This window comes from Ovis canadensis, chromosome 24 (assembly GCF_042477335.2).
Source record: "Ovis canadensis isolate MfBH-ARS-UI-01 breed Bighorn chromosome 24, ARS-UI_OviCan_v2, whole genome shotgun sequence".
In the NCBI taxonomy this organism is placed as follows: Eukaryota; Metazoa; Chordata; class Mammalia; order Artiodactyla; family Bovidae; genus Ovis; species Ovis canadensis.
Window position 1 is genome coordinate 53,469,057 of NC_091268.1, and position 138,790 is coordinate 53,607,846.

At 52.1% G+C, this 138,790-nt stretch overlaps 4 protein-coding genes and 1 non-coding gene across 11 annotated transcripts; 2 read left to right on the plus strand and 3 right to left on the minus strand.

Annotated features, from left to right (window-relative positions):
* The first annotated feature begins 10,612 nt into the window (after positions 1 to 10,612).
* On the plus strand, positions 10,613 to 30,456 carry RAC1 (Rac family small GTPase 1). Its single transcript, XM_069569499.1, has 6 exons — positions 10,613 to 11,066; positions 20,064 to 20,135; positions 22,918 to 23,035; positions 27,752 to 27,814; positions 28,485 to 28,644; positions 28,827 to 30,456. Exons 1-6 carry the CDS (start codon positions 11,032 to 11,034, stop codon positions 28,955 to 28,957), a joined length of 579 nt encoding a protein of 192 aa, XP_069425600.1. The 5' UTR covers positions 10,613 to 11,031; the 3' UTR covers positions 28,958 to 30,456.
* A 2,473-nt stretch (positions 30,457 to 32,929) lies between these two features.
* DAGLB (diacylglycerol lipase beta) lies at positions 32,930 to 55,917 on the minus strand. Of its 6 annotated transcripts, none has more exons than XM_069569497.1 (16): positions 55,603 to 55,797; positions 53,569 to 53,720; positions 52,625 to 52,872; positions 48,114 to 48,434; positions 46,725 to 46,983; positions 45,951 to 46,073; positions 44,207 to 44,334; positions 42,918 to 43,044; positions 41,763 to 41,846; positions 41,238 to 41,315; positions 37,172 to 37,252; positions 36,959 to 37,086; positions 34,451 to 34,519; positions 34,294 to 34,366; positions 33,661 to 33,902; positions 32,930 to 33,548 (listed from the first exon to the last, which is right to left on the minus strand). In XM_069569497.1, exons 3-16 carry the CDS (start codon positions 52,720 to 52,722, stop codon positions 33,350 to 33,352), a joined length of 2,010 nt encoding a protein of 669 aa, XP_069425598.1. In that variant the 5' UTR covers positions 52,723 to 52,872; positions 53,569 to 53,720; positions 55,603 to 55,797; the 3' UTR covers positions 32,930 to 33,349. The 6 variants fall into 6 exon arrangements, with proteins under 6 accessions (XP_069425598.1, XP_069425596.1, XP_069425592.1 ...); XM_069569495.1 differs by having other exon boundaries at positions 34,294 to 34,369; XM_069569491.1 differs by lacking the exon at positions 52,625 to 52,872 and having other exon boundaries at positions 48,114 to 48,341; positions 55,603 to 55,917.
* Positions 55,918 to 58,814: 2,897 nt separating this feature from the next.
* KDELR2 (KDEL endoplasmic reticulum protein retention receptor 2) lies at positions 58,815 to 75,319 on the minus strand. The gene is made up of 5 exons (XM_069569498.1): positions 74,953 to 75,319; positions 66,300 to 66,400; positions 63,380 to 63,538; positions 62,176 to 62,428; positions 58,815 to 60,854 (listed from the first exon to the last, which is right to left on the minus strand). The coding sequence occupies exons 1-5, from the start codon at positions 75,041 to 75,043 to the stop codon at positions 60,820 to 60,822; spliced, it is 639 nt and encodes a 212-aa protein (XP_069425599.1). The 5' UTR covers positions 75,044 to 75,319; the 3' UTR covers positions 58,815 to 60,819.
* Positions 75,320 to 90,894: 15,575 nt separating this feature from the next.
* Positions 90,895 to 122,706, minus strand: GRID2IP (Grid2 interacting protein). Of its 2 annotated transcripts, XM_069569853.1 has the most exons (22): positions 122,293 to 122,706; positions 114,957 to 115,111; positions 107,544 to 107,792; positions 107,238 to 107,323; positions 106,375 to 106,444; positions 105,813 to 105,907; positions 105,359 to 105,542; positions 102,647 to 102,801; positions 101,127 to 101,264; positions 100,771 to 100,868; positions 100,482 to 100,599; positions 99,374 to 99,732; positions 98,549 to 98,968; positions 96,343 to 96,430; positions 95,508 to 95,585; positions 94,487 to 94,683; positions 94,018 to 94,173; positions 93,806 to 93,892; positions 92,857 to 92,986; positions 92,644 to 92,762; positions 91,794 to 91,958; positions 90,895 to 91,593 (listed from the first exon to the last, which is right to left on the minus strand). In XM_069569853.1, the coding sequence occupies exons 1-22, from the start codon at positions 122,704 to 122,706 to the stop codon at positions 91,522 to 91,524; spliced, it is 3,633 nt and encodes a 1,210-aa protein (XP_069425954.1). In that variant the 3' UTR covers positions 90,895 to 91,521. The 2 variants fall into 2 exon arrangements, with proteins under 2 accessions (XP_069425954.1, XP_069425955.1); XM_069569854.1 differs by lacking the exons at positions 114,957 to 115,111; positions 122,293 to 122,706 and adding an exon at positions 110,301 to 110,335.
* On the plus strand, positions 102,047 to 102,119 carry TRNAG-CCC (transfer RNA glycine (anticodon CCC)). Its single transcript has one exon. It is a non-coding gene; the product is annotated as a tRNA-Gly (tRNA).
* Positions 122,707 to 138,790: the final 16,084 nt, after the last annotated feature.

Below are 138,790 nucleotides of genomic sequence, written 5' to 3' on the forward strand. Positions count from 1 at the left end.
CTATGATGAAAAGGACATCTTTGTTTGGTGCTAGTTCTAGAAGGTCTTGCAAGTCTCCATAGAACCATTCAGCTTCAGCTTCTTCGACATTAGTGGTTGGAGCACAGACTAAGATTACCCTTATGGTGAATGGTTTGCCTTGGAAACAGAGGTCATTCTGTCATTTTTGAGATTGCACCCAAGTACTGCATTTTGGACTTTTTGTTGACTGTGAGGGCTATTCCATTTCTTCTAAGGGATTCTTGCCCACAGTAGTAGATATAAATGGTCATCTGTAGTAGTAGATAAAATGGTCATAATAGTTTTTCTTATTATTAACTATAAATTTTTATTATTCACTATAAGAATAACACGGGAATCCCTGATGGCTCAGTGATAAACAATCTGCCTGCAATGCAAGAGACTTGGGTTCAATCCCTGGGTGGGGAAGATCCCCTGGAGAAGGAAATGGCAACCAACCCACTCCAATATCCTTGCCTGGAGAATCCCATGGACAGAGGAGCCTATTGGGCTCTAGTCTGTTGGGGGGGTGGGAGGTGGTGGTCACAAAGAATCGGACATGACTTAGCGACTAAATTACCACCATGATAATAATACATGTCCCTCCATACCCCATGGAAGAGGAAATGGCAACCCACTCCAGTATCCTTTCCTGGAGAATCCCGTGGACAGAGGAGCCTGGAGGGCTACAATCCATGGGGTTACACAGAGTCGGACATGACTTAGCATGCATGCCAGGGGGTTATCCTCATTGGATGAGTGACAAGTGTATCTGCCCATCTCCATACTCATAGCAGTCAGTGTTAAGTATTTTATAAGTATGTGTAGTCAACTTAACTAGACCATAAGGTGCCCAGGTATTTGGTTAAACATTATTCTGGGTGTGTCTGTGAGGAGGTTTCTGGGTGAGATTAACATTTGAAAGAGCAGATTGAGCAAAGCAGAATCCACTGGCGTAGAGAAGGCGTGGCAAGGGAGAATTTGCTGACTGTTCAAGCTGAGACATTGGTCTCCTACACCCAGACTGCACCAACGCTGCTGGTCCTCAGGCCTTTGGACTTGAACTGGAACTACCAGGTCTCCCGGGTTTCCAGCTGACGGCAGATCTGGGCACTTCTGAACCTCCATAGTTGCACAAGTCAATTTCTCCTAATAAATCTCAGCCTCCTTCTCTCTCTACTCTCTCTCTGTCTGTCTCTCCATATTTCTCCTATTGATTCTCTTTCTCTGAAGAACCCTAAGACAATAAACACTTCTGCATTTGTGTTCATAGCATCTATCGACATATTGGAAATTATATATAAAAACCAACACAAGAGGGACTCCCCTGATGGTCCAGTGATTAAGACTTCCCCTTCCAGTGCAGGGGGTGCGGGTGCCATCCTTGGTCAGGGAGCCTGGCTCCCACCTGCCCTTCTGCCAAAAAAAACAAAACAGAAACACTATTGTAACAAATTCAATAAAGGTTTTTTAAATGATCAGTAAAGAATCTGCCTGCAATGTGGGAGACCCAGGTTCAATCTCTGGGTCCGGAAGATCGCCTGGAGAAGGGAATGGCTACCCACTCCAGTATTCTTGCCTGGAGAATTCCATGGATGGAGGGGCCTGACAGGCTACAGTTCATGACTAATCAGACTTTTTAGAGTGAAGTCCAATTTGTGGTGATAACTTGTTCAGTTCAGCTCAATTCAGTAGCTCAGTCGTGTCCGACTCTTTGTGACCCCATGAACTGCAGCACGCCAGGCTTCCTTGTCCATCACCAGCTCCCACTGCTTGCTCAAACTCCATCAGAACTGACTCAGGGATGCCAAGCAAGCTTCTAGTGCCTCGATCAGAGGGAGAGACAGTGAGATCCTATCCTTCTGACATCCATCACCTTCTCCACTTGGACCAGATTGGGTCTCAGTGGCATCTCAAGGATCATTTCCAGTGCTATTTTGTTTTAGTTCCAGAGCTTCTGAGGCAGGCCATTCTCCACCACCTCGCTTCTCCTTTGCTGCTGAAACCGGAGAATGGAGTTTTCTCTCTTCCAGTCCTGCAGGAGGGTCAGATTGAGGCCAGTATATGAAAATCCCCTGCTGTTGTGGGAGAAGCTGTGAATGTATCGATAGGGTTCTTTTGGAAGGAAATGGGAGAGGAGACATGTTCTTTTTATTCATCAGTTTGTTGTAAGGCGGAATGAGAAGGGCTAGAGGTGAACACCCAGAAGGAAGAGATGTGTGGGGCAAAGGTGCGTGGGAAGGGGCCTGGAACTTCCGTGTCCTCTCTGGGTGCACCGCCCTCCCTCCCAGCACCTCCACGTGCTCACTAACCTCTCAGTTTCTTATAAATCTCACCACACCTAGCCCATGGCCTGGCAATTCCACTCTCAGGTACTCACCCATGATATGTGAAAATGCACATCTCAAAAGACTATTACAAGATGTTCTTAGCAGCTCTGGGACTTCCCTGGCAGTCTAGAGGTTAAGATTCTGTGCTGCCAATGCAGGGGGTGAGCTTTTGATCTCTGGTTGGGGACCTAAGACCCCACATGCTGTGTGTGTTAGGGTTAGTCGCTCAGTCATGTCCAACTCTTTGTGAACCCATGGACTGCAGCCCGCTGGGTTCCTCTCTCCATGGGATTTCTCAGGCAAGAACACTGGAGTGGGTAGCCAAGCCCTTCTCCAGGAGATCTTCCCAACCCAAGGACTGATCCCTGGTCTCCTATATTGCAGGCGGATTCTTTACCATCTGAGCCACCAGGGAACTGGGCTGTGCAGCCAAAAAGATTAAAAATAAATAAAGGAACACATTTCTGATGTACACAGAAACATGAATGAATTTCAAAAGCTGGTGCTGAGGGGAAGAATTCAAAAGCAAAAGAGTACATACAGTACGATTCCTTTCAGATGACTTTTTTTAGAGCAGGCCAAAAGATCTCATTTCCCCTTTGAAAAAGATCTCAGTAGAGGTTGCCTTGGGGATTTTGGGCATTGATGACTGGGTTGAGGCATAAAGAGACTGCCTGGGGTGATGGGACTGTTTTATACATGGAGGGTAAACAAAATTTGTGAATTTCATTGTATGTAATTTTTACTTGAAGAAAAGCAAACTATTGAGGATTTTCCTGGAGGGCCAGTGGTTAAGACTCCATGATTCCAATGTAGGGGGCCTGGGTTTGATCCCTTAGTCCAGAAACTAAGATCCCACATGCCACGGGGCATGGCGCCCCCGCCTCAAAAAATAAAAAAACAAACTATAAACAAATGTAATTAATGATACACATGCTGAATTCCTTAAGGGTGAAATTTCTGTAACTTCTTTTGAAATGCCTAACATTACATGAGTTGTTGAATAGCTAAAAGACCAGATAGGTGATAAAGCAAGCTTAATAAAATGCTATCTGTAGAATGTAGTCAGATACATAGGTGTTCATTGTATATTCCTTTCAACTTTTCTCTGTGTTTGAAAATTTTTACAGTAAAGTATGGGAGGGAAAAAGAGAAAACCAGAAGCATGGACAAGAATGCCCTTCTTGGATCAAGAAGGAGGTGCTTCTATTGTTTCATCATTACTGACCGGTATCGCCCCCTTGCCCTGTCATCAGAGTTGCTGGTCAACACAGGCACTGTTTGTCCTTTCCTGTCCGCAGCTGTTCACCCCGGGGGAAGTGGCCAGGAATAGGACTGCGTGCAGTTTCTACTCACCAAGTTTCCTCGCTTCAAAGTGGGCTGATCATACTCAGCCATAAAAAGGAACAAAATGGGGTCATTTGTAGAGAGATGGTTGGACCTAGACTTTGTCATACCGAGTGGAGAAAGTCAGAAAGAGAAAAACAAATATTGTATATTAATGCGTATATGTGACTCTAGAAAAATGGTATAGAGGGACTTTATCTGCAAATCAGAGACGGAGACACAGACACGGAGAACAAGGAATAAATGTATGGATGCGAAGGAGGGAAGGCGAGTGGTGGGATGAACTGGGAGATTGGGATTGACGTATATGTATTATTGATACTGTGTTTAAAATAGCTTCCCTGGTGGCTCAGAAGGTAAAGAAGCTGCAAGAAGGTAAAGAATCTGTAGTGCGAGAGACTTGGGTTTGATCCCTGGGTCAGGAAGATCCACTGAAGAAGGGAATGGCAACATGCTCCAGTATTCTTGCCTGGAGAATTCCATGGATAGAGGAGCCTGGTGAGCCACAGTCCATGGGGATGCAAAGAGTCTAACACTTGACTTTATAAACAGACAACTAATGAGAACCTACTGTATCGCATAGGGAACTCTCCTCATTGTTCTGTGGTAACCTGACTGGGAAGGAAATCCAAAAAAAGAGGAGATACATGTATACATAAAGCTGATTCCCTTTGCTGTACAGTAAAAACTAACCTAACCTAACATGGCAAAGCAACTATGGTGGTGTGTCCAACTCTTTGCGACCCCTCGGACTGAAGCCCACCAGACTCCTCTGTCCATGAGATTTTTCCAGGCAAGAATACTGGAGTGGGTTGACATTTCCTTCTCCAGGAGGATCTTCCCCACCCAAGGATTGAACCTGGGTCTCCTGCATTGCAGGCAAATTCTTTACCAACTGAGCCACCAGGGAAGGCGCAGCAACTATACTGTGATAAAAATCAATTTAAAAAACAAAAGAAACATCCCTAAGTGGGCTAATCATACAAAAGTCAGTACACTCAGGAGTTAGGGGAGGTTGGGGCAGGGGTGAGGGGAGGGAGGTGAGAGTGGAGGGGGGCGGGGGGAGGGTCATCCTCCCCCCTGCTGTCTCAGATCCCCCATTTCAGCCTCTCTCAGCTCCTGTATTTCCTCTGCTGAAGGAACACATGTGCCAGTAACTTGCTGGGATAGGATAAGTGGGAGAGAAAACTTTCTTTGAAAACTTACTTGTCTGAAAATATTCCTATTTTACCAGCCCACCAGATGGATAGTTTAGCAATGAGCAGAATGTTTGGTGGAAAATCATTTTCTTCAGAATCTCGAAGGCGTGGCTCCGCCAGTGTAACTGTTGGGAAACCTGAAGTGTTGTATTTCCTGTTTCCATTTGACTTGCGTTTTTCTTTTTGGAAGCTTCTGGGACCTTATCTGTGCTCTTTGTTCTGAAGTTTCTCAACCACGTGCTCCGGGGTGGGGTGATGTTAATTCCCCTGGGCTGGCGCTTGCCCTCTGTAAAATTCCTGTCCCTCAGATCTGGGAAATTTCCTTCAGATTTTTTCATGGACGTTTTCCTTCTTTGCCTTTTCTCTGTTCTTTCTTTTCTATTTTAGGATATTACTAGCGTGACTGGACCGCTGGGCTGGTTCTCTGATATTCTCACCATTTCCTGCTTTCTCTCTCACCATGTGTTTTGGGTCTTCTGAGAGATTCACCTCAACTTGCTGTTCTAATCTTTGCTGTTTAGTTTTTTTTCTGCTAGTTTGCTTTTAATTTCTGAGAGGTTTTTCTTTTAATCATCTGAACGTTCCTTTTTCTTTATTATTATTATTTTGGCCATGCCGTGAAGCTTGTGGGGATGTTAGTTCCCTGACCAGGGAGGGATTGAATCCGTGCCCGTGCAAGTGAAAGCTCAGAACCCTATTAGGGAATTCCCTGAACATTCCTTTTTTTTTTTTTAAAGCACTCCCTTCTTATTCATGGATAAATTGTATTCTCTTAAGATATTGATAATTTTTTTAAAAAGTTTCCTTCTCCCTGGTCTGTTTTTGCCTTCTCCAAATTTACTTAAAAAAAATTAATTTCTTTTTTTATTGAAGGATAATTGCTTTACAGCATTTTGTTGTTTTCTGTCAAACCTCACCCTGAATCAGCCATAGGTATACATATATATCCCCTCCCTTTTGAAACTCCCTCCCCTTTCCACCCCTAAAAAAGATGTACAACTTGAAAGTTGTGAGTTAAGTTTTATTTGGGGTAAAATGAGGACTGCAGCCCGGGAGGCAGCATCTCAGATAGCTCTGAGAGCTTGCTCCAAAGTGGCAGTGGGGGAAAGTCAATATATAAGATTTTGGTGACCGGGGAGTTCAATATTATGAAGCACTCAATTTACAAAAGGTTTTTTGTCAGTCATGAGGGTCTGATGTCACCATGAAGGGATTTAGCGCTTCTCCGGATACGAGGAGATGCAAGGACTGAGATCATAAAATCTGTTCCTGAAAATATCCAGCCATCTAAAGACCTGTCCCATCAGATTCCCTGGAGCACAAGGTGCCTCCCTCCACCCTGAACTCCCTCTGGGGGTGCTAAAGGTCACCAGCTGCAGCAGTGCTGGGTTCAATCTCAGTAGAAAGTGAAGTTGCTCAGTCGTGTCCGACTCTTTGAGACCCCATGGACTGTAGCCTACCACTCTCCTCTGTCCATGGGATTTTCCAGGCAAGGGTACTGGAGTGGGCTGCCATTTCCTTCTCCAGAGGATCTTCCCGACCCAGGGATCAAACCCAGGTCTCCCACATTGTAGGCAGCTGCTTTACCATCTGAGCCACCAGGGAAGGTGCAATCTCAGTAGAGGCAGAGGGCAAAGGCCTTGTTGTTCAGTCATCGGCAATGCTCTTGGTAAGTGGCAGTTTGTAGTTGACACTTCCATTCTGGAAGTTCCATAGCTGTCTGTTGCTTATCGACTTACGAAGCTAGGAGTTAGTGGGAAGCTCTCCAGGAGTGGGAGGCTTCCTGGAGACCCTCTCCCGTGTTGCCACCTATTTGGTCTTTCTTCCCAGGCTGGACAGGTTCCCCAGAGAAGAGCCCCCACCCTCCACCCTCCTACTCTGAAGTAACCTGCCAGCAGGAGCTGTAAAGAAAGGAGTTTGGAGGGCCAGGATTCAGCCTTGGCTACTAAATCCTTTGGGTTTTGTGTTCCAGGCATTATGCCTGGAGTTACTCCCCTTCTCCAATACCCCCTGCTTTATGCTTTCTAGAGAGGAACCTCCAGTCCTTTGTAGAGGAAGGCAGCTACCCAGCCTGGTGTACAATCAGAAGCCATTCAGAGCGGCCAGGCCTGCTTCTCTGCTCTCATTCCCATCACCCCCAGCCCCAGAGGTGCCTGGGGCTACCAGTTCTCCCAACCCTTCGTCTTCTGCTCTGTTGAAAGCTTTTCCCACTGCTGGTCTAGCTGGGAAACCAGTCTGTCCTCTCCTTCCAGCTTGCGTTATCTCTTGTCTTCTTACTTTCTGTTCTAGAATTACGTTTGTTTGTTTTTAAATCCCTTCTCTAAAATCCTAGTGGGATTTTGGGTAGAAGGGACATCAGATACTTGCAACTAACCGTGTTCAACCTTCATGTGCCTATTAAACATCTTCCCCAGTGGACGGTAGGTTCCCTGATGGCAGGGATTCATTCCGCTCATTTCACACTTTCAACATCTGGACAGTGACCCAGGCCAGAATAAATGATGGACCTTGAACGAAGGACCTAATTTGGTATATGACTGTATACATAACGGGCACCTGAGAAATAACTATGTCCCACATTCAGAAAAACACATGTTCTAATATATGCCTATTTAATTTTTAAAAAGTATAGTTGATGTACAATGTTGTGTTAGTTTCATGAGTATGGCAAAGTGATTCTGATATATAAAGATATAAAAATATATATTTACATATATGTCTTTTTTTTCCCCAGATTTTGGTTTCTTTTTGCATTTTGGCCACATCTTGTAGTATGCAGGATCTTACTTCTCAAACCAGGGATCCAACCCGCATCCCCTGCAGTGAAAGTACGGAGTCTTACCCACTGGATCACCACAGCAGGCCCATATTTCTTTTATTTAACTTTAACTTTTTGGGACCATCGGTTGCCATGTGGAACACTACAAATGGATACTTAAGGCCAAAGTTGGAGAAGTTTTAAACTGGTTTAAACTAACTCAGTTTTCATTTAAAGCTGATTTTCATGTGTGGCTTGTACCTTATTTTCGTTATTTTATATATATTGTTATTTTATAGTCATGGTCAAACTTGTCTTATACAATGGATTTTCATTTTATCAGTCTAAAATTATCTCAACGTGGTTGTGTCACATGTTTGCTTAAAAACTCATGTCTTATCGGAATAAAGTCCATGCTCTGCCTGTAATCCAGCCCACAATTACTTCCAGGATTCTCGACCTGGAGCAGCATAGATGCCTCTGTATTAGGACTGGAGATGGCCTTAAGCCTCTGACTTTCTGGGTTTAATTCTTTCAGTGGAAAACTCTTCTTATTCCATCAAGACCTATTCTATCCAGACCCATCTTTCAACTCTCATCTCTCTGAGGAATGTCTTTTTGTTAGCGTGAGAGCATGACTACGGTTTCTTTGCCTTCTGATAAACACCATACCTGTACCCTACTTCTGTAAGCAAGCTATCCCAGAAGAGACCCACATCCATGCCCTCTACCTGCGTTTTATCTGTACAGAAACTTTAAAAAATAATTTTTTAAAAAAGAATAAATTTAATCAGAGAAGTGAGAAAATGCATAAAGAAAACAGTCAAGTAAGACAAAATGATACTTCAGCCTTTAAACAAAGCCAAGGACCTTTAGCTCTTCCTCAAGGACTATAGATAACATTCTGAGCCATGTCCTTTGATCTGTTTAGCAGATACTGAAATCCCCACCAGATGGAAGAAGTTAAGTACATGCTGCCCACAAGCACGCAGACCCCAGACCAGTTGGAACCAGAAGGTTGATGATGCTGACTCTCCATGACGTCACCACCAACCAATCAGAAGAATGTCCACGAGCTGGTCGCCCTGCTCTTTGAACACTGTGACTCCTCACTACCCGCTCCAGGGTGGCTCCCTTCGGCTTGCAAAGCAGTAAAAGCTGCACTTTCCCACTTCACCCAAAACGGGGGCCACATTTCTCTTTGGCAGTGGTGATCAGGGGCCATGTTTCTATTTGGCAGTAGTGATCAGGGGCCAGGTTTCGGCCACTTTCCGAATGCTTAGCACAAAGGGCCTGAAATCCTGTCTAATGTGTCCCTGGTTCATTTCTTATCGGTCCATTATGCAACAACAGCACTGAAATGTTTGCTCAGTTCAATTATTCACCTGAGGCTCCACCCTTTGACTTGCTCCTAGTCTAAAGATAAGAAGGTAATTACACTTAGTTGTTGAAGTTTGTCATAGATTCCCTGGATATTTCTATCAGCAAAGGGGCCACAGTCACTCAGTTGTCCTGGAAACCTCAACCCCTCTTCAAGAGGGAGCTTAATGAACAAAGAAGAGATGCCTTGCTTGGGGAACATGTTTATTTTGAAATAATGCAAAACAAAAATGCTTAAAAAAAACTTGTATTGAAAAGGTCTGATGTCAGAAAAATTGTTGTAATACTGAACAACAGAATGAATTACAGTGAGAGAAGACCTACAAGATGGACATATCCTTGGAAGTAACTCCCTTGGAAGATCCATTATCAGAGGGTAAGAGGAGTGTGAACTGGTTATCACCTTGCAAGAGGACAAGGCCGCAACACATGTCAAAGCTTTAAAAAACATTCACCTGCGTCTTCCGGGGTGGCTATGACTCTGTACTCCCAATGCGGGGGGCCTGGGTTTGATCCCTGGTAGGGGAACTGGATCCCACAAGCCACAACTATGACTCTGCAAGCTGCAACTAAGACTCAGCCCAACCACACAAATAAATAAATAATTTTTAAAGATTAAAAAAAAATTCACCTCTATTAGCCCAGTAATTCCATTTTTTCGGGAATGCTGTCTAAAGAAACGAAACTATAGAAAGTCTTGTATAAATGCCTTCATTGCACCATTCATTATCAATAGGGACAACAGGACTGCCCCATAGCAGACAAATTGGTTAAATTAAGGCACAGGAAGGCGGAGGATTCTACTGAGAAGGAAACAACAACCCACTCCAGTATTCTTGCCTGGGAAATCCCATGGACTGAGGAGGCTGGTGGACTACTATCCATGGGGTTGAAAAAGTCAGGCATAATTTAGGGACTGAAGCAAATAGCCACAGGCACATGTGCATAAAGGAATGAAAAGTAAGCAGCCGTGAAAAATGTTCTAACAATTATTCAGTATGACTTTCCAATTCTGCTTAAAACATAATACCAAAATATTCGCACTTTAACAGTCTGCTAACAGGTCATTATCTCCAGAACTTGTAGGAAATAGTAAACGCTCAAGGCATGAAAAGTAATTATTAGAAAATGTATATGCAAGGGAGGAAAGTTCAACATATTTTTGGCTTAATGAATTTAGTTATCTTTGACTAATGGCACGCTCCCAAATTTTCTAGGACCTTGTCATCACCTAAGTTACAGGGATCACATAATAAACGGATTTGATTCCCTGAGGGCTCAGGTAATAATCTGCCTGCAATGCAGGAGCCCCGGGTTCGAGCCCCGGGTTCAATCCCCGGGTCGGGAAGATCCCCTGGAGAAGGGAATGGCTGCCCACTGCAGTGTTCTTGCCTGGAGAATCCCATGGAAAGAGGAGCCTGGAGGGCTACTATCCATGGAGTCGCAAACAATCAGACACTGCTGAGCGACTAACACTTTCACCGGCCCTCAGACGGCCTCCCCAAGAGATGGTCAGGGGCTGGGGGAACCGGCCCGCGGGAGGCAGAGCCCTCCTGGGGCCAGAACCCGGGCAGGTGGCGCGGGGCGGGGCCAGGACCGTCACCCGAGCGCACAAAGATGGCGGCAGGCCCACCCCTGCGCGCCCCGCGGCCGGCGGTCGGAGCCGAGCGTCGCCGAACGTTCCCGAGCGTCCCCCGAAGCCCAGAGGAGCCCGGGAGCCGCGCGGGCGGGAGCGGCCCCGCCCCGGAGCCTGGGAGCGGCGGCGCCGGCGCGGGGGAGGGGAGGCCGGATGTGAGTGGAGCGGCCATTTCCTGTTTCTCTGCAGTTTTCCCCAGCTTTGGGTGGTGGCTGCCGCTGGGCTCCGGCGTTCCGTCGGCGGAGGGCGAGGCGGCGTGGACAGCGGCCCCGGCACCCCGCGCCCTGCCGCCCGCAGCCGCGCGCCCGCCCGCCCGCCTCTCCCCGAGCTCGCCGCCTTTCTCCGCAGCGCCCGGCCGCCGCGGCCCAGCGAGCGGCCCAGATGCAGGCCATCAAGTGTGTGGTGGTGGGAGACGGGTGAGTGCGCGCGCCGGGCCGGGGGTCGGGGGCCGGGGGCTGGGGCCGGGCGGCGGGCGGGCGGGCGCCGCGGGTTCGCCGGGGGCCCGGCCGGGCCTCCCCCGGGCCAGGGGCGCGGGGCGCGAGCCGCCACCCTCCTCGGGACCCGGCGGCGCGGGCCTGGTTCCGGCTCGCGCTCTCTTTTCGGTGGGGGAGGGAGGGAATCGGCGATCGGCGGCGGGAGGGAAAGTGAACTCCACCCTCCCGCTTTCTCCCGGGCCGCTGACCGCCCGGCAGAACTCGCCCCGCGCCGCCACCCACCCTCATTTGCCCGAAGATTGGGTGGGTTCAGGGAGTTGCCTTTCTTTAAAAAAGAAAAAACAGAATCCTCTCTTGGTTTTCCCATTAACCTCTCGAGCTGCATTGAGACCTTCCGTAGGTCCCGGCGGCCTCTGGTCGGTCGTATTGGAGGAGTCTGTGCACGCACCGGCTGGTGTGGGGACCCTCAACTGATTTACCAGGGGGTGCCTTCCGCTGATACTTAGACACTTTTCTGACTATTTAAAAAGTGACTGTTGCTATTAAGGTGGAGAAACTTTTAGGATTTCCAGCTGGGAGGAACTGGGTGTGATTAAGACTGTTCCTTTCTCTGAACGTGATGGGATCATTAAAAAAAAAAAAAATTGGTCTCTGCTTCATGCATTAGGTATGGGATGTCGTAGAACAGGCTCCCTGAGCCGGGCTGCCCTGTGACTCAAGGCATTTCTTTTCATTACTGTCTGTGGTGGATCCAGGCCCTCGAGGGAGACAAGACTTGTCTTATGCAGTGTTTTTTTCTCCCCTTGGAACAAGAATCTCAGTGTGATCCCAGAAAAACTGTGCGTCTCAGCATTGCTCGAGTAGAGGAGCGTTAACAAGGAGGCTCCAAGAGTTACTACCCGTTGCAACAAAGTCAGAATGCAGCTGGCACCTATTTGGAGTCTTGTAAAGTTGGAGAGTCGTGGAATCCCTGTTCCCCAAACTTATTAGGGTCGATGGTGCTTTTATGCCTCTGGATGAATTTACGAGGTCTCGGTGTCGGTTTCTTGAGAGCGTTGTAAATTAGACATTTGAACTTGTTTCTGTATCCAATTCAGATCCCTGAACACAATCAGACAACTGATTTTTTTTTTTAAAGATGCCCTCTGTATGGTTTGTCAGGCTCACAAATGTGAAAGATTATTAACACTTCATCCTTCTGTCAAGATAATCAGAAATTGTAAGTTTCTACGTAGAAATATGTATGGTGCTTGTTCTTTTTTTAACCCATTGAAAGAAAGCTTTAATTTTGCGGGGGTGGGGGTGGGGAGGATGTTCACTCCATGGGTTTAAGGGTGAAATCACTAAATGCATTTAAGTGAAGTTTGGATCCTTCTGCTCCTGAAGTATAACGTATGTTATTGTCTCAGGAACATTGTAAATGAACTGGATTTCCTTTAAAAGTTAAAAAATGCACGATCAGTAATTCATGCCAGTTTTTTAAAAAGTCAAATCGCTGGTAGTCCATTATCTAACCCTAGAATATAATCTTTGAAAGATTTAAAAATACAAGAAATACAAGCACATGATATAGTCAGTTTACTGAATCACAGGTACAGATTGTGGGTCTCTGCTGTTTGCATCGGCCTGTTTATCTGGTGAGATACTTGTTGGATGCCTCCTGTGGGGTCAAATCGCCACCTCACCACTTGGGGGGAAGCCCTGAGCAGATCACACATCCCCCAAGAGAGGTGCCTCAGGGGGAAATGTGAGGATTCAACAAGGTACTGGATAGTAAGTCAGTGCCTCACAGGTGCCTGGCCCCTCCCCAGTGCTCAGTGAGTGCCAGATGTCAGTATTTCTTGATTATTATTGCTGTTTTTATTACTCTGAGGTACTGCTGTGCTCTGGGAAGAGAGTGTTAGGCATAAAACAGTGGCCCTGAGTTTTCTGTCAGTTTTTAAAAATTGCTTGTTTTTGTTTGTGCTGGGTCTTCTGCTGCACTGAGGGCTATTCTCTAGTTTTGGGGGGAGCGCTCTCCAGTCGGGGTGCTCGGGACTCCAGAGCGCAGGCTCAGTGGTTGTGGCGCCTGGGCTTAGCCTCTGCGCGGCATGCGGGATCTTCCCGGACCAGGGATCAAACCCTGTCCTCTGCGTCGGCAGGCGGATTCTTTACCACTGAGCTGCCAGGGAAACCCCCTCTGCCAGTTTTTCAATACTGTATTTGAACATTGATGCTGACATTAGAAGTGAAACAAACCTTTATGAAAAACAAACAAACAAACCTTGAGCTATGTTATCAATACTTTAAATTATTGGTGAACACAGAGCAAATATTGCCTCAGTGAACAATCTAAATAATACTTTTTCCACCAAAAAAAATTGTTTTTCTTTTGTCTGAATAAAATATATTCCTTGTAGGAATATTTTGTTTAAAAACTGTTAAAAGCTGTAAAGTGCAGATCTAAATTTTGTGAGGGAAGAAGTTGCTTAATGTTGTGGAATTTCAGGCAATTGGGGCAGTTTAAACAGGGAGGGCCAACTCGTTGAGGTTCCACAAATTGCAAGCTTCCTTATTTTAAAAATATTCTTGGGAATTATGGTTAAAGGCTGTGTCCTAACTGTATTATAATTATCACCAATTAGCCTATATTCTTCTAATGGATTATTTTCTGTACAGCAGTTCAGTTGGTATTGAGTATAAAATGTGAGATAAGTTTTGATACTTTTTAATTCTGTTAATTTTTCCATGAAGCCTGAGTCTGTCCTTCTGAACACAGGTTTTGTGACTAATTTGGGGGAACCTCTGTCCCTCAATTTTCACTCAGCTTTACTTGGGTGAGACAGCATCTCATACTCAAATATTTATGAATTTTTAATTGTGGGTTTTTTTGACTGTTTGATTTGGGGTTGGGGGTGACTTGACCCCTCCCCCCCATTTTATTCCAGATGGCGCTAGAGGTCTATCCAGCCCAGTGTCTAATTTAGACATTGCTGTCCAGGAATTTTTTTAGTTGAGCTTGAGAAATGCCTTCCGTGATGTCATCTTGATAGGAATGTACACTCCTGGCTCCTGCCCACTTCATTGAACAAGCAGCTGTGGCATGATCCAAGAGTTTGTTTCAGCTCTTCGTGAATTGCCTTTGTGTATTTTTATCCCAAATTTACATTTAGTATTTGATCTTGGTTGGTATAATTATATTGTATTATAATTTTTCTTTTTAATTTCAGGTGATAATGCCAGCTAATGTTTGGGGTTAGGTTCAGTGGAAGAGTGTCAGGAGTCCGTTTTGAGAAACCTTAAAGCCACTGTTTATATTGCCTTAGTCAGCTGTGTTAGTCAGCTGTGTCTGTGTACTTTCTCACCTCTGCATCACCAGGAAGCGCTAACATATAATTGTAGTCTCCTACAAAGGGGGTGTTTTACCAGGAATCCTGCTTCCAGGGCAGGTAGCACATATCTCCAGATGGGACTGTTTCCTCCAACTTCTTAATATGAAAAATGTCAAACATGGAAAAGTTGAAAGAATAATGCGTTGAACACTCACATCCCGCCGCTTAGATTCTGTAACCGACAGTTTGCTCTATTCACTGTATCTCATGGGAAGTTGTTCCCATTTGGGGGCAATAGTTTAAGAGGATTTGATAACAGAAGTTGATTTGGGAAGAATGGGAGTAATCCGCAATATGAATTCCTGATTTTGAACTCTGCATCCTTAGCCGACACATGTAATCAGCTACCCCAGGGTTAGGCTGGATGGTTCTAGGACATTCTCTAGTAATGGCCGCTTCGGATTCAAGCTCTGTGAGAGGTGACATCTTCAGCCTTGAGTGTTCTGGTAACTTCAGTGTTCAGCATCTGAACGTTTTGGAGTCTCGGTGGTGATAACGACTGGCTTTCTGTTAGTTGGTTGGGATGTCTCCTGTTGGTGGCAGGACGTCAGGGGCATTGCAGCTAGGGTTTTGTGTTTTGGTAGCACTAAATTGCTAAATTCATACAATTTCTGAGCTTACTCTTTGGGTAATTATACATTTAGGCTTAGTGTTAAGAGTCCCCAAACCCCATTTCTCAGCATAAAGAGGACTTTCATTCAGGGTCTTTCATTAATGCAATAAGTATTCAGTTCAGTTCAGTTCAGTCGCTCAGTCGTGTCCGACTCTTTGCGACCCCATGAATCGCAGCACGCCAGGCCTCCCTGTCCATCACCATCTCCCGGAGTTCACTCAGACTCACGTCCATCGAGTCCGTGATGCCATCCAGCCATCTCGTTCTCTGTCGTCCCCTTCTCCTCCTGCCCCCAATCACTCCCAGCATCAGAGTCTTTTCCATTGAGTCAGCTCTTCGCATGAGGTGGCCAAAGTACTGGAGCTTCCGCTTTAGCATCATTTCATGATCCATCCTGTTCTGTTAATTTGTTGTTAAGATACTAGGTATTCTTAGGGGTCGGGGGATTAGAAGGTGGTGAGAAGGAACAAATTTCCTGTTATAAGTAAGTGCTAGGGATGAAATGTAGCAAATGGTAATTAACACTGCTGTACCTTAATAGATGAAAGTTCTTGAGAGAATAAATCCTAAGAGTTTCCATCAAAAGGGAAAAATTTTCTATTTCTTTTATGCTGGGTCATGATGGATGTTCACTAAATCTACTGTGGTAATCATTTCCTGATGTATAGAAATTAAACACCTTAAACTTACATAGTGCTGTGTGTCAGTTAAGCCTCAGTAAAACTGGGGGAAAGGATCTAGGTACTTTCAGGCAGCAATACAGGTTCCTTATTTAGGTTTACAGTAGTCACTGGAGAAATCTGGTTTTTCTGTCCTACGGAGAGACCAGTGGGTGTGTTTTTGTTTTTTGTTTTTTTTAATGCAATGCAGAATCTTCTTGTTTTTTGAGTTTCCTTTTATGTTTGTTTGTTTGTTTGGTTTGGTTTTGTTTGGCTGTTCCAGGCAGCATGTGAGGATCTTAGTTCCCGAATCAGGGATGGAACTTGTCCCACCCGGCAGTGGACGCCAAGTCCTAACCACTGGGCCACCAGGGATAGTCCATCCCTATTTTAATGGGAGGAAATTGCCAGTGTTTCCAGATTTGTTGATTGCACATGCTTAAATGTGCTCAGTTCCCGTTAGATTAAAATGCTGTGGTGACTTGCTGTCACTCAGAACCAGGAGATAAGCATGTTCTATCTGCTTTGGGTCAACTTTTTAGCCAGTAAAAGAGCCAGTAGCAGTCGTGATTATTTATCACAAATGAGTAAACTACTTCTTAAATTTGAGAAGAGCGCTCATGTGAACATTCTCCTGGCAGACTCATGCTCCCAAGGAAAAAAAGGGGGGAGGGGATTAAAAAGTGAGTGAACTGAGTGGTTATATGTATAAAATTGGAAGTTCCTAAGTAAATAGTAGCTTCCAGAAATCCCGCAGCAGTGTCCAGTCAAAGACTAACCAGGTGCTGCTCCCATTCTTCCTGCAGAAGAAGCGGGACTCTGTCTAGAGCCGCCGTTGACTGTGGCCTGTAGCTTGTAGCATTTATTTGTGGAGTGTGTTTAACAGGATTGAATAAACGCTAATGGGAGGTAAATAACCCTTTTCTTTCTCTTTTTCTAAAATTAAGTAAACATTTAAATCAAAAGTTGGACATGTACTTATTTAAAAGTCAGAACTTTATACTTTACTAATTTTCTTAGAGAATGCATGTTTATATCTAAAGGAAGATTGGTAATAAAATCTCCAATTACTATCAGGTGATACCAGTACCTTGGGGTCCTTTACTGTTGAGCCTTTCGAAAGATGAAGCTTCAGCTGAAGATCAAGGTTCAGGAAAAGGAATTTTGGCGTATTTAAAACAATTGGTGTTTGTAGTGATGGCTTTGTTCCTTATACATAACAGAGCCTTAGGAGGGATCTAGAAGTGAAACTGTGATGCTTTTAACGCAGCATTTAAAACCTTCGGCGCTGCTTCCCTGTGACATTAAGAGGTGGTGACTGTTAACATTTTTACACAACAGCGCTTGCAGTTTTGAAAAGATACTCACTCTTCACAGCCTTAAAGTGCGCTCTCTTCCTCAGCTACCACTGCAGCCCCTGGCCGAGCTGTGTTTATCCTGCCTCCCGACCTGGTAGCGCTCTGAACAGCCCGCTCCTCTGCACCCTAAAACCCCCGCCGTGGTCCAGGCCACAGCATCGGTTCCTGGAACACAGCGGCAGCTGCTTCCTTGTTTTCTGCCCCCAGTCTCAGCTTCTTGAGTCCTCTTCCCACACTGCCCAGAGAGGCTTCTTCTGAAAATGCAAATCTAATGATTTCTTGGCAACTAAAAATCTTCTGTCACTTCGCAAGTAGGATCAAGTTCCAGGTCTCAAGAAGAAATGACAGCCTCCTCAGATTTCCCTCTGCTGCTTCCCCCGTCGTTCTTCATCCTTCAGCTTTACTGGGCTTCCTGCAGTCCGGGCCTCCCCACATGCTGTTGCTTCTACCTAGAATGTTCCTCCCTTCGTGCCCCACTCATCAGCCTCAGTGACGTTGCAGCCTCCTCTGCCCCCAAGACAAGGTTGGATCCCTGCACTGTACATTTCCAGAACATCTTTAACAACACTTATCACATCTAAAATGTTATGTAAGGAACACGTGTTTCATTTTTTAGCTTACTAAAACTGCCTAAGTCCCATGAGATCCTGTTCATGACACTATCTTTAGCACCTAGTATACTTCCTGGCATACCATGTGGTTGGTTGGTGTAGCTGAAATTGAATCAGTGCTCACAGTAGTTTTGGGCTGAGGTCGGTAGTTTTGCATCCATCTTACAGCTGAGGAAAGTGAAGTCGTGAAGTCGCTCAGTAGTGTCCGACTCTTTGTGACCCCATGGACTGTAGTCTACCACACTCCTCCATCCGTGGGATTTTCCAGGCAAGGGTACTGGAGTGGGCTGCCATTTCCTTCTCCAGAGGATCTTCCCGACCCAGGGATCGAACCCAGGTTTCCCACATTGTAGGCAGACGCTTTACCATCTGAGCCACCAGCTGAGGAAACCAAGGCATAAGGAAGCTGAAACTTAAAAAATTCAGCCAGTAAGTGGTAGAGTTGCCTGTGGGTCACACATCCGGGCAGTGACTTTGAATCTCAGACTCCATTCTAAGCTTTTAACAAAATGTATGGCCAGTGAGTCATTTCTGTTTAGAAAGCCTTTAGGAGTTGGACAGAAGCCCCTGATGATGTCATGTTTGACTGTGAGGTCTTTGGGGTGGGGGAGTTCCAGCTTTTGTTTAGCCTTAGTAATGTTATGAGTAAAGCAAGTATTGGCAGGACCGCCTGGGCCTGTAATCTGCCCTTGTTGAGAGGTTTTTGCCTTAAGCTAAGAGTGTAAGGAAAAGAAGAAAGCACTTAACTTCCTTATGGTTGTCCTAATTGATACTAGTCGAGATTGAACAGCAAAGTCTTAGGACTCCTGCACGCCAGTGTATCTCGTGGCCTTGGTGAGCCACAGAGGAGCACAGGGAGCCGGGCCTGTGAGAGCACTTGTTTGGTGAGTGAGGCCCGGGACTCTGAGAAGCCCCCAAAGCCACCGTGGGAGTGTTGTACAGTTTGGAGACTGTGTGTCGGCCAGGTATCTGCAGTGGCTCAGTGGTTAAGAAGCCGCCTGCAGTGCAGCAGCCGACAGGTTTGATCCCTGGGTCTGGAGGAGGGCATGGCCACCCACTCCAGTATCCTTGCCTGGAGAATCCCATGGATCGAGGAACCTGATGGGCTACAGTCCATGGGGGCACAAGAGTCGGACACGACTGAGCAACTTAGCAGGCACACCTGCTGGCTGGTGGTGCGGCGATCAACTTAGCGTCCAGGTGATGTTGCTGTTCAGTTGCTACCACGTGTGCTACTCTTTTGCGACCCTCCCCTGTGGACTGTAGCCCGCCAGACTCCTCTGTCCATGGGATTTCCCAGGCAAGGGTACTGGAGTGGGGTGCCATTGCCTCCTTTAGAAAGTCTTCCCGACCAGGGGATTCCCCTTTCAAGTGGTCAGGAGGCCTTCCTCACAGCCCTGGGGCCCCGTGCGGGCTTGCAGTTGTGTGTGGGAGGCCCTCCTGTGTTCCTGCGCTTTTCTCTGCTAGATCTCTTCACAGCTGTTTGGGAGATTGACTCCACCGTCCCTGAGCCGTTCATTAATCTGTCTGGAACATAGTGTGTTAACTGCTTGCTCCAAAAGTTTATGGTGCGATTTGAGGGTGGGGGTGGGGAGGAGGCGCAGGAATGCGGATGAACTAGCAGGCGGTGCTGTGGCGTGTGGGGTGGGTGACTAAGCGCTCTCCTTAGAGACCTGGCCTCTCCGATGGCCAGAGGGAAGGCTTGAGGTGGTGGGTTTGAGCCGCCCCTCGGAGGCAGCAGACAGTGGACGTCTGCAAGTTAGTATTCAGCGGATAACTTGAGGGTAGATTTGCAGATTCTTGATGAAAGGCTTCTAGAGGTGTTCGCAGAAGAGACCTGTTTATTTTTTATTTTTTCACGTTTTAAATTTTTGTATTGATTTATTTGGCTGCAGCAGGTCTTCGTTTCGGCACACAGCGTCTTCAGCTGTGGGATGTGGCAGCTGCAGCATCTGGGATCTAGTTCTCTGACCCGAGATTGAACCTGGGCCCTCTGCAGTGGCAGCGCGGAGTCTTAGCCACTGGACTACCAGGGAATTCCCAAGACTTCCCGTTTAAAAATACCGTTCCTCTTCAACCTTGTGCTTTCCAACAGCTGTTTTCTCAACCACCAGTGCAAATAGCTGGAACTGAAAACGATGCGAAGCCTCCAGACTCGGCCTTTCTGAGTAGTTCTAGTTTGTTTGCTTTAAATTCCAGGATAAAAATAGTATTAAAGGTCTTAGAAACTGTTTTCTTTAATGCTTTAATATTTGATGTATACTTCCTGATTTTTCTGTAAGTTATTTTCACTGAATGATGAAAGCTGAGATTGCACTTATGTTGACTAAGGAACTTACATCATTTTTTTCCCCCCTGTCTCTATAGAGCTGTGGGTAAGACTTGCCTCCTGATCAGTTACACTACCAATGCATTTCCTGGAGAATATATCCCCACTGTGTAAGTATCCTGAGTTAACCTGGGATTAACTTGTCCGTGATAATGTGTGTGTGTGTGTGTGTTTTTAAATTATTCCATTGACCTTTCCTCTGCTCTGCCTTTCTAAATCCTTAAGTAAAGTGGTTAATTTTCCCCTCAGTCACTGAGGTCTAATTATAAGATATTTGGACTTGAAAAAAAATAACTTTCTCTTTTTTTATATAGTTTCTGCATGATGACAAAGCACACAGCTTTTCTAATTGATTTTCAGATATTTAGGAAATGAAAGTTAAACCACCTTTGAAGTTCAGAGACTGGATAGTGTAAGAGTTTCGGATAAGTGGCTTTCTGTGTAAAGGGTCAAGGAACTGGAACAAAAGGTCCATTATGGCTTAATTGGCCTTTTCTGGGGAGCAGTCCAACGGTTACATGTCATTGTTGACTTTTGGGCTTTGGAATTGAAACCAGGGTGTGTGGGGCTGTGTGTGTGGGGTGTGGCTGTGTATGGTGGGTGTAGGCTGCGGGGGCGGATGGGAGGACCAGCTGCTGAGCTGCTGGGTCCCTTTTTGGCAGCAGACTCGAGTCGGGACGGAAAAGGGCCTCTCTGTTGATGGTCACCAGGGAGCTTCCGAGGCTGCGCCTGGGCCGGGGCCAGGATCCTCACTGCCCGCTGGGGCGGAGGTGCTCTGTTCCCGCGGTGCTTACCTCCGTAGCACCGCACTCAGCCTAAGCGTCCCGTGTGCGTGTGCGTGCGTGTGTGCGCGTGTGTGTGCAGTCGGCCTAAGAGTCCTGTGTGTGCGTGCGTGTATGTGCGTGTGTGTGTGCAGTCGGCCTAAGCGTCCCGTGTGTGTGCGTGTGTGTGCATGCGTGTGTGTGCATGCATGCGTGCGTGTGCGTGCGTGTGCAGTCGGCCTAAGCATCCCTTGTGTGTGCGTGTGTGTGCGTGCGCGTGTGTGCAGTTGGCCTAAGTGTCCCTTGTGTGTGTGTGTGTGCAGTCGGCCTAAGCGTCCCTTGTGTGTGTGCATGTGTGTGTGTGCGCATGTGTGTGTGCACTCGGCCTAAGAGTCCCGTGTGTGTGCATGCGTGTGTGTGCGTGCGTGTGTGCATGCATGTGTGCGTGTGCGTGCGCGTGCAGTCGGCCTAAGCGTCCCTTGTGTGTGTGCGCATGTGCGTGTGTGCACTCGGCCTAAGAGTCCTGTGTGTGTGCGCGTGTGCGTATGTGTGTGCGCGTGCGCATGTGTGTGTGCGTGCAAGTGGCATCACAGAGTCCAGAATTTGTGGTGGGGACTTCCCTCGTCTCCACGTGTAGGTGGAGCTGCTGATGACTCGGAGGTCCTGTGGTGGGCCCGACTCTGGCCACTTGCAAACAGTGCTGTGGAAACATGACTGCACGCGTCTTTGTGCACACGTGATGGCTTGTTGGAGGAACTGTGGCAAATCAGAAGGAATGGGATGTTTTCAGTTTCAGTAGACGCCACACGGTTGCTGTTCCAGATGCTGTCACTTTGAGCAGCGGTGACGGAAACAGCCCTTTCCTACCTACTGTGGTGAACATGGGCTGAAAACAGTGACCGCGTTATTTGCATTACTGGTCACCGGTGAGGTTGAAACCTTGTGTTTCCTGTCCATGCGTAATCTTCTGTGAGTTGCCTGTCCAAATCTCTTGCTTGTTTTCCCACTGGAAATTCTCTGTACTGATGGAACTTCTGTGTATGAAAAATACTCATCCCTGTCTCTCACTTGTCTTAGAACTCAGTATTCTCTGCGTTTTTATATAAATATGCCATTCTCCCTCTTCCCTGAGTTTAATGTCTTATTAAAAAATAGTCCCTCGTTTCCCCTCCCCTCAAGGTTTTTATCGCTCTAGTTTTATCTTTCATTCACTTGGAATTTATTTTTTGGTATGTATGGTAAGAGGCAAGCACCTGATTCTTATTTGCAGATTCTGATACCATTTTTGTACCACTTATTGAATAATGGTTCCTCTTCTCACTGAAGTAGAAGTACAGCATATGAGACCTTTTCTGTATGAAAGCTGGTTTGGTCATGAACTTGTATAAATCACATTGGAACCTACTCAGACCATGACTTGGCTGTCACAGTGTAGTAAGGTCCTAAGCTTTAGTCTTAAGCATGTGAAAATCAATTCTGGGACTTGACTTTAAAGGCTAACATAGTGCGTTCTGCTTGGCACGTGCCCCGGTTTACCTTGCAATGCCCGGTGTCAGTGAACTCATGGCACTCGGCATAGTGTTTTAGTGTCCTCCTTATTTCTCCCCGTCAGCCTGTAGGCTTTCTGGGCCTCCTCCTGTTACAGGTAGTTCATTTGTGCGTAGCAGCCTTAAATTAATCTAAACCCATGTGCGTACCCAGCCGCTTCCCGGATCTGACCCTGCACACAGGTCATAGGGTGGGTCACCAAGGCTCAGCTGGGGACCAGCCTCACCCAGGTCAGGGCTGCAGGAGGTGTTCTGGAAACAGGGCCAGTGCAGCCCTGCTGGGTGCCCCTGACTGAGGCCGACTCGAGTGTGCACAGAACACCCAGCCTGTGGGGTTTGGATACTTCAGTTTCTTCCTGGGGAGAGACCTCAGCATTTTCTTCATCATGGGCAGGCAGGTTTCTGATGCCAACAGAGACCTGTCCTGGTTGAATTCAGTAGCTCGTGCCCTCACACCCCAGCTCCCATTTCCCTCCCCTGCGTACCTGCTGGCGGGGCCGGGCATCCTGGCCGTCCGGCGCCGCTGTGCCCCAGGGGTGCCTGGCTCCTGGCTGGAGGTTAACTGTTTTCCCTCTGTTCCGCAGCTTTGACAACTACTCTGCCAATGTCATGGTGGATGGAAAACCCGTGAATCTGGGCTTGTGGGACACAGCCGGACAAGAAGATTATGACCGATTACGCCCCCTGTCCTACCCGCAGACAGTAAGGAGCCTGACTGATTGTAGAGTGTCCTTTAAACGTCCTGACGGTTTCATTAATTCATACCACTTCTCGATTTGCCTATGTTGCCATCTTTTGGGTATGCTGAGTAGTAACAAATTACATTGAATTGCTTCAGCAGTATCTGCCTAGATGCAAATCGGGGCTTTGCCTGCTTGTCTGCACGCTGAGTGTCCTCAGTATTGACTCGGGTGGTGTGCAGTCTACATTCCTCGTGTCGTTTTGGCGCAGCCGTGCAAAATAGGTGCTGTTTTGTTTTGGCAAAACTGTTTTAAGAACAGTTAGCTTCCTGATTAGTTTGCTTTGTGACAGTTTTGTACCACAGAAGCAAATTAAGCAGTGAAGATGAAGGCTGCTTTAGATCAAGTTAGTAAGTAACCCTATCGATTTAATACTGTTTTTCTATAAAATATATTTTTGCAGCTTTAGAACCTAAATCTTCTTAAGTGGAAGTTGCAGCTTTACAACGTGTCTGCTGTGTCCAGCCTGACAGCTGTTAGCTTGGGCTTGCCTGCACATCAGCTAACTAGCTGGTCTCTATTACCAGCTGCTTACAGTTAGGCCAGTAAGCTGGTGGACGTGTGGTCTGAAGCCAGTTTTCTCTATATAAGCAGTTGTCTTGTGCTGTTTCCTTCTTGTTACATGTCTCGCCTTTGTGTTAAAAGTGCTTTTTAAGACAACTTTGTGGCTACCTGGCTGGGGTAGTTTGCCCAGAGGCAGTTGAGCAAATTCCTGGGTTTCAGACCCTGCCCTCTGCTCCCCCCCGCCTGTGTTGGGGCGGGTGTCTCCACCTTGAACCGCGCCCTGCTCCCTCGCAGGCTTGGGTGAGGTGCAGGTGGAGCCCTTGGGACGGTCCTGGGCGTGTGTGTCTGCCGGTGGGTTCCTCTCTGTGCTTGTGCAGCTGGGCTGGTGGAGCCGGAGGCCCTCTTGGTTCCCAGGCGCGTCAGGATGAGGGAAGCTGCAACACGCAGTCTTCCGAGGGCTCAAGATCAGGGAGACGTCCCTCAGAGGGCCAGCCTCCGCCTCAAGACTGATTTAAATATCCCTTTGTTCTGAGGAGTGAGTGTGAGTGAAAAGAATGAATTCATTCTAGTCTACCCAAAGCTTGTTTTTTTGTGTTTGAAGTATGCCTGTTTCCAAGCAGAAGTCATTGGCTTTTCCACTTGCTTTTCTGCTAGAGGAATCGTCAAGGACAGTTTCTTCAACCTATAGATTTTTGCTGATTGTCCTTTATTTTGAGTTCTGCGAACAGTGGTCAGCAAAGATCAAAACCATACACTGGGAGGCTTGAACTGGCTGGCTTTTCAGATAATCTGTGGGTAAAAGTGAACTCTGATTATCTGTTAAAAATGAGCCAATAATCACCAACAAAGTTTGAATTCTTCAGTACATTTAGCGAAGTACTATATACCAAGTGGCTCCTTGCTGAGTCCAGATTTCAGTGGGATTTGCATTGAGTGGTAGAGTAGGCTGCTTGGCTGGTTTAGTTGCTAAGTTGTGTCTGACTCTTGCGACCACACAAACTACGTAGCCTGCCAGACTCCTCTGTCCATGGAGTGGTTGCCATTTCCTTCTCCAGGGGTAGAGTAGGATCCTCAATCAACTGGATCCATCTGGAAGGTGGCAGGTCACTTCTGAGAAAGGAGAACTGTCTCCTGTGACTCAGGAGGTCCAGGGACGGGTGTGGCCTCTTTCTCGGAGGCAGCCACTCGCAGTGAGTCCAAGGTGATCTGGCAAGATTCGCACTGTGTGTGCTGAGCACACTAGGTCAGTGACCAATGGGATCAAGCTTCAGCGAGTGGGGCCTGAAATCCAAGCGGGTGTTGTCCTCCTGGGGCCTGGACTTGGACCTCCCACGTCCGCCTCAGGAGGGCAGTGGACCACTTCCTATGGATGCCTGCACCGCAGTGTGTGACCCGCCCGCTTAGGCCCCCGGGGGCGAGCCCCCAGCTCGTTTTACAGCTCGGCCTGCCTGACTCCTCGGAGGATGAGCAGGTCGTGTTGGTTACTGGGGGAGCCGCTGAAAAGTCTCCTTCCTTTGGGCTGGGTGTCCTGCCAGGGGGAGCTGGCCCTGGAAGTGGCAGCCTGGCACTGGATTTTGTCTTGGCAAAGAGAAACCTCTGAACCTGGTATAAACGACACCCGGTCTCTGGTTTGGCCGTTCGTCCTGTAGGCCTGTCTCTGGCTCATCCTCGACTCTGCTCTGACCCACTCGGAAGGGCGAGCGGGACGCTTGAGCCTTAGTTGTCTGAAGCGCTGGGCTTTCTTCCAGCCGTGTTTGGGCTGCAGGCAGAAAAAGGAAGGAGGAAGGAGCAGGCGGATGGCATCCTGTTAACTAATGTAGGATGGAAGGCATCTCTCCTCCATCAGAAAGATGTTCTGAAGAGTGGGAGAGGGTAGGGCAGATGTGGCAGAGGGTGTTTTGACACCGAGTGTTTGCCGACCTCGTGAGTCCCCGCGTCATTGCGAAGCTTTGGCGTCACGTCCAGGCTTTGCGAGGACCAGGCTTCCGAAAGAGCCCATAGAGTAAATCAGGATAGTGAGAGAAACTGACGTTCACTCTAGATGGTAAATCAGAGAAGCCTAGGGGAGATGAAATTACAGTAGTTGTCTCAGCTACCTTTCTTTTCATTCGAGAATTCCAGGTTCTTTGCTGGAGAGCAAGTCTTTCCGTTTTTACGGGAACAGAGGAGTGAGTTGAAAGCTGGTGACAAACACTGGCAGCACAGTCACTTCCGGGCGGGCCCGCCACGTGCTTGGGACAGAAGAGCTGTTCTTTGAGCAGAGCAGGTCCCTGGGTTTGAGCTGCACCGTGCGAGGTTGCGTCCCTCAGACCCGGCCACCTTCTGGGATAGTGTCCTGGCTGGGAGGCCTGCTGTGCAGATGGGCACCTCTCCTGCTGGCTTCAGCTGGGCTCGTGTCTGAGAACCTGGCCTGGGAGCTTCGAGGGTGTGCGGTCGCCCACGGGCGCCCTTGTTGAGGGAAGGATGCCCCTTTCACACTGAGCAGAAGCCAGGGCTTGGTGGGCACCTCTCTGTGTGCCCCCCCCGCCGCCAGGATTTCCTGCCCTGGGTCTCCCCCGTCTCTGACCTTCCTGAGCACCTCCTTGTGCCCCGTGGGCCAGGGCGATGGAGTGATTCAGTGGCGCCTGGCGTCACGGGCGCGCTGGATCAACGTGTACTTTAGGTCCCTTGGGAGGGTTGAGACAGGATTCGGATGAAAAATAGGTAGTGGGTTATATTGGCTTTCTTCTCGCTTTTTACTAAACTCAAACAAAGTTCTCGTGCATTACTAGGTTGGAGAAACGTATGGTAAGGAAATACCTTCCAGGGGCAAAGACAAGCCGATTGCCGTATGTAAAACTTTGGATCGACTTCAGCCTCCAGCTTTGCCTGTTCTCTCGGGTCACTTAGTTTTCCCAGGATTTCCTGTTGAGCCTCACATTCCTTGAGTGCTTTGATCTACTCAAGGTGGGGGGTTTGCGGGACAGCCTGCCTTCTGGCTGCAGTCCAGCAGTCCGGGAACTGCCTCCTGCCCCTCCCGAGGGCCAGGCGGGGTGTCGTGCAGGGCACCCCTGCGGCTCACCCAGCCCCAGTGCTTGGCAGGAGCACGACTCACCCACGGCGGGCGCTCCTTCCTTCCTCCCACTTTGGTGTCCGGTGCGGGGCCTGTGGGGCGCGGCTGCGTGCTGGGGAGCTCACCTGTCCCTGCTTGGGGGTGTTGTGATCAGCCCGGGTGTTGGTGATTCTCGGACATGCTGGTGCATGCGCTGGCCTTTCAGTGTCATTGATGAGAAGCTGCTGTGGGATGCTCTTCCTTCCTTTCAGGTGCAAGAGGTCAACTGGATGAGAAGGAGGGGTTAGCATGGGGACTGTGTCCATTCACCATGTAGCATAGCTTTCCAGGGAAATGTCTCATAAACTCGCCGTTGTTAGAAACTCTTAGGCATTTAGGTAGATACTTAAATTTCACTTTTTGGGGAGCCATGCGACATGCGGGGTCTTCGTTCCCTGACCAGGGATCAGACCTGCGCCCCCCACAGTGGGAGTGTGGAGTGCTGAGCACTGGAGCGCCAGGACCGTCCAAGTCTTGGCCCTTCCACGATTCACTCCAGGTTCTCCAGAGGCCGTGCTTGGCCTCAGGAGCTCTGACCGCCAGCGAGACGCCGCCTCCGCCCCAGACTGTCCTCCTCCCCGAGGGGCGCCTGGCTTTGGTGCCAGGGCGGACGGCAGTTTGTAAGAAGCAGTTTAACTGGAACCCTGTGACCTTGTAAACATTCTGGTAGGGAGCTTAGTGAAAAGCGTGCCATTTGTAGCTGATGTTTTTAATAGAAATATTGGTGTAGGACCCTGACACTTGACCTTGTCCCTGTGTAGTAACTGAGCGCCTTGTTAATTCCCTTGGGAGTGGGGAGGGTGGGACAGAGCCTCCTGGAGTCTGGATCGGATGTCGCTGTGTAGCGTAACTGAGGAACTGAGCGTATTCCGTCCCCACTCCCCTTCTCCCTGTGACAGCCGCTTCACGTGCAGGTTCTGGTCTGGGGGGCTGGCCACACTAGGGGGTGTCGGGGGCAGGCTCCCGGCTGCTGTGTGCCACCTGTGCCCTGGGCTCGTGGTCCGCCCCCAGCTGCACTGAGAAACAAAGTGCCTTGCTTGCTGTGGACTCTTCCCAACAGCTCCTTGTGTTTTCTTTTTATAGGATGTATTCTTAATTTGCTTTTCTCTTGTGAGTCCTGCATCATTTGAAAATGTTCGTGCAAAGGTAAGTGGGATTTTTTAGGAAAATATTCAGTTACATAATGTCAGTCTTGGGAAGAAATATTAAAAAGTATAGAAACTTTGAGTTACTTAATTCTACTGCTTAGGCAGATTTTGATATAGGTAATAGGCTTTTTAGGTGTATGCCTTGAGCACGCTGTGTGCTGAAGATTCAGAAGTGCTGTGCTCCTTGTGAAAAGAATGAAGCACTTCAGAGTTGGTGTAATAAAAATGTCCATACTTCATACTCTGGCATGTTTCACGAGCTGAGTGCAGCTGGGGGGTGTGAGGCCCTTCAGGTGGGCCCAGGGGCGTGTCTGGTGGGGGTCTCAGCAGCAGAGCTGAGGCCTGGGTTGGGATAGCTGTGTGCTCATCGTTTGAATGCGGGGGGGATTTTGCGATGACTTCGGAACTCCGGCTGTCTTACTGGAAACCAGGTGGCTGGGGGCGGTCCTCCCTGCTCTCAGTGAGTAGAGCTGTCCAGGGGGGTCGTGGGTCCCGAGGCCCAGGCTGCTGGTCAGACCACAGCCAGGCGGTGATTCTGGAGCGGTGAGCCAGGTGGAGGGGATGCGGTGATGGAGCCGGTAGTGGGCACAGGTGGGCCCTGTGCGGTGTAGTTCAGACGAAGGGCTTCCTGAAGGAGAGTGGTGACTCGCTCTTGTCTCGGCACCTAGTGGTACCCTGAAGTGCGACACCACTGTCCCAACACACCCATCATCCTGGTGGGGACGAAACTTGACCTGAGGGACGATAAAGATACGATTGAGAAGCTGAAGGAGAAGAAGCTGACACCCATCACCTACCCGCAGGGCTTGGCCATGGCCAAGGAGATCGGTATGAGACCCCATTGTCACGCATGCTTCCCCCGTTTTTATTTTCGTGGTGGAGGCTGGAGTCCCACCTGGGCAGTGGCCCCAGGGTCTGGCCTGCCTTCGGGGATCGACGCCCTCCGTGCACAGGGTGGGGAGGGGGAGCCACCGCGCCCCGATCCCAGGGTGAGGCTGTGTTTCCCACAGGTGCCGTCAAATACCTGGAGTGCTCGGCGCTCACGCAGCGGGGCCTCAAGACAGTGTTTGATGAGGCGATCCGGGCGGTTCTCTGCCCACCCCCAGTCAAGAAGCGGAAGAGGAAGTGCCTGCTCTTGTGAACGTCCGCCCCCCCACCGTCCGCCCCCAGGACCCTTTGTTTGCTTTGCTCAAACGGTGGAGCCTTCGCACTCAATGCCAAGTTTTTGTTACAGATTAGTTTTTCCATAAAACCGTTTTGAACCAATCAGTAATTTCTAGGTTTTGTTTGTTTAAAGTGTAAGAGTTCAAACTTTCACATTCTATTAAAGTTCAGCCCTAAAATGACAAGCTTCCTTAAAGCCTTATTTTTCAAAGCCCCTATTCTTGCTCAGAGTTGCCAAAATACCTTGTGAACTAAGTTGCATTGTTGGGCTAAGAACACTGAGCGCCAAGCTGTGGGAAGACCTTTGTCTGGAAGAGACTGTAGCTTTGGAGGCGGGAGGTGCAGACCCTCGCTGACGAGTTTCAGGCAAGAAGAGTGCGCACAGCCTCCTTCCTGAAACGCTGCACGTAACGAGTCCCGGCAGCTGCCCGCGTTCACTCCCTAACACTGTACTGTACGTCAGAGCGCACGAGCCAGCAGCTCACTCTTGGATCAGTCTTTTTGATTTTGTAGTGAGATTTTTTAAAACGAGTTAGTGTTTTAGCTTTTGTGAGATTCTGAACAGAACTCTCATCCCGTGCTCCCTGTGATGGAGTGTTCTGCTCTGTCCGTGGGTGCCCTGGGGTGGAGTGTGTGGAACACTTGTGATCAAAGAATGGAGACAGTATTTTGACAAAATGTGGAGATTAATTTACACTACATTGTACACGTAATCATTAAAACTGTTAAAAGCATCACGGGTAAAAGTTTTAAAAGGTTAATTTCTGTCAAATGGGGTAGATGAAGAAGAAAGGTCGGTATTATCAGTGAGTGTTTTCTTAAGCTTTTCCTTTTCCTTAAACCTGCCCACCCCTTCTGAAATTGGGCATTTAATCCATCTTTGACCTGGTCATCCTCATAGTTGCTAACTTAGTAAGTGCTTTTCTTATAGAACCCATTCTTAATGAGCAATATGCCTCCTTGTATTATAAAATCTTTCTGAATATGCATTCGAAAATTTTTTTGTAGGTTAGTAAAAGTGCACTCCTGTTTTCATGTTGCTTTATTCAAAGCTAACAAGTGCTTTCCTTAGTTTTCTAGTAACTAGGTATAAAAACCATGTGTTGCAGCGTTATGGTTTTCAAGATAGTTCAGATACTCCTCAACTGTGAGCCTCAGCGTCCCTGGCCAGATGACCGACACTGCCCCGTGAGTAACGACACTGCCCCCTCTCGCCTCACCGCGTGCACACGCTTCCTCTCCTTGCCCTAACGGTGTTCCTTGGGGTCTGTGAGGTTCCGCCAACCCCGTGCTCGTGCTAACGAAGTTCTGTACAACTTACTCACTGGCAAGAATACGAGCTTGGACCTTTCAACCACTAGAACAAAATTTTTTAAATTGACAGTTGCAGAATTGTGGAGTGTTTTTACATTGACCTTTTGCTAACGCGATTAGCAGTATGTTTGCATGTATGACTTAATAAACCCTTGAATCATATGACCGGTAATACTGGAGTTTTTGAGAGCGTGGGAAACCACCCTCTGGTGTCTGTCTGCCTGCCTCACTGTAAAACCCTGGGTTGCTGGAGACGGTCGTGTTTTCATGCTGGGGGGACAGGGAGTGGTCCCTCCACGGGGAGAAGATGGAGCAGCCAGCAGACAAGGGCTGTTGAGGGATGTTCGGTTTCGGAGCTGGTGCAGGCCGGCAAGACCCGGGCGATGTCCACACGGGGATGCGGGTGGTGGCGTCTCGGGCCAGAGCTCTGGGCTGAAGATGCTGGTGGTGAAACCAAGCTTGCAGCTGGGTAAGGTGGAGACTGACGGACTGTCACATCCTTCCTGGAGCCTGAACTTAGATTGACACTATCAACAGTGCATGTTAGAAGTGATTTTTAAAATTTTCTTTATTTTTTTAATCAAAGATAAATAATGTAGTTTGAAGACCACATCTAAAGGTTTGCTACAAAAACAGTTTAGTCTTTCCTTTTCACACCCTCCCCAGAGGGGTCTATTTTGAGTTCTTTTAAGTAATTCTTGTTACTTCAGACTCCACAGTATGTCTACATCCTATGCTCTCTCTCTCACCAGGTGACTAGTTTATCATAAAAGGATGTAACTCGGGAACAGCCAGATGGAAGAGGCCTTAGAGGGGCAGGTGCGGGGGAAGGGCAGGGTATGTGCCCTCGCCACAGCTCCACAGGCTCACGGATGGGAAGTGCTCCAGAACCGGCCCCTTGGGGTTTTCTGGAGGCTTCAGTTCACTCCCTGGCCGCTGGTGATTGATGGCACCTCCATCTCTCCCCTCCCCCGGGCTCAGGTTAACCCGTGTGCTCTTATTCCTTGTATTTTTGGCTCTAGCCATCACCTGTGACATTCCCACCCTCAACACACCTTTCCCACTCCTTCGACACAGTCCTGCTGGCTGGCGCTGGTACCAGGTGTCTGCGTTGCCCCGGCCACGGAGACGCGCAGCCGTGTGGTGACAGAACCTGCCTTTGCTGCAGTCTGGTTTCTTAGGGATGGTAGTTGGTTTGCCCTGTTTCCTGTGTACCTGATAATCTAACATTGATGTCTCCCTCAGTTATCTGGATCTCTCCAGAAGTTCCATCAGTTTTCATTTCCCTAGAGGATGGAGCCCTCTGACCACCGCTTCTCTCACTGTTCTTTTATTTTCTGTATCTTGACTAAGGGGTCATTCCTAATTTACTTTCTCATCTTGATGGATTTTCTAGGAGCTTCTTGAGAAATATGTGGGTTGTCTATTTTTTGAGCTCTTATATCTTTGAAAAAAACTTCATTGTACCTGGATACTTTTTGGTTGAATCTACAATTCCAGGATGAAAGTAACATCTCTTTGGCTTTCTTAAACTCATTTATTCGGCTTTGCCGGGTTAGTTGTAGACTGCAGGACATCCTCCTTGCAGTGTGGAACTCTTAGTTGCGGCCTGTGTGAACTAGTTCCCTCACCAGGGATTGAGCCTGGGCCCTGCACCGGGAGCACGGGGTCTTAGCTTAGCTGCTGGATCACTAGGGAAGCCCATCTTCTGACTCTTTTAAAGCACGCCCCCTTCCCCCTGGTCACCTCTGGCCTTCGCTCTGGAGGGCGAGGTACTGTGTGTGTCTCCGTGTCTCACGGGGTCTGCCTGTGTCTTTGCGTCCTGGGTGGGCCTCTATCTCCTGACCCTGTGCTCGGGGGGCTCCTCTGTCTGGAAGCCCATCTCCCCTCATTCAGGTGTTCCATCTTTCGTGCTCTTCTGTCCAGGAGGTGTTTTTCACTTTCCAGCTTGTGGATCAGTTTTGTGGTTGCAGCATTTTTCCTGTTCCCAGGCTGTAGCCAGGAGGGTTTGAAGCTTCGCCCAGGTTGGTTTCCCTCGTCCTTTGTCCCCCAGGCTGCTGGGCAGTCCCCAGCTCGAGCTTGGACAGTGAAAGTTGTCAGCAGATCTGACACCGAGCACGCAGGTGGCTCAGGCCCAGGATCGCTTTCCTTTGTGCCACTGGGAGTGTGCAGAGATTACACTTAGAAATGAAAGTTACGTGACATTTTAGTCTAAGTTTTCCACGTGAGTTTTCACATGTTTTCAAAAGCCAGAGTGGTATGCCTCTGACAGCTGCCTGGCCTGAGGGTGGGGGCATCCCTGGAGGTCTGCAGGTTCTGGGAGCCGAGTGGGAGGCACTGAGGAGCGCTGACCCAGGGCCCCCGACCGCATAGCGGGCCAGCCAGCTTCTCCTGCTGTCCCTCTGGCTGGCCCCCACCGTCCGCTCCTCCCCAGGCAGAGGTGGCCAGGGCGTCTTTGTAGACAGGTTGGTTCCGTCTTTCCCACTTCACCCAGAAGTCCCTTTACCCCCGGCCATCTCCTTGTTCTGTCCCCTGTCCTTGTGGGTGTGTGCTTTCTAAAGAAGTCCGCTTACTGCCACTTCATGGAGTTTGCGTCAGGGGTGGGGTACAGTCAGATGCCCATGCCATGTAGAGCTCCAAGAAAACTGGAGGCTTTATTTGTGGTGTTGATAGTGGACAGAAAAACATGTTCAAAACGTGACTGGTAAAACTACCCACAGGCTGATCTACCCAGTCGTAAGGCAGGACCCAGTCTCTGAAAAGGTGGCCCAAGGGGCAGGCGCTTACTGATCCATTAGGGTCTTAAACCTGATTCCCAGAATCGGCAGGCCTATGGGCAGGGGTGTCCTGCAGCTCTCTGCACACCTGCCCATTACCTCAGTGCTCTCCTAGCTCCTGAGTCTGCAAATACTGTGAGCAAAAGTACTGTGAGCAAAAGTACTTCTCAAATTAGTCACGGAGGAGACCCTCGACCTCTGATCGATAGGAATCCACCTACTGGCCTCGTAGGAACCCCAGCGGAGTCCACGGTCCAAGCAGCTCTCAGTCGCCCTGATCATGCCTGGTCCACACTGGAGCCTCCCTGGGCCGGGCAGGAAACGCAGGCGGTCCTGTCGGACACCACGTGGTCCAGGACTCTCATCAGGACATCTGGCATGTGGTCTGTGAGCATCTTGGGGCCGATGAGTATTCTGCTGAATTCTGACTCGTGGGCCCACCTCACGGTGTATCGGGCAGCAGGGGAGCAGGAGCAGCTGGAGGAGGAGAGGTGACCCCATGAGCGCCGCCTCACACGCCAGCCACCCCACGGGCCGCCTCTTGCCGCTGGCGGTTGACGACCGCAGGGGTGGGGGTGCCCACACTCACCTCCCTGAGGCGCCTTCTTCCTCCAGGTGGATGATCCTGCCAGGAGGGTAGAGTGGCGGGTACTTGGTGGGTGACTCGAGCGGGGACTCGCTGGAGAAGCTGTAGGCCGGGGACCCATGCACCAGCAGGCTATGCTCCCCGAGGAGGGGCTGCGTCAGGTCGCCCCCGTCCAGGTCGGTGGGAAGGTCCTCGGGGCTCCCTCCGAACAGCTCGTACCAGCACCCGCGCAGCAGGATCTTGTACTGCGGAGAGATGGGGGGTGGCCCGTGTGAATCCAGAGACCCCCTGGGACGCGGGAGGACAGCCCAGAGCACAGCAGGACCAGCGCCTCTTAAACTCTGGCAGCCTTATTTTCTGAGCTGTGGGACTGAAGGCGTCAGAATGCTGTCAGGACAGGACTAAAGATGACAAAGAGCAAATGACTCAGCCAAACAGGGATGGTTCTGTCGAAAATTTAATCTGTGCTTGCTTAGCCATCTGCCTTCCGGGCATGTCTGTGGTCTGTGAGGGGAGTGGAGGAGTTTCTAGCAGCATCAAGAGCCCTGGGCTGCAAGGCTCTGAATTAGCAACATCCTCTGGAGGCCCCGGACAGCTGGACAGCCGGGTGGGGAGGCCCCAGGGCCCCTGAGCTACCTTGGGCTTGTTGCAGTGGGCGATCACTCGCAGGATCCTCCTCTTCAGATCTTCCAGGTTGGCCACACTCAGCCTGCTGAGCAGAAGGCCAGACTGAGGCTTGGCACTCGGCCTTCCCTGCCAGCCCAAGCCCAGCTGGGGCGGCCAGCACGCTCACCTGGGAATCACGTCCTTGCCCAGGACAAGGGACACGATGAAGGTCTTGGAGTATTCATAAAGGGATTTGCTGAAATAAAAAAGGTGCTTCAGGGAGGCTTCCAAGAGAAAGTGAGTTAACTGCCAAGCCAGGGAGCGGTCAGTGTCCCCAGAACTCAACTCTGTTCTCCATCCTCTAAAGGAGGAGAAAAACGAGACTACAGTTACAGCAACTTGCTGAGAGTCCTAGGTGTCAGCACTGGGCAGATAAATAAGGTCTTTAACCCAGCGTGGTGTCAACAGTCAGGAAGCCGGGGAAGGGTGGACGCGGACCCTCCTACGGGCAGGAATGGTGCTGCGCGTCAGCAACAGGGAAGGACGGGTTCTTGGTGAGACCGTGCTGAGATGCTGCGCTTGCTGCGAGGGGAGGAAATGAAACTGAATCACACTATACACAAAACCACCGAATTGAGCAGATCACAGACCTAAATAAACATGAAAGGCCAGACTAGCAGGCTTTTAAAAGATAGGACAGGAGGCGAGCTCTACATGCTTAGCACAGATTTCTTAAATGAGAAAGACCCCAAAATCACAAGGGAATGACAGCTCAGTGTTAAGAACATAAGCTGAAGACAAAGTAAACAGACGCCAGTGTGCAAGACTGCATTTATAACACACGCTCACAGCCGACGAGCAGCCGATGCACTGGATCCATATACAGTGCAAAAATAAGGTACGTCGAGAACTGGACGAAAGGAACTTCACGAGAGTGGAGATGATAAGTATACGGAAAGACGCAGCTTCGTCATGGAAGGGTCAACTAAACAATGGAACGCCACTGTGCACCCATCAGGCTGGGAAAAAGGCTTACATCTGACACTGAAGTGTTGGTGAGGATGTGGAGAGCGGTGCACACTGGTGAGGGTGTGAACAGGAGCAGCCGCTACAGAGCTGGCACACACTCCAGGGCCCAGCACGGCCCAGTGTCCGTCGCCAGCAGAACAGACGGATGGTTTGTGATGCGTGATGAAACGTAACGAGCATTTATACAACATTTTAGAGGCATCAAATATGTGAAATAAAGGGAAGTAACAAAAAAGTATAATTCCATTCCTCTAAATTTCAAAATCATGCAAATTCAAACTAGATTATATAGAGACACGTATACAGGTGCTAAAGCTGTTTTTTAAAGCATGGGAAAGGACTTCCCTGGTGGTCCAGGGGCTAAGACTCTACGCTCCCAATGTGAGGGGCCCAGGTTCAATCCCTGGTCAGCAAACTAGATCCCACATGCCACAGCTAACACCCAGTGCAGCCAAATAAATAAATACATTTTAAAAAAACCCAGGAAATAATGAGCACTGCCCAGGATGTGGAGGAAAGGGCATGACTGCATGACGTTGGCGGGCATATAAGTTGGTGCAGCCACTACGGAAAGCAATTTGGAGGTTTCTCAAAAAACTGACCCAGCAATTCTACCTCAAGGTATTTATCCAAAGAAAACAAGGACACTTGAAAGATACCTGCATTCACTGTACATTGTTTATAGTAGCTGAGACATGGGAACAACCAAATTACCCCCTAATGGATGACTGCATAAAACAGATAAGCTGTGTGTGTGCGCGCGTGCGCGTGTACAAAATGGAATACTATTCAGCGAAAAAAAAACAGTGAAACCCTTCACTGATGTACGGCAGAAACCAGCACAGCGCTGTAAAGCAATTATTCTCCCATTAAAAATCAACGAAAGCAAAAGAATCGCTGCTTTTGTTCAAAATCAACAGGCGTGTCACTGTAAGCAACTTTCGTGTGTATTTAAAACCAGTAATGCTTATCATAAACATGTGGCACTTTGTCTTAACCTAAAACAAGAACAAAATCTTGCCATTTGCGGACATGTTTGGACCTTGAGGACAGTATGCTCCGTGAAATAAGTCAGAGAGACAAAGACAAACACTATGATCTCACTTATGTGTGAAAACTGGAAACACGAACCAAGCTCAGGCACACACAGGAGGCGGCTGCTTGTCAGAGGCTGAGAGGCGCAGCAGAGGGCGGGAGCTGAGAGGTGCGCGAGATGGGCGACAGAAGGTACTGCTGGCTGTAAAGTTAACCGAGTCCCTGGGAGGGAAGGCGCAGCCCAGCTGCTACAGTTAACAATACCATCCTGCATATTTGAAAGCTGCTAAGAAAGTAAATCTTAAGTTCTCCTTACAGAGAAGAAAAGATTCTGTAACTACGAGGACAGATGTTAACCAGACTTACTGTGGTCAGTTCACAATACATAAACATCTGATCGTGCTGCACACCCATAACTAATCATGTATGCCAGTTACAACTCAGTTTTGAAAATGGGTCTCACACTGCACCATCTAGGTGATTAAAGCTGTGGTCCAAGAGGCCCATGAAAGGCTGGCCCATCTTTTTTCAACCAACAATGCTTTGACACAAACTCCTCCTGAGGATGAGAAATTGTAACTAAATTGCAGACAAAGTATCAGTTTGACCCTTTATCAAGGAAAAGGAGTACCTGAGCAGCCCCCTGGGCGGGGAGAAGGCGTAGCACCTGACCTGTGGGTGCGAGCTCTTGAGCATGAGAGCCAGCAGTGCCGCGGCACCCGCACCCAGGCTGTGCCCCACGACGACCAGCCGGTACTCCTGGGGGCGAGAGCAGAGTGGGTAACGGCCGAGAGAGCAGACAGCAGAGAAGGCCAAAGAAAGGAAGGAAGAACCGAAACCTCACAGGGGCGATGCTGAACGCTTGACTCAGAATCCCGTCGTTGACCAGTCGGCGGTAGACGTATCTGGCGGCCTGAGAGATGCCCTGAAAGTGCAGACACGGAGCTGTTGGCTGTTGGGCGTGGCAGGACTACACGGGCCCCACTCTGTGACACTCCCCCCAGACAGGACGGGCCACCCTGGGACCAGCGGCCTCATCGACCACCCACTGCTGTGTTCCTGGCAGCTGGTGCGGAGCCTGGAGCGAAGCAGGGGCTCAAGAGGTATTTCCATCAACCAAGAGGTGACCTCAAGAACACCCTTCTGTGTCAGTGGATGTCTCTATGGCTTTTCCTGGAGCCGCACAGCATTTTGCTGTATGGACGTCCCACAGTTTACTGTCACCAAGTTCCCAGGGTTGGTCAGGTTTAGATTATAAATGACTGATCTTTTAAGATGATGGCAAAAAAAATTCTGAAGTCACAGACAGTGACGAAGCAGCCACTATTCCAGCAAAAGCTGCGCTGAAACCACTGGAAGGGAGTTCTAGGGAGGTCAGTCTTTCATTTCCAAAAATAAAGTACAACTTCCTAACAAATAGAGCTGTCCACAAAACAGACTTCTTGAAAATTAAGTAGTTCCAATCGAGGAAGGACAACCTTGTAAACCAAAAACGTTTTCGGGATGCTTCCTAGCTGAGAGCACAGGGCTCCAGGCCCAGCAGGCTGATCTCCGACAGGGTGAAGCGGGGGAAATACCACAGGAGATGGGACTCTTCTGCTGGGGCCTAAACCTACTGCAAATTCCCGAGTCCATGACTCTGTAGCCCTGTGAGCACAGCGCGGACCCTGGCATCACCTATGAGAAGCCAGGCAGTCTGGGCCACCGGACCGTGCCTGCCTCCCTTTCCTCCCCTGCCTGCCACGTGGTGAGGTCGACTTCCGCCAGCTAGGCACCCACCAGCTGTCTGTCCAGGGCAGCCAGAGTCACATGGCGTCTGGACCACAACTTGGCTGGCGGTGGGTCTCCCTGGCACAGGTGTTATGGGTGACACGCCAAGAGGGTGTTCAGCCACACAGCCTGGACAGCGTCAGAGCCAGAACCCGGTGCCCAGGCCAAGAGCAGGGAACCTCAGGTCTCACCCTCAGCCCCTGAGCAGCTGTGCTCCTGGCTAGAGGGCAGGCGCTATCGCTGGGTGAAAAGGTGGAGGTGGCCTCTGCTGAGAGCCGGTGAGGCCTCAGTGTCACAGCACAAAGCCTGGGTCTGTGGCTCAAACACTTGGAAGAACAGGGGTAAGACACCAAGCCTGCCGGGCTCTGAGGGCAGTTGGCTAGTTGATGGGTCTCTATAATAAATATTAAATTTCTTATTTTCCTTCATGCACATTTAGTAATAATCAAACTGGACTTTCCTGTGAACTTCAGGGGCAAAAAGACAACTAAGGGTTAAAGGGAGAGAATTCGCATTTCCAGGACCGCCAAGCTCCTAACTGGCGGCAGAATCAAAAGCCTCTGCCACCCTGGGTCTTCTCTGGAGTGTCCCAGCACACACAAACCCCCCCAGAAACCTCAAAACAACAGTAAGAACAACAGAAAACGCTGGGAGGCAAAAGGCTGTCCAGACAGGGCACTGGGGCTCAACTACCAGCAGCCGCACCCTGGCAGTAACATACTTTTATAAAAACTAAGCATTCTATTTAAAAAATGGTTACTACAGGAGCAATTCGTTTTGGTTAAAAATCACACACCAGCGTCGAAGAACAGCGCGAGCCCAGCGCCCTCCACCGATTCCTCAGGGGTGCCCTTTAGGGAACCACTCGGGGCCATGCAGTCCCTCCATCTGCAGCCTCGTCAGTCATCAGGGAAAAGCAGTGAAACTGCAGTGACACCACCTCGCCCCACGAGGGCGGCTCCATCAAAAAAGTCTCGGCAAGGACGTGGGGAGATAGGAACCCACGTTAGTTTGCTGGCGGGGATGTGACAAGGTGCAGCTGTGCTGGACGACAGCTTGGGGGTTCCTCGAAACCTTCCATGGAGAAACAGCAGGAGGCCCAGCCACCCGGCCTCTGGACAGACCCCCCAGAACGGAGAGCAGGGACTCAGGCCGCTAGCTGCACGGCCGTGTTCACAGCCGTGTCCCTCACGACAGCCAAAGGGAATTGAGACACGCTACCGCGTGGGTGAAGCTCGAGGACCCTATGCTCAGTGAAGTAAGACGGTCACGAAGGACAAATTTAATTCCACGTACGTGAGGAACGTAAAGCAAGCAGATTTGCAGACAGTAAAATGGTGGGTCCAGGGGCTGGCAGCTCCCATGCCCCCCCCCCCCCCCAGAGCAGACAGTCACAGTGAAACAAGAAGCGGGCACGGTGACATCGCATCTGTGGGAGCAGCCGCAGGAAGTGCCGAGGCTGGCGGGCGGCGGGCTGCCCCTCGGGAGGGGCTGTGGGGTGGGGGGGCTTCCTCTCGGGAGGGTTGGGGGGGCTTCCTCTCGGGAGGGTCGGGGGGGCTTCCTCGGGAGGGTCGGGGGGGCTTCCTCTCGGGAGGGTCGGGGGGGTCTTCCTCTCGGGAGGGTTGGGGGGGCTTCCTCTCGGGAGGGTTGGGGGGGCTTCCTCTCGGGAGGGTTGGGGGGTCTTCCTCGGGAGGGTTAGGGGAAGTCTTCCTCTCGGGAGGGTTTAGGGGGAGTCTGCCTCTCAGGAGGGTTGGGGGGTCTTCCTCTCAGGAGGGTTGGGGGGGCTTCCTCTCAGGAGGGTTGGGGGGTCTTCCTCTCAGGAGGGTTGGGGGGGCTTCCTCTCAGGAGGGTTGGGGGGTCTTCCTCTCGGGAGGGTTTAGGGGGAGTCTGCCTCTCGGGAGGGTTGGGGGGTCTTCCTCTCAGGAGGGTTGGGGGGTCTTCCTCTCGGGAGGGTTTAGGGGGAGTCTGCCTCTCGGGAGGGTTGGGGGGTCTTCCTCTCGGGAGGGTTTAGGGGGAGTCTGCCTCTCGGGAGGGTTGGGGGGTCTTCCTCTCGGGAGGGTTGGGGGGTCTTCCTCTCGGGAGGGTTGGGGGGGCTTCCTCTCGGGAGGGTTGGGGGGGCTTCCTCTCAGGAGGGTTGGGGGGGGGCTTCCTCTCAGGAGGGTTGGGGGGTCTTCCTCTCAGGAGGGTTGGGGGGGGCTTCCTCTCAGGAGGGTTGGGGGGTCTTCCTCTCGGGAGGGTTGGGGGGGCTTCCTCTCGGGAGGGTTGGGGGGTCTTCCTCGGGAGGGTTAGGGGGAGTCTGCCTCTCAGGAGGGTTGGGGGGTCTTCCTCTCGGGAGGGTTGGGGGGGCTTCCTCTCGGGAGGGTTGGGGGGTCTTCCTCGGGAGGGTTAGGGGGAGTCTTCCTCTCGGGAGGGTTGGGGGGGGTCTTCCTCTCGGGAGGGTTTAGGGGGAGTCTGCCTCTCGGGAGGGTTGGGGGGTCTTCCTCGGGAGGGTTAGGGGGAGTCTGCCTCTCAGGAGGGTTGGGGGGTCTTCCTCGGGAGGGTTAGGGGGAGTCTTCCTCTCGGGAGGGTTGGGGGGGTCTTCCTCTCGGGAGGGTTTAGGGGGAGTCTGCCTCTCGGGAGGGTTGGGGGGTCTTCCTCTCGGGAGGGTTGGGGGGGGCTTCCTCTCAGGAGGGTTGGGGGGGCTTCCTCTCGGGAGGGTTAGGGGGAGTCTGCCTCTCGGGAGGGTTGGGGGGTCTTCCTCTCGGGAGGGTTGGGGAGGGCTTCCTCTCAGGAGGGTTGGGGGGTCTTCCTCTCGGGAGGGGTGTGGGGGGCCTGCCTGCACTGTGCTGCCCTGATGCTTTCTTCACCCCGAGCAAGGACTGCCTCAGTTACAGGGGAAGAGGCACTCAGATGCCCACTCTGACGCTTGTTCCAGTAAGTGTGTGGCTGCTGGCAAGTCACTCAGTCGCTGTGAACCTGCTGCTTTGTCTTAAAAACCAAAAGGAACCCCCTGGGGCTTCGGGGAGGTCGCGCCGCACTGCACTGGGCACCGGCAGCCTCGGCTGCCCGGAAGCGCTCAGGGGAGAGACTTGGAGGGGAAACTGCCCCACCCCTTGAGTGCCCCCGACGGGAGGCTCCAGGCCACGCGCCCCCGGCCCTACCTTGTGTGCCCAGCAGTCCTGCACCTCACACTCAAGGTCGAGGGGCTCACTCTCCGCAGACAGGTCCGTGAGGATGTCCTGAAACAGCGTGTGGGGAGAGGCCGTCGGCCGGGGGAGGCAGGGCGTGCCAGGTGGCAGGACGCGCCTGAGGGACCCGCGGGCGGTCGAGCCTGGGGGCGACACGGGGTCGGCCAGCGGACACCCAGAGCGCGGGGTGACTTTCACTGCATGACTTCACTTAGGGTTCTTTCCGGCTTTGGGCGCAGAAAATTCAAGGGGAGGGTCACCTGATCAGGGGCCTGGGGAGTCCAGTGGGCACTCCCCTGGGAGCGGCGGCTCCAGCCTGCCGGTGTTAACTTTCCACATTTCTCGGTGAGAAGGAAAAGGCTTCACCTGCTTTCCCAAGGGCCCGCTTCACAGCCTGGGCGCGCCTCCCTGGGGCGGGTGCTGTCTCGGAGGCTTCCCATCTCCCGGCTCTGGGCCCCGCCCGCGCCCCTCTCCCCGGCGGGTGGGCGGGCTCCATACCTGCAGAGACATGGTTCCTCTGACGGCCACCACCACCGACTCCTTCCTGTGGTCCAGGGCCACCAAGAAGGGGAGCTCATACACCTGGGGGCGGAGAGGACGGGCGTCAGCACAGCCGGCCCCTCGTCCGCCCGAGTGCCTGCTCCTCCCGCTGGTGCGGGGACAGGCAGACGCCTGCAGGCGGTTGGCGCTAGGGACACCAGGGGATGGGGCCTGTGCCCGGGGAGCAGCTGTGCGTCGGAGCCTGGTGACCTCACCTCCCCGGATTCCCCCGAGAGGGACTCTACGTGGGGCAGTGTGGAGGCGTCTTGAAAGAGCCCCCAGAGCAGACAGAGCCTTCCGTGGAAAATCGCCGTCTTTAAGCCCATCGGCCCTTTCATCAGCGATCACTGAGCAGCGTTGGTCAGGGAGCGGTGGTCACCACCGGGGCTCCGGGCGCCGCACCGAGCTGGGCAGCAGACTCACCGGTGACGTGAGAACATGCCCCCGGGCACTCTGACCTCAGCAGCATGGTGTGAGATGTTCCCACGCCCCAGGTGAGTCTACGGTGCAGGCGTGTGGGAGCCCACGGGCTCAAGCGCAGTACACAGGGGTCCCCCAAACTGTCTGTGTGCTGCCATTGCGAGGGCTCCTCCTGAGCCGGGCTCCCACAGCATGGCTGTGGCCTGGGCTCCAGAGATGTGAACGCTCCCCGGGAGAGTCTCCTAAACAGCAGACATGAGCCGCTGTGCTCCCCGAGGGTCTGGGCTCTCGGCGCCGCTGCAGAACAGGCAGGGAGCCATGAAGCAGCACAGGACAGCCCCTGGCACCAGACAGACCGGCCCCTGTGGGCTCGCTAACCTGCCTGGTGGGTGGGAGGCCCGCTGCCTGGCATGAACAGCACGGAGCCAGACCCAGAGACGTGAGTGACTAAGCCCCGGCACCCGTGTGGGGCTCCCGCCAAGTGCAGCTCACGGTTCTTCAGTAGAAGCTGTCTGCCCCATCACGCTAACCCTGGGTGGGTGCCACGGGTGCCCGTGAACCTGCCGAAGCAGCACGTGAGATTCGGGGGTGAGCGCGTGTCTGTGTCCGTGTCTCCGACATTTTCCCAGGGGACTCGTGTGGAACCTGCACCAGAACCTCAGAGGACCCAGAGGACGGCGCGGGCTGCTCTACCTTGTCGTGGAAGCTGATGTGGATGAAGTCTCGGTGCTGCAGCCCCGTCGTCCGCAGGATGGAGCTGAAGTGGCAGTTGAGCTGATCACCTCCGACCAAGTCGTAGTCGGTGGTGCTGCGTCTGCAGCTGGAATGGGGCAGAGGCGTCACGGCCGCGCCTGGGAGACCCAGCCCGCCGGCCCGTCCCTAGCAAACGCGAGGACTCTGCGCACAGTATTCACACTCCGTCTGGCTAACCTTTAACAGCCTTCTGAAGACATTTACTCATTTATTTGGCTGCACTGGGCCTTAGCTGTCATGAGGGACCTTTCGCTGGGACGCACCGACTCTGGCTGTGGCACTGGGGCCTGGCTGCCCCACAGCACGTGGGATCCTAGTTCCCTCACCAGGGATTGAACTCGCATCCCACACATCGAAAGGCAGATTCTCAACCTCTAGACCACCAGGGAAGTCCCTTTAACGGCCTTTAAATGATATTTATTGTGTACGCTTCTTACTAGAGTCTGGAACCACGGTAATACTTCCCGTATTCAAAAAATAAACCAACAAGGATGGAAAGAGACCCTAACCTCATCAGAAATGGACAAGCCAGCATCATCGCCTGATACGAGGTACTGAGAAGGACACACGCTCTGCACGGAGCATTCCTGCCGAAAACATGTAACCTGAACCGTTCGTGAAGAAACCACGAGACAGAGGCAGAGTGAACGCCATCTTACGACACACGGGACTGTCCTTTTCAAAATGTCGGTATCACGAAAGTTACGAAAAAACGACTGAGGAGTTGCTCTAAACTGGAGGAGGCTAAGGAGACGTGACAGCCCAGTGCAGCACACGCTCCTGGATCGAGAGAAAATGTGCTACAGAGGGGACCACTGGGACAGTTAGAAAGACTGCAGCAGCTGATGGTGAACTTCCTGGATTTCACACTTGTCCTGGAATTTACGTCAAAGAGAGACCTCGTTCTTAAGAAACACAAGCTGAGGTAACTGGTGGGGGGGCGGGGGGCATGATGTCCAGAACCCAGCCTCTGATGGTTTTCTTTGGCGGGGAGAGGGGTGCATATGTTTATGGAGAGGCAGCGACACAGCACACGGGGCGAGAGCGAGCTGCAACCGGGGCTCCAGATGCAGGACGCGGGCGTGTCAGGACTGCGTGTGCGGTTTCTGAGATATTTCACAATAGGAAGAAGCTTTTAGCAAAGGGGAATGTGACTATCTTTAGAAAATAAAGGGCGGACACCGCAGCAAGCGACCTCGGCAGGGAGGTGGAGACCTCGCACGACCTACCAGTCGCCGCCGACCCGGCAGAGCCCCGTGAAGGGGTTCCTGTAGACGTAGAGGGGCCACCCGTAGGCGGCGGCTGCAAACTGCATGTAGTGGTGGCAGTTCTCCAACTCTGCGTCCAGATCGGCCTCCTGTGGGCAGAGCAACAGCCTCCTGTTAGGGGAGCCCGTACGGAGAGGGCCGGCGCCCTGTCCGCCCTGGACTCTCGTTTCACGGTGGAACCTGTATGGAGAGGGCCGGCACCCTGTCCACCCTGGACTCTCGTTTCACGGTGGAACCTGTATGGAGAGGGCCGGCGCCCTGTCCGCCCTGGACTCTCGTTTCACGGTGGAGCCCGTTATGGAGAGGGCTGGCGCCCTGTCCGCCCTGGACTCTCGTTTCAAGGCGGAGCCTGTATGGAGAGGGCCGGCGCCCTGTCCGCCCTGGACTCTCGTTTCACGGTGGAGCCTGTACGGAGAGGGCTGGTGCCCTGTCCGCCCTGGACTCTCGTTTCACGTGGAGCCTGTTACGGAGAGGGCCGGCGCCCTGTCCGCCCTGGACTCCCGTTTCACGGTGGAGCGTGGCTGGGTTACGCTGCTGCGTCAGTCTCAGGTATATAGCAAAGTGACTCCATTACACGCATGCACACACTACTCTTTTTCAGATTCCTTCCCCACGTTGGGTGTTACAGGACTTTGAGGAGAGCCCCCTGTGCTACACAGGAGGGCCTCGATGATTGATCTCTGGCAGAACATGCTACGAGCTTAAACCTGAACTCAAATTCCCGATTCTTCCCTTTCTTTCTTCAGGGAATAGACACCTTGGAGGACTTCTATTGGAAAAACTGATCCCTGAATACAGACAGACGGAACCCCCTCATTTTTTGGCTGTGCTATGTGGGCCTCCCTGGTGGTGCAGAGGTTAAAGCGTCTGCCTGCAATGTGGGAGACCTGGGTTCAATCCCTGGGGCGGGAAGATCCCCTGGAGAAGGAAATGGCAACCCACTCCAGTACTCTTGCCTGGAGAATCCCATGGACGGAGTAGCTTGGTGGGCTACAGTCCATGGGTCGCAAAGAGTGGGACACGACTGAGCGACTTCACTCACTTTGATGTGGTATGTGGGATTCTAGTTCCCCGACGAGGACTGAACCCACGGCACCTGCGCTGGGAGGACGGAGTGTTACCTGCTGGACCGCCAGCAAGTCCAGACCCCTCACTGAGAAGGATGCACGAGTTAGCAGCAAGCATCCCTAGTGACTCTGCAACTCCACATCCTGCTGGATGCACACGTGGACACTACGTGCAGCAACAGGGGCTGCTGGGAGCCAGGGGCTCGAAAGAGCAGCTCAGACAGACAAATGAGCCTCGGGCAATTTTCTCTTTCAAAAGCACAGAAATCTGTGGCGGGAAAGCAACCACCAGAGCTGAACTGCTCCCCAGGCTCAGAAGAGAGTGCATGCGCTCTGGGAGAACCTGGTCCCATCCGAGAAGGAAGTTTTGATGTGCAGACAACAGCCAATTTCCTAAAAGAGAATGCCTGGGGGGAAGGAAACACGACGGGCTGTGGACTGGCCAGGAGCCGGCTCCCCGCCACCTCAAGGCCAGGGGATGCGGAGGGGCCTCGCCTGACAGGCACCAAACCACAACCGGCAGATCCACACATCAAGACGCCAATCAACGGTTCCCGAAACTGGTTGTTTTTTTTTTTTTAATTTACAAATAGGTATGAATGTCAAAAGGGCACAACCCAACAGAAACGTGGGCTTACCTGGAAGGGCCCCGGGGAGTGGGTGACTACCTCGGTGGGCTCAGGGGGGCTCCGTGCATGGTCCTGCTGCTGATGGAGGAGGGCAAGGCCGGCTGCGATGTCGCTGGGCACCAGGTCCGTGTCCTGGACGGGAAACCACTGCGGCTCAGTGCCCACCCGGTGGCAATGGCCACAAGTCCCCGAGGGCCCGGGTGGACAGCTCACACGCGCACACACACAGTCACAGGTGAATGGGTGTTTTTGGAAATCCTTCCCTCTCAGGACGCCTGCACATGAACCTGGTGTTTCTTCCTCTCCTGCCCTCAGACTAAGCCCACTCGAGGACATAATCATATCACTGATTCCGATTCTCAGATGTCACTTAAGTGACTCAGCTATTTTTAATCTATGACACATGCCCATCAAGCGGGCAAACGTGCCCTGTTTGTAGTAACAAATGATGCTAGTCCCGTTCACACCCTTGCTGCTCGAGATGCTGAGGTCTTGTTGAGAAGGGCCCACGACAGAGGCTGACGAGCTTGGGCTCACACTCGCCAGGCAGGGCCAGTCTAAAAAGACCCCCAGACTCGGAAAGCCCCAGAGTCAGTCTGTGGGGCCTGATCTGACCCTCTCCTCCCGGGGTGGGGACAGGGAGCCCCCCACCCCCAGAGGACTTGCCCTCGGGAGCTACGTTCTGTCGACAGGGAGATGGGCTTGGGACGCGGAGAACTCATCTGCCCCAAAGAAGCGTTCACGCAACAGGAGGAGGAGACGGAGCAGACCCCAGTGGCTTACTGAAAAGTAGGTTGAGAAAAGTTCTGCCGTACTCGAAAAGGCGACGCGAGTGTGGTCGTCCCGGCCGACACAGCAGCACAGCAGCCTGACTCGCGTCTCCCACACGCTGGTCGCCGCCGTCTTGAGGCCACTCAGCAGCTGGTTGGACTCGCGGCTGTCTAGGGGCTGGGGGCCCAGGGGGGCGCCCGGGGCCGCCTTGCCCCCCAGCGGGTCGAAGACGATGAGGATGGTGAGCATGGTGGAGGCGATGATGAGCCAGCTGCAGGGCGGTGGGGGGGCGGGCTGAAACCCAGGTCCTGCAGCCCCTCAGCCTCGTGGGGCTGGGGCACCCTCCCGGGGGAGCACCTCCTGCCTCGGGACAGCTGGGGCTCCAACTACCAAGAAAGATGGGGAGCTGCCTGGGGTGGGCAACTCGGTTCCTCGAGAAAGTTCCTTATGAGCCCACAGCCAACCGAGGCCTGGCGAAGACGGAGCCCCCTGAGCCACAAAAGGAAAAGCGGGCTGCATGGTTGACAAAGCCGCGGCCAGGTTCAGAAGCCCCTGCCCGTGACCGGGGTTATTCCCCGGGGCCCCAGGGCTTTGCTCGGCAAAACCAGAGCAAGCTTCTTGCACTCGGGCCATGCTCGAATGGCTTTCATCCACACACTGCACTCAGTCACTGCAGTCACGTCCAACTCTTGGGGACTCCACGGATTGCGGCCCCCTGGGCTCCTCTGGCCATGGGATTCTCCAGGCAAGAGTACTGGAGTGGGTTGCCATTTCCTCCTCCAGGGGATCTTCCCAATCCAGGGATCGAACCTGTGTCTCTTGAGTCTCCTACATTGGCAGGCAGATTCTTTACCACTAGCGCCACTTGGGAACCCCTTTCATCCGTACATTTCAACACTTCCAGGCTGCCCGCGATGCACAGGGCGCCGTGGGGGCAGGAGCGTGTGTGCTCCAGGAAGGTGACCCAGGAAGGGCCGCCCGCGGCCTCAGGTGCAAGGCTCTGGACTGTGCCGGGAGCCTCCACCCTGACTGACAGCCCGCGGGGCAGGTCTGGGTTGTCTGTACGATTTTCAGCTGGGAAAGGCAAAAGCCTCACTCCAGGGGATTGTGCTCTGCAGCAGTTTTGCTGCCGAAGAGACCGTGCGTCTTCTCGGCCCGCTTGTCGCTGGTGCCCTGCTCTGGTCTCAGGCTTCTTCCCTCTTGTGAGGGGCCGGAGGGCATGCAGAAAAGCGGAAGCTGGCAAGGAAGGGAACTACAGCCGGAAGTGTGTGCTGGGCCATGAACCGTTCCCCGCCGCGTGTCTAACTACTTCCGGAAGCCTGCACGCCACCAGGGCACCTGCAGGGAACCCACCTCGAGCGCACCTCGGACAAGAGCCCGCAGGAGGAGACGGGACCTCACCTGACCACAACGGTCGCGATGATGCCATTGCCCACAGTCCGGTTACATTGAATGCCGTCCGCGATCCAGGCGGCCCCCAGGGACGCCCAGACCATCTCTGGCAGGAAGAGCGCCAGGCGCACGTAGAGCAGCTTGGACATGGATTTCCGCGGTCCCGGGTTACAGATGGTCCCTGGAATACAGAGCACGTCCACGCTCCAGGCTGGCCTCCAGGGGACGGGGCGGCTCCTTTTGGCAGAAACACAGCGGCCGCAGCACAGGTGTGCAGGCTGCTCCCCACCAGCGGCGTTTCTACCCGTAACCGGGAACCACTGCTCGCCTCTGAGAGCGAGAGGCAAAGTGAGGGATGGGAGGCGCGACAAAAGCCTCAGAATTATTTCTTAGACTCACTGGGGCTTAAAAACACTTCTGGGAGGACTTCCCTGGTGTCCAGTGGTTAAGAATCTGCCTTTCAATATCGGGGACATGGGTTCGATCCCTGGTCAGAGAACTAAGATCCCACGTGCCCAGGAGCAAGTAAGCTCACATACCGCAAGAAAAGATTGTGCTTTCAGCAACCAAGACTCAACACAGCCAAAAATAAATAAATATTAAAAAAAAAATACACTTCTGGGTTTTCTAACTACACTGGCCATAAAGTCATGTTCCACATCGGATACTTCTGAGAGCAAAATGAGGCTCTATTAACAGTTATGCCAGGACAAGCGACGTGAAACAGAGCTGTCACAGGCGAGCAGGGCTAGGCGGTCACCCAGGTCTCACAGCTGGGCAAGTCCAGGACCGCCTGCCACACCGCCCACCTGAAACACCTCCACCCTCTGGACGACTGCAACGGAGTCACCACCCCACTTCACGGATGAGGAAGCAGAGGCTCACAGAGCTCAGCAAGCACTTTCTAAAGCCAGGTCTGCACGACCCAGGCTCTCTGCCTTGCCAGCGAGCGCCCTGTGAGCATCACTCTTGGGAAGCAAACAAGTGTGACCTGGAGACCACTTGTGGATGCCCACCACCGAGACACAACATTTAAAACTGTGTTTGTAAGATAAACCCAAGTATCATTAACTCTTAATGTAAAACATCAGCTTTCCCCCTTCAGAGGTTGTGAATTTCACAACTTCACCAATTTCAACATCAAAACCACCACACGATTCAAACAAAAGCAGTAACTGGAAAAAAAAACAACCCTAAGATCTGAAAAATAATTTGATAAGAAAACAGCTTTTAAATTCCCAAAGCTACCTTCCACTAGAATGAATCACTGAGGGTCACGTTTTAGAACACTGGACACCATCAGGCCTCACTGAGGCCACAAAGTCAGAAAGTCCTAGGATAATTGACATGGCTGCCTCTCTCCCTGAGGGGCAAGGAATGAAGGTCTGCAGAAATCTGCCCTGTCTCTGGAGAGAATTATCCTATAACAACAGCCAACCACCAGAGAGACAATAGGAAGGAGGATCTGCTCACAGCCCGCCCCAGAGGCCGAGGATCCCGAGGAAGGGGCTGCTCGGATGCTGCGCGCCCGGACCCAGGACCCCAGCCCCTGGCACCGCCTAAGTGCAGAGACGGAGGCGAGGAGGCAGGAGACACGAGTTCCCGCAAGGTGTCCAGAAAAAACAGGAGACGCGGAAAAAGCCTCTTCTGTGCATGCTTGCCTAGGAAAACATCCTGCTTTTATGTCAACCTTTATTCTCCCCTCGGGGCAGTCAGCTGCCAGCTGGACCTGTAGTGGGCTGTAGTGGGCATCACGAAGCCAGTGCCCAGAATGGATGGTGTGACTGCATCCCCGAACGAGATGGCCTCGATGCGGTCTCAGGAGGTAACCCCACTGCCCCTCCCGAGGCAGGGCCACGGACGCGCAAGCCGCAGAGGGCAGGCCTGGGTCCCAGAGGGCGAGAGGAAGACTTCCTCAAGCTCAAGCCAGATGTGGCCAAGGGCAGACCTTGACCTTGAGGGCCTTCTGTCAAAACATGGTATTCATGAGGGTGGAGGTTGTTTAGCCTCTACGCCATGTCCAACTTTTTTGTGACCCCATGGACTGTAGCCACCAGGCTCCCCTGTCCGTGGGATTCTCCAGGAAGAACACTGGAGTGAGTGGGTTGTCATTTCCTTCTCCAGGGGACCTTCCCGACCCAGGGATTGAACCCGCAGCTCCTGCACTGGCAGCTTCCTTATCACTGAGCCACCTGGGAAGCTCATGAGGGTGGATCTTCCCTAATTAAACCGCCCACATGGTTGAAACTAGAGGGTTTCATCAGGGAGCTTTTCAAATCAAAAGTAGAAACCTTATAGTTTCTACTAAGGTAATGAGCTGAAATTACACCCCCACGTTGCTAAGAGAAATTCTGACTTCATCCAGATGGCTCATCTAACTGAAAGCCTTCAGTTGTCATGTCTGTTGGCGGGATGGTTACTCCACTTCTTATCTGACTTGAATCATCCCCATTTGCCTTTTTTTTCCCCCCCCTTAACTTTACGGTATTGGTCACTGAAATTTATGTAACACTGTTAATAAAGCATACAATGTTATTTATTGGCAATTAAACTAACATGTTTTTATAAAATCTCATCTTTGGTTCAGCTGTGGTATCTTTATCTACAAGCATCAGAAACTCGAACTCAGGCTGGTTTAAAAACCAGCAGGACCTGTCCTGACTCAGAGGACTGGAAACGCAGGGCAGGGCTGGCACGGGCGCCCTCCTAGCCCCGAGGGGAGGTGGCAGCTCATTCCTGCGTCTTCCCAAGGACAACAACACGCCGCTTCTGGATCTTTCCCAGGCGAGCAGGGGAGGATGTCCTGGAACTTCCCAGGGAACTCCCCGAATTTCACGGGCCCGATCCAGGTCGCACGTCCAGTCCTGAACCAACCACCGACCCCCGAGGATCATTCCAGTGTGGGGCAGAGGGTGGGCGTCTGACACTATGTGAGGAGTCAGTTGGGGGCGGTCCTGAGTAAAACTGGTTCTGTTTGGAGGAGGCTGCCAGTGGGAAAAGCGATCCACCCGTAACACCCCGCACCCAGCAGAAGCTTGCCGAGCCCTAACGGGTGAGCTGGGCCCAGGTCGGCCAGGGCACGAGGTCATCCATCCCTCATGCGGTGTGAACGTGCCCTGACATCACCAAACATCTCTGAAGGAAAACGTTTAAGGGGTAAAAAAAAAAAAAGAAAAGAAAAGCGTATCCTTAACCCACTGCGGGGCTTCCCTGTGGCTCAGCTGGTAAAGAATCTGCCTGCAATGCGGGAAACCTGGGTCCGATCCCTGGGTTGGGAAGATCCCCTGGAGGAGGGAAAGGCCACCCACTCCAGTCTTGTGGCCTGGAGAAGTGCATGGACTGTGGTCCATGGGGTCACAGAGAGCCGGACACGACTGGGAAACCTTCACCTTCACTCACCCACCATTACAGCCACCGCCCTGGCGCGCTGAGCAGACTGCCGCGAGCAGACAGGACAGCCAGATGGCACAGCCTGTTCCACAAGGACACAGCCCGCACGCTCCATCTTTCAGAAGATCCGACCGCACTCAGAACCTCCAAGCACGGAAGCCACGTCGCACACGTCCCAGCTCCCTCCTCTCCTTCAGCCTCGGCACTGGTGCCAATCCGCACCAGGGGTCCAACTGGGGCCGCCTTCAATCCAGACCCCAGGCGCCCATGTTCTCAGAGCTAAGTGAAAATACACAGAGTGCTCCAGTCTACACGTTACTGCAGGACACGCCACGCGCCGTGCTTCCAGCTCATCTGGACCCTACGGTCTTGTTCTCCTGAAACACTCCACCGCTACCATTTCTCTCTGTATCTCCCACCATCTTTTAAGTTTCAGTCTATGGTTCGAAAACGTCGAGACCTAGATTCCGTCACTGGGTGTATTGGCTACTTTCTCCCTCCCAGTTCTATCACCATCATCCACGCTTGTTGGCGTTTCTCCTACACTCAGGCAGTGAACACACCCTAAAGCACGCTGGATGGCAGCCTGCCAGGCAGCCCTGCCTCTGACTGATGAGCTCTTATTTACTGATGCATTTCTTTAGCAGCCAGCAGAGTGCTCAGCTCATCCTGCAAACCACAGTAAGAGACAGGGAGGCTTTGGAACGTTTTCAGGCATTCTCAGTTAAGTGACTGTCTGCAGAAAACGGTAACAGAAGAAGTTATTAAGAAGAGATGTAACTTTGGGGACTTCCCTAGTGGCCCAGGGGTAAAGAATCCACAGGCCAGTGCAGGAGACACAGGTTCCATCCCGGGTCTGGGAAGCCCCCGCAAGCCACAGTGCAACGAACCCACGCCCCATGACCGCTGCGCCTGTGCTCTGGGGCCCAGGAAACGCAACGACTGAGCCACGTGCTGCAGCTACTGAAGCCCGCGAGCCCATGCTCTGCAGCGAGAGAAGCCCCCGCGACGAGAAGCCCACGCACCGCAACTTTGGTGACACGAGAAAAGCCCGCAAAGCGGCAAAGACCCTGCAAAGCCGAAAAAAATACACTGTCGCACACAGGAAAGAGCAGAGATGTAACACTTACAGCTCATTAATAAAAGGACAAAGAACCCGATTTAAAATCGGGCAAAGGATCTGAACAGACGTTTCTCCAAAAATGATATGCAAACGGCTACCAAGCATATGAAAAGAGGCTCAACATCATTAGTCATCAAGGAAAAGGGACTCCAGACCACAGCGAGGTACCACTTCACATCCACTAGGACGGCTGTCCTCAAACGGTCAGATAATAAGCGTTGAGGAAGATGTAGAGAAACGAACCCTCGGGAAGTGCTGGTGGGAAAGAAAAATGGTGTAGCTGCTTGGAAAACAGGCTGCCAGTCCCTCGGAAAGTTAAACAGTTACCATATGATCTAGCAGTGACCCCCCCTAGGTACACATCCAAGAGAAATAAAACATAATGGTTATGTCAAGACAAGATGCGACTGTTCAAAGCAGCACTGTTTGTAACAGCCAAAACGTGGAGACAACCCAAACGCCCACCAGCTGGTGAGCGGCTGGGTAAACCATGGTATATCCATTCAGTGCAGGGTCATTCAGCCATGAAAAGGGGTGAAGGGGACTTCCTGGTGGCCCAGTGGCTAAGACTCCGTGCTCCCACTGCAGGGGGCTCCGGGTTCCATCCCTGGTCAGGGAACTAGATCCCACATGGGACAACTAAGGCTCTTAGAGTGCCACAACTGAGACCCAGCACAGCCAAATTAAACAAATATTTTAAAAAAGAAAGTGAAAGTCGCTCAGTCATGTCCAACTCTTTGCGACCCCATGGACTGTACTGTCCCTGGAATTCTCCAGGCTAGAATACTGGAGTGGGTAGCCTTTCCCTTCTCCAGGGGATCTTCCCAACCCAGGGATGGAACCCAGGTCCTCCCGCATTGCAAGCGGATTCTTTACCAGCTGAGCCACCAGGGAAAGCTCTGCTTTAAAAAAAAGAAAGAAAAGTGTCCAATAGAAAAGCCTCATCCTTACCTTTCATGCTGACACACACGATGGCCGACACGGTGCCTATGATAACCGCCAGGAGGACAAGGAGCACAATCAGGTAGCTGCTGAGCAGGACACCCCCCGGGCAGTCCAGCTTCCCTCTGTGCATGAGGTACAGCATCAGGATGCCAACCCACCTGTCGAGACACGGGCAGGCTCAGAAATGGAACCCAGGGAGCCACTTTGCAAAACATGACGGAAGAAAGTAAAAGGAGTTAGTATTTTCCCAAACAGGGCCAGGTTCACTCTGGAACCTTAGCTGGTCAGGAATATGCCTGCAACGCAGGAGACCGGGGTTCAATTTCTGGGTGCGAAAGATCCCCTGGAGAAGGAAATGGCAACCCACTCCAGTATTCTTGCCGGGAGAATCCCACAGACAGAGGAGCCTGGTGGGCTACAGTCCATGGGGTCGCAGAAGCTGGACACAACTGAGAGACTAAACCACCACCAGTAAAAGATTTACTAAATCAACTAAAGAGTACAGCTCTTTTTCCTTTTTTTAATGAATTTCATACTTTGCTGATGGCATTGTTTTTATTCTATGCCTGCTGTAATACATTTGTTACTTCATTTACTTGGCTTTGCCAAAAATTCTGGCATGCAGGATCTTTGCTCCCCAACCAGGGACTGAACCTCTGAGCCTACAAGGGAAGCTTGCAGGCTTAACAGCTGGCTCACCAGGGAAGTCCCTGTAACACAGTTAAAGCCATAAGCAAGCAATTTCAATGCAAACTCCTGGGAAAAAGCCCCCATTGTGACTCTGAGCTAAAACAACAAAGTATATGCTTGTTCAGTTATCAGCACAAGTTTTACTTCTGTGTATTAACATGTAATTGACAAAAACACATCCTAAGGGGCTGTGTATAATCCAAAAACAAGAGGTTGGGAAACAAGCTAGGAAAGTCTCGGTGGTGACCACGATCAACTTGAAAGGACCAGGACTGTGGGCTCCTGGGTGTACTTCGCAATTCTGTGCAGAGCAATGAAAGATAGCAGCAATCAAGCCAAGACCACGGTGACTCACCACTGGAGTTATTTCAGAATCAGGAAGAGGGCATCATTGGGCAAGAACCTAGTTTTAAGGGGGTTCAAGGCCAGAAGGGGAACTGGACTAGATAACTGTGTGCTTTCGTCAGTTTTGTAACATTATAACTCCTTGTCTAGAAAAAAAAACGAAATGATCTCGATAAGATGGGCTCTGAAAACTACAAACGGACTAAGCAGCAGCTCATAATAGTTCACGTTGTTTCTTTCCCCTAAAGAATCTAAATACTTTTTTTTAAATGTATCAGATATATATATATATATAGGCTGCGCTGGGTCTTCCTGGCTGCGTGGGCTTTCTCTAGTTACAGCTAGAGCGGGCTTGTCACTGCGATGGCTTCTCGAAGGCGGAGCACTGGGCTCAAGGGCGTACAGACTTTAGGAGACGCAGCTTCTGGGCTCAAGAGTTGTGGTGCCTGGGCTCAGTTGCTCCGGACATGTGCGATCTTTCACGACCAGGGATTGAACCCGTGTCTCCTGCATTACTCTTTGCTCAGACCCTTTAGGGACAGACTTCAGGCGCCCGATTCCACAGACTGGAGAGTTAAGTGCCAGTCCCCCGCGGTCCTGGGATTCAGCCGCGCCCGGCTCAGGAACCGCGCACGAAGGGTACTGTTGCCAACCTCGCGTCCGGCAAACACGGGATGCTGTGCGTTTCCGTGCAGAGCGCTGGAGAGCTGCAGGCGGCAGCGCCCGGCTCCGGGGGAGGAGATCCCACGGCCACCGCCTCGGCGGCCAGCGCGCCCCGGCGGCTCCAGGCAGGGCGCCCGAGCCCCACAGCGCCGGCGTCCTGGCGGCGGGCCCGCCCCGTGACCCTGGGCACGGCCCGCCCGCCTGTAAACCGGGACAGCAGCGGCACCCACGTCCCCGGGCGGCGGAGGAGGCCAGGGATGCGAGCGCGGGGCAGACGACACCCTCCCCGCCCGCTGCCGGCCCGGGCCCGCTCCCTGCCGCGCGCCGAGCCCGCGTCCTCACCACAGCACTCGCACCAACAGCTCGAAGACCCCCGGGAAGACCAAGTCGTCGCTGGCGATGGCCCAACGCCGGCCGAACAGCACCATCCCCGGCATGGCGGACGGAAGCCCAGCGGCCCGCGGCGCCTGCAGCCGTCCGGAGCCCGGAGCCCGGAGCCCTTGCGACTCTGCCGCCTGCCCGCGACTCCGCGCAGGCGCACACGGGGGCCGGGCCCGGCGCACGCGCACTGAGCCCCGCGCGGTCGCGGCTGGGCCTCTGCGCCTGCACAGATGCGCGGCCCGGGGCGCAGGTGCGCTTCATAGGCTCGCTGCATGTGTTAGGTCCCTTCTGTTGTTTTCTTTTCGTAAGTAGAAGCTCCAGTACTTTGGGCACCTCATGCGAAGAGTTGACTCATTGGAAAAGACTGATGCTGGGAGGGATTGGGGGCAGGAGGAGAAGGGGACGACAGAGGATGAGATGGCTGGATGGCATCACTGACTCGATGGACGTGAGTCTGAGAAAACTCCGGGAGTTGGTGATGGACAGGGAGGCCTGGCGTGCTGCGATTCATGGGGTCGCAAAGAGTTGGACACGACTGAGCGACTGAACCGAACTGAAGCACGGCGCTAGCCCTGAGGGCTTTGTTAGCCCCGAGACACCCCGCAGTTAGTGGCGGATCTGGGGCTCAGCTCATATACACGTCTGTGTGGGCTGCGAGGCTGTGACAAAGTTGCCCGCCCCCCGCAAGGGCTGCTGCTGCCGCCGCCAAGTCGCTTCAGTCGTATCTGACTCTCTGCGACCCCGTAGACCGCAGTCCACCAGGCTCCTCCGTCCCTGGGATTTTCCAGGCAAGAATACTGGAGTGGGTTGCCATTTCCTTCTCCACCCCGCAAGGGCAGGGGTTAGGATTTCCTCGTTAGGACCTTCCCTGGTTCAGGGAGTGGCCTGAAGCCACTCGCCCGCTTGGTGCTGGTGAGTGGGGAGTAGCCTGATCTGCCTTCCTTCCTTCCTCCGAGCTGGTCGTAGGTTCTGACCACTTCTCGGCCTCTCCGCTCCCCTCCGCCCGGGTCCGAGCACCCCTCATCGCGTACCTGACCGGGTCTCCCCACTGCTCTCCCCAACCCTGCCCTATTTCCCCTCCTCCTCTTCGGTGCATTGCCCTTAGAGCAGCTCGAGTGACGACGAACCGTCAGACCAGGCCCATCAGCTTAGAATTTTGCAAGCCTACACTTTGTGCATCCAACCAGTCCATCCTAAAGGAAATTCGTCCAGAATATTCATTGGAAGGACTGATGCTGAAGCTCCAATACTTTGGCCACCTGATTCGAAGAACTGACTCATTGGGAAAGACCCTGATGCTGGGGAAGATTGAAGGCGGAAGGGGACGACAGAGGATGAGGTGGTTGGATGATATCACGGACTCGATGGACATGCGTTTGAGCAAGCTTCTGAGTTGCTGATGGACTGGGAGGCCTGGCATGCTGCAGTCCATGGGGTTGCAAAGAGTTGACACAACTGAGTGACTGAACACTTTGTGCATAAAATGGACTCCAACCTCTTGCAGTCTTTTCCCCGGGAGTCACACATCGCAGGTTTGCAAATGCATGGTTGTCTCCCCGAGTTAGGGCTACTTTCTCCCTTCCTCACTCACCTTGCCTGCTGCTTCCCCCTCCACCCTCAAAATATACCAAGCTCATTCTCACCCCAGGGCTTTTACGGTCTCTGTTTCCTCGGCCAGAGTCTGCCCCTCCTGCAGGTATTTCCCTGTCACTGTCTCCATTCAGGCCTCAGCTGTAACATGGTCTCTAGAGCTTTTCCTGAAAATGAAGTCAAATAGATAGCGTATGCCTGAAGACTCACTTTTTAAGTGACCAATGCCAAACTAGGTCAGAAATCTGCAGTTATGTTCTAATAGTATAAAAAAATGACAATCCTTGTCATTATTTGAAAGGATTAGTGCTATATTACAGGCTTCCCAGATGGGTGTTGTAAAGAATCGGTCTGCCAATGCTGGAGAGGTGGGTTCGATCCCTGAATCGGGATGATCCCTTGGAGAAGGGAATAGCTATCCACTCCAGTATTCTTGCCTGGGAAATCCCACGGACAGAGCACCTTGGCACGCTACAGTTCATGAAGTCGCCGAGCCCGACGTGACTAAACACCCACTCGGTAACAGTCTTGCAGTAAAAGTGCTGTATATTACACTGCAAGTTACTTTTAGGTTGAAAGGATAAAAGAGGGAACTGTTTCAGAACTGGAGGAGACCCTACCACCACCTCAGCACCTGCACAGCTCATAAGACCGCACACTTCTACCTTCGGCCACTAGAGGGTGAAACACATAGGAGAAAGACACACGGAGCCCCAATTCAATCAGCCCTCACTCAGATGGGTGGTTTTGCAACATACTAGGGAGTTAGGGTCTGAAGATAATACAGGCTAACAAGGGCAAAAATACCAATGCAGTCAAATGCATCAGAGGAGCTCCTGCTGAATTAGTTCTAGCCAGCTTTCAAGGAAGCTGTCCCAAGCTGAGCACAAAGGGAGGGAAAGAGGGTCCCTGAGGTCCCCAGCACTTAATGTGCACCAGTCTCGGCTGTGAGCTTCAGGACAGGGCTCCTTAACACCTCATGGAAATCCTACGGTGGAGTCTCTGCTGGTAACAGAGCAGCAACACGGCTCACGTTAACTCCAAGGGCAGGGCTAGGCTGTGACGGGCCAAGACTCCACACATCTGACCCCAAAGCCTGTGCTTTTCCTAGCGTTCCCACAGATCACTAATGGTTTCTGTTGAAACCAAATCTTTGCTCGACCATTCCAGCAAGCCGTCTGACTTACTGGTATCTCTGGGCTGGATCTTCCCTAGCAAGGCTTTCTACCTGCAACTTTTTCTCTACCCGTTTCTCTTTGACAGGCTGTAAGGAAGCAGGAAACCTTGTTTTTTTGGCTGCACTGAACAGCTTGCAGGATCTTGGCTCCCCGACCAGGGATTGAACCTGGGCTACTGCAGTGAAAGCACTGAGGGCTAACCGGTGGCCTGCCAGAGAATTCCCTGGGAAACCTTCAAACCCCGTGATTGGACTAGACAGTGTTGGATTGGTGTCTGTAAGCAGCCAACACCCAGCATCTTTTCAGAGTTACTTAGTGGGCAAATCTGTTAATTTTGCTTTATTTTTCTTTATGTTTAAAGAAAAAACACAAATTCACACAAATAAAACAGCTTGATAAAAAGTATGAATTACCTGATAACCTTTATTCAGGAGGTGAGAGTAATTCAGAAACAGTGCTTCGGGAGGTGCGTCAGACAATGCCTTTGTTCCCACGTGCGCCAGGCCGCTGCCCTGGTCCCACGCCCCCCAAGTACCTGTGGAGACGTCACCCTGGTGGACCACAGGATGGTGGTGGCATCTCAGCCAGCTTTACTTTTCCTGGGGCAGATGGCTGGCGGAGGCGTTGACACTCCATGCTTGCGCAAGTCCCAGATCCTTGCTCTATGCTCGCCGAAGAAGGAGCCCAGCTCGTGTTCGATTTACATGCACAAAAACAGATTCCCCCGGCCACCAGTTTGGGAACGCTGGGGTCTGCTCCACATAGGCCAGGATTTCCCACCCTTCCTCCTCGCCATTATAATCTTCCAAAAAGGATGAAAACAGAAACTAAACTAGAATGCCTGAAAGAAAGATACTCTGATACACAAAAGCAAAGACATAAGGTGGGGGTGGGGGGGCGGGGTGAGAGCGATAAGGACAGGAGGTGAAACTGCAGCTACACTGCCTGTTTAGAAAGATGTCTGGAGACACACTAGATAAAAGTGAAACCCACCCGGTTCCCTTCCTTCACAAGGTACTTTAATGCCGTAAACAAGACTGCGACGTCCCTTTTGTTGTAAGCACTGTTGGTACTCAATACTTCAACGTTTATGATGCATCACAAAAAAACCAAAATTGTATGTTTTTGCGTAAGTCAAGGAAAAAATGCAGCAAATCAATACAATGGCAAAATCAGGGGAAAAACTGCAATTGAAAAAAAAAAAGAGGTTTTCGATTAAGGGAAGAACAAATGTTTGTGGCCCTACATAGAGCTTCTGTTGCCAATTGAAAACAAAGACTAAAACCCATCCTGACATAGGATGGTCCAAAGCCCTAATCCGGAAAACAAGGCAGTTTATTCTAGGTTTAATAGAATGTTTATTTAGGAGGGTAACAGAAGATGAATCATGCAAGAGTTCAGTAAAAACAAAACAAAAAGAGTGAGAGGAATGGCAATTGGTGCTGCCAATTAAAAAAAAAAAAGAGTCAATCATTCTGCTATCCAAAAGGGATATGAAAAACCACTTCAATCTGAGAACAGACATGGTTGTAGTAATCTTCTGGAATTGTAAATTAAAGTGATAGGTAACCACTTGTGTTCCATTCCTCAGAGGAGCCCTAAGTCCAAACTAATGTTTCTTGCACGTCACACTCAAGATGGCAAGCAGCCCAGAGCCCCCTCGCCCACACAGCAAGCTTTTCAACACCCTCGGAACAGTCTCAAATTGACACTTCTTAGTAGGGGAGGAGGGCAGGCACCTTTGGTGACTCTTAAACGAGACTCCATCTACATTCAGAATCTTCAAATTTTGGTAATGAAAACCTTCAGACTTGCAAGTCATCCTTACCAGTCTTATGTAGTGTTTGACGTCTAGGGAAGGAGTTCCACATCACTGGGAAGCAATTTGAACAGATGTACCAAACTGCACATAGTGTCTCAGATTTCAAACAAAGATACCTCATCTTTTGGCAAAAAAAAAACACAAATAAATATAGTGGAATGCAAGTTTGATAGATGGAGGAATATATTATCTATTGACTGTCAAGGAGTACGATTTCATTGCAGACACAAAGAATCAACAATTTCAAAGAATTAAAAAAAACCCAAAACAGTTTGCACTTATTCCTCACAAAATCTTCACTTTTGGAACTACCCCCAATTGAAGCTACACACTGACTTTATTAATACAGCATTAAGTTCCTTTGTGTAAAAAAATCTTTGTACATAGTAATAAAAAAAGGTAAGGCAAGATGCATTAAACAGAAACCTTCTGGTTCTTTCCCTCTGGGTTCTTACAGAGCCACTGATGACTATCCGCAACAGAAGAGCTGAGTTTCCAATTTTCCGCATCAAGCATCTTGAGCCTTTGCTGTGGTAAGAATTCTGTCCGAGCACCCTGAGGACAGATGCTGCTGGTGGTCTTTGGCACTTACGCGGGCAGACTGAGCTTCTTTCCCTTGAGAACTACAAGTTTAAAGACAGGGATGAAAACAAAAGGTCACTCATCCTGATGTGCTTCAGCTTCCTCCTTCCCACTCCTAGAAGTTTATCATACAAGACACCACAGAGCAAGGTCCACGGAAATGAGCTCCTGATAAGCACCAGGCATCTGACTTGGGTGTCAATAAACAGAGTCCTGAAGTAAGAGAATGTCATATACACAGACTGGAATCTTCTTAATGTATCCGGATGCCATAGCAACTGATTTTAAAAATACTAGTTCAACTGAAATTGTCTTTTAATTCCTGGCAGCTTTTTGTCATCGTGACTTAATCCCCTAATTACATATATTGACACATAACAGTTATGAAAATTTTGGATGTTAAAAAAAAAACAGTTAGGATACATATGCCCTTGTATCTAGCAATTCCACCATTAGAAATTTTACCATATAGGCAGGATTCTTACTGGCTATAGAGTAAGCTATTCTTTACTGTGCAGCCAGGATTCCTTAGCTGGGAGGCGTGAGAAGGGGGTGACAGAGGATGAGACGCTTGGATGGCATCATCAACTCAATGGACATGAGTCTGAGTAAACTCTGGGAGTTGGTGATGGACACGGAAGCCTGGCGTGCTGCAGTCCACGGGGCCGCAAAGAGTCGGACACGACTGAGCAACTGAAGTGAGCTGAGGATTCTTAGCCTGGGATCTTTAGTGGGGTCTCAGGGCCCCGGAACTCCCTAAAACTATAAGCGCATGTTTGTGTGAATCCACGTGGCTGTGCATTTTTCTCTGAGCAAGGACCGTGGCTTTCATCAGATTTTTGTCAAGTTCACGTGTACTCTATTCACACAAAGGCTAATACATATACACACAAGGACGCTGCGTCCAACCCTGGACTTCTAGGCCCAAACACCCATGAACAGGGGGCTGAATAAATAAACTATTTACTTATAATAATAAATAATAAACATAAGATTCCACTGCTATTAAAAGTCATGCAGATGTCCAGGAAAAAGAACAGATTATAGAACAGCATGCTGAGTTTAAATCATGTATCATTAAACCATTATGTTTACTGAAATATTAACGATGATTATTTTTGAGTGGTAGGATTCTGGGTGATTGTTTTCAGAATTCTTCATTCTGACTGGTTTTACAATGAAAATGTGTCATTGTAGAAAAACAATAAAATTATAGCAAAAAAATCCTGACCAAGAATTCTACCTGACGGTCACTGAGACGTGCTCTGAAGCCAGTTCGCCTTCTGAGCAAGTGTCAGATCAGAAGCATGACGCCCACGGGAGCCCTGGAGGGGGAAGCGGGCCGCACAGGGCCTGGCGCACCTTTCGTGATGTACAAGTAGAAGAAGTCGCAGTACAGGATGGTCTGGACGACGCCGGCCACCACGGCGATGAGGTCGAAGAAGCCCTCGAAGTAGAAGCGCCAGATCCAGTTGACGAGGTACAGGGCGCGGTAGAGGCCCAGGAAGAACAGGTAGTGGGTGGTGATGGTCTCCGCCTCCCCGGTCTTGCTGATCATGAAGAGCTGCGGCAGGATGGCCACTGACTCCAGGTAGATGGAGAAGGTCCACAAGATCTGAGGGAGAAGCCGCAGCCCCGTCAGCCCAGCACCTGCTGCGGGCTCGCAGCAGCACTCCTGCCTCACCGTGGAGCAGCGTAAAGGGAGCGCGTCTGGGCATCAGCGCCCAGGACAGAGCAGCTTTGCACTTTAATAAACCACAGAAACTTAAGCCACATATAAAGGCGCAGACCCCCGGGACAAGCGAGGTTCCCAGACACCTGCACCTCCTTGGATCTCCCTCCCCGGTCTCGCCAGCGCTGCACTCTTCCCTGGGCAACTGCCTGACTCCTCCAACGCGATGCTTCTTCCGCTCCGGATCTGGGGCCCTGAACCAGCCCCACTCCCTCCCAGGGCAACAGGACTGGGCACTGGGTCCCTTCATCCCCCCACCGCTGTTCCTCCTTTCCAGATGACATAAATCATTTCCCTCTTTTCTCACTCTTCAGGCTTTTTGTGGCATGGTTAAATCAAAGAGCTAAGAAGTCAGAGTCATAATCACGCAAGCTCTCTTCCCAACCCAGCACTTCATTCACGCCTACAGAGGAAGGGTCTGGGAGGAGTCCCTGGAGGGTTTACACCCAGGCACCGCCGCCACCAGGGGACAACCACGGCCTCACTCCGGGACGCTTGGGGCTGGATGGAGCACTGGGGAGCAGGCCACCTCACCACGTGGCGTGGCACTGGGCACCAGGCAGGCTGCACTTCCTCAAGACAAGGAGTGCAGCGGCTCGGTGTCACAGAAGCCAAGCTTATGTTCTAAAGGAGAGTCAGCAGACAGACGTTCAAGTGGGTGTCTGACCTGGGGGCTTAATTCTTGCCCAGGATTCATTTACATCAAACTGCGGTTGCTTGCTAACCCACTCCCCATCCACGCCCCCAAAACACAAAATAGAACTCCATTAACTGCAAACAGGTCTATTTCCTTAGGGAACCATGCATGACTACCTAAGTAACCTCTTAACTAACCTCCAGAGGAGAGAAGTCATGATTGACTAGAAATGAGAGGCCGCCCACAGGGACCACCAGAAACTCCACTCGGAAAGTATCATGATTTCCATCGTAGGTCGCCTTGAATTTCATGTAGATCAGGTACACTGTGGCATAGGAGCAGGCGATGTAGATGAGCTGAAAAGATTAAAAAAAAAAAAAAAGATGCTGTGTCATCAACATGTTACAACTGCTCCAGTTCCCCTGGCTCTCTACATCAGCCACAGATACGTATATCAAACTTAAATATAGTAAAATCCACTTTTTTGGGTGTATACAGTTCCATATGTGATCAAACCACCACCATAGTCAAGACACAGACCAGTCCTAAGCACCCCTCAATTCCCTCCTGCCGCCCCACGGAGCCATGCCTTTCCCCCAGGCCTAACCTCTGGCAAGTGCCAGTGTGTCCTCAGTCCCTGCACTTCTGGCCTTTTCTAGAATTCCATTCCATAAACGGAATTGTAACAGTATGTCACCTTTCAGACCAGTTTTTTCCAGTCAACATAACCACCTGAGATCCAGCCATGTTGTCTGTCGTGTGTATTAAGAACTGGTCCTCTTGTGTCTTTACGAAGAGGCAGCCACAGAGGTTCGTCCACCCACCAGTCAGAGGACAGGTGGGCTGTCTACAGCTTGTGGGGTGGGGGAGGGAGCCGCTGTGGACATCTGTGCACAGGCTTCTGGGTGAGCACGAGCCTTCATTTCTCCTGGGTAAAGACCCAGGAGGAGGACTGCTGGAGCAGATGCTAAGCACAAGTTTCACTTTATGAGAGACTGCCAAGAAACAGATTTTTAATCTCTTTGTAAATTATTAGATAGTTGCCTTAGAAAAGAAAGTGAATGGCAAGTTCAATACAGTTCAAAATCAAGGCACTTCCTTACAGCATGAAGATATTTCTGAGCTAGCACTTTTCAAAAGATAATATAGACAATGTAACTCACGTAACTCACGTTACACTTTGCAATGACAGTTTTAACTCACGTTACTTTAACACTGAACATTCAGATTGTTGCTATGGAATTTCGTCTGGTAACAACAAAAGCAAAACCAAAAGTAAGTGATAACTGTACAATGCATAGCTATTCAAGGGCTTACAATTAGGTTATATGGTGTTTCATATTCAAAAGGAAAAACACTATATATACTCATCTGAACCCAAGAAAAAGTCTGACATTCTGAGATTACACCAGTTTTCAGACTGCAGAATTTTAGGCTCAAGAACCTATAAACACAGGCAGCTGGAGTATCAGCCACATGACCTGGTCCTACTTCGCTCTAGCCAAGGTGACTTGCAAAATTTGATTCGGAAAACACTGGGGTCAATCGACATAAGAGGATAATGAGAGCAATCATCAAGTCCTCATATACTTCAAAACAAAGACCTGAACTGTCCCAGGCATCATGAAGTTATATTCGCAAATAGTTAACAAAATACCAAACTGCCAACTATACCCATAATAGTGAAGAGGCCACACACACACCCCTTCTCAATGCGAAGTCAAGGAAGATTGACACCCTATACCGTCAGAGCCGCTCTCTCCACACAAAAATACGTGTATATATGCTTGTGAATAAACACATAATCCATATGTATACACAAAACACACACACATCTACGTACAGTTTCCCCTGCCCCGCCCCCAGCAGAACATCCAGTGGAGGCACAAGCTGGCCAGGGGGTCGCTCCCCAGCCCCCCACCCACAACCAGCCCCGATGCATCCACCGAGGCTTAGCCGCCACTGAACAAAGCAGCTCTTTTTCTTCTCTCACCCATGCTTGCCATTTAAAGTAAGAAGCCATGAGCACATAAAACCCGGCTCTCATGCCCCTGATTTTCAGGATTATGTTTGGAAGCAACAATTAAGCAGGTAAGAATTCCTGAAAGCTGGGCATCCTGAGAGGGGGAGGAGGGGAGGGGATTCCTGCTCACATACCTCTGACAGCTACAGTTTTAACTTGCCTGGACAATAAGCAAGGACACAGCCATTTCTAAGGAAGCGAATTCCTGATGAATTCCCATCACTTAGTAACGGAGAATGGAACGACTCTAGGTAACCCGAATGTGCGGTCACAGCAGCAATCGCAAGCTAGTCATCTGCCCAGGGCTGCCTGCCATCTGCTCCCCTGCCAGAACCAGGGGTGCTGCCTGCAGTCTGCAGCCCTCAGTGTCCCCTAGGGGTGCTCACCACGTGCAAGTTCAACGCTGGCAGAGCGCACCCAGACTGCGCGAAGCGCGGCATGTATACTGCCCATGGCGCACAAGAGGCTAGGCGTATGCAATTATGGTGCATTCCGAGAGCCACACATCTGTCTTCCTGTGAGTTAGGGAAACTGACACCAAGGGTGGCATGGATACTAGCACTTGGGACGAGTTAAAGGCTTAGAAACCATGTTAAGTGAACTACGGTGTAGACGTGGCTTAAGCACGGCAAAGGCGACAGGCGGACGCACGCCCAGGCCCCACAGAGAGGCGGGAGCAGGCAGGGCAGCCGGAGCCTGCCTGCTCCTCCTTGTCCTGAACCAACCTGCTGGCCTTTCCCAGGGACCCTGTCATTTCCCACTGCTTGAAAACGTAACAGTCACCCCTCTTTCTTTGAGGGTTTCCCAGAGCTTCAGAAGTTTATCACAGTTGAGGAACTTAAGACCAAGAAATCTCTAAGTGCAAAGTGCTTTAATTAAATAGATACTGCTTTGATACAGGAAAAAATATGCTTAATGATAACTATTCCGAGCTTTACGTACTAGGTGGTCTCAAAAGGCTTACATAAACAACAGCACACCTAGACACTATTCTTGAAGATGCTTAATTAAGTGCAGAGGTGACATAAATTTAACAGTTTCCACAAGTCTGTGAATTATGGACCAAACACATTCCATTGGGTGCCACACCATACCTTCATAGACGTATTATATAATGAAATAAATGAAGTAAAAAGATCCAGGTAACGAGTTGTGAAGACCAGTGCAAACAGAAGCTGGCTTTTCCCAGAAATACCTGAAGAAACAAAAGCAAAGTGTTAGAAATACACCAAGAGCTCCGTGATTCTTGAAGTCGATACCGTGAAGGGACTGCAGGGACGCGGGGCACCAGGCGTCAAAGCCACGGGCTGGGATGACTCCAAACACAGGAGAGCAGTTTCAATCTTCCTTTCCCTCAACATCCGAACAGACAAGGCGACGAGGAACCAAGTGGGGGCCCTGCTTCAAGGAAAAGTCTGAGCAGTAATCCCCCTGGCTTGGCCTCCTACGGTGACTTTTGGGAGGCAGCTTTACTTGGAAGAGATAAAAATTTAAAAAAAAAAAAAAAAACAAAACTATCTTAGATGAACCACACAACCAAACTCAGACTCACACAAACATGCTCCCCTGGATGCTATGGCAACAAGAGGGTGGGCACCTACTAGCCTTCCAAAGCAGCACCTTTTACTGTTTTAACATCTTGAAACTCTTTCTCCCTCCAGTCACCACTCCCCTCTCCCTCCAGAGCCCATTTGGAGCGCAGGGACACTCAGTCGAGATGATGAGGTCACCTGCCAGGTCACCTGTCGTCTGGATTTGGCCAAATAGTTATGTGACAACAGCTGTGCACCGCGGGTTTCAGGTGTTGAAGAGCGACTTTTTGAGGAAAGTGAATCTCACCAGGTGTCAGGACCCATCCACCCTCACGTACACTATAAACTTCACATCATTAGACAGTTAAGCAAAGTTTGTACTTAGTGGAAATGTCACTGCCCCCAAATCATTAGCAATATTCTTCCAGAAGGTGAAAATCACACTGTTTTATTAAATGATATTTTACAAACAACACTACTGTCCAAAACTACTTGACAGCTTGTTGAAGCAAAAAGCCTAGCTCTGAGAACGTTGTTTTTGTGGAGGAATAACTGCAGTTCCACCCTATCCACAGACATAAGCTAAGAGAAACCGGAGAAACAGCAGTCTCTGTCTCTCTGGATCCGTCAGCAGTGGCCAATTTCAAGGGCCAAAGGCGGAGATGCAGGTACAGAGAGTAAGTGTGCCCCTTTTAGTCTTTCCCCAGTGGCAGGGAAGTTTCTCTTTTTTCTTATCACAGATCAATGTTCCAAAGGAGAGCTGACGAGACTGCTGTTGGCACGGGAACATGCGAGAGGAGACAAGACGGGGAAGGGGGCCGGGAGCACGCACTTCACGTCGGACGACTGGGGAAGCCTTGAGAAAGTCCCAGTTTATTTTCTGTGTGGGTCTTTCCCATATTTTAAGTTAAAAAATGACAGAATACATATAGGCAAGCTTTGTTGTAAAGGGTTTATTCTCCTGAAAATTTGGAAGCCAGGTAAACTGAAATTTGCCCGTTTTCAGAATTCCTAGACTAAAAATCAGGGACTGGCATATCGCTTTTATCACCCCTTTTTGATGCAACCCAATTCCCAATTTTGAAGACACCCTCCCTCGGCGCTGCTTATTCATCCAGCAAGTACAGAAGATCCACTCCACGAGGCTGCTGCCCAGCTCCTGTGGAGCGCTGACAAAGCGCCCTGTGGTCATTTGGTCGCCCGTCTCCTGCTCCTCCAGCGACCCACCGTGTGCACGCACGCGCACATACACACACACGGGGTCCGACACACAGCAGGGCCCAGAAAATACCTGCTGAATGAATGAACAAATGGAAAACAAAACAAAACAAAATGGTAATTCGATTATATTCATGTCGTGGGGGTAAACTCATTTTGTGGTATTTTGAAATAAGACTTCCAAAGAGTTTTTAAGTCATACTGTGTCTCTGACTGTAAACAGGTGCGTGCTCCGGGCTCTGCCCTAATTTACTGCCCGCCAGAGGGTGGGGCAAAGGAGAAGGGCACAGGCGGCGGGTGGCCTGCAGCTTGTCCTGTGGTGTGAAACCTGGGCAGGAACCACCATGCTGGAGACCTGAGCGCTGTGTGCCCACACAGTTCTGCCCGATTCTTCCCGGCCTGGTTCCCGAAGAGCAGGCAGCAGCTTTCCCCTTTAACACAGAAAACCTGTCTGTCTTCTCAGGAAGGTAGGGATCCCAGCTGAAGACAGAGTGGGCAGGACAGGAATCTCCTTCTGGGGACACGTGCTATGAAGCGGGAGGCGCTACCACTCAGTTCCCAGGTTGAGACTGAAGGACACAAAGGCCACGGTAACAAGCTCTGGAGACCACTCACTCTCAGCGGTTCTGTAACAAATGTACTGCACCTCCACACCAGGGAGCACCTCCACATTAGGGACCACCTCCACACCAGGGAGCACCTCCATGGTAGGGAGCACCTCCACACCAGGGAGCATCTCCACACCAGGAAGCACCTCCACATTAGGGACCACCTCTACACCAGCGAGCACCTCCACATTAGGGAGCACCTCCACACCAGCGAGCACCTCCACATTAGGGAGCACCTCCACACTAGGAAGCACAACTCGTAAAACGGAAACCAATCATCACACACACCACCATTCCCATCTTCTCCCACTGGGCCAAGTGAAGGTTAATGAACGCCTCCAACTAAGCATTCCAGTGTACATGACCTTAAATTATGCTGCGGGTTAAAAGCTGCATTTCTCATATCTCCATTGGTTTACAGAACAAAACCCTCAACCAGACGGACAAGCCTTCTGTGAACTGTTTCTTCCTGCCAACACTGGATGCACCCAAGCACCACAGGTCAGAGCAGCAGGAAAACCTGCAGGGCAGCGCTCACCCGGCGGCCCGGGTACCAGGTGCCAACCCACTGCCTCCAAGGTTCCAGATGCTCTCCTAACGGCCACGAACAGCTCAGCACAGGGCTCAGCAGCGGGCCCACAGCACAGCTCCTGTGAGCAGGGGAAGGGGCTGTGGGGCCAGAAGGTGTGGGTTCAAGCTCAGCTCTGAGTGCACCAGGTCACAGAGGGTCATTACATACTTGGCCCCCCTAAACCTCACTTTCTGCACCTGCCAAACAGGGCAAAGTATGGGCCTGTTGGAAAAAGCGTTTTTCGATAGCTGCCATGCTTGTGGGTGCTTAGTGGCAGCTCTGACTACGTGCTGCTTTGCCACTTTTTCCTGTTTTCAGCAAAATCAATGCTATTTTATTAAAAACACCAACTGGGCCCACGTACCTGGAATAAAAAGCAAAAGGACCTTGTAAACACCCTTCCCACCTCCACTTTAAACACAACGCTCCAGGCTTTTTTAAAGCCGCTTTCTCTGTACATGTACTCACACGTTTGCCCCTTAAAATGGGCCACACTATCTCTTCGTGGTTCACAACTTGTTTTCTCAACTTAGTATTTCAGACATACCTTCTCCTGTTAACACTTCCACCTTAGTCTTTTTGATGGCTGCATAGTGTTCTGCAGTGTCAATGCCCCAACGTTTGTGTGACCCCTCCACGCAAGCGGACATTTGGGTTGTGCACAGTTTTTGTTCTTGTAAACGCTCCATGAATATCTTTGTATCTATAAATAGTGTTCTGTATTTATTTAGGTGCAACAAACACCTTTATACCTATATTTAGCTTGTTCACCTACATGACAATTTCTATAATTCAAATTCCCTAGAAATGCTGATAAAATATATGAACACTTTAACTTTTAAAATAATGTCAAATTTCTCCTACATAGGCTGTGCCGATTTACATATTCACAACACCAGATGAGAATACTCTTTACATGCCTGCTTACATCAAGATGTTGTAAACCTCTGACTTTTTCCATCCAGTTGCAAACGATGGCACGCACTGCTCTTTTAACACCCAAACTGCTAACTACTGATGAGGCAGGGCATTCTTTCACTCTTAGCTGGCCTTCTGTTATTCTACAAACTGCCAGCTTCGCTCATTTACCTATCAGGGTGTTTTTTAATTTGGAGGATTAATTAATTTAATTTAAACATTAATTTTAAGGTGGATATTAACCTTTTGCCACTTAGATTTATTGCAGATTGTTTCTCTCAATTTATTGTCCCTTGACTGTGATGATATTCTGAATTAGGAAGGTAATTTGGGGAGGCGAATCACCCTGTCTGCTCTCCTCTGCCCGGTCCTATCCAGGACCAGGCATGGTATAAACATGCATTCGGGTTGCTTTTATGTCCATCAGCAAAGTCGCATACTTTCCTCATGGAGGTCTCATACCCTCCTTGCTGTGAAATCAGGGGAGCCCTCTCCAGGGTCTTTCTCACCACTTCACATCCATAGTGTTTACTGCCTATGTGGTTTGATATCCTGTATTTTTGTCTTTTTATATAGATCTTATTTCAGCTAACTTGCAGCTTTCTTGAGAACAGAACCGTTGACAGCGGCAAGCTGCTGCTCAGAACTGTGTCCCCAGTGCCTTGCGGCCACAGAGTGGGTGGTCAGTAAGTAAGAGCCATGGTTACTCAGGAGCTTGGCACTCCAAAGAGCAGAAGCGATAGCTGCTACAAAGAGGAAGCCGGGAACGGGAGGCAAAAGCTTCCTGGAGTATTCAGAGACGATGAAAGGAGAGGCGTTTTCCTTGTGCTTCAAAAATATAAACTGTCACGACGAGGATGTACACACAGCACCGGAAACTACACTCAGTGGTTTGTAGGAAACTCTAAGGGAGAGGCTGACGAAGAGCACACACCCCTGAACCACTGTGCTGTCCCTCTGAGACCAACACAACGCTGCCAATCAACCACACTTCAATAAACAACGACAGAGAGAGGACCCACCCCCAATCTGGAGGACCCACTGCAGAATCAACAAATACACAAAATGCCAATTCATTGCATACCACTTAAGACAGTTTAGGAGGAAATATATTCAAACCTAAAACTTAAGCACACTTAAGAGCCAAGAAAATAGCTGCTTTTTGTAAATCAGATACATTCACTGCAAATAAACTATCTCCTAATAAAATTCAAACTATAAAGGCCACACATACGCATATATACACTACACCATGACAAGAAGCGCAGGGACACTGTACACTGCTGTCGAGTTCAGGAGGTAGAAAACCTGCAGCTCACACGACAACAGCTAACAACCACCTAAGTGACAGGCGGAGGAGAGAAGGGAAGGACCAGGGCGGAAGGCTGGGAGCCTTGAGCTCAGAAGAATCCACCAGCAGCTTAAGCCCACTGGACACAGCACTAATAACTGTCAGCCTACAGGAAAATGCAGACAGGAAGTTCGTCACCTACAAACCAAGGGGTGTTCCCCCAACACTCCCTAGGCCCAAGTCTGGGACACTGTGGATCCAGCTGCACTCAGGGCTCAGGAAGACGAGGAACTCACATTTCATTCATCCCTCCATCATGACTATGCAGACAGTGGAGAATGCCATTTCTAACAAAACCAAGATCAACTCCCCAGCCTCCACTTTAAAAGGTCCTTTGTGGCTGTTGTTCTGGAATTAGACAGTCAAGAAAGCAGAATCTTCCTCACTAAACTGTCTCATCCCTAATCCTAAGGGGAAAAAGCCTCATGGTTCTATAGTTGCAGCCATGTTTCAAATATGGGCCAAAATCCTAAAAGAATCCCAAGACCAGTATTTTCAAAGTGAGAAGCACAAACTGAATGTGCACGCCTCCTACTCCAGTTATTTGAGAAGCTCATCAAATTCTTATCCTTTCAAAAGCCCCTAAACAACTTTAAATTAAGCTAGTCAAACCCAGAATTTAATTCTGAATAAATGACCTTGGTGATTTTGATTTGTGTAAGGCTAGAAAATCTCACATGTAAGAACAAAAATGATCCTAAGTCTGACAATGAGGATAGTTTAGTAACTATTGGAATACCACGCAAACATACACAAATTTAACTCACCTATTTATCTTCCTTGTTATTTCAGCTTAAGTGTTTTATATTTTCCTAAATACTCCTAAATCTCCCAAATGAAAATAGTGAATGTCAAAAAACAACAAAAGAGCAAACCCTTTCGCTTTCTCTTATTGCGCAGTGCTTCCTTGAGAATTCCACATTCAGCGTGGTACTAACTTCCCCCCAATATCTCAGTTTAGATCCATGTTTAGGAGATAGTGTGCTTCAATATTAAATGCCTTGACAGAGAAGGGGATTCTGAGGAACATATAAAAGACTCATACAATGACTTTGGAGCAAAAATAACAGTTAAAAGTAACATTTCTGGTGATGGGGCGGGTAAAATGGCTGAAGGCAGTCAAAAGGCACGAACATCCAGTTAGAGGATAACTGAAACTTAGGGATGCAACATACAATGGGGACTATAGTTAACAAGACTGTATTGCATATTTGAAAGTTGCTAGGAGAGTAGACCTTAAAAGCTTTCATCACAAGAGAAAACAAAAGTCACTATGTGTGGTGACGGGTGTTAACTAAACTTACTGTGGTAATCATTTCCCAATACATGTATCAGATCTGTATGTTGTACACCTAAAACAAATACAGTGTTATACGTCGATTATGTCTTGATGAAGCAGGGATTAAAACTAACATTTCCTAGGGAATTCCCTGGTGGTCCAGTGGTCAGGACTTCACCTAACAATGCAAGGGGTGCAGGTGAGAACCCTGGTCAGGGAGCTAGGATCTCTCAAGCCTCAGGGCCAAAAAACCAAGACATAAAACAGAAACAACATTGTAACAAATTCAATAAAGACTTTAAAAATGGTCCACATCAGAAAAAAAAATCTTAAAAATAAAACAACATTTTCTGAGTACAGAAAGAAATGACCTAAACTACTGACCTGGCATCAAATGCCTAAACCAAAACCACACAGACCAAATAGACATTTAGGCAAATCTTTCACTGTGAGTACTCCTTGCCTGTACACCAACCCTGGCTCCAACAGTAATCTCACCTCCCTGTGCCTCAGGTACCTCCTCTAGGGAATAGGGGCAAGGGCACTCCCTTCATAAGGTTATTTCAAGGACTATGTGAAAGTGTTAGTCATGTCTGACTTTTTGTGACCCCTTGCACTGTATAGCCCAGGAGGCTCCTCTGTCCATGGAACTCTCCAGGCAAGAATACTGGAGGGGGTTGCCACTCCCTTCTTCAGGGGATATTCCCAACGCAGGGATCAAACTCAGGTCTCCCTCATTGCAGGCAAATTCTTTACCGTCTGAGCCACCAAGGACTACGTGGGATAAGCCATGTAAGGCATTTACCTCACTACCTAACACACAGCAAGCACTTGAATATCAGCTCTCACAATCGCTGAAATTACTTCGCAGTCATTGGCTGAAATTACTTTGCTGTCATTGGAAACACAACTGAACCTCTGGGAACTATGCATAGATTGAGAGACCATCTCCAAGCCAAACACACTGGTTTCAGTACATGGACTTTGTAACATCCATTTTGACTGCTCAAAGGTCTTTTTTGGTTCTTCTTACTTCCTGGATCTCAGCTGTGTTCCAGGGAGACAGGTGAAGCCTGAAAACTACAGCCAAAGAGGTGGTGGTATTATTCTAGAGGCGGAAATAGGTAGAAATCAATCAGGTACATGGAATTCTCTGCCACTCGGGTCATGTGGAACTCCATCTTTTACTGTCTCTGCAAAAATTAAGTCATTTAATTCTCCAAATGTTTATTACATTGAGGACATGGCATCAAAAACATGTGTAAGGAAGACTCTGTACTTTTAAAAAATCACTTAAAAATTCGCTGTTCTTAAGCTCTTAGGGCTAACGAAACGCAAAACCGTGCAAGGACTAGCTGAGAAAAATGGGTCTCACTGCCTCCCAGCAGCGTGTGCATGAAACGTGTACTCGCGAGGAGGAGCCGCCAACTCACTGGTGACGTGGAGTGAGGGATTACAGGAGACCACAGGAGACCACGGCCGTACCCGGCGGCGCGCCGCAGGTCTAAGAAAAACCGTTGTTAGATGGAGGCGCTCAGAGGAATTTTGACAAACTAGATCGTCCCTCAAAGCAGTATTAACAGCCCCAAGAAATTCGCTTAGAGATCTCCCCACAGGCCCCTCCAGCGACAGGCGCGATCCGGGACCCGAGGGCTGGGTTGAAGCCCACGGGACTCTAAAGGACAGGCCTGCCCGGGCACCTTCCCCGAAAGGCCGGTCCTCCGAGGGGCAGGGTGGAGAGCGGAGTGACCTCTCCCCACATCCGCCCCACCTCCCGGGTTGGGTCGGCTGCCACGTCAGGCCCAGCGCCACGGTCCTACCCATCCTCCTCCTGCGCGTCCCATTGATTCGCAGGCTCCCCGCACCTCGGGACACCCCTCCCTTCCTACCCAGGGGCGAGGAGAAGGGCCCACTGAAGCCGGGGGCGCGAGGGACCGGCGTGCTGGAACCCCTGCCCCGCAGCCAAACTTTTTAGATCCAACAAGGGCCCGCGCGGTCCACTCGGCGCCTCTCCGGCCCCCGACGGCTCAAGTTCGCAGCCGACCAAGTGCAGAGCCGGGCCCAGCGCCCCGACACCGCGCCCCGGCCCGAGCTCCTACCCTCTCAAGGGCCGCAGGCTCCCCTCGGGGCCCGGCCGCCCGCCAGCCAGGCCGAGGGGGGTGTGTCGGGCCGGCGCAGGCCTGCAGGCCCTGGGACGGCCGAGGTCGCCCGGTCCTCCCAGGGACGCGGCCCCGCGCCCGAGCCTCTCCCGGGCCTCGCCCGCCGCTCACCGGCGCAGGAGCGCGTCTTCCAGATTTTCAGCAGCAGGATGACGATGGCCGCCAGGTGGGACAGGTCCCCGGTCAGCCGGAAAATGTTCATGGCGGCGGCGGCGGTCTGCGCGGCGGCCCCAGGCTCGGCGGCTCAGGCAGCGGCGGCGGCAGCCCCAGAAAGGAAGCGGCGAAGATGGCGAGAGCGGGCGCGACGTGGCCAGGGACGTGGCCGAACTGCCGGCGCGCGCGCAGAGCAGCTTGGGAGAGCGGGCGACGGCCAGGCCCCGCCCCGGCCCCGCCCCTTAAAGGGGACGCTCCTCGCGCAGGCCGGGCGAGAGCGCAGCTGCCGGGCTCTATCCGTGGGTCCCTGACTCCTTGCCAACTTACCCCTGCCGGGTTTCCGGCTTCCTCAGGGGTGCCAGCGAGTTCCTTTAACTTTTGAAATGACACTCCCTTGTGAGGGTTTCCCACCCCCTCCCCCACTGATCTTAAGAGCTCTATCAGTTCAGTTCAGTTCGGTCGCTAAGTCGTGTCCGACTCTTTGCGACCCCATGGACTGCAGCACGCCAGGCCTCCCCGTCCATCACCAACTCCCGGAGTTTACTCAAACTCACGTCCATTAAGTCGGTGATGCTAACCAACCATCTCATCTTCTGTCGTCCCCTTCTCCTCCCGCCTTCAATCTTTCCCAGCATCAGGGTCCTTTCCAATGAGGCAGCTCTTCGCATCAGATGGCCAAAGTATTGGAGCTTCAGCCTCAGCATCAGTCTTTCCAATGAATATTCAGGACTGATTTCCTTTAGGAGTGACTGGTTGGATCCCCTTGCAGTCCAAGGGGCTCTCAAGGGTCTTCAACACCACAGTTCAAAAGCATCAGTTCTTCTGCGCTCAGCTTTTTTTATGGTCCAACTCTCATTTCTATACATGACTAATGGAAAAACCATATCCTTGACTAGATAGACCTTTGTTGACAAAGTAATGTCTGCTTTTTAATATGCTCTATAGGTTTACTCTATAAAAATGTATGAGAGGGGGAAAAATTGATATGATTGCATCACTCAAGATAAGTTGGATATTGGGGATATTGGGAAGGGTGTGGTTTATGCAGGGGTCTAAAGATTTTTTCTTTCTGAGGACTCTGAGAAAGTGTGCAAAATAGGTTAGAAAATGAATATTTCTGTAGGATGTGAAAATCACAAGAAATTTCTAATGGGATGAAGCTGATAAACAGGATATGGCTGCATAATTTACAGAGCCCAATGCAAAAAGAAAATATGGGTTCCTCGATTGTTTAAAAGCAGGAAAAAAGTGCTATTAGAGGTACTGAAATGTAAAAGTTTCCCCTTTATTTTGCATTCTCTCTCGACTTGTTTCCTGTTTGCTATTTAATGTCATTCTAGGAAAAGAAAAAAAGAAAATTCAAAGTTATGGTCATGAATTTTACCGTTTGTCTTTATATTGTACCGTATCATTTTTGACGGCAAATATCAGTGCATATAACACAGATGCAGAATGGAATGCAGGTCCAAGAAAGCCCGTGATTAGTTTTGATTTTGGACCTGGATCCCACACAGCAGACCTGGCATTGGAGGCCCCATTAGTGGGGGGAGCACAGACACCCCCTGACAGAAAGTAGTGATCAAATTATGAAAACTCTCACTGGTAGTGGACTGGGAGGGGGTAACCGTGGGAGAGAACATACGACTGAGTGTGGGACGTATCAGTCAGTGAACTGTATACAGAAAATAGTAGACCCGAGGACAGCGGAATGGTCTGGCTGCTACCAAGCGGTACCGACACTCAACATGAGTGTCATTCATGAAACGCTCAGGACAAGCAACAGTCCCATAAAGGCAGGATGCTGCTGCTGCTGCTGCTGCTGCTGAGTCACTTCAGTCGTGTCCGACTCTGTGCGACTCCATAGACGGCATCCCACCAGGCTTCCCCGTCCCTGGGATTCTCCAGGCAAGAACACTGGAGTGGGTTGCCATTTCCTTCTCCAATGCATGCAAGTGAAAAGTGAAAGTGAAGTTCTGACTCCTAGTGATCCCGTGGACTGCAACCTACCAGGCTCCTCCGTCCATGGGATTTTCCAGGCAAAAGTACTGGAGTGGGGTGCCATTGCCTTCTCCGAAAGGCAGGCTAGAAAGCCAATAGGCCTCCCTGACTGTCTGCAGGGAAGTCCTCCCGCCCTGCAGAAGGAGGGGGAGTCAGGGCTCAAGCCTGAACCTTCATAGTTCTAGCCCTGGGGCTGAACTTGAACGAAAATTTCGATGCACCCAGTTGGTGTGAACTATTAAGATGGCTTCCAGAAGACTGGAGAAGACGATGGCTCTTGGTGAATGAGGTAAAAATGCTAGGATGTCAGGGTGTAGTGGGAATTCCTAATAATGTACTTTCACAGCCTTGAAAAATTCCACAGAAGTAGCACCTGGAAAAACGGCATATACTAAGAACTGTGTTAATGATTATCTTTCATGTTTTTCTTAGAATAATAGCCTTGTTACAAACCCCGAGACCAGACCCAGAAGGGAGTATGACTGGAGTCATGAAAGCATGGACCTTGAAACACTGGGTCGGGGGTCAGGCATGGACGCTGCCCGTATACTTGCTGATTGTTCCTGAGACTAGCCCGGAAGGGGACGGCCTGGGGTAAAAACAAGGAGATCTGGGCTATGTCAGTGTAGTGTCTTGAAAAAGGTAAGATCAAAGAAATTCTTGTAGCTACAATCAGGAATGAAAGCTGGACTCAGAGTGGACTCTGCACCGCAGTCCAGTAGAGGCTGCAGGGCCCTTGACCCATGGCACCAGGTTTCGTGTTCTGTCTCCATTCTCGTCGCTCGCTCCCGGACCATTAGGGCAATATCAGGGCACGCGGTGGGGACGGGATTTTGTCCTGCAGCAGAGCGCAGAGGACGCACCCTTCATCGAGGCCCAAATTCAGTTGTCCTCAAACCTGGACGTGCATTTAAAGCCTGCAGAGGGCTTGCTGAGACCCAGATGGCTGGCCCATCCCCAGCGTCTGACTCAGTGGGTCTGCGGTGGAGCCCGTCAGTATCCTGCTGGGCCAGGGATGGCACTTTGAGAACCTGGCCAGAGGGACACCTGAACCCCTCATAGTGATGACTTTCCTCCACTGGCGAGGCTAATGACAGGAGAAGCTGTCGCTAGAGAGCAACAGGGATGGTAGGGTCTGGCAAGAGAGGCCAAAAGTCAGGGGGGTCACCACGAGCATCATGACTGATCAAATCATCAAGGCTGGTGTGGCGGCCAAGAGGCCTGATCCACAGGCAGTTATGGAGAAGATTCAAGAACGTGGTGCTCCCAGACGTCCCTGGTGGTCCAGTGGATAAGAATCTGCTTGCCAATCCAGGGGACGTGGGTTTGATCCCGGGTCCCAGAAGATTCTGCGTGCTGTGGAGCAACTTAGTCGATGCGCCACAACTTCTGAGCCCAGGTGCTGCAATTACTGAAGCCTGCCTGCCTAGAGCCTGTGCTGCACAACAGTGGAAGCCACTGGAACGGCACACTAGTGCACCGCAGTGAAGGGCAGGCCCTGCTCACTGCAACTAGAGACGGCCCTTGAGCCCCAGCAAACACTCAGTGCAACCAAAAATAATTAAAAATAATAATAATAGTCTGCCTGCCAATGCAGAGAATATGGGTTTGATCCCTGGACTGGGAAGATCCCACAGGTGGCAGAGCAGCTAAGCCCACAAGCTGCAACTCCTGAGCCCGTGTACCTAGAGCCCGTGCTCGGCAACAAGTCAGCTTACACCCACATTTCCTGCCCACAGAGCTTTGTTGACACCACGTGCTGAGAGCTGGCAGACTGCTTGATCTACCAGCATGGGATCCCACGTCATACTACAGCCTGATGGAGGTAGACCTTCCATCAGAGGGTCCCTCCTCAGCAGAGGAGGTGATGGGGAGTGGGCCCATGACCCGTTGGCAATACTACACACCACACCACCCAGAAGCTGCCAGCTAGGAGTGACATGATGGCACAGCCCGTGGAAGGCACAGCTGACATGCCAGCTCGTGCTCGGCAAGCCGGGGCGCAACCCCCCAGGACAATGCAGGCCCAGAGCCCTCTGCCTGGCACTGTTCCTCACGAGGAAGAGTGTGTGGACCTGGGTACCAAGGTATGGAAGCTGGAGTGGTCCCGTGTGTCATGTCTGGGTAACATTACCGCCAAACCTAGCAGCTGAAACAATGAGCCTTCATTCTCTGAGTTTCAGTGGGTCAGGAGTCTGGTTGCAGCTCAGCTGGGGGTCTCTGGGTCAGGGATTCAGCGATCAAGGCATTGACCAGGACTGTGATGGTCTTAAGGCCTGAGTGGAGGATGACTGGGGACGATCAGCTTTCAAGCTCACTGATGTGGTTGTTGGCAGGCCTTGGGCCCTTGCTGGCTGTCGGCAGGAAACATCTGCCACACGGGCCGCATCCTCCAGCAGCTAGACCACGGCAACCGGCGTCTCTTTAAGCACACAGGTGAGAAAGAGGAGATGCTCAAGGCGGAAGCCATGGTCTTTCCATCACCTGATCTTGGAAAGGGACAACCCACCACTTCTGCTGCTGGAACTCTGGACTCCGCGGGGCTAGAGTCCTCATCCCCAAAGAGGGGACAGGTCCACCAAGGGGCACAAAAGAGTCCAATGGGATGGTGAGCCACAGCTGCTGCCTGGGCACTTTGGGCTTCTTGTGTGCAGGAACCACCTGGCAAGAAGAGTCCCACTTTGATGGGGAAATTGACCCCGATGCCAAGAGGAGGGAGGTCAGCTGCTGCTCCATAAAATTCAGGTGATCTAGTAATACGCAGAGCTTCCTGGGAGTCCTTTGCACAATTATGACCACAAATGAATGGGTACAGTAACTTCAGTTTGACTCAGCCACTGGAAGCTGCTTCATCGGAGGTCCTGCCCATCCCAGGGCAGCCATCCTCAGCCACTGAGCATAAAGAGGCTGCCCCTTGGCTCACAGAGGACGCTCCAGTGGACATTGCCCCTCCGGAACGTGCCACCTGCTGGGCTGAGGCTATGTCAGGCCCGTGTCAGCGTTCACGTATTCTCTCCTTCCTCTCCCAGGCCTCGATCCCCAGTCAACCTCTGGCACCCCAGGCTCTGTCTCAGTGTTGGCCTCCAAGGGCGGAGTGCTGTGGGACAGGTCTTTATTTGACCTGACCTCTGACCCCACACCTGCCCCAGGTAAGATGGTACAGGCATGCCTGGGAACCATTCGGACACCGAGATAGCTAGCAATTACAGGGCTGGGCGTGGACAGGACTGTGGGTCCTCTAATGTGTCCGGCTAAACCTAAGTGGCAAGTGTCCTCCATTCAGCTTCCCCTTTGCGGGGGCGCAGAAATGCCCGGGGCCCTCTCCCTGAACAGGTAGGCTGAGGGAGCAGGACGTGGAGTGGAGTCAGGCACCTTAACCGATTGTGGTTCAAATATCTCACCTCTGTAAAATCTGTGAAAATACAGGATGCTGGGAATGCCTCGTCAGAGCCCCTGCCAGGGCCTTCCAAGTGACCTGTGCAAGTGACAGGCTCTGGAGCTTAAGCTTCATTCACTTCATGGTGAATAGCCTGTTAGAGTGTCTACTGTCCTGGCATTTAAAAAATATGTACTCTTTCTATATATTAAAATGTAAAATTGCATCTTGTTTTAAATAATTAAAAATTATAACTATTCTTCTTCCTCATTAACTCTCTCAATGTCATCATCCCATGGGACTTAAAGATTTTTTGCTTTTGCTTTGCCACGCCATATAGCATGTGGGATTTTAGTTCCCTGACCAGGGACATTATGCTAAGTGAAATAAGTCAGACGGGGAGTTCCCCAGAGGTCCAGTGGTTAGGACTTGTCACTTTCACTGTCAGGGCCCGGGTTCAATCCCGGGTGTGGGGACCCGGGTTCAATCCCGGGGGTGGGGACTAAGATTCCCACAAGCGGCATAGTGCAGCCAAAAAAAAAAAAAAAAGGTCAGACAGATAAAGACAAATACTGTATGATATCAGTTACGTGTGGAATCTAAAAACACAACAAACTAGTGAATATAACAAAAAAGAAGCAGATGCACGGATACAGAGAACAGACTAGTGGTGGTTAGCAGTGAGGAGAGGTGGCGGCGGGGGGACCATTTAGGGGTACAGGAGTGAGGCGCAAAAACCACTAGGTGTAAGACAGGCTCAGAGATGTATCGAACAACACAGGGAATATAGCCAATATTTTGTAATAACTATACATGGAGCATAACCTTTAAAAATTGTATAAGAACTCCCCTGGGAGTCCAGTGGTGAACATGCCATGTTTCAAATGCAGGCAGCATGGGTTCAATCCCTGGTTGGGGAACTAACCAACTAACTAACCAACTAACCAATGCCATGCATTGTGGCTAAAAAAAAAAAATCAGTATTAAAATTGTATAAACATTTTTAAATTTTAAAGATAAATATAAAGAGAATGAAATACCTTTCTGGACACAGAAGAATGTCAAGAGCAATGAGAAAGCTCTGAAATCGAGCACAGAGATTTGTCTGTGTCTCTGATACAGTTGTGGTGGTCACATAACCTACTGCTCTGGGTCAAATAATACTCCCTCCTCCGCCGCCAATTCCTGTCCACCTGGAACCTCAGAGTGTGAGGGCATTTGGAAATAGGGTCTTTGCAGATATAATTAGTTAAGGTGAGGTCATATTGGAGTAGGACGGATCCTAATCCAGTGACTAGTGGTCTTATGAGAAAACACAGACATGCAGGCACACACACACACACACACACACACACACACACACTCTCTCTCTCTCTCTCTCTCTCTCTCTCTCGTGTGAAGACACTGACGGGCAGGGAAAACAGTACGTGATGGTGGAGGATGCCGTGGGGCACCTACAAGCCAGGGAATGCCAAGGATTACTGGTGACCTGGTAAGTATCAGAGGCTAGAAGGGAGGAAACCCTCCTGACTTGAGTTTGGACTTCTGGTCTTTCAAACTTCGAGAGAGCACGCTTCTGTTATTTTCAGCCACCCAGTTGGTGGAAGTTTGGTAATGCAGTTCTAGGAAACGAGTATACCTGCCTTTTGCCACAAAATGATAATTAGACTCGTTGCTGACTTCTCCATATCAAAACTGGAAGTCAGAAGCCAGTGTAATAACACCTTCAAATGGATGAGAAAATACAACTGTCAACCTACAATGGTACATCCACTAAAACCGTATTTCAAGAACTGACTACAAAGGCATTCTCGCGTGCAAAAACTGAAAGTATTTACTACCAACAGATCCTCACTACAACAACAACAACAACAACAACAACTAAAGTTTAAAAGAAAGGACTTGAGGAAGAATGAGAAGGACCCCAGAAGGAAGGCTAGAGAAGCAAGACAGACTGACAGCTCAGAAGATGTGAAGACAAGAATTCTGTGGGGGCGGGGGCTTTGGGAGACCCAGGAAAGCACAAGAACCCAGCAGCCAGCCTGTCATTAGGCAGAAACCCCGCAGCGAGGGGACAACGGGCCAGGATGGAGTTCTCCAAGGCACGAAAAGAAACCGACAAAAAGTGTGTCTCCCCCACTGGTGACCCCTTACGACTCAGTAATTTGGCTCCTGAACCAGCATTATTATTAGCGTTAATTATTAGTGTCCATTTACAGACACTAGTGTGTCTATAAATAGTGTGTACACTATTAGTGTACATTTTTCAGAAATATCACTTGGTATAAGAAAAAGCTAATCAAGATTTTGCGATGAATTTTTTTTTTGCAATGAATTTCTTGAGCAAATGAGAAATGGGTCTATATTCTTGATACAGGTGTACATCTGCTAAGTTGTTAATATTTGGGGAGACTCTTAAATGGTTTGGGTAACTAATGTGTAAGTTACCAAAACTGCAAGTATTTTGCATTTCAAATACTTCCACTGACTGGTAAGTGCAAAAGTCTGAGACTACTCAATATTGGGGGCCACTTGCTAGCAACCAGACCGTTGTTAAACCAAATGATTTGTATAGTGAGAAGTTGCCAGATTGTGTAAACATTTACCTACAGCACGTACTTGTGTGTACGACCGCTTATCATTCTTAGAGATAAATGCATAAAATGATATTCTATCAGAGCCATACGAAGTTAAACACTGAAAGTGCTTTGAAAATGCTGTCTTCTTTCCAGCTCTCCATCCATTTTGGGTAGAGTTCTGTGTGTATTTTTATCAGTACATACAGAGTAGACTTTGTGAGCTTTTTTTTTTTTTTTTTTGCTAAAAATTCATGGCTTGTTGGATCGTATTGACTGAGTCATACCTAAGAGATTTGTAATTTCTTTTCACTCTTTTCTTGACCTTCTGAGACAGGCTTTCAGTCCTAAGTAAGCATTGTCCACACCTTCTGTCCACATTGCAGTTGGCTGTGTAACAGAACGACATGAAATTGTACTTCTTTTTCTCTTGTTTCTTGAGATTTTTTGATGCGGAACATCTTAAATTCTTTATTGAGTTTGTAACAATATTGCTTCTGCTTTATGTTTCTTTTCTTTTCTTTTCTTTTCTTTTTTTTTGGCCTGGAGGCATGTGGGATCTTAGCTCTGCAACCAGAGATCTAACCCCCACCCCCTGCATTGGAAGAAGTCTTAACCACTGGATGTCCAGGGAATTCCCCTCTTCTTCCTTTTGCATGTAAGTCTGTGGTGAAAACATGCATTTCTGAATGGGTATGAGGTCAGATCTGAGATTTATTTCTGCATATTATGTATCTGAGCCCATGGCAAGACTGTGTGTGGATACGCACACATATGCAGATACACACATGGCATCTGGTCCCATCACTTCATGGTAAATAGATGGGGAAATGGTGGGAACAGTGTCAGACTTTATTTTCTTGGGCTCCAAAATCACTGCAGATGGTGACTGAAGCCATGAAATTAAAAGACACTTACTCCTTGGAAGGAAAGCTATGACCAACCTAGACAGCATATTAACAAGCAGAGATTTTACTTTGTCAACAAAGGTCCATCTAGTCAAGGCTATGGTTTTTCCAGTGGTCATGTATGGATGTGAGAGTTGAACTATAAAGAAAGCTGAGCGCTGAAGAATTGATGCTTTTGAACTGTGGAGAAGACTCTTGAGAGTCCCTTGGACTGCCAGGAGATCCAACCAGTCCATCCTAAAGGAGATCAGTCCTGGGTGTTCATTGGTAGGACTGATTTTGAAACTGAAACTCCAACACTTTGGCCACCTGATGCGAAGAGCTGACTCATTTGAAAAGACTCTGATGCTGGGAAAGATTGAAGGCAGGAGGAGAAGGGGATGACAGAGCATGAGATGGTTGGATGGCATCACCGACTCAAAGGACCTGGGTTTGGGTGGACTCCGGGAGTTGGTGATGGACACGGAGGCCTGACATGCTGTGGTTCATGGGGTCACAAAGAGTCAGACATGACTGAGCGACTGAACTGAACTGAACTCTTGAATACTATAAAATTATTTGAAGAGAATGCTGCTGTTGACAAGTGCTCAATCATGTCCCACTCTTTGCAGTCTCATGGGCTATAGCCTGCCAGGCTCCTCTGCCCGTGGACTTTTTCCAGGCAAGAATACTGGAGTGGGTTGCCATTCCCTACTCAGGGATTTTTCCTCACCCAGGGATCAAACCCGCATCTCTTGAGGCTGCCGCTTTGGCAGACAGATTCTTTACCTCTAGCACCACCAAATGCCTTTACCAGTCAGGATGAATGATTGCTTAAAGACCCTTGATGATCTAAGGATAACTTTCTTATGAAGCAGATTCAATGGCTGATAACAGACACTTAGAAATGGTAGAACAGATGAAATGGTTTACATTGGCAGGAAATCCAGTCTTTCTCTTGGGGTTCCCCTCCTTCTGGGGGAGCTTCTGGGGATCCATGAAGGATGTGGTCATGTGCTGGAAATCTGACACCTGGGCCCAGCTTTTACGCTCAGAGCCATCACTTCTGCCCTATTTGTGTTCTCTGAATCACTCGATACAACACGCACATACAAGTCCTGCCGACACAAGTAAGGTCACCTGATGGTGACTGCCCAGAGCTCAGAGCAGGAGGGCAGGGCTTCCAGATGGGAGCTGTAATTCCACTTCAGAGGCTCTTCCTCAGGGCCCGGCGTACTTCCTGCTAGTGGGGGAGACCCCCAGCTCCACCCCAGAGGGCTCTCCCCTTCTTTACTTCCCAGGCTTTCTAGCTCCTAGGTGCGGGACATTGGGGTCAGCCATTTCCTTCTGTGGAAACCTCCCCACTAATTCTGCAAGGTTCACACACAACCAGTGCTTTTACTCAATGCTGGGGACGTCAGGACTCCAGTTAAAATCTCTTTAAAATATCTTCACTACCTCTTAGAGCGCAATCCAGATAAAGATTTTGCTAACTTGTACAACCAAACAGACCCTTAAGCCAATGGTCTGTGTCTTAGCACTCGGCTTCGTGGTGACATCCCAGTCTCTATGCCACTGCCAGCAAACCCTGCGCGGGTCCTGCCTTTGCATGCATGCATGCTTGGTCATGTCCAACTCTGCGACCATTACAGACTGCAGCCCACCAGGCTCCTCCATCCATGGGCTTTTCCAGGCAAGAGTACTGGAGTGGCTTGCCATTGCTTTCTCTGGGGGATCTTCCTGAACCCAAGGGTCCTGTGACCAAATGGCCCATAATCTGGGTGAATTTCCTAAAACAAAGGGCATCTTCAAAATGATCAGCACTTTTCCATCCAGAAGCCAGAACTGCCAACTAGCCTCAAACACCTCCCTTGCTAACATTACTAATGAATCAAGTCCCTTTTGAGGGAGCACTCCCCTCCACTCCAGGGTAGTCTGAGTCAAGTGACCGAGATGCTTAATTTCAGGGGCTGAGAACTCCCAGCTGGGCTCCATCTGGCTCACAGAAATGGTTTCTTCGGCTCGTAACTGATCCCTTAAAGTTTTGAATTGGTTGCCATCATTTCATTAGGACATTTGAAATAATCTGGATTTCTATCTTCCTTTGAGAAAGTCTGAAGACCAGGTAATGCAAGTCCTGCCTTCCCAAACGGAAGTCTACTGGCTGGAGGGGGATTTAATTTAATGGGTGATTATCGAACCCTTGCTGGAGGCAAAGGCCAGAAGCAGCCGGGCTGATGGGAAGTCAGGCTGATGAATGGGTTATCAGTGAATAGACATCTGCTAGAAGCCGACTGAGCGACTTCACTTTCACTTTTCACTTTCATGCATTGGAGAAGGAAATGGCAACCCCCTCCAGTGTTCTTGCCTGGAGAATCCCAGGGACTGGGGAGCCTGGTAGGCTGCCGTCTGTGGGGTCACACAGAGTCGGACACGACTGAAGTGACTTAGCAGCAGCAGCAGCTGAAGCCTGGGTGTGTGAGAGTTTGCCAAGGGAGGGCAAACAGTGCCCAGTGCTTCTTAAACAAAGGTCAGTGAAGATAGGGATAACGAGCACTTCCTGTGGTTTCCTGGTCGGGGGGACGGCAGCTGCAGTGGATAATGGTGGAGAAAGCCAGGCTGACCGGTTCTGAGCGGTGAGTGGACGGCAAGGACGCAGAGGTGGCAAGTGTAGACAAGACGCTTCAACAGCTCCGCAAGATTTGGTCTAAAGGAGGGAGTGAGGGGACCTGAGCCACTGGGCGCTAGACTCTTCTTTGAGGGCTGCAGCTAGAGGGGTGTTTATTGGTGAGGGGGAAAGAGCCAGTGGAAAATGCTTCGTGGTCACAGGTGCGTTGGAACCCCTGGGAGCTTGGGGAGGAGGGGATATGGCACGAAGAATTAGCGACAGACTGGAGTTGGGAGAAAGGCCTGGGCGGTACGGGATGAAGGTGAGGGCAGGGGCACAGAAGTGTGCAGACGGGGGGAGGAGGGGAGAAAAGCTGCTCGCCCGAGTCCTTCCTCTCTGGAGCACCCACTGAACTCAGATCTCCGTGGCTTCCTTGGAACCAGCACTGTTAGATCCATGGCACCTGATAAGGAGGCGACACGGGCTGAACTGTGTCTCCTTCCCCAGATGCCTGGGTGGAAGTCCTGGCCCCCAGCACCTCAGAAGGTGACTGCATTTGGACATAAGTTCTTTAAGGAGGTATTGGGTTGGCCAATAAGTTCGTTGGTGTTTTTCCATAATAGCGTACAGAAAAACCTGTACAAACTGTTTGGCCAACCCAATACTTAAGCTTAATGGAATCATAAGGATGGAACTCTAATCCAGTGGGACTGGTGTCACTATAAGAAGAGCAAAGGCCACATGAGGACCCTGAGGAGCGGCCACCTACGAGCCAAGGAGAGCAGGCTCGGGAGAAACCCAGCCTCCCGAGACATTGATCTTGGACTTCCAGCCTCCAGGGCTGGGAGAGGATAAGTGTCTGCAGGAGACACAGGAGACACAGGCCTGATCCCTGGATCAGGAAAGTTCCCTGGAGAAGGAAATGACAACCCACTTCAGTATTCTTGACTGGAGAATCCCGTGGACAGAGGAGCCTGGGGGCTACAGTCCATGGGACAGAAAAGAGCTGGGCACAAGCGAGCGTGCAGGCATGCATTTGTTCAAGCCACTCAGCTTAAGGTATTTTGCTGTGGCAGCCTGAGCCGACAGGAGCAGAATGGGCTGCGAAGAGAGGCAGGGCTGTCTTTCTGTTGAAGTTGCCAGCATCAGTGGCCCCTGGAACACTCATAGACATTCTGCAAAATCACATAAGCACAACAAAGAGGTGGTTTCCACTCAGAGGATGGGCTTGGGATTTAGACAGACTTGACTTTCCATCCAGCAAGTCACGTAACCTTCCTGAGTTTCAGATGTTTTATTTGTAAAAAGAAGATAACAAAACCCACCTCAGAGGGTCACTAGGAACGTAAAGTGATATATATAGAAACATGGAGCACGCTACCTAGTAACCATTATCAGATGTTATTAAGGTGGCATGTGATTGGGCCACGCTGTTTTCTAGTATTATTGAGAGGGAAATCCATTCCTGCTTGTTACAGTTCGTCCTTTAGTGAGGAATGGGGTCAGGGAGTGGGGTATGGCACACAAATTGGCTCACATATAGGGCTTCGTGCTGACTCAGGTGAAGAATCACCGTGAAATATGACCCTGGGAAACCAAACTCAGAGAGGCCGACATCTGCACGCAGCATTGCGCCTGGCACACGGGAGGCAGTCAGGCCGTACTGGCGAATGTGTTTGTGAATGAAGAGAATGCACTGAGGTTAAAACACTGAACATCTGTAACCATCTGTTGATTGGTTCACCCTCTTTGTGTTGCAAGTCACAGAAACCCATTCAAGCCAGCCTAAGCCAAAAAACTAAAAGAAATTTTTTTAAAATTTACAAACAGTGGGAGGGGGGCAATTTGTCAGCTTGGAAACTGGAAAGTCAGGATGTCTGCTTCAGGCACAGTTGGATTCAAGGGCAAGATGGCCGGAGTGGTCTTCTCTCCTTTTCTTCTGTACTGGTTTACACCCACGCACGTGCCTTCCACGTGGTGGTCCTGGCAGCTCCTTCCAGGATCCCACCCTCTACACACCCAATGATACATCCAGAAGAAAGGGGCTTCCTTTCCAAACACTTCTAACTTGAGTCTTGAATTGACTCTCAGCTGCCTGGCCAGAGTCCCAAGAATCAGTCTTATCCACTCAGCAACATTCCAAGGCCTGGGGGCAGAGGAGGGATAATTTCCCAAAGGAGAAATAGGGAGCTTCCCCCAGCAGAAGGGACACTGGCTGCTAGGCAGGTACACATCACCATTGCCCCCAGACTGACAGCATCTTGAGAGGGGTCCGGTGACTCAAGGGTGACTAGGTGAGACAGAAGGACAAGCATGGTGCTTGGAGGACACACGAGCAGGGTGAGCAGAACTCTGCTGGGTCTGGGGAGGGCAGGGCCCTCTGAGGAGCGCAAGGAGGCCGGGAGGCCCCCAGGACGCCTGGCCGTGGATGTACACAGCAGACTGATGGCGACGGGCTCTGACTCTATCCGACCCTGAGCCCACACCCTCTGCCGTGTGGTTTTGCAGCGTCTCTCATCAAGAGGGGCTTCCCTTGTGGCTCAGTTGGTAAAGAATTCGCCTGCAATGCGGGAGACCTGGGTTCGATCCCTGGGTTGGGGAGATCCCCTGGAGAAGGAAAAGGCTACCCACTCCAGTATTCTGGCCTGGAGAAGTCCATGGATTACATAGTCCACGGGGTCGCAAAGAGTAGGACGCAACTGAGCGACTTTCACCCACCCACCCCCTCTCATGAAAAGGGGAGTCTATTTTCCCTCCCCTAGAATCTCTGGCTGGGCTCGTCACTTGCTTTGACAATAGAATGTGACAGAAGGGATGGTGTGACAGTTCTGAGGTTAGGCTTTCAGGGCTTTTCTCTGCCTTTGCTTGTTCTCCTGGGCCCTTGCCTTTATCATGTGAACTGTCCTGGCTATTTGGCTGGAGGATAAGGGACCACTCGAAGCCATCTCAATGGTCCCAGCCAAGGCCCCGGACGTGGAAAGAGCCCTGTGTGACTGGCAAAGCTGACCACTTACCCACAGACGACTGCAGACACATGAGTGAGTCCACTGGGCCCAGGTCAGATTAGAACTGCCCAGGTGACCCATGGACTCAAGAGTGGTAGTGGCTGCTGTTTTAAGTCACTGAGTTTTGGGCCAGTTTGTTACACAGCATTGTATGGGAAATAAGTAACAGCTACAAGGCATTACAGGCTCCCCTGGTGGCTCAGACGGTAAAGAATCAGCCTGCAATGCAGGAGACCTAGGTTCGATCCCTGGGTCAGGAAGATCCCCTGGAGAAGGGAATGGCAACCCACTCCTGTATTTTTGCCTGAAAAATTCCATGGACAGAGGAGCCTGGTGGGCTACAGTCCATGGGCAAAGAGTGAGACGCAACTGAGCATGCACACACAACGCATTATGGGGAGAAAACCCAGCTAGTGATTGGCTTGTCCACCTGGGTCCCCTGGCATGGGGCTGGATATAGCTGGAGAGGTTTCTAGCTTGCAGGAAAAATGCCATACAGGGCCTGGAGGGTCATGCTCATTCATAGGCGGTGCAGTCTCTACTCTCTACAGACCTCACACAGGGATTTTAATGGACCTTCCGACACGTTTCTCATAGACAAAGGCTTATGAAACTTATGAAACTTATCCAGCTTGAGCTGCTGGGCAGAAATGCCCTCCACGAGCCACCTCTGGGTGCATATCTCCCACCTGAATCACACAGTTTGGTTTAGACATTTCTATATGGTGGCTGTGAGTGGGACACAAAGAAAGAACATATGTGGGGCTGGTGGGAGACTGGGAAGAATTGAATGGGTCCCCAACACTGTCCAGGGGTAACACCAGCTACTCAGTCACGTGGGAGAAAGAACAGCCCAAAGGGTGGGCTCTAAAGCCGGTTCCAGGCTTCTCTGGAAGAAAGTCAGGGCAAGAGGTAGCTGGAAGCTGCCGACCCAGGGCTTGTCAACCAGAGAATGGAAAGGATGGAACAAAGAAAGGAAACCGATGCCCCCAGCACCCGCCCTGCTCCTAGCATCCAGGTAACTCCCCCCTGCATCCTGAGATACACATGTAAAACAGACTCTGGGACCCCAAATCTGTCCCAGACTGAATGCCTGAACGTGGCCTGTTCTAGGGATCACCACCACCCACCCAGGAGAGAAGCCCAGCAACCGGCCATCAGGTCCTGTTTATCCATCACCTAAACACCTTTCTGCTCTCTCAGCCCCTACTTAACGTCCCCCTCCTGCTCCCAGACTTCCCACTTCCAAGTGACCACTTCTAAACTGGATTTCAGTTTCTCAGTGGGATAAAACCTCAATTCTGCAATCTACCATAAGGATCTTCTGAACCTTGCCTGTATCTCTGCCCAGCTGCTCTCTAGCATGCCTGCCTCGGTTCTGGGCTGCAGTGGACTCAAGCTTCTTTCGGCTTTCGAGGCGGATTCTAGGTGCGCACGCCCCTCCCCCACCCCCGCCCCAGGTCCCTGCACTTGGGGTTCCCCTTCCAGCCGGCCAGCCTTCTTCCAAGCAGCCCCAGGTGTGGCTTGTTCAAGGGCATCTGCCTCCGTCTCCACAGTCCGAGGTCTGCGGGCTCTGTGCTCCGTGAGAAAGTCTCCTGGGCGCGATCGGAGCCGGCTCAGGCTAGGTTCAGATGTCCTTGCTTGGGGCTGGGCACGGTCAAGCCAAGTGGCTGCCCTAGTGCGCGGACACCGCCCTCGCTATTCCCACCCCCTCGGACCCTGAAGTCCTGAGGGCCGAGAGCGGGGCGGGACTGGCGGGACGGGCGGGACGGGGATGAGGGGAACAAGAAAGCGCGGGAAGTCGGCGGGCGATCCACCCGTACCGGGGAGTCAGCGCGCAGGCTCCGGCCCCGCGCCCTCAACTCTTGGCGCCCCGGCTCTGCCCTGAGAAGGGGTCCCCGCACCTTCGCGGGCGGCTGGAGCTGGACGGCTGAGGTAGCTGGAGACGCGCGGGTGGCTGGGCTCCACTCCGCATCCGGACAGCTCGGGGCCACGCGGGGCGGCGTCCGCGCGACCCTCTCGGGCGCAGCCTCGGGCGCAGCCTCGGGCGTCCGTCTCCGCGCGCGGGCCGCCGCCGTCACCAGGCCAGGGGCGAAACCATCCCCGAGCTGCGCGGGCCCTCGGCTGCCTGCAGGTCGCCGAGCGCTCGCTGGGGACGGAGGAGCACGTGGGGAGGGGCTGGGTCAGCGGTCCCCGCGCCCCGCCCACGGCCCGGGCGGACACCTATGGCCCCGCCCAGGGGGGCGTGTCCTTCACCAGGGCCCCTTTCCCACCTCCGGCTTCACGCGGTATCCCCTTTCCTTTGACCTCGGGCCCTGCCCTCTCCCAGGGCCTCCCACCCGGGCTCACCTCGAACTTGCTCATGAACTCCGCGAAGATGCCGAAGAAAGCCTCGGAGGTGGTGGCTTTAGAATCTTCCCCGAAGAAGGCCAGCGCCTTGCCCAGCTCCTCCATGGCCTCTCGCTGCAGCCCGTCCAGCGCCCGCAGCAATGGCTGGGCCGTCTCCAGGAAAGACTGACGGCCTCTGTTAAGGAAAGGGCTCCGGGCCCCTGGGGCAGGTACTCCGGCAGTGACCCAAGCCAGCGGCCTTACTGCCCCAGGGCCCTTTGTTTTCCTAGGCACCATGCCCCCGTCAGAGGCTCCTGGCTTGTCCTGACACCCGCCACACCCAGCCCAGCCTCACGCCGTTCACTTGCTCCCCTCTCTGTGGGGCAGCTCTCTCTGTTCTCCTGGCTCTGCCCAGAGGCTACCCCCTTCTTCCCCAACAATCCACGGAGGCGGGCCCCTTATTACTCTCAGCCTGTTCTCCCTCTCTGTCCTTTAAAAAAACCTATAGCATTTGTTACCGCATTTCCTCTCCTGACTGCCTCTGGCTAGTCAGACATGACAAACCTCTCCTTGTGTCTTATGACCGCAGTCTGGGCTGCCCCCCACCCCACCCCGCCAAGAACAGACAGGGCAAGGGTGTGGCTTTAGGCCAACCAGAAGAGCTCCTTCTCAGTTACAAACAGCCTGGGCATAAGCGCTTAGATTCTAAATGACCTAAGATGGACCCTCTTCTAGAACCCCTGCACCCACAGCAGCCTCTGCCCAGACTTGCCGCCAGGACATGGGGTCTGCACTGGTCGCTGGAGTGATGGCCAGCTCTCCCTGACCCCCACCCCACCCCTGAGTCCACTGTGGCCCTGGGACAGGATACCGCCATGACCACAGCAAACTTGTCCTCGCTGGAGGGGGACATGCTCTGGCACGCAGCCTGGATCTCACTGATGGTGCCATGGAGGTCAGCCAAGTCGCTGGTCAGGGCCCGTTGGTTCACTGTAGGCAAGGCGGTAGAGCCTCATGGGGACTGCCCAGGAGGCCAGCCCAGGACAGTGGGGGCTCTGCCTCCCCACCCGCCCACCTGGCTTACCTTTGGCAGCCAGGGGCACAGTGGGCAGGTCCTGAGCAAAGCCCAGGAGCTCGGGGAAGTGCTGGCTCAGCGATTTGGCGAGGATGTGCAGGAAGGTGGACTTCCCATCCACCGTCTTGGTGGAGTTCAGCTGCAAGTGACCCCCACACACATCCTCCTCCAGGACCACATCTGACTCCTGATCACAGGGGCTCAGCCCTGCTTCCCCCGACTGTGGCATCAGTTCCCCACCCTCGACACTCGCCAACTCCAAAGCTTATAAACGGATGGCTAGTAGTCCTTACTCTGAAGCTCTTATCTGCTGGGATGTCGCGAGCTTGTCCCCTGGCCCAGATCTTTGAGACCCCCATCAGGAACCAGTCCTTCCCATCCCCAGCTAGGGGAGACACCTAGGTTCTTTTTGGTCCTTGTGAGTTTGTTCTTGTTAGCAGATGGAGCCCAAGATTTTCTAACCCCAGCGAAAGTGGGAGCATCATTCACGGTTTTTCCCTTTTGTGGTTTTCTGGAACCATCTGTGGCCCAACTGAGCCTCAGACACCCTAAACCATTCATATCTAGAAACAGACTTGTCCTTCCTCTCTTAAAAAAGCAACCAAAGGTGTCGTGGTGGAAAGTCCGAGACACACAGGGGGAAGGCTGGACATTTGAGGTGTCCTTTTTCTGGTTCTAGATCTTTCTAGGGTAGGACTGGCCTGACGGTGGTTCTGGTGTCGAGGGCACAGAATCCACCAGGTAGGACTCTTCCTTTCTTCCTGGAGCCTTCTCCCCTGTCCCCTCCTCCCCCATCACTCTGTCTCTCCAAGGCCTGCAGAAGCCACCTTGCCTCCCCACCCTTTCAAGCCCCAACCTTTGCTTCTGTTACATGCTGGCTTCAGGTAGCGGCTCTTCCTGCCGGGGAGCCTCAGTGGTAGAGCAAACAGATGGACGACTGCCTGACCAGTCCCCTCACCTCCGTCAGGAAGTTGATCTTGAAGCCCGTGGTTTTGTTGGTTTGAGGCTGTCCATCGTTGAGATAGTTGCCCATGGCCAACACAAACTGGGGAGGGAACGAGAAGGCAGGTCCTCCCCCACTCCCTGGCCCCTCTGGTGATGGGCCTCCAGGCTGGAAGCCCCAGGGGCCAGAGGGGCAGGCAGACTGATCTGAGAGGGGGTGGCCCTGACCTCCAGGATCTTGGCAAGCTTCCGGCTGTTCTTGAGCTCGAGGGAGGCCTGGCGCAAGCACTCCAGGCTGCCCCGGATCTCCTCTGTCTTCTCCTGGAGGGTGGCCTGGAAGTGGAGGCTGCGCAGGCGGGTCTTGTATTCGGGAACCGATAGCATCTACCAGAAAGGCACGGCCAGCATTCATCCATGCCGCCGGGAGGCCCTGCCCCGGGGCAGCCTGGCGGGAGGGTCAGCGCGCAGCCGGCATCCCCTTAGGAAAATAAGCACGACCTCTAGGGAGCACCCTCATCCCATCTCCCCTGGACCCCGAGTGAGACCTGGCCGTTAAAGGTGTAAGACTCAGAGAGGTGTGAGCGTGGGGCCGGGAGGGGAGCGGGACGCATGCATAAAAAGAGAGGGACGCGATAGAGGAGGCCAAGGCCCCAAGGTGGCCGCCCCTGGCCCCGGGCGGGTGGCCCGGCCGCAGCACCTGCAGGACGAACTGGTCGGGCTCGCTGAGGCGGCCGGGCGCCTCGCGGTAGGCCTGGTAGCGCTGCTCCTCGTCGGCGTCGGGTGCGAAGAGCAGCAGCTGCGCGAGGTGCGCGGGCTCCAGGCGCCGGGGCTCCATGCTCATGAGCACTTGCCGCAGCTCCGCCGGGCTCAGCTTCAGGTGCGCCAGCAGGATGGCTGTGGGCGGGCCCGCGGGGTGAACGGGGCGAGGCCCGGGCTGCTGGGCGTGGCCTCGGGGTGAACGGGGAGGGGCCGGGGCTGCTGGGCGTGGTCTGGGGCGGGACAGGAGCTGGCCCAGAGGAACAGAGGACCAGAGGACCAGAGGATCCATCCTGCGACCCTTAGAGGGAAGCGTTCTCCAGGGGACAGACCTAGATTGAGTAGGGCCTGTGGAGCTGCAAGGAGATACAACCAGTCCACCCTAAAGGAAATCAATCCTAAATATTCGTTGGAAGGACTGATGCTGACACTGAAACTCCAATACTTTGGCCACCTGATGCGAAGAACTGACTCATTAGAGAAGACCCTGATGCTGAGCAGGACTGAAGGCGGGAGGAGAAGGGGACGACGGAGGATGAGATGGTTGGATGACATCACCGACTCGATGGGTATGAGTTTGAGAAAGCTCTGGGAGTTGGTGATGGACAGGGAGGCCTGGCTTGCTGCAAGTCCATGGGGTTGCAAAGAGTGGGACACGACTGAGCAACTGAACTGAACTGAACTGTGGAGCTGGGGCCAGGGAACTAGCGAGGGTCGTAAAGGGGCGAGCAGAGGATGTGGCTGGAGGCAGGGCCAGAACTGGGAGCAGATCACAGGATGGGGGCAGAGCCAAGGCCAGCACCCGAACCTGGGAGGGAGCGTTCACACAGCCTGGTGGCAGGTGCTGGGGCCCCCCACAGCCCGATCTCTACTATCCACTGGGGTGAATCCGAGGCTCTGTGGCCCCAAGGGGTCGTGTCCTGCCCCCCACCCCCAACCCCTGGGCCTCCGCAGCCCCTCACAGGTATTGTAGGCCTTCTTGTGGGACAGGATCTCCACCACCTCCTTCTTCCTGAAGGGCTCAGGCCCCGGCACCGGCTCTGGAAGGGAAACTGATGGTTTAGGGAGGGGAGGCTAGGCTGAGGCTACTGGGAGAGAGCCCAGGAGGGGTGTGGCCACAACCCACAGTCCCGAGGTCCCCGACCATGGACTTGACTGATTCAGCTCCAGGTGTCCACACTCTCCTCATTCATGAACTCTGGAGTCCAGCCTTGCACACTCAGTGTGTGTGGTGTGTGTATGTCCCTCCCTCATCCTCTCGCCCCTGGGCCCCTGGGCCCTTGGGCCTGAGCCGGCACCATCAGGAGAACCGGCCGCCTGGTGACTGTAGATGCTGCCTGGAAGGACAACAGTCTCTCTCTTCCATCCCAGGACCACTGTCCACACACACAGTATCCTAACGACAGGGAGACACGCAGAGGCCGGTTAGGGGAGAGAGAGAGGCTGGACGGGGCATCAGTCTACCTGATCCTGACTTTGAACAAATTACCTGGCCTCTCTGTGCTTCCTCATCAGGAAGCTGGGGAGATCACAGCCCCCACCTTACACAGCTGTCACAGGATTAATGTAGAAACAAGGGTGTGTGGCATTTGGTAAGCATGCAATACCTGCCAGTTATTACCATCTCCAGTATTGAAGTGGGGAAACTGAGGCTCTGAGATGTTAAATAACTCAGGGACTCAGGAAGTAAAGGGCAGTTTGTTCAGACCTCGGGGCTCTAAGCCCTGGGACCCCCACAGAAGGCAGTAGGTGGGCTGCCGCAGAACCTGGCTCCCCTCGGCCCCTGGGGCCACTCACTGGCAGCTTTCTGGGTGCCAAAGTGGAGCTCCAGGTCGAGGTATTTCACCATGTCACTCAGCTTATCGTAGTCGGAGTCCTCCCCGAGCTGCGAGGGAGGGGGAGGTTCAGAGTGAGCGATAGCACTGGCAGCCGGATTGCGGTCCCCCCCTGCCCCCCACCCTCTGAGGGCAGCCTGGGCACTCCCGGAGGGAAAGCCTCCACCAAGCCCTGGCATGAACCCGGGACGGGACGGGAGGAGACTGCAGGCGAAGCCATTGATAAATCATCCAAGTTGTCACTGGGCGGTGAGCTGGCTCCTCTTGCGGTCAACAACACTCAGACCTGGAACACTCTCCGCGCAGAAGCCAGCAAGTTGCACTGGAACAAGGGGTACTGGGGTTGTGAAGGGGCTGGAGCCGCCCAAGGAGGCTTAGGAAGGTGGCCCAGGGGTCCGGGGCTGCTCTGAGGTGTCCTTTGCTGGCAGTGAGTTCACCAGAGCTGCCCTGGGTCCCCGAAGCTGGGGAAAAGGAAGCAGGGAAGTGCCAGAGGCTAGGAACCGGCTGGGTGGCTGTGATGTCTGATCTGGATGAGAGGTGACAATCTAGAAGGCCCGTGGCTGCAGGGGCTTGGCCAGATGCCTGACCCGTGTCCCTGTGTCCACTGCAGTAAACCAGTGGAAGCATCACTCTGCAGAGCAAGGCTGCAAGGCCCATCTGAGGCTGGTAGGAGTCTCCAGGGGACCCAGGAGGTCCCTGTTAGTGACTTTGTCCGGCTGACCACCCTTATTAGTAACATGAGAAGGTTCCTTGGAGATGTGGGCTGATGCCAACTTGGCTGGGAAGGCAGGAGATGGAATTGGGACCCAGGAGGTGGCAATGGGAAAAAAAAATGACAAGCATGCTCCAAAGGAGAGTGGCTGCAGTAAGGACATGTTACTTGGCATCCTAGGAAGAGGAGGGGACTGCATGTAGGAACGATGGCGGGAAAGAGTACTGAGATGGGGCAGCCCCCGAAACTGGAGGGTTCCTCGGCCAAGTGAGGAGTGTGATGTCCAGGTCAGAGGAGATGAGGGCCGTGTTTTCTCCTCTGAACTGGTGAAGCCCCTCTGGGAGTTCCATTTGGGGCCTGCCCTTTGACAGACTGTGGGGCTAGGAACCATGTTCTAGGGCAGTGACCCAAACAACAGGGATGGGGTGGACCTGGCTCATCTGACGGGCTGGTTGACCTGTGGATAAGGAAATACACTTGCTCTGCCTGATTTCAAAGGGCGGGACAGAAAGCAGGGCATGGGAATCCTGGTGAGACAAAAATTCCAGAGCAAGGCAAGGATGGTTGGTGAAAACTGTCCAGTGAGGAAAGGGATGTCTCGGCAGATAATGAGCTCCCCATCAGTGAAGGTGATCAAGTAAATATTGGCAGTGCTGTTTGGGAGGAAACACGCGCATCAGAGAGAAGGGGTGGGGGCTTCCCTGGTGGCTCAGGGGTAAAGAATCCTCCTGCCAATTCAGGAGGCATGGTTTGACCCCTGACTGGGGAAGACCGCACAAGCTGTAGAGCAACGAAGCCCATTCGCCACAACTACTGAGCCTGTGCTGGAACCCGGAAGCGCAACTGCTGAGCCAGGACACCCTAGAGCTTGTGCTCCGCCCCAAGAGAAGCCACTGAGATGAGAAGCCCGGACCGCCACTGGAGAGTGGCCCCCGTTCTCTGAAACTAGAGAAAAGCTCGCGCAGCAGTGAAGACCCAGCACAGCCAAAAAGAAATAAACTGCAAACAGTGAAAGGGGAGAGGCTGCTGCGCAGGGCTTTGGACCAGCCACCCTTTTCAGAATCCTCTGGTCTCGGCTCCTGTGAACACTGCGCATGGCAGGCTGTCAGACTGCTCAAACGTCTGTGACTCTCTAACCAACCGCCCTTCTCTCAGCTCCAAGAGCCTAAGGGGACCATTCAAAATCTCGAGTGATAGCTTTCATGGGTGAGAGCGGTGCCTTTTCTGGGTGTCCCCAGCATGTCACCGGCTCAGGGACACTGACTGCGCCTGTGTTGACCACTGAGGGTGAGCGTGTCCCTGGACCGAGCTCTCGTTCGTCATCTGCTGAGGATGGGGAGGGCCCGGGGTTGGTCAGCTGATGTTGGAAGCGCCGCAGAGGTGGACCTTGTCTTCACCGCTGCTGCCCGAACTGCCTCCCCTGGTGCAGAATGCTCAGGGTCCCCAGGTCACCTACCTGTCCCCAGATGGTGCCTTCTGAGTTCTCCACCTGCTCCCACCGCAGGCGCTTGACACTCATGTGGCTGGTCTCGCTGCGGCGGTGGCCCAGGCCCCGGGGAAGCATGGGGGGTGCACAGGGGACGGGTGGGGGCAGGGGCGGCGGGGGCGGTGGGGGGACCGGGTGGCCGAGCTGGGCGAGGGGCTTGGGCAGCGCTGGAGCAGGGCCCCGGGGCCCGTCCGGGGTGCGGGAGCTGCTGGGCTTGGGGTCATGGAAGGGCAAGGGCGGTGGGGGTGGGGGGCTGAGGGGGGGCGGGGGGATGTGGTCAGAGAGGGAGGAGTAGGTCAGGGAGCTGCCTTCCTCGCTGCTGCTGATGCACTCGCTGGCGCTGCTCCTCTCGTTGGTGATGAAGCTGCCCTGGTCGTCGTGGAAGCTCATCTGGGGAGACAGCCAGGTGAGGGGAGGGCCAGGCGGGGCCCCGGGGGAGACTGGGGCAGGGGCTGAGGTGTGGAGGACCGGAAGGCCCGGGGCAGCGGAGGCACGGCCCAGGGGCTGGATGGGGTCATGGGGGGGGCGTCAGCCTGAGGCTGTGGGTGGGACAGACTGAGCTGGCCAGGGAACCTGAGAACCAGTACATGGGGTGGCCTTGGGTAGGGGGGTATCGAAGCTTGAGCCAAGGGTGGGATAGCTCCAGCTGGGGAGCGGGGTGTCCTGGGAGACAGGGACGGGGTGCCTGGGGCACAGCCCTCAGGGCAGCAGGCCTCTGGCAGGAGCCCTGGAATCCCAGTCCCCTTACAGGCCCCCCGCACGCCTCAGCCCCCACACACGTGCCTGTGTGCTCACCTCCTCATAGTCATTCTCAGGGCTCAGGAAATCCTCCACGATGGTGACCCGGGGGCCCAGCTGCTCACTCAGCGCATCCAGGAAGCGGTCGGTGTCCCGGCTTCGCACAGGGCGGGAGAAGGCGAAGAGCTTCCGGCGGCTGGAGGGGCGGCGGCTGGGGTCCGGGCTGGGGGGGCTCTCGGCGCAGACGGGCCCGGGGCCCGGCTGAGGGGAAGGTGCCCGGCTGCTGTCCAGGCTGGCGTAGGGGTGGGACTCGGAGCTGCTGGGGGAGGCCAGGCCCTCTGAGCACAGCGGGTAGTAGCAGGGGGAGGGCAGGAGCTGCTCGCTGGGCCATGAGATGCTGGACCGGGTCCTGGGCCCTGCAGTGGGGGTCAGGCCGTGAGGACCCCTCTTGGGTCAGTGCCTGGGTTCCAGTGCAGGCTAGGGGGAGGGTGCCAGGGCAGGTGGGCTCTGTGCCCCTGGGCACCTTTCTTTCCCTCTCTGGACACAGTGCAGGAAGACTCTGGTAACTCTGCCCCTCCAGGTCTTCCCTGAGGGTGATCAGAGGCCATAGTGGATGAAGGGCATGCTGCTGGGCCCAGGACAGGCAGACCCTGCTCATCCTGGAGAGGATCCCAGGGTCCCACCCGGAACCCACTGAACACAAGACGAGGGCGAGGGGGTCTCCAGACCAAAGTCTCGGGGTACCTCCCATACCCAGCAAGCCTTTGGCTCACAGAAGTATCACCCAGGGGTTCTGCCTTCGGAACTGCAGAGAAACCGTTGTGCGAGCTTCCATCTTTGCAGCTGAGCCATTCACAGAGCAACGCACTCTATCTAGTCTATACAACGGCCACACGCTGACTGAGGACCCCACCCCTTGGGAGCAGCCCTCCGCTTTTCCAGATCCACAGTGGGGGCGAGGATCAGAGAGGGGACACAGGAGGGGGGCCAGGACAAAGCGGATCTTGATGGCCTCTAGCCACGGAGGCTGACCGGGTTCCCCAGCATTCAGTCCCACGGCCACAGAGGAAAAAGGGGCTCCGGGGGGGTATGCCTGGGGGTATGCCTGGCCAGCTGGCCAGGAGGCAGGAGAGGCCCTCGGGAGCCGGGGCTGGAGAGCCTCTACCTGCTGGGCCTGCTGCGCTGGGCAGTGGCGGGGAGGCGCGGGCTCGGGAGCTGGTCCCCATCTTCCCTTTGAAGCTGCTGCTCAGGCGGGACTCGAGCTCCGCGTAGACGGCTGACATCTTCCGGGAGAGGCAAGGTGCAGGTGAGTCCAGTCAGCCCTCACCTCCCCCCACACACGGCCTCAGGGGCAGGCCTGGGTGGTCTGGGAGGGCAGGGTCTGCCCCACCTCCACGGGCCACCCATTCCCAGCTCCCTGCGGACACCAGGAGCAGGCGGAGAGAAGGTCTCACCATCTTGGGGTTGGGCGTCTCGGGGAGGGATGTGCCATCTCCCGCCTGGCGCTCGCCTGGGATGGGAGGAAGAGGCATCTCTGGACAGTCGCTGGGACCTGCCAGGGGAATCAGGAGGGCCGAGTCCACCACGGGGGAGGGGTCTAGTGACTGCCTCTGAGCTCTAAGGGTTAGACCCCAACCCAGGCCCTGGAGAAAGAACCACCAAGCCCTGCAGACCCGGGGGGAGGAGGCACCGGCTCAACCCATTCCGGGATGTCTCATCTGGCCAAGCCCCTTTTGCAGGTGGGAAAACTGAGCCCTGGCCCCGCCCTCCCCCCCAGCCCCGCTTGCGGCCTGTTGGTCGTGGGCCTCACCACAGCCAAGGCTGGCCTCCAGGCCCTGGGAGCGGAGGCTGCGGCGGCACATGGAGGAGGCCCTCAGCGAGCTCCGCATCTGGGGCTCAGGCGCCGGCTCAGGCTCAAGCTCTGGCTCCGGCTCGGACTCGGGCTCTGCTGTGGGACCAATGGGAAATGGGCTCTTTTTTCTCTCAGCCGGACAAGGAGCCTCCGAACACAGGGAGGGCGAGGGCGCCACCTGTGAGCCCGGCCCTGCTTTCAGGGGGAGCCCTGGGACGGGAAGTGGGGTGCCCGGCACAGGAGGTGCCCCAGGCAGTGCCGGCCTGAAGACGGAGGCCGAGCGGAGGGGGTCACAGCCCCTTACCCAGCAGGTCCTTTCTCATGACAAGAGCCTAGGACCCCTGACTCCAAGGTCTCCACACCTGACGCCACCGCCCGCAGAGGTGACATGGAAGATTCCAGGTCAGGGCAGAAGTGTGGGAGGGACATCTGCTGCCCAGTCTGCATCTGAGTTCACACCCTCTCCCCCCAAGCCCCAATCGTGGGTCCCCAGGGCGAGGGTCAATGGGCGCTGGGGGGGGGGCACGTAGGGGATGTGCAGGCTGTCCAGAGCAGGTGCCCAAGCTTTGGCCCCCTCTGGATGCCCGCAGCCCACGTGCTGAGGTGTGTGTGGGCAGCAGTGGAACGGCATGGGGGTCACAGGCTGCACAGGGACCCACAGGCTCTCATGTGGGTCTGCGGGCTTCAGAGCCCACCAGGCAGGGTGAGCTGGCCGTGTGCTCACAATCCAGGTCTGTAAACAGTGTCCACATGGGCTCCTTCATCTGTGCCGCCCTCCCTGGGGTGCAAAGCACAGCCACTGTGGAAACCCTCACATGAGGGTGAGAAACCCGGAGACCCCTGGCATTAGATGTGTGTTTGAAGTCTAAGGTGGGATTTCCCTGGTGGTCGAGTGGCTAAGACTCTGTGCTCCCAAAGCAGGGGCCCCGGGTTCAATCCCTGGTCAGGGAACTAGATTCCACGTGCCGCAGCTAAGAGTTCACACGCCATAACCAAAGATCCCACATGCGGCAGGGAAGATCCGGCACAGCCAAATAAACAAATATTTTTAAACAAGAGTCTAAGGTTATCCTGCTTTAGGGATCAAGCTGGGAAAGTGCATCTGTGGAGCCAAGCAAGGGACCAGCCTGGGGGTGTTGGGCATGTATCCACAGTCGAGTCTGACTCTCTGCGACCCCCTGGACTGTAGCGCGCCAGGCTCCTCTGTCCATGGGGTTCTCCAGGCAAGGATACTGGAGCGGGTTGCCATTTCCTACTCCAGGGCATCTTCCCGACCCAGAAATCGAACCTGTGTCTCTTTGTGTTTCCTGCTTTGGCAGGTAGAGTCTTCACCACTGGGCCACCTGGAAGATGCTAGCTACAGAGCACAGGGGTGCCCGTGCGAGTGGGAGGGGCCAGGCCGGCTGTAAAGCCTCCCTGCTGAGAACAGGCGTCTGGCTCCTCGCCTGGTGGGCGGGCCAGGGGGCGGGGCCGCTCACCGGTCATGGCCGTGTAGCCCAGGAAGCAGGCGATCTTCTCCTGGCAGAGTTCCTGCTCCTCGTAGGTTAGCAGCTGGTAGATGAACTGCCAGAGGACCTGCTTGGCCGGAGTGTCGAGCACCGGGTAGACATCGACGATGAGGGTGTCGATGTTCCTGGTGGGGGAGGGGGGTGCAGAGCCAGGAGTTCGTGACTCAGGGGCTCACCAGAGTGGCCAGGGTGGGGGACGGGGGCCCTTCGTCTCCTTCCCCAGACAGAGAAGTGGGCAGGAAGGCTGGCTCTGCGGACAGCCTGCCGGACTCAAATCCCAGCTCTGCCACCTGCCAGCCAAGTGATCTTCTCCAATTACTCATTTCTCTGTGCCTCAGTTTCCTCCTCTGTAAAATGGGAGACAAAGGAGTTCCCTGGCGGCTCAGGGGTCAGGACTCTAGACTTGCACTGCTGTGGCCCAGGTTTAATCCCTAGTCGGGGAACTAAGATCCTGCAAGCTGGGTTGCTTGGCCGGGGCAGCGGAGCGGGGGCGGGGCGGGGAGTGAGGGGAAAGCATCTACCTCACAGAGCTGCTGTGAAGATTAAAATGGATAGAACGAGGCGTCCCTGGCAGTCCAGTGGTTAAGACTCCACACTGCCAATGCAGGGGGCACAGGTTTCTCTGGTCAGGGAACTAAATTCCCTGCTGCAGGGCCAAAACTTTAAATTAAAAAAAATGTATAGAACATATTTGGAAAACTGACTCAAGGGACTGGCAAAGGATGGCCCAAGGCCCCAGATTTGGCCCCGCCACCTGTTTTTGTAAAGCAAGATTTACGGGAACATGGCCACCCCCACTGGTGTATATTGTCTATGACCATTTTCAAGTGACAACAGCAGAGCTGAAGGGCTTCAGCTTTCAGTGGAGACGGTATGGGCTGCAAACCCTAAAATGTTTGCTGTCAGGCCCTTTCCAGAAACAGTTTGCTGATCCCTGCATTGTATGGAAAAAAATAAAACTGATCCTCACAGAATACCACATATAAAGATGAACCCTGGGTGGATAAAAGACCAAACTGTGCAAGGTATGATTATAAAACTAACGAAGATAACGCAGGAGATTTCTTTTAACCAAGGAGCAGGGAAGGACTTCTTGAATAAAAATTCAAAAGCCAAAGCCAATAGGCCCCCTATGCGTTGACTGTGATGATACAAAATCAAGAAAACCTGGAGCTGATAATACTAGATATAACGGAAGTAATGAGAGAATAACAAATGGAAGAAGATACTTACAATGTCTAAAATCAACAAGGAATCGGTATCTGAAACATACAGGGAATTCTGGCCAATTTCAAGTTTTGCTTTTTGGAATTTCCTGTAATTTTTCCCACATATATTTGTTCCATGGTTGGTGAAATCTGGAGATGCAGAACCCACAGATATTGAGGGTCAACTGTGGGTGTTATAACTTGGATGAATACTATAGTTTAGTTGCTAAGTCATGTCTGACTCTTTCGACCCCATGGACTGTAGCCAGGCTCCTCTGTCCATGGGATTTCCCAGGTGAGAATACTGGAGTGGGTCGCCATTTCCTTCTCCAGGGGATCTTCCCGACCCAGGGATCAGGGTCTCCTGCGTTGTAGGCAGATTTTTTCCCACTGGGCCACCAGGGAAGCCCGAGTGAATGTTGAAAACGTGCCAAATGAAAGAAGCCAGACATAAAAGTCCACACACTGGGGCTCCCTGGTGGTCCAGTGGTTAAGAGTCCGCCTGCCAGTGGAGGGGACATGGATTCGACCCCTGGTCCAGGAAGAATCCCACATGCTTCGGAGCAACTAAGCCCGAGAGTCACAACCACTGAGTCCATGCTTCGCAACAAGAGAAGCCGCGGCAACAAGAGGCCCACGCACCGCAGCTAGAGCGTAGGCCCTGCTCTCTGCAACTAGAGGAAGCCCGTGCGCAGCAACCAGGACCCAGCATGGCCACAAATAAATAAATTAGAATTTTAAAAAGTGGGAAAATAATTATAAAGAAGTCCATGTGTCGTATGCTTCCAGCATTTGAAATCTCCACAACAGGGAAACCTACAGAGAAGGAAAGTAGATTACTGGTGGTTTAAGGTGAAGGGGGCGTGCGGGGGGGTGAGGGGGTGGGAACAGCTGTGAAATGGTTGGGACTTCCTTTGGAGGCGATGAAAATGCCCTAAAACTGAATGTGGTGGTGGTTACGGCACATTTGTGAACATTCTAAGAGCCAGCGCGTTGTACACTCAAATGTGTGAATTGTATGGTATGTGAATTATATTTCAACAGACATATACATTTTTGTTTAAACCGAAAAAGGGGATGAAGAAGTAATTGGCTTTGCAAAGACCAAGACAATGACCCTCTGGGCTGAGGCATGTGATAAACACTCCTGCTACCGCTGAGGTGGGAAAAGAAAGATGCTACTCCAACCCGAACAGGGTTGGGCTGGTCGTGAGTGCTCCTGGGTGGGTGTTTCGAGGGTCCTGCCAAACACACTGCAGGGGCTCACTGTCTGCTTCAATTTACAAAGAGGGCTGGGACCTGGCCAGGTCACGTGGCTAGGAGGTGTCAGAGTTGGGGTTTGTTTAGGGCAGCCCAATGGCTGCCCCCCCACTCTCAGGAGAAGCTCAGGCAGGTGAGTGGTGGTGAGTCCTGGCAGGATTTGGGTCCACCCACACCAGACCTCACCCAGCCCCCGCCACCCTGGGGTGACCACCTGTGCTGGAAGAAGCTCTCGAGGGCCCGGCAGACCCCGTAGCGCTCGGGGGGCGTGAGCAGGTGCTCCAGCTGCTGGCTGAAGGTCCTCCCCTGCACTCGGATACTGGACGGGAGGATCTCTGCCACCCACTGCAGGGAGGTGAGCGCCGACGACGGGTTGGGGGAATCCATCGAGTCGGAATCTTCCGGGGTGCAGGCCACAGGAAGGAGACGCACGAGTGAGCTGGCGTCCCCAGGCCAGGCAAAGTCTGCCCTTCGGCTGGGGCCAGGGGACCTCCCGAGCTGGGCTGAGTGCTGAGGATGGGGCTGGAGGGGGAGCCCTGAGGCTGCCCAACCTGGGGAGGGAAGCTGCAGGGGAGAGCAGAGGCCTCGGTAGACTCGGGAATCCCACCCCTGGTAACCCAAGTAGGGGCTCCAGCGGCCAAGGTGGCCCAGGGCCACGGGTGTCTCACCGCTGGCGAACGGGACGAGCCCCTCCTCCACCACCAGCGTGGGCATGGCACCGCTGCCCTGGAGCATGGACACCACCTTGTCGTGGGAGCAGTTCCTGCCAAGCAGAGGTGGCCCCGGAGGGCCGACCCAGCATGACCCGAGCGCACAGCCAGCCGCCGGACCCCCGTGTCCTGCTGGTGGAGGCCGCACGGCGAGGCCACAGGTCGGCTCGAAGCCAGGGCCCTGCCTGCAGGAGAAGCTCCAGGCCCAGGGCCAGCTGGACACTTGTGGGTACAGGAGGCATCATGACCCCAGCCCCCCTGGGTAGGTCGCCCCCCACTGCCAAGGGAATGACACACACGACCTATTCAACTCTTCGCCCCAAGCATGGAGCCTGGGTGTCTCCCAGTTTGGAGGACGATTTGACATCCTGGAGGGTAGGAAGATGGATTCACGACTTCCCATAGGAGGGGGAACAAACAGGGGACCAACTGGTCTGAGGCCTGTGGCCAGGATGTCCCAGGAGTCAGGAGCCCTGGGGGCTGTTTGCCACTAAGCTCCATGTCCCCAACAGCCTCTGACCTCATGTCCAGTCCATTGAGGAAGAGGATCCGGTCGCCTGACTTGAGAGAGGCATTGTCAGCCGGGCTCCCTGGAAGCAAGGTGAGAGGGTGGGTCAGCTGAGCAGGGACCTGCCCCTGGGAGCCCCATGTTGTTGTCCTGTTTTACAGGCGAGAGAACGGGTGGGTGGCAGAGATCAGAGGAGCCTTTCTCACAGATCCATGCACCAGAGATGTGGGATGCAGAGGGGCAGATGGAGCTCAGCATCAGCAGGTGCGCCCATGGGGATGGGTCACTGGAAGTGTCTCGCTCAGGGAGGGGCTGAGGGGGCAGGACAGGCCCAGTGACCCCGCCCTGTGGGTGGTGACAGGGTGGGAGAGCTCAGTGCAGTGCCAGGAGGGAGCCGCGTTCCCCGCAGAGAGCATCCACAACGGAATGCGCTTCCTCCCCGAGAAATGAGAGTCTTCCCTCCCCTGCCGACCCCTCACTGGAGGGGCGGCAAGGAGGATTTCCTCCGGATGTCTCCATTCCACAGGGGCAGGCCAAGCATGGAGGAGGGGAGTCCCTGGAGTCTGGATCCTGGGAAGAAGCCCTGGAGCCCTGCAGCCTGCCCAGCAAGTGCCCAGTTCTCAGTGGGCAGTGGGCACAGGGAGGGTGGCGTGGGGGCCCAGGAAAGGTCTGAATGGAGAACTTGGCTCTAAGGTGGCCCTGCTCTTGGAGGGGGTTAGCCCGGACTGGGGAAGATGTGTCATCTGGGTCGGCTGCTCTGGGACACTTAGAGGACACAGGCTCCTCAAGGTTGGGACCTGAAGAGGGGAGCAGCTGCTGACCATCGACCTCACAGGCTCCTTTGCCCCGTTTTGAACAACCCACCCATCCCTCACCAGGCAAGACAGACTCGATCCAGACAGGTCCATGGCCACGCAGCGTGAAGCCGAAGCTCTTGTTGCCCTTGTAGACTCGGACTGTCCTGGGGAGAAAGAAGGGGTGGGGTGGGGTCGCTCAGTGTGCCTCTCTCTGGGGAGAGGAGCCCGCGGGGAGCAGGGGATGGCAAGGTCCCGCGTCCCGCTCCCCTTAACCTCTCCTGGACCCCAACCCCTAGGTGCCCCCGCTTCGCCCCCGCGACTTCGGCCCGGGTCTCCATTCCTGAGCCCACCGACCAAGAGGCGTCCGCAGCCCGTCCCGGGTACCTGCGCGCGCCCCCGGGGCCCGCGCGGCCGCCCAGCAGAGAGGCGGCCTTGCGCGGGGGCGGCTCGTCGGGGCGGCGAGGGGCGGCGCTGGCGCGCGTGGACACCAGGAGGCGCTCGGGCCGCTCCTCGCTGCGGCTCCGGCGCAGCCGCTGCGCTCCGTGCGTCCGCCGCGCGCGGCACAGCTTGCCCAGCAGACCCTGAGACACCACCTCGTCGAAGCGCGCCCGGTGCTTCTTGGGGATGAAGATCCTGCGGGCGAGGACCACAGAATCGGCAAACTTCGTGGGCGCCATGGGCGCTCTCCTCAGCCCAGGAGTGGCCCGGGGCATCAGTGTCCCCCTCGGGGCCTGGACTCGTGCCCTAGTGTGCCCGGGTCACCCGAGGGCCGCGGCGCCCAGCTCGCTCCACTTGGGGAAAGCCTCCTTCCCCAGGTCCCCGTTACTCTGGCCTCAGCGCCCTCCAAGACCTTCCATGGGCCTGTTCCTTCTCTCCCCTTTGTCTTCTCATCTCTGGCTTCCCTGGACTCCCTGTCTCATGCCCTCACACCAGCCAGGCCAAGCCGCAGCCAGCAGTCCCCCCCACAACCACCTTCTCCCTGCCTGATTCCAGGAGAAAACCGAAGCCACCACCCGCGCTGGCGTCAGACTTCACCTAGACCCTCAGGAGACTCGGAGCCCCACCGCGGGTCTCTTGGCAGACCCCTCAGCGCGGGTGGGGACCACGGCATCCAGTCTTGCTCCTACCCTTTGACCCAGCCTGTGGCCCCCGCCGGCACACTCTGCTGTCCTAGCTGACCTGGCTTCACCCTTCAACACCCTTCCTCCAGTTTAGTCCAACATGTTTTAGGAAGTCCCTGCTATCAGTGCCAGCCAGGCACGGGGCTTCAAAGCTGAAGGCACTGTGGTTCCTGCTCTCAAGCGGTTGACCTGGAAGTGATGAGAGGCCCTGGGGAGGCTCGCACGGTCCCCTGTTGAAGTCCACAGCCCGGGATGTTTCTGTGGTGCCCCTGGGTCTCCTCTATAAGGTGGGAAGCTCTCGGAGGACTGGGTCTGTAGCTCGGGTGTGAGCCACGGTGACCGGCCAGGGCTGAGCAGAGTTAGGACTCAGTGAAGCAGTAAAGAGGGTGGTCCAGCAGTGGCCCCCCACACCTCTGAGGAATGGCAGCGGTCAACATCCTGGGGCTCCCTGGCCCCTGGCAGAGGATTCTCAGGCTCAGAGGGAGTCCATCTCGTTCCAGGGCTATGTGGCTGCCCATGGCTGAGGTGGAACCCGGGCTCTGGGCCTCCACACTGTCACCAGGCTCCATTGAGGGCCCTTGAAGTTCTGGTTGCTAGTGAGGCCTCCCTGGCTGCGTCCCAAGGCTCCTTTCCCTGTTCTCTGGACCAGGAGCCGGCGCCAAGGGCATAGGGGAGGGCAGGGAGCAGTGGCCTTGCAGCCAGCGGACATACAATCCCTCGGAGGTCGCCTGATGGCCCCCACTCAGCTCCCTTGATCTCTGTGGGTAGGTTTAATTAGGGCAGGTGGCTGCCTGGTGGGAGGGAAGGGATGAGCATCCTTGGGGAGGAGGGTGCACCCCCCGCCCTGCCCCGTGAGCTCTGGTGCAGATCCAGACGTTCCAGGCAAGCGGAAGGCAAGAATGATGGCCTGCTCGGCTCTGCCAGGAGAGCCATCACCCGATACACTCATCCTTGCCCACCCCAGTGATTCCCGAAAATCCAGCGCCTCAGCCGTGTTCCCTGGATGGTCTTTCAAGGTCTGCAGAGCCAGACGTCTCTGTCTGCTGGCCTGCATGGTCCCCGCCCGCCTCCTGCCCAAGCAAAGCAGAGATGACAGGTGGGAAGTGTCTGCTTCACCCTTTGGGCTCCAGCCTCAGGCTCTAGAATGTATCAGCCCAACAGCCGCAGCCCCTAGGTCCAACCCTCTAGCAGCAGTTAGAAAGGGCCTCCCCCACCCCCACAGTGGGAACCAGGGTGAGTCACCAACTGCCCAGGTGGGAGAAGGCTGGGTACCCTCTGCCCTCCTCGGTGTCCGTGGGGCTGAGATGGGAGCCTCGCCTGCCTGGTGTGCCAGATACCCTTCCTGGTTGGTGTGGGCCCTCCGTGCGCCTCAGTCTGGCCCATGCACTCCAGCCCTGGGTCTGCTTGGAACTGACAGTCCCTGCAGATCCAGGTGCAGTGGGGCCTCATAGACCGCTGTGGCTGATGGATCGACGCCCCTTTGAACCACGCCTGACTACAGCTGTCCCCAGACTCCCAGGTCCCTGCTGTGCCGGCAGGTTTCTCTGTGGCCACCGGGCTCTTTGGGAGGCCACCCAATGACCTTGCACTCAGAGTTAGTCTGTTCTCTTAGGGGGCCAGGTCCAAATCCAACTCCAGATTCTCATCGGGGGTTCCCACAAGGCCCTCTCTCTCCATCACCGTCTGTGCCTCGCTCTCTTTCTAGTTCCCTGGATCTGTCCAGTCACACGAAGGAAAGAGGACTTTTCAATTCCATCCTTGGTCCCCACCCTGCATCCCGACCCCTAGGGCGGCGGGCCAGTGCCCACAGCGGGGAACCCCCTCTTTAATACCCTTCGGGTTTATGTCCACCCTCCCAAGCCCCTGCCCCCAGTCAGGCTGGCTCGCTGGGTACGCACCCAGAGCAGGGAAGCCCCTCGGTGCCCGAGCCCCACCCCTTTTCAAGTCAGCCGGAGGCGGGTCCGTCGCACCAGGGCGCGCGGTTCCCGGGGGCTCAGTACGCGCGGTTCGGGGAAACTACCGAAAGTGCCGAGAGAAGCCCTGGTCCTTCCCCATCTGGAGCTGGCGAAGGCGGCGCGCCAGGTGCCGATGGCCCGGGGGTGCGGAGCCCGGAGCGGAGCGAGGGCGCGGCGACTCCACGCGCCTCTGCCGGGCGAGCGCGCTCAGCCCCTCCCGCCCCTCTCGGGTGGCCCCGCCCCGCCCCGCCCCGCCCCTCCGGGAACTCCCGTCTGCTCCTCGCGAGCTGGGGCCGTTCGAGCCGCCCCTCGGCCTCCTCTGGCCCCCCGTCCACGAGCCCTTCCCCAGGCGCCTCGCCTCTGATCCCTCGGGCTGCGGCGCCCCGGAGAATCCCCCGCACTGGCAGCGAGACCGATCCCGACAGTTCAGAGGAAGCTCCGATTGCCTTATGTAGAGTCTAGGAAGGCTTTCTGGAGGCGGTGGCCTTTATGCTAGGACTGAAGGACTCAGCCGGTGTTAGCCAGGGAGACCTTCCCCACTCACCCAGGGGGAAGCTCCAAAGAAGAAGAGGCTAGAGAGGGAGGCCTTGAAAGCCCTTGTCAAAGCTCAGCCTGCACTCATGAGAACAGAGAGGAGCCATGGGAGGGTCTAAGGGTTTAAGAGGAGGTGGGGGGTGGTCCTGAAGGTTTTGGTACACCAGGGATGGGGCGATGCTGGGAGGGGCACAGTGAAGGGTGTTAGGATGGGACAAGCGGCCAGTCTCTAATGAGCAGTAGAGTTAATGAGACCTGGGGGCAAGTGAGGAGGGGGCAGGTGAGGGTGATGGTGGGGGAACAGGGGGTCTCCCTGAGATGAATGTGTTCTACTGGAGAGGAGAAGCCAGAGCCTGTCCTCACTTGGGGTCCCCCGGGGCCTGGCCTCAGCCCTGCTCACAGTGAGCACAGCTCCCTGCATCCACCGGACAAGCACGCTCACCGTCCCGTCATGACAGAGCCCTTCCTGGTGGTCGTGCACCAGCTGTGACGGCCCAGCACCCGGAACCAGGCCCGCCCAAGGACTGTGACGACTCCACGTGTCTGTGGGCACTGGAGCTGTGACCACGGAGATGCTCCTACTTGAATCTGGACGCAGCCAGCCATGCACACACTGCTGTGGGGCCACCTCAGAGCTGGCGCCTCTGACCCAAAGCAGCACAGGGTGGGCTGGACTGGCCTTTGCTCAAGCATCTGCCCCAGCAAGAGGGGACTACCAAAGGGTAGATCACACTCGGCAGGGCTTCTCAATTGGGGGTGACTTTACCCCTCAGATGACATTCGGCACTGTCTGGGGACAGTTTTGGTTGTCACAGAATGACAAGCGGGAGGAGGGAGGAGGCCAGGAATGCTGTAAGCTAAGTACAGGAGAGCTCCCAACAACAGAGAAGCATGTTGCTGGTGCCGGGGTTGAGAGATCTCTCTAGGGAGAAAGAGACCTTCCCGAGGGTCAACCAGTTTAATCGAGCATGTGCTAGACCGCCTGGCACTGCTTCTGACACGCTGGCACCAAATTTTCCAAGTAACCTTGTGTGATGTTGTCTCTGACACTTGTCATTAAAGCAGAAGAGGATAAAGGAGGTGCTGGAACCCTAAAGCCCAGTTTCTCAATGAATCTCTTTGATGCTTGTAGTTGGCAGAGGCTATTTATATGCTTTCCCGCCAAGAACCCTGCTGGGAACACATGGAAATGATCAACCCTGTTTTATGGATAAACTGTTGAGGTTAGTGAATCTGCTCAAGGTCACACTGTCCATGAGTGGACTGGGGGTTCAAGCGAGGTGTGCCAGGACTCAAAACCCAGCTTCCCCAACCACCTCAGTAGCTCCCCTCTCCTCTCCCCTCCCTTCCACCCGATCCTTCCCTTCTTTGCCTGTTCCCTGAAACACTAGCAGGGCATGAAGCCCACTTTGCTTGCCTGTTCCCTCTCAACCGCGTCACACTTTCCAAACTCCCTGGCCTGTCCTAATTAGAAAGTCATTTTTATCACTTCATCAAACTGGGATCCCTTTGGGGACAGACCCAAATCAGGCTCTGAGCCACAGGAGTAGCTGCCATCGTAAAGAAAGATAAGACCTTCTACTTACGTCGCTGCCACTGACCCAAATCTCACCCTCGCAGCTACACTAAGATGAAGAGGCCACGTTGGCCAAGATTGATGCAAGTTGCGGATGGACATGCTCCCCGTGTGCGCCGTCCTGTAGGGCAGCCACCAGCCAGATGGGGCCACTCCATACTTGCCGTGTGGCTGGTGAGACTGTGAAGCTGAATTTTAAATTGCATTTATATTCATTAAGTTTCATTTTAAAGAGTGACATGTGGCTAGTGGCTACTGCTCTGGCTGACCCAGCTTCACGTTCTCACTGCTCCTTCTTTCTCCGCGAGTCCTCTGCTTTGGCCCCGGACCACCCTCAGAAGCTGCGTGGTGATGTAAGTGGTTCCAGCCTTGGTCAAGCGTGCACACGCACCTGCGCACATGTATCTCCATCTACCCTGTGCGTCCTCAGGTGGCCAGGTTGTCGCACTCCACTCCCCTCAGTCGCAGGGTCAGAGCCCTACCAAAGCGGGGTGCCTCACAGCTAGGCACAGTTGGTACCTGAGATTGGGTTCTGCAAGGCGGCACTCCCACCTTGGCATTCTGGGGTTCCCCTCTGTAGCTGGATGCCTGGCCCTGATGAGCTGTCTTCCCTCCTCCACAGGACACATGGCTGCACCCCACTGGTCGCGGTGCAGCCCTGGAACTGCTGCCTCCTTTGAGCAGCCTGCCCTGACAGCCCTGTGCTGCCCTTCAGCTGGTGCTCAGCTCTCAGAATCACGGAAAACCGACTCTATGCCATTCCTCCGTGCCTTCTCGGAGCTCTCTCGGGAAGGGGCTGCGTGGGGATCACCACTTGACCCCTAGAACCCAGTCCATCAGCCCCTGGAGCCCGGTGGTGGGGGTGGGGAGTGAGGGATAGGGGCGGAAGCCACGCCTGCCAGGGGACCCCTCTCTCTGCAGAGCCCAGCTGGGCGCCGCCCCCTCCTCCGGCAGCCTCCCCAATTTTCCTGTCTCATTGACACGCGCTGACAACAGAGGCTGCTGTTTCATCTTCCCCAGCGGCGCCTCGGGGACGCTGCCGGGACGGGGCATCCCCAGGGGTCCAGAGTTCCCGCTTCCCAGGCTCTCAATCGAGCACGCCCAAGGGGGCGCCTCCTCCGCCCCCCGCTTTTCCTGACCCGCTGCCAGCAGCTCCGGACGAGCGGTGGAGGGGAAAGGCAGGCACGGGGGTGTCCCAGGAGGCAGATCGGCTGGCCCGGCAGAGGCGGTGAGGACGGAAGCCTGGGCAGCGCCGAAGGGAGGACCGATGAGGCGGACCGCGAGGGCCTCCGGCTGCTAAGAGCCGTCAGACACGCGTGCCAACTTCCCCGGGGACAGCCTGGCCGCCGGGCCCCTGGCCCAGCCCTGGTGCGGAGGGGCGGGGCTGCTGGCCCCAGGGAGCCCTTCTGCCCCAGCGCATCATCTCTGCAAATTTGTTTCTAGATGTAACTTTTTTTTCCTCTCCGATTTTCCCGGCAAGGGGCAGACCCCTAACTCACCCAAGGCAGCTCATGGTGGCCTCTTTCGGTGGCCTTCTGTGCTCCGCTGCAGAGCGGAGGCGCAGCGACCGGCTTGGGGAGTGGGGGTGGCCAGCCAGGTCCCTGACATTGGCCAGGCCCAGAGGGAGGGGCAGGCTGCGGGGTGAATGGCAGCGAGGGAAGGGGATGGGCTGAGCCCAGGAGGGGGAGGGGCGGGCTGGGGGAGCCGGCGCCGCCCTGGGAGCAGGGGGCGCAGAGCCAGCCCCGCAGGATCCTGGTGGGGAACACTCCACTCAGGCCCAGGGAGGTCTGATCAAAGCCGTGCAGTGCGGGGCAGAATGATGGTGGAGATCAGGGGGCTGGGGAGAGTCCCAGGCCATTTCAGATGTCACAGGACCTACCAGGAGGTTTTTCTTCCCCCCGAAGGATGAATTTAGAGTCCAAAGCTGAGCAGAAAGTGCTCAGCCAATTGGTTCATGTTCTTGTGAATGCTACTCATGTGCTGTATGACTCTGGGGCAGTCCCTTAACCTCTCTGAGCCACGTCTGCCTCTGGAACGGGGATAATGAGAGTACTGGTGGGATTCAGTGAGAAAGTGTTCCTCTGGGGCCCTGGTGAGGTTCTTGGCACCCAGCTGGCATCATCAAAGGGCAGAGCGAACACACTGTTACTAGGATGCAGGGGTGGGGGTGGGGTACCGGGGATCAGGATGGGCCCAGCACAGTCCCATTCCTGCGCCAAACTGTGACACAGCACAGCTCCTGGCCCTCGAACTGTGCCATTATTCCCTCTCATGAAGAGCTAGGGGCATCTTGGTGATAACGTTGGAGGCTTCTGTGGTCTGGGTTTGGGACAGAGCAGGGCAGCAGGAGGTGGATCTTCTCTGCAGCCCGTCCCAACCCAGCAGTTGGCAGCCCTTCTTTCTCACTCAAAGTGACACCCTGGCAGTGGCAGCACCAATAGCTGCCCTTTCCAGGGTCAGCCTTTGGGGTCACTGACACAAAACCCTAGTTTTGGGGCAATGGGGTGTTTGGGGTCCAGCTCAGGGGCTGACCACGCAGCAGCAGCAGCACCTGGGGTGGGGGCAGGAGAACAGACACCCCTGCCCGCCCATCCCGACCCTGAATGAGTACCTGAGGTTCTCCAGGAGGGGCCCGCGGGCCTCGGGGGGCAGCACCAGGGTGAGCGCCCACACCAGCTCGTCCACCCGTTGCTCCGCCGCGAACCGCTTTAGAGCAGAGAACACCTGCTCCTTGGCGGTCGGCTGGTCCCCCAAGATCTCGTCCACCTGCGGGGAGGGGTCTGATGAGTGTCCCAAGGGCCCCAGGGCAGAATGCTGATTCCCCCCCTCTCCCTTCCTCCCTCAGGACAGCGGACGTGGCAATGCTGCCTGGGCCCCGCTGTGCGCTCCTTACCCAGACCCCGGCAGACCCCACAGCGGCCCCCACGAGGTGGGCCGGGCCAGCGTCTCCACTTCTATCTAAGGGAACTGAGGCCACTAGAGGTAAGATGTCCTGGCCAAGGCCATAGTGTCAGGACCCAAACCCAGAGATGGCCCATCTACTGACTATTGTGAGGATCTAAGGAATCGATCCAGGAGCTTAAACACGTGCCAGGCGCTCGGTAATCGCTAGTTACTGTTGTTGTAATACTCTACTCCCTTCCACCACACTGCGAGCTGAGAGATCACACGAAGAACGCTCTGGCTCCAGGAGAAAGCCCCGGAGCACGCCTCGCTCTGCATTCTTACTCCGTTAATGCTCCCTCCGGATCTGTGTTTTCTTCACCTTTGTGTACACACCAGCTAATGCGGGACACAGCACATCTGCTCAGAGGATTCTGAATGACCACTGGACGTGGGCAGCTCAGTGACAGTGTCCACAGCCTAAAACTGCACCTGCTGTTTTACCCCACGATCCTGCACCTGGGAACGTATCCTCAACGTGTCCTGACAATCTCACGATGATGTATGAGTGAAGAGGCTCACCCTTGCCTGGTTTATGATACTGAGATGTTGGAAGTAGTATAAATATCTGACCTTATGGGGTAAACAACTGTAGCACATCCACTTGGGGGATATTTGTCTTTCCTTGGCTATGCAGCCAAGATGGAAGGAAGTCCCAAATCAAGCGGGAGGCAAGACCTTGGTCCTAATGGTGCAGCCTCGGGCAATTGGAGGCTGTTGCCCAGGAGCTTCGGTTCTTGAAGGAATGATGCGGAGATGTGGAGACGTGGAGCTCACACAGGGGTGTGACAGAGCCCTGTAGTGCGCCCTGAGCAGACTCATCCTGAAGGCTGCTTAGGACAGTTGTGTTCTAGGTTGCACATTCTTTCTTGGTTCTAAGCCGAGGAGAAGGGGGTGACAGAGAATGAGATGGTTGGATGGCATCACCAACTTGATGGACAAGAATCTGAGCAAACTCCAGGAGATAGTGAAGGACAGGGAGTTATGCTGTGCTGCAGCTCATGGGGTCACAAAGAGCTGGACATTACTTAGCAACTGGACAAGAGGAGGTCTCCAGTGCCAACTCTGTGAACTGTTCCTCCCCCAAATTCCTTTTCTGCCCCAGTGAGTAGAGTCAACTTCCATTGTTTCATAGCCAAGTTCACTCCATACTCTGCGATATTGGGCACCATTGATTCCAGGGTGAGCACTTCTTTTTTTTTTTTGCCAAATCATGGGGCATGTGGGATTTCAATTCCCTGACCAGGGATCGAACTCATACCCTCTGCATTGAAAGGTGGAGTCTTAGCCACTGGGCTGCTGGGGGAAGTCCCTGTATTTTAAATTTTAGCATCTCTGAGATCACTTTGTGTCCTGTGGCTCACTGTCATTCCTGTGCACGTATGAGTTTTGTCATAGGTCTCATATTGTTACTTCCACAGAGTTATATACATTGCCGGTACTAAATATGTCCAAAGAAGTCTAAAAGCCCTCTATCAAATTAAGTGACTACAATTAACTGCAAATTAAGTGACAAGAAGATAAGGAAGCACGTATCATGGGTTAGATGGCTTGCAATTGACAGTGTCAGAGGTAGTGTGGTACCATTTGGTCAGACAGAATGATGCTGTAGGTCTTTATTTAAAGACTGTGGTATGCGGAGTGATGGCTAACGAGTTCAGGCCTTCTTTCTGGGTAGTTATGATCATGCTCAGTTGTGTCCAACTCTTTGCAGCCCCATGGACTGTAATCTGCCAGGCTCTTCTGCCTGTGGAATTTTCCAGACAAGAATATTGGAGTGGGTGCCATTTCCTACCCCAAGGGATCTTTCCAACGTAGGGATCAAACCCTCATCTGTGTCTCCTTCATTGGCAGGTGGATTCTTTACCACTAGCACCACCTGGGAAGCCCTTCTAGGAATGATGAAAATGTTCTAAAATCGTGGTAATGGTTGCACAGCTCTGTGAATATACTAAGAACCACTGAACACGCTTTAAATGGATAAATTGTATGGTATGTGAATATATCTTGATAAAGCTGTTATAACATAACGGAAAGTGTCTGTGAGAGACAGGCAAGGTTTCAAATAGAACACACAGTGTTACATTTTTATCAGAGATAATTATACACACGTCTGCATAGGGACTATGCACTGAAGTTTATAGTGATTTTGATTATTTTTACGCCAATGCTTTCCTTTTTTTTTTTTAATTTGGCCATTTGGCATATGAGATCTTAGTTCCCTGACCAGTGATTGAACCTCTGCCCCCTGCATGGAAGCTTGGAGTCTTAACCACTGGACCACCAGGGAAGTCCCTAGGTTTCCATTTTATTCTTTAGGCAGTGAGCTTATATGACTTATACAATCAGGAAAAGGAATGCATGTTATCGTTGTTCCCTTTCCCTCTTTATTTTTTAACTGTTGTAAAAATGCACATGACATAAAATTTATGTGCCAGCAAAAGTCCGTCTAGTCAAGGCTATGGTTTTTCCAGTGGTCATGTATGGATGTGAGAGTTGGACCATAAAGAAAGCTGAGCACCCAAGAATTGATGCTTTTGAACTGTGGTGTTGGAGAAGACTCTTGAGAGTCCCTTGGACTGCAAGGAGATCCAACCAGTCCATCCTAAAGGAAATCAGTCCTGAATATTCATTGGAAGGACTGATGTTGAAGCTGAAGTTCCAATATTTTGGCCACCTGATGCGAAGAACTGACTCATTGGAAAAGACCCTGATGCTGGGAAAGATTGAAGGCAGGAGGAGAAGGGGATGACAGAGGATGAGATGGTTGGATGACATCACTGACTCGATAGACATGAGTTTGAGTAAACTCCGGGAGTTGGTGATGGACAGGGAAGCCTGGCATGCTGCAGTCCACGGGGTCGCAAAGAGTCGGACACGACTGAGCGACTGAACTGAACTGAAGATAAAATTTACCACTGCAGCCATTTTAATACGTACAGGTCAGTGGTATTAAGTACACTCACCATGCGGGATAACCATCACCACTCTCCAGTTCCAGGACTTTCTCATCCTCCCAAACAGAAACCCTGCCCCCATTCAGCAGTCACTCCTCATCCCCCCTTCCCCAGCCCCGGGGAAACCACTGATCTATTTTTCAGCGTCTCTGGATTTGCTTGTACTGAATATGTCTCATGACTGGAATCTTATACCATGGGCGCTTTTCTGTCTGGCACTGTTACTTTTTTAATGGAGCAGTTAACCACTGTCTGTCCATACTCCAGCAGATTCCCTGCCTTGTTAGTCGAGGGTCTGGGGGTGCCTCTGGGTGCTGACATCCTGAACCGACCCTGAAGCAGAGGTGGGAGGCTGGGCGGCTGGGTGAGCCCAGGAGATGGCCATGCGTCTCTCTCAGGCCCATGTGGGTCCCAACTTCAGCCAGAGCCGGGGCCATTCATTACCCCTTCCACTCACCTCCAAACGTATCAACAAGCCCCGCATCTTTCCCCACCACCCCTGACTCTCAGACGATGAAGAACCTGCCCCCTTCCTGGGCAAGGCCAACTCACAAGGCCGCCGAGTCACCAGAGTCCCCACTCTCTCTTCCTGCCACCTACTTGTCACTCAGCTCTCAGTTTGAAAGTTCCCTCCTCAGGGAGCCTTTCCTGACCACTCTGATCAAGTGGCCCCCAAGACTCTCTCACCTCCCTGTTGATTTCTTCCCTTCAGTGATCATCATCTGAAATAGCTAGTTTATTGAATTGTCCATAGACTCAATGGATGTGAGTTTGAGCACACTCTGGGAGATAGTGAAGGACAGGGAAGCCTGGCGTGCTGCAGTCCATGGGGTCACAAAGAGTTGAACACGACTGAGCGGCTGAACAGCAACAGCATCGCTTTGTCCACGTGCTTCGTTTGTTTCCCACAATGCGTGATGGCAGGCTCCCCTCTTGGTCCTGTGCACAGCTGTGTCCCCACTCCTTGCTGGTCAGAGGGCCGTGAGCAACAACTGCAAAACGCATGGATTTCAGTGACGCTACTGCCTCCTTCCCTTTGGCTCATACAAATTGTTCGCTTCTCTCCCCGCCTATAAATAAATCAGTAAACTCCTCCCTTGACTCCACAACCCTATCAGCCTCTTCTTTCTGTCCAGAGCCGTTGACCCTGGCTATTTTCATACAACTGTGCTGACCCGCTGCAATCCCCCTCACCCTTTGCCACAAGCGCTCCCTGACGCCGCTGCTCTGGCCAGGGGATCCCAGACGGCCCTCCAGCCCATGGTTTGCCCCTGAACTTCAGAATTGTATATACAACTGCTTCCTAAACGGCAGCACAGTGGATGAGGAAAGGCTTCCCGGAGAGGGTGACATCACAGAGTGTGAGCAGGTATTAGCAGGCGGCTTCGAGGGCACCCAGGCCAAGGCCACGTTCTGTGCACGGCTGAGTCCTAGCAACTGCACCCCAGATCTCCTTCACCAGACGAGATGGCCCGAGATGCAGACCTGACATCTTACTCCTGTCCGGGCTGAGCACAGGGCCTGGTGCACTCAGGGAGCGTTTACAGAGCTCAACCAAAGAGCTGTAGGCGGCCAGCCGTTCTCAAGGTGCGTGGAGTAGGCTGCAGTACCAGTCACCCCCTCCTCCAGAACCCACCAGGCCCAGGAAGGTCAGTGGCTTTGAAGCCAAAGCCAGCGGCAGCCTCGTTTCAAAGGAGAACATGGCTCTCTGGAAAGATGTTTTATGTAAGAAAGAGGAAAAAATAGCTCCTCCCTCCTGGGGCCCCACCACAGTGCGGTTTTGGTGTCAGCTATTACCCAGACGCTCTCAACCTACATCGAAGCATGAGGCACCATCACGGGACACTAATGGATTTTCTATTAAGTATCAGGCTCTGCAAGGAGGAGAAACTGGGGCAGGGAGAGTGCTGGCGAGAACCCGAGAGCTGATTGTCGGAAGCTGGTGGGGGGCTCCACAGCTGCCCTTGATCTTCTGGAGGTGGTCTTTTCTGGGGATTTATGGAGCTGCTTAGCGAGCTCTAACCAGAATCCACCACTCCCTGTTCCCCTTGTCAGAGAATGCGCAGAAGCTGGCCTGGGCAACTGGTCAGACTCCTCCCTAGGCCGCAGCCTGACTTTGTTTCCCCACCGAGTCCGCTCTGCTCACCTGGGAGCTCTGACCACCTCCCCTCTGACTTTCCAGGGATTGGATGGCGTCTGGGGCGGACTTCTGGGTCTACACTGAGTCATCTGGGATGACTTTACCAGGTGAAATGAAGCAGACTTCACCAGCTGCTGTGGTCTGAATGTTTGTGTCCCCCCCCTCCAAAATTTGTGTGCTGAAAATCGAATGCCCCGGGCGATGATGGTATTAGGAGGCTGGGCCATTGGGAGGTGACTAGGTCATGAGGGTGGCGGTCTCATGAATGGAATTAGTGCCCTTATAAAAGAGCCTCAGGGATTTGCTGGCAGTCTGGTGGTTAAGACCTCATCTCCCAGCACAGGGGGTGCAGACTTGATTGCTAGTTGGGGAGGTAAGGCATCCCACATGCCTCTTGGCCAAAGGAAACCAAAACATAAAACAGAAACGATGCTGTAAATTCAATAAAGACAAAAAAAAAAAAAGGTCCACATAAAAAACCTTTTTTTGAAAAAAATAAAAAAATAAAAGAGCCCCATACAGATCCCTTGCCCTTTTCATCACGGGAGGACAAAACCAGAAGTTTGCAATCCAAAGCAGGCCCACACTCAAGCATGCTGGAGCCCTGTTCTCAAATCTCACGCCTCCAGAGCTGTGAGAGGGAAATCCTGTTGCTTGTAAACCACCCAGTCTGTGGTAGTTCGGTTACGGCAGCTGGAACAGATTAAGGCATTGCTGCTGCTGCTACTAAGTTGCTTCGGTCATGTCCGACTGTGTGCGACCTTAGAGACGGCAGCCCACCAGGCTCCCCGTCCCCGGGATTCTCCAGGCAAGAACACTGGAGTGGGTTGCCATTTCCCTCTCCAGTGCATGAAAGTGAAAAGTGAAAGGGAAGTCACTCAGTCGTGTCCAACACTTCGCGACCCCATGGACTGGAGCCCACCAGGCTCCTCCGTCCATGGGATTTTCCAGGCAAGAGTACTAGAGTGGGTTGCCATTGCCTTCTCTGATTAAGGCACTAGGGCTCACCAATGTTTCTAGAGGCTTCCCTCATAGCTCAGCCGGTAAAGACTCTGCCTGCAATGCAGGAGACCTGGGTTCGATTCCTCGGTTGGGACGGACGATCCCCTGGAGAAGGAAATGGCAATCCACTCCAGTATTCTTGCCTGAAAAACCCCCATGGACAGAGAGCCTGACGGATCCATGGGGTCGCAAGAGTCGGACACGACTTAGTGACTAAACCATTTCTAGGTCTTCCCGTCTTCCTGGACACACAGAGGACTACATTTCCCAGCATCCTTTGGGATCAGTGGTGTGATTAGTTCTGGCCAATGACTATCCACTGAAAATGCAGGGATTCGCTTCCTGCCCCCCCCCCACCCCGCCCCGCTCACCCTCGGAGTCCTTAAGAGTTGATGGACAATCTTCTAGGCTCTCTTCTACAGGGAATCTTGGAGCTTCATATTGAGATGGAGAGAACCTTCTGGGTTGAAGGAATCATTCTATGTTCTGCATTCTACTAATATTATTGTCTGTATTCTATTCATCTACATTTTGATCAGGCTGGTGGTTACAAGGGTGTATGCCCTATGTAAAGTTCATTAAACTGTACGCTTAATGAATGTGCTTTACTGTATATCTGTATTACCTTAATTAAAAAAAGAAAAAGAAAAGCAACTCCCACAAATCAAGCAAACAAAAATCACGAAAATTTAGGACAGGACTGGAAGCTTGAGCATCACTATATTTCTGATAAATCTTTCGTTAGATGTTTCCTTAGCTCCAGGCTCCCACTCCTGGCCTGAGGAAGGCCTGCCTGGCTCCTGACGCTCCGGGCCCACGGGGCCCAGTCCCCCAGAACAGCGTCCCTAGAGCCCCAAGCCAGACCGCCTGTCCCTTAGAGCCCTGCCCCGCCCTGCGCGCCCTACCTTGCGGCTGAACTCCTGGGCTTTGCGCCTACGCTCTCGGTGCACGGCGTCGGGGCGCTTGCGGCCGGCCAGACGTAGCAACTCGCGGCCCAGATAGAGGCCGCGGCTTGAGCGCGGGATCCGTAAGGCTGTGGTCAGCGGCTCGAAGCTGGAACCCGCGCCGGGGCAGCCAATGGGGCCGGGGAGCACGCCCAGGCTGGGCGGCACGCGCGGGCAGCGCCGGGCCAGGCGCACTAGGCGCTCGCGGCTCAGGCCGCCCACAGCCAGCCCCTCCACCTCCAGGATCTGATCCCCGGGCCGCAGACCCCCGGCGTGTGCGCTGCTCCCTTCCACCACATCCAGGACGAAGCAGGGACCCGAGCCCCCCAGCCGGAAGCCGAAGTCCTCTGGCCATCCCTGGTTGGTGGCCGGCATGGCAGTGGTGGCCGTGCAGCTGGAGAAGGAGAGAGAGGTCACAGGGGATTCCTTGCGGCCTTGCGCACAGGGCTGCGTGCCGCTCAGACTCAAGGCATGTGCCAGTCTGAGCCACTATTCTTCCTCTGCCTCTGTGTGGACCAGCAGTTCTTAGGATATCGCCTGACCTCCTGGACCCGGCTGTGCCTGAAAGTCACCAGTTTCAATGTGACAAAAGGACTTCCCCTTGATAGTTAGGAGTTCACAAACTCCTGCTGACTTTGGGGGTTATTTGCCTTTTGAATTGATCTTCTTGAGGAGCCATGATATGGCTGCTTTGTTGGGGGTGGGGAGGGGGTCGTCCTTTGGGCTCCTGGCTCTAGGACAGGCTCAGGGGAGGGGAGGTGGCTCTATTCTCTGAAAGCAGATGATGGCATGGGCTGGAGACACAAACACATCGGGGGTGGCAAGGGTGACTGTCCTGGATGGAACAGTCTATCTGTGTATTTTTCCATATGTCTGATGAGAGCAGGGATTCCTTACAGGCATCCATGGATGACCTCTGAAACTGTAGGTAAGATATGATGTAAAGGCTTAGTTTTCTGGGGGAAGAGTCCGTAGTTCTAAGGAATTCTAACCTCTGGCTTAGAAGAACCTCTGGGGGCTGGATTTTGAAGGCCCTGGTTTTGGTCCCCCCCTCAGCCTTCTGAAGATGTTTAGACAGCCCTCCCACCCACCCTACGGGTTTTGTGTTCCTGTTGGCTCCATCTCCCAGGAGCCGGCCTCTCCCAAGACACTCTTGGAGTTGGGGGCAGGGAGGAGGCCCCAAGAGTATCATGGACTGGGGAGGAAAGGCCTTGAGTGACATCCAGTGGGACCTGTCACCTGCCACCAGAGGGCTTGGTGTGAGAACTCCTCACACTGGGTCGGGTGGGGCTGCCACACCCCGAGGCTGGCAGGCTCACTGCCGAGCCCACGCGGGGGCCCTGGTCCTCCTCTGCCAGGCAGTGGTGCTGCCACGGAGCCTCAGGGACACTTACCTTGTCACATGGGGGCAGTGAGGGACTCCTGGGTCCACTGGGCCCAGGTGGGGTCGGGGCATCCCTGGGTCTTGGAGGGGCCTGAGATCAGTTCTTGCCCCGTGAGTCAAGCAGTCAGCTCGTGCACAGGCAAAGGTGGGCTGACTGGAGACTGATGGGGCCAGGCCCCTGCCCCCCTTCCACGTGCATACCGGCTCTGACCGGTGACCTGCAGCGGGGCTGCTGCTCAGAGGCCAGAGCAGCTTGCTCCCAACCTGTCTACACCCAACCTGGGGAGCCACAGAGCTGAAGAGGCTGCCGGCACTCAAACCCCTTGGGGCTTTTGAGATGCCTCCAGCCCTCCAGTGCGTCCTCAGCCCTGCAGGTTGACCTAAGCCCTCTCCCACCCATGTAGAGCTCCCCTCTTTCCCCTTCACCTGGAAACAGGAATCCAGGCTCCCAACAGGGCTCACCAGGGGAGGCATCCCAGGCTACCCGTCACGCCTCCCTCTGGGTTTGCTCACCTTCCTCCCTGGTGTCAGCAATGGCTGCGGGGACAGAGCACGGTGCTGGCGGGACACCTGGGGACGCTTGCTTATTGCCAGTCCTCTGCTGCTCAGGGCCTTGGCACTGGTTACTAATGCATCAGAGGTGACAGCTGGAGTTTCTAAGGCAAAGTGATCCTCCGAGTAATCTGAGAAGGCCCCCGTTACCAGGAGGACCAGCAGCATGGCTGGACAGCTTGGCCAGCACCCAGAGTGTCTGGCTCCTGCTGCACGGTCCTGGGGGGATGCACAGGGAGGCTCAGGCAGGAGCCAAGACTGACCAGAGCTGGGCCTGGGGCTGGGTCCACCCCTGAGGCTGCAGAGCTCGGCAGGTGCATCAGGAGGATTCATTTGGGCTGTTTTGGGGGTTCTATGGGGGTTCACTCAGTCCAGTGATGGCAGAGGGGACCACTGAGACTCACTGAGGCATGATCTGATCCCCACAGAGGACACCACTGCCTGAGCCCCACAGGCCAGGCTTAGTGGTGGGAGAAGGGGAGACCCAGGCCAGAAAAAGAGCTTGGGATGAGAGAAAAGATGCTGACCTAAGTAATTATGGAAAGGAGCGGGGTCTGTGAGACGAAAGGCAAAAGGAACCACACATAACACTGTGCTGTAGTCGGTAAGGGTGGCTCCTACAAGGGCGCAGGTTAACAGTTCTGAAATCACGCCATACATGCACATGGGCGTTGAGCGATTATGTCCGCAGACCACGGGAGCCGGATTCCTCTGCGTTGTAGTGGGAGGTTGCAGAGGAGCCTACAACAGACAGAAACGTTTACAGATATGCGCATGGACACAGCTTAGTGGCAGTGGCAGTGCTCGGTTGGATCTGACTCTTTGTGACCCCATGGACAGCAGCCCGCCAGGCTCCTCTGTCCACGGGATTCTCCAGGCAAGAATACTGGAGTGGGCTGCCATTTCCTCCTCCAGGGACTCTTCCAACCTAGGGATCAAACCTGGGTCTCCTCCATGGCCGATGGATTCTTTACCACTGAGCCACCTGGGGAGCCCACAGAGGTTAGTATCTGCACCTAAGTTTGCCGGCTCTGTCAGCTGAGAGGGCTTGGAAGCAAGGATGTTCCCCCCAGCAATGAGCACATCCAGTGTGAAAGCTTGATTTCTAAGATCCCTGCCCAGAACAAGGAGCCCAGGCTCCTTGGAGAAATGGCTGATTCCAGGGCTGGGGCGGGAAATACAGGAGGTGAGCCTGGACCATCTTCTAGTGCCAGAGAGTAAGCACGTGTGAACACACACACACACACACACACACGCACCATGGGGTTTGTCAAAGGGACACAGAAGCCAAAGGAAAGGGCTTCCCATAGCCGAAATTGGAACAATCTGAGCAAGAATGTAAATCATATAGACTTGGGTTGTAACATAAAGTATAAAATAAATATCAACAAGTTTACACTAATATAAATAACTGGTTAAATAAGTGGGGAAAAGAGACAATCACCTGGACAAGCTACTTCTCCTTAAAGGAGAACTCCCACCCTTAAGTGTGGTCTATACTTGGCGACTTCTTTCCAAAGAGGAGACAGTACTTTACGGTGGAGAAGAGTGATGGACATGACCTCAGTCAGGTGGTCAAAGTGATCACCATCAGGGGAAGATCAGGTTGATAGCAAGGACCCTTTATATGATTGACAAGAATGGCACTTTGCCTGTGTGGTCTTCCTCTGCAAAACCTGTAACCAGTCTGCCTTTGAGAGAAACTTCAGGCAAACCTAGATTGAAGGACGTTCTGAAAATACCTGACTCTTCAAAATGGTCAAGGTCATCAAAAACAAGGAAAGCCTGAGAAGCTGTCACAGATTGGAGACCTGGTGACTAGATGCAGCGTGGGATCTTGGGATGGAGAAGGCACTTTCGGTGAAAAGTAAGGAAATCTGAATTAGCTAATAATAATGGATCAACATTAGTTCTTCAGTGGTGACAGATGGACCATAGTAATGTAAGATGACAGTAATAGCGGACATTGAGTGCAGGGTAAGAGGGAACTCCATACTGTATCCCAACTTTTCTGCAAACCTAAAACTGTTCTAGAATTAAAAGTTGATTTTTAAATCGTTTTCTCAGGATGTGGGGGATGGGGATCAGATAGATTAGAAGATGTCCTTAACAGGTTGCCGTGATTGAGCTGGATGTTCTCCAGAGCTTGCTTTAACCAAAGGTGCTCCAAGTTACTGTGGGTGTGAGTGGGTGTGTATGTGTGAGATGGGTGTGCTCTAGTGTGTGTGCTCTAGTCTCGCGTACGTTATAAACTCTGCTACGATGATAACAGTATATCATTGGGAAAAAAAACAACCCATGAGTGAACAAGAGTGTCCCCAGCCTGGTGGAAGGGTGACTGAGGCTGTAAGTGAACTCATCTTCAAGCACAGCTCTGAATGCGTTAGGCTGCAAAACTGTTGTGCTGCGTGGTAACTGGACATAAACCAAGGTGGTCACATGGCTGATTTACTTGGGCTGCTCTTTCGTCCTCTTGATTAACAACCTGGTGTTTCTCTACGTGGTAAAAGAATGGATTCCCTGACACCACTGATGGGAACGTAAAATGGTACAACCATTACGGAATACTGTCTGACAGTTTCATGAAAGGCTGAACATCCGAAACACTTTTCAAATGACACCGGTCCCACTCTCAGGTATATATTTACCCGAGAGATACAGATTCAGTGAACATGAATGCACTGACAGGTGAATACATAAAGTAGGTGCGGTACTACTCAGCCATAAAAAATGATGAAATAATGCCATATGCACCAACACGGATGGACATACAGATTGTCATACCGAGCGAAGTAAGTCGGAAAGAGAAAGGCAAATATCATACGGCATCGCTCACGCGTGATCTAGGCGTATCCAAATATGAACCTAAAATCTGATACAAATGAACCCACCTAAGAAACAGGAACAGACTCACAGACATAGAGGACAGACTGGCTGCCAGCAGGGAGGTGGGGGTAGGGGTAGGGCTGGACTGGGGGCTTGGGCTTAGCAGATGCAAGCTATTACATACAGAATGGATAAACAGCCGGGTCCTACTGTGTAGCGCAGGGCACTGTATGCAATATCCTGTCATAAAGCATGATGCAAAAGAATATGAAGAAGAATCTGTGTAGGTATAACTGAACCCCTATGCTGCATAGCAGAAATCAACACACCGTTCTCAACTATACGTCAATAAAAGAAATAAAAAAAAGACTTGGACATGAATGTTTATAGCAGCACAATGCACAGAAAAGCCAAAAACTGGAAACAATCTAACTCATCCATCTCCTGGCGAACGGAGGGACAGATTGTGGTCTGTCTACACGCTGGAATGGAATGCTGCCCACCCCGCATACCGCCCTCTTTGGAAGGATGTCACTTCAAGGTGGGGAGTCATGCTCTACATAACTTATCTGGGGTTCTTCTGTATGGGAGACATACTTCTTCCCCTCTGTTGGCTCATTCAGTTGCTTGTATCGGTATGGACTCCTGGATATTCTACCTTATACTTTGTCTTATAACCCAGAACTACATTATTTATTTTGTGGCTCAGATTGTGTGTGTATTTTACACTGTCTTATTCCTGGTACTACAACACCGGCCAGGCTCAGCCCACCCCTAGAATCACCCCTAGAATCAGCTGTTTCTCCCAGGAGCTCTGGTTTCTTTTCTCGGAGAATGATGTTAGAAACCCAGACCTGGATGTGCTCATTGCTACTGGGGTATCCCTGCTTCTGGGCCCTTTCAGCTGACAGAGCATCGCACGCGCCTTCTCACACAGTCTCCACTATTTCCCAGTTAGGTCACCATCTCTCCCCCTCATCCCTTCCACTGAGGTTATTTCATACATTTGTACTACAGTTTCATTTTGGTGGGTCACTTCTGTTATTTCATCTTGGGATGCCCTAACTTACTAAATGAAAAGAAATTTTTTTGGCTACACTCTGCAGCATGCAGGATCTTAATTCCCTGACCCAGGATCTAACCCGTGCCCCCCGCATTGGGCGTGCTGAGTCTTAACCACTGGACCACCAGGGAAGTCCCCTAAACACTTTTTAAAATTTGCACACATTAAGGTTCACTCTTCGGGCTATAACTTTCCATGGGTTTTGATCCACGTTTAATGTCACGTGTCCACCATGCGGAATTTCATTGCCCTAAAATATCCCTTGTGTATCATCAATCTTTCTGCTCCCTCAGTCCTCGGGTAACCATTAATCTTTTTATCATCTCTTTTTCAGATTGTCATATAAATGGAATCAGCCTCTTTTTTTCATTTGGTAATGTACATTTAAGACTCATCCATGTTTTTGTATCTTCATAGCTCATTCCTATATATTTTTGTACATTATTCCATTTTATGGATGGACCACCATCCATTCACCTGTGAAGGACATCTTGGTTGCTTCTAGGTGATTATTAATAAATCTACTATAAACATTCACATATAGGTTTTTGTGTAGACATAAATCAGTTGGGTAAATATTAGAAATTGTACACAAATATATATTTTTTCATGTGCTTTTTGCTACCTGTGAATCTTCTGTGGTGAGGTGCATGTTCATATATTTTGTTATATATTTTGTTTGTTTAAAAAGACTTTTTGTGATTGTTGAGTTTTAAGAGTTTTTTCACTGTGTATTTTGAACACAGGTCTTTTATCCGGTATGTGATTTAAAATATTTTCTCCAGTGGGTAATTTGTATTTTCACTCTGTCAGTGTTATTCCCAGAGCAGTTTTAAATTTGAATAAAATCCAGTTTACTAAAATTTGGGGGTGGGGGAAATTATGCTTTTGGTGTTGTATCTAGTAACCCATCCCCAAACCCAAGGTTGTATAGATTTTCTCCTAATTTTTTCTTCTAGCAAATTTTGGAAACATACGGCCCAACCCCAGTTCCCTGTTAAGAGTACGCTGTGGGCCTTCCCTGGTAGTCCAATGGTTAAGACTCCGCCTTGCAATGCAAAGGACATGGGTTCGGCTCAGAGACGAAGCCGGTGGGTCACAACTTATGAACCCAAGCTCTGGAGCCCTTGAGCTGCAACTACTGAGCTGTCATGCGAAGAGTGCTGAAACCCCCTCGTCCTAGAGCCTGCGCTTCACAGCAAGAGAAGCCGTGGCAATGACAGGCCTGCACAAGACACCCAGAGAGTAGCCCCCGCTCGCCGCAGCTAAAGAAAGCCCGCGCACGAAGACCCAGCACAGCCAATAAAGAAATAATTTCCATTTTTAAAAGGGTATGTTGTAGTTGATCAGACTTCCCCTATAAGAAGAGGCTTTTATCAAACATGACTGCAAACACCACAGAATGAAAGCAGTTGGTTATGGGCTGAATTTCCTCCCCTCAAGTTCACATGTTGAATTCTTAACTCTTGTACCTCAACAATGTGTCTGTGTTTGCTGATAAGGTCTTAAAAGGGATAGTTAAATTAAAACGAGGCTGTTAGAGTGGCCCCTAACCCAACCTAACTGGTGTCTCTACAAGAAGAGGATATCTGGGCACAGAGGGATGACCAGGAGCTCACGTGCACGGACGAACATCCATGGGAGGACACAGCGCCAAGGACAGAGGCTTTCAGGAGAAACCAGCTCTGCCAACACCTTGGCCTCAGACTTGCCAGCCTTCAAAACTGTGTGAAAACAAATGTCTATTGTTTAAGCCACCCAGTCGGTGGTATTTTTTTATGGCAGCCCTAACAAAATTACTCATTGCCGTAGTAAAATTTCATCAGAATGCTTTAAGAGGCTCTTCATTCAGGATGTGTTAGGAGTTGGGGAAGTGGCCTCGGCCAAGGAGAGCAGATGTGGGGAGGCAGTGATTGATTGGGAAAACCCAGACATCAGTTTAAAATTGGCTGCTGTCTTCCTCCCTCCAGGCCAAGTCTATCCCGACACATCCGGCCACTCAGGACTGAGGAGGCTGAGCCCGACTGGGCGATTAATATCTGGCAATCACATCATGTACTCCTACCCGAAGCCCTCTGAGTGTACTGCACCGTGCAGTAGGACCCTGGGTAACAAAGGCAGGGGAGCAGGTGACAGCCTGCGAGGGGATGGAGGGGTTGGTCCAGATGCTTGTCCATCCCCGTGACATGAGAGCTGAAGTTGACCAATGTCATAATGGAATTTTGAGGGTAGGCTTGATGACTAGCATAGGGTCATCAACTTGGCTAGTGCGTTAATGAGGGTGGTGCTTGCTGGCTGTGGTGCCAAACGACCCGCAGTTTCAGTAGCTTAACATAATAAAGTTTTATTTATTGCCTACATTACAGTTCAGCGTGGATTGAATGGATTTCCTGGGCCGGGGGTGGGGGCTACCACCAGGAAAAGATGCCGGGCTCCAGATCCTTCTATCTTGTGATGCCAACATCTTAAACACGTGGTCACCTCTGTAAAAGCCATTATATCAATGGAAGGGGAAGAGACTCCCAGAGGATTGTGCGGGAATGTTTTAAGGGCATGGTCTAGAAGTGACCTCCATTTCTTCTGTGTGCTTTTCAAAGCCCAGGAAAAACTTCAAAGGAGCCTGGGAGATGTCACTGTCCCTGTGCCCAGGCAGAGGAAGCCGTGGGGTGAGCAAAGGACATTGTCCCTACCACAGACAAGGTCACTCATTTTCCTACCCAGTTTGCAAATGTTGGGGTGCTGGGGAAGATGGTGGGGTGGGGAGTCAGCCTCCAGAGAGTCGGGAATGCTGGCTGCCACAGCTGTTTCAAAACAAGTTCAGAGGAGGAGAGTTGGCTTAGTGACAAACAGGCCAAAAGCTGGGGGCTTACTTGCCCATGAATCTGGGGTGAATTAAGGATGAGGCTTGTTGGGGTCGCTCTTTGGAGAGCAATGTGGTGTGATGAGCAGCATTGGGACTATAAATCCCATGGCCATGTCATAGGAAGCATTAGTGGTACAACAGTGGAGGACAAAGTATTAGCCGTCACATCCAGATCCAGGCAGGCTTGTCTCTGCTCAACCCTTGGCACGAGCCTTGGCCTGACATTGCGTGCAGAGCTGGTCTGTGAGCCAAGTGCTGGCGGGAGTCTCTCCCAACGTCCCTGCTTCCACCGGAGAAGTGAAGTCAGCCCACTGGCACACCTCATCTTTCTCGACTTCCTTTCCCCTGGATCTTGCTTCCCCTCTACTCACTCGAAACCTTTTGTTTGTCAAGGTAAACCACCTCCAGCCCTGCCAGGAATAAGACCACACTCATCCTTAAAGAAACGTGGCAGCGATTTGGAGGAGTTGCCCTTCCCATCCCTTATACCTGCTGTTCTTCCCCCAATAGTCAAGGCAGCTTTAGGAACTTGGGGTGTGTGTGAGGGGCCGGCAGTGGGAGATTTAGCCTTAAAAGAGCTCTTTTTGGTCTTTGAGCCTGCTAAGTAGACTTTAGTGTATCTGCTGAAAAAACTAAGGTCTGAAATACAAACTATTTGTGTGTGTGTGTGTGTGTGTGTGTGTGTGCCAAGTTGGGGATTTGGGAATGGAATAAAAATTGCAAAAGTTTATGGTTTAAACCATAAATCATAGAGTGGGACTGCCTGAACTGGGACTAAGAGCCTCTTTCACACCCCAAAGAAGTAAGAGTTTGAGCAGCAGGTGAGAAGGGAGGCTCAGGAGGAGCAGACTCATCCCCCCCGCCCCCAACTCAGAACCTGGGCCACAGGAGCCAAGCTCAGCCCAGTTATGGTGAAACAACGGAGGCTGCCTTTGGCGCCTTGGACTCCTGGCCAGCTTGAACGCCTCTCAGCTGCACACACAGCTCTCTCGGCACCCTTTACCGCTCCTGGGAGCACCGTCAGGGTAGGACGGTCAGGGTGCTGCACAACCTCATTGTGCCGAGTGCGTGACAGACAACAAACTCTGTACCCCAGGGGCCTCGCCGTCTGGTCCCTGGGCTTCGGGCTAGTGTCTGGAACCACTTCAGAATGCCAGGCTCTGGGTGCCCCTCCTCCAGACTGCAGAGTTTACAAACTGCTAATCCTGCAGATTCTGGAGCTCCATCCATAGCAAGAATAGCTGCGTGGTGGCTCGGGGACCAGAGGAGCCCACGGAGCCTGGTGCCAGGACAGGGGGCACCTTGCTTCCCAGACGCTCATTCAAGGCCCCTCCCACCCATCTCCTGGAGATGTGAGGTAACATTTCCGCCTGCCTGGTGGCTCCCGTGGCCCTCTGGGTTGACCATCCTAACGTGGCTGTCTTTCTCGGCCCCTTTCCTGCTGCCCCTGTGATGCTGGAGAGCCTCTGCCTCTTCTCTCTTTATGCCCTCTTGCTCTTCCTAAGAAATCGCATCTGTCCTGGGCGACCTTGCAGGGCTGTGAGGCTGCAGCTTTGTGGCTAGAATTTCCTCCCTCTTCCTTTGAATACTCGTTTTCTTGAACTTACAGCAGGAGACGGCTTGCCAGGAAGGAATTTTATTAATAGATTTGCCTTTGAGTCTGGGAGATGAAGGGCGTCCACTGTGAGCTCCTGCTATGCCCCAGGCACCTCCTGTTCTCACAGTGCAACTTCATTCATCCTGGGCTCACTCTTTTTTTTTTTAACTTTTAATTTCATTTTGAAGTATAGTTGATTAACAATGTTGTGTTGGTTTCAGGTGTACAGCAAAGTCATTCAGTTATTCATATATCTATTCTTTTTCAAATGCTTTATCCTGGGCTCATTCTTAATTGGTGGGACATTTTAAACATATTGCTCTTTTCATTCCAGATATGACACCTTATTAGGTACCCATGTATTGAGTGTCTCCCCAGCACCCATGTCCCTTTCTAGTACTTTCTAGTATTATCCAGGTCTCCATCTGGAGTCTTCCTCTCCCCTAAGCAGCCAGCCTCTATGATTTGGGAGAAACTGATCTTCCCTGCAGCCTCAGTGGTGGTGGTGGTGGTGGTGGGGTGCTTGTTCAACTCACTAAAAGGCAAAGTCTATTTTCCCAGCCTCCAAACTGGGTGCAGGAGTTAGCCTCTGCCTCAAGCCAAGCAGGATGAATCTTAGTACTATTTGGAATACCCGGGTAAACCTCCCTACTCTCCCCCTCAATGGAAGTGAATGTGGAAGCGTGAATACCCAAATGTAGCTGGCAGCCATCCCAAGAGGAAAGCTGGTCTGAGGATGAAGCTGATACTCAGCTGACAGAGTGAGGGACAAAAAGGACCTTTGTCCTTGATGATGCCATTGAGCTGCTGGTTCAAACCATTCCTGAAGCCTGTCCTGTCTCTGGATATTTCAGTGGCAGAGGTCAAGTCTCCTTTGTTTGCTGAATTCCATTTCAGTTGGGCTTACTATTACTTGCTACATAAGGAACTCTAATACCCCAAAACTTTACAGAGGTCAGAAATACTTCCCACTTTGTTCTCCTGTATTGATCACATTCACTAACTCTGAGGGCTGCATCTATATGAGCGGTCAGTGTTGACTGAATGTCCTTCACGTGCAGTATCTCATTTAACCCTTACAACAACATTTGTAGTCTCTTATCCTTACTTGAACTGATGAGGAAACAGGCTCAGAGAGGTTAAATAAAAACCACACAGCTAGAAGAGACTGGAACCTGGGAAGCCAGATTCCTGAGCTTATCATCTTCTGTTTTAAAAAAATGTTTGTTTATTTGGTTACCCCAGGTCTTAGTTGCGGTACGTGTGATCTTTAGTTACAGCACATGAACTCTTAGTTGCTGCATGGAGGATCCCCAACCAGGGATCAAACCTAGGCCCCCTGCACTGGCAGGTGGATTCCTAACTACTGGACCATCAGGGACATCTGATAACTTTTAGGCATAGGTATACATACTGTCATTTGAGAGATACCTCAGCTGATGGTGAACTGCAGGATTGGTAACCATGGTAACAGCATTTGGGGTGAAGAGAGCTGAAGAGGGCACTGGCTCAAAACCATTCAGAAACAATCAGGAATGGAGGTTCTGCCCTGACCACCCTTTTGACTTTGGAGCTGAACTCACTTACCTTAAGGGGCAGCAATCAAGGTAGCCAAGGCCAACTGGAAAGTGTAAGTTGGCCAAACCTACGTTATCTTCCAGCTGCTTAATGGTGACATGTATGGCCCAACCTACTGGGCAGAAGAATTTTTGTTTTGGTTGCTATCCAGGATATAGATTTTCCTTCGGATAAAATTCATCCTTACTCTTTCATTGGTTCAACACATTTTTATTTGAAAATCTGTTATGAACAAGGCGGGGCTTCCCAGGTGGCACTAGTAGTAAAGAATCCACCTGCCAATGCAGGAAACACAAGAGATATGGGTTCAGTCCCTGGGTCAGGAAGATCCCCCAGAGAAGGAAATGGCAGCCCACTCCGGTATTCTTGCCTGGGAAATCCCATGGGCAGAGAAGCCTGGCGGGCGGAGTTCAGACATGACTGAGCAACTGAGCGCACAGACACACGTGTGAACGAGGCACTACGGGAACAATAGTAAGCAAATACAGAACCAACGCTTGCCCTCCAACAAAAATACTGTCATTATGTTCTTTTAAGTCTTTTCCTGTATTCTTCCATGGTGAAATTCTCCCTGACCAATAAATCACTGTTTGCAAACAAGGACCATGTGCCATATTTGCCTTTGCGAGGCAAATGTGAAGTCCGGTGCCTCATTTCCAACTGCTGCTTCAGTCACTCCCTTGGGGATAAGAGATGGTGGTATACAAGGCAGTTGAGTCTGTCAACCGATCTCGTAGCAGGTAAAAAGTGACACCACAGGTCCAGTTTCAGGGGCTGACAGGAGGGCTTCGGAATGCTCCAAGAGGGATTTTCTGCTACAGGCTTCCTATCCACTTGAATTAAAGTTTTGGTTTCAGGCAGTGTTTTCACATGCTATTTATAAACTTGTGTCAAGGTTCATGCTTGGAGATTTTGAAGAAGAGAAGGAAAAAATAAAATGCCAGTAACACACGAGTTTCAGGAACAAACTGATCACTGAGATATATGTCCTGAAGAAATAATTCAACTGAAAAAAAAAAGCCTATGCATATGAATGCTTGTAAATCTCTATAATACTAAAAAGTAGGAAATGGTACAAATGTCCAATGATAAGGTTAGATTAAGTTCACTATGTCATATCCTTGAATAAAAATTAAAACTATCTAGGTAGAGGAAAAGCACAAGGAATCAACCTGCCAATGGAGGAGATGCAAGAGACTTGGGTCCAGTCCTTGGGTTGGGAAGATCCCCTGGAGGAGGGCATTCTAATTGGTTTTGAAAAATTACTGTGATAAGGAAGATAGGATTATCCTGATTGGCTGAGACCAATAAAGACCCACTCCTATTCTCCAAAGAAGACACATAGATGGCAAAGAGGTGCATTAAAAGATGCTCAACATTACTAATTATTAGAGAAATGCAATTCAAAACTACAATGAGATTTCACCTCACCCCGGTCAGAATGGCCACCATCAAAAAGTTTACAAACAATAAATGCTGGAGCGAGTGTGGAGAAAAAGGAATGTTTTTACGCTGTGGGTGAGACTGTAAATTGGTTCTGCCACTATGGAGAACAGTATGGAGGTTCCACAAAAAACCAAAACTAGAGCTACCATGTGATCCAGAAACTCCACTCCTGGGCATATATCTAGAGAAAACCACGGTTTGAAAGGATACATGCAACCCAATGTTCACTGTGGCACATTGTTTACAACAGAAAAGACACGGAAGCAACCTAAATGTCTAGTGATGCTCAGCATCGCTAGAAACCAGCCAGTTGTAATTAAGATAGCCCAGCACAGCAATCGAGCACACTGATTCTTTAGCCCAATGGCCTGTGTTTGAATCATGGCTCTCATACATTTTAACTCTATGGCTTGAAGGGAAACTGTTTAACTTCTCTAGGCCTCCATTTCCTCATCTATAAAAGTGGTATAATAATAATAATAATAATACTTAATTCATAGTAAGTATGAGAGCTTGCACCTTGGAAGAAAAGCTATGACCAACCTAGACAGCATATTAAAAAGCAGAGACATTACTTTGCCAACAAAGGTCCATCTAGTCAAAGCTATGGTTTTTCCAGTAGTCATGTATGGATGTGAGAGTTGGACTATAAAGAAAGCTGAGCGCTGAAGAATTGATGCTCTTGCACTATGGTGTTGGAGAAGACTCTTGAGAGTCCCTTGGACTGCAAGGAGATCCAACCAGTCCATCCTAAAGGAGATCAGTCCTGAATATTCATTGGAAGGACTGATGCTGAGGCTGAAACTCCAATACTTTGGCCACCAGATGCAAAGAACTGACTCATTGGAAAAGACGCTGATGCTGGGAAAGATTGAAGGTAAGAGGAGAAGGGGACGACAGAGGATGAGATGGTTGGATGGCATCACTGACTCAGTGGACATGAGTTTCAGCAAGCTCCAGGAGTTGGTGAAGGACTCCTGGGGTGATGGACTCCTGAACTTCCACAGGAAAGCCAGACATGCTGCAGTCCATGGGGGTTGCAAAGAGTCGGGACACGGCTGAGCAACTGAGCTATCTCATAGAGTTACTATAAAAAGTAAAGGATAAAAAAAAAGTAAAGGATAAATATTTAAAAACTTTAAACTACTTAGAACAGCACCTGGAACATAGTAAGTGCTGAATAAGTGTGTGGTGAACAAATAAATAAAATGCCATTTAACTCATCAGAATGTATATATTAAAGGAGCTGATCTGGGAATTCCCTGGTGGTCCACTGCTATGGCCTGGGTTAAGGGTTCAATTCCTGGTCGGGGAACTAAGATTCCACGAGCATTGTGGCGTGGCCAAAACAACAAACAAAAAGGACCTGATCTCTCAAATGTTTGCAAGGGTTTGGAGAAACAGGCTCTTTCAGACATATGAAGTGGAAAGAGCAATTTAATACTATTTACTGAAACTAAAAAACTCATGGGGTTGCAAAGAGTCGGACACAACTTAGTAACTGAACAACAACAACAACAATGTCTATATATTCTGGGGCCTAGGAATTCTACTTCCTGTAGCTGTCCTAGAAAAATATACCTACTTGTGCGTAATGAACTTCATGAAGGTATTTTCACTGCAACACAGTTTCCAATAGCAAAACCTGAAATTGACCTAAATGTTTAATAATAGGACCATTACATTTAAGGTTGCAAATTGATGACCCTTAGGCTAAGTTTGTCCTGCACCTATGTTGTGCTTGGCCTGAATACTGTTTCATAATCTTGACTTAGTTGCCAATATTAAAAAATTAGATGTCATAAAGATCCGGGTTTTCAAATATTCTTAAAACACTGGCATTCAAATTAACAATCCTTTGGTCTGGGTAGCTACTTCTGCTTAGAACAAAACACATCTGCTCCACTTCGTCACCTTATTGAATTGTTGCCTGCATATCTCCTGTAGGCAACAGAGTTTGAGACTTTGGCAGCTATATTATGGCTCTGGCAAATAATGAATTGTACGTGTGAGGTAAATACAATATAGCAGATGATTATGTAGTGGTGTGAAGGATCACCAAGACATGCTTTGGGGTTAAAAAAAAAAAAAAGAGCAAGCAAGAGGTAGAACCATTATGTATACAATAATGCTATTTTGGTAAACAAAAAATTATGTATTTGTATGTACACACTACAATGTAAACTATAAAGTTCAGGGATCTTTCCATTTTATTGTTACGTCCCCAGTGCCTAAAACAGTCCCTGGAGTATACTGGGTTCTTGATACATAGTTTTAAAATTTTATTTTGGCTGCACTGGGTCTTCATTGCAGCACGCAGGCTTTCTCCAGTTGTGGTGCCCTGGCCTTCTCTTATTGCAAATGGAGTACAGGCTCAGTTGACCTGCAGCATGTTGGATCTTAGTTCCCCTACCAGGGACGGAACCCACATCCTCTGCATTGGAAGGTGGATTCTCAACCGTTGGACCACCTGGGATGTCCCTCAATTTGTTTTTGTTTAGTTGCTAAGCCACGTCGGACTCTTTTTGAGACCTGCCAGAACTGTAGCCTGCCAGGCTCCTCCCCCTCCATGGGAATTCCCAGGCAAGAATACTCCCGTGGGTTGCCATTTCCTTCTCCAGGGGATCTTCCCGACCCAGGAATATAACTCATGTCTCTTGTTTCCTGCTTGTCAGGCAGATTTTTACCACTGAACCACCTGGGCTTCCCAGTCCCTCAATACATTATTTGTTTAATAAGTACATAGAAGAGGGAGTCAGAGGATGAAACGGCTGGATGGCATCATTGATGCAATGGACATGAACTTGGGCAAACTTCAGGAGATGGTGAGGGACAGAGAGGCCTGGCGTGCTGCAGTCTATGGGGTTGTGAAAAGTCGGACATGACTGGGTGACTAAACAACAATGTATAAATGTATAAAGAGTTGTGGAAGATACACACTAAATAAGTGATTAATTCTGTCAAAGTACTGAGATTTGGGAGGGGTGGTGGTCAAGGGAAGTTTTCATTCTGTATAGTTTGATTCTTTTACAAGGAGAACACAATATAGTATTACTTGCATAAATTTAAAAAAATTAAAGAAAAGCAGTCCAGCACAATATACCCAAGTAATCAAACCAAGATTTAAAGTGAGGCCCAACTGAAACCATC

Coding starts and splice junctions, on each gene's coding strand:
- RAC1 (XM_069569499.1), top strand. CDS start 11,032: ATGCAGGCCATCAAGTGTGTGGTGGTGGGAGACGG. Junction 20,136..22,917: donor GGAGAATATATCCCCACTGT/GTAAGTATCCTG, acceptor TCTGTTCCGCAG/CTTTGACAACTACTCTGCCA. Junction 28,645..28,826: donor GGCCATGGCCAAGGAGATCG/GTATGAGACCCC, acceptor TGTTTCCCACAG/GTGCCGTCAAATACCTGGAG.
- DAGLB (XM_069569491.1), bottom strand. CDS start 55,902: ATGAAGCGCACCTGCGCCCCGGGCCGCGCATCTGTGCAGGCGCAGAGG. Junction 34,520..36,958: donor CCGCCCAGGGGGCTGCTCAG/GTACTCCTTTTC, acceptor TTTTTATTTCAG/CAAATCCCTTTATGAATACT. Junction 33,903..34,293: donor CCCACTGCAACAAGCCCAAG/GTAGCTCAGGGG, acceptor ATCTCTCCGCAG/TACAAGATCCTGCTGCGCGG.
- KDELR2 (XM_069569498.1), bottom strand. CDS start 75,043: ATGAACATTTTCCGGCTGACCGGGGACCTGTCCCACCTGGCGGCCATC. Junction 66,401..74,952: donor GAAGACGCGCTCCTGCGCCG/GTGAGCGGCGGG, acceptor TTGTTTCTTCAG/GTATTTCTGGGAAAAGCCAG. Junction 63,539..66,299: donor TATATAATACGTCTATGAAG/GTATGGTGTGGC, acceptor TAATCTTTTCAG/CTCATCTACATCGCCTGCTC.
- GRID2IP (XM_069569853.1), bottom strand. CDS start 122,706: ATGCCGGCCACCAACCAGGGATGGCCAGAGGACTTCGGCTTCCGGCTG. Junction 115,112..122,292: donor CCCAGGAGTTCAGCCGCAAG/GTAGGGCGCGCA, acceptor CCCTCCCCGCAG/GTGGACGAGATCTTGGGGGA. Junction 95,586..96,342: donor TGGCACCCAGAAAGCTGCCA/GTGAGTGGCCCC, acceptor TTTCCCTTCCAG/AGCCGGTGCCGGGGCCTGAG.